At 41.5% G+C, this 140,808-nt stretch overlaps 13 protein-coding genes across 15 annotated transcripts in view; 7 read left to right on the top strand and 6 right to left on the bottom strand.

Annotated features, from left to right (window-relative positions):
• npas2 (neuronal PAS domain protein 2) overlaps positions 1-8,531 on the bottom strand; it is a gene marked incomplete at its 3' end in the record, with an annotated part of 14,998 nt that extends 6,467 nt beyond the window's left edge. Inside the window, exons 1-11 of the mRNA XM_080508458.1 lie at positions 8,439-8,531; positions 6,141-6,197; positions 4,846-5,000; positions 4,652-4,743; positions 4,212-4,301; positions 3,701-3,821; positions 2,053-2,166; positions 1,817-1,935; positions 440-522; positions 230-336; positions 1-87 (exon numbers count right to left, since the gene is read on the bottom strand). The exon at positions 1-87 is cut by the window's left edge and continues 61 nt beyond it. Of these exons, the coding sequence (XP_080364584.1) occupies positions 1-87; positions 230-336; positions 440-522; positions 1,817-1,935; positions 2,053-2,166; positions 3,701-3,821; positions 4,212-4,301; positions 4,652-4,743; positions 4,846-5,000; positions 6,141-6,197; positions 8,439-8,494 (1,081 nt within the window). The 5' untranslated portion in view covers positions 8,495-8,531. The remainder of the gene's footprint in view (positions 88-229; positions 337-439; positions 523-1,816; positions 1,936-2,052; positions 2,167-3,700; positions 3,822-4,211; positions 4,302-4,651; positions 4,744-4,845; positions 5,001-6,140; positions 6,198-8,438) is intronic.
• Positions 8,532-36,622: 28,091 nt separating this feature from the next.
• brwd3 (bromodomain and WD repeat domain containing 3) lies at positions 36,623-49,814 on the top strand. Its single transcript, XM_080509515.1, has 40 exons — positions 36,623-36,748; positions 36,887-36,945; positions 37,031-37,060; positions 37,255-37,314; positions 39,578-39,728; positions 39,835-39,933; positions 40,038-40,198; positions 40,706-40,927; positions 41,103-41,203; positions 41,289-41,359; positions 41,490-41,590; positions 41,707-41,747; positions 41,837-41,941; positions 42,032-42,179; positions 42,269-42,403; positions 42,485-42,613; positions 42,821-43,046; positions 43,153-43,293; positions 43,401-43,581; positions 43,720-43,813; positions 43,897-44,067; positions 44,194-44,267; positions 44,348-44,555; positions 44,650-44,760; positions 44,845-44,952; positions 45,195-45,319; positions 45,407-45,489; positions 45,583-45,694; positions 45,803-45,864; positions 46,380-46,535; positions 46,623-46,743; positions 46,851-46,976; positions 47,056-47,131; positions 47,215-47,265; positions 47,374-47,517; positions 47,681-47,833; positions 47,930-48,099; positions 48,194-48,282; positions 48,583-48,717; positions 48,808-49,814. Exons 1-40 carry the CDS (start codon positions 36,715-36,717, stop codon positions 49,680-49,682), a joined length of 5,439 nt encoding a protein of 1,812 aa, XP_080365641.1. The 5' UTR covers positions 36,623-36,714; the 3' UTR covers positions 49,683-49,814.
• A 4,976-nt stretch (positions 49,815-54,790) lies between these two features.
• LOC308139564 (terminal nucleotidyltransferase 5C-like) lies at positions 54,791-57,094 on the bottom strand (the record flags this gene model as incomplete). The annotated part of the gene is made up of 2 exons (XM_080509024.1): positions 54,791-55,716; positions 56,236-57,094. 2 exons carry the CDS (start codon positions 57,092-57,094, stop codon positions 54,791-54,793), a joined length of 1,785 nt encoding a protein of 594 aa, XP_080365150.1.
• A 3,153-nt stretch (positions 57,095-60,247) lies between these two features.
• Positions 60,248-64,020, top strand: chmp1b (charged multivesicular body protein 1B). The gene is made up of 8 exons (XM_080508240.1): positions 60,248-60,409; positions 61,719-61,816; positions 61,922-62,068; positions 62,156-62,224; positions 62,296-62,403; positions 62,496-62,539; positions 62,649-62,721; positions 63,238-64,020. Exons 1-8 carry the CDS (start codon positions 60,394-60,396, stop codon positions 63,283-63,285), a joined length of 603 nt encoding a protein of 200 aa, XP_080364366.1. The 5' UTR covers positions 60,248-60,393; the 3' UTR covers positions 63,286-64,020.
• A 1,969-nt stretch (positions 64,021-65,989) lies between these two features.
• Positions 65,990-69,961, top strand: rraga (Ras-related GTP binding A). Its single transcript, XM_080509233.1, has 10 exons — positions 65,990-66,087; positions 66,442-66,571; positions 66,662-66,761; positions 66,851-66,917; positions 67,007-67,229; positions 68,586-68,681; positions 68,766-68,888; positions 68,977-69,068; positions 69,162-69,277; positions 69,371-69,961. The coding sequence occupies exons 2-10, from the start codon at positions 66,545-66,547 to the stop codon at positions 69,472-69,474; spliced, it is 948 nt and encodes a 315-aa protein (XP_080365359.1). The 5' UTR covers positions 65,990-66,087; positions 66,442-66,544; the 3' UTR covers positions 69,475-69,961.
• Positions 69,962-71,648: 1,687 nt separating this feature from the next.
• Positions 71,649-76,554, bottom strand: cnga2b (cyclic nucleotide gated channel subunit alpha 2b; the record flags this gene model as incomplete). Its single annotated transcript, XM_080509023.1, has 7 exons — positions 71,649-71,653; positions 72,432-73,832; positions 74,663-74,769; positions 74,907-75,014; positions 75,425-75,601; positions 76,256-76,366; positions 76,454-76,554. The coding sequence occupies 7 exons, from the start codon at positions 76,552-76,554 to the stop codon at positions 71,649-71,651; spliced, it is 2,010 nt and encodes a 669-aa protein (XP_080365149.1).
• Positions 76,555-80,214: 3,660 nt separating this feature from the next.
• On the bottom strand, positions 80,215-93,127 carry LOC308139647 (plastin-3-like). 2 transcript variants are annotated; one of them, XM_080509114.1, is made up of 16 exons: positions 93,034-93,127; positions 86,648-86,752; positions 86,395-86,546; positions 85,421-85,550; positions 85,103-85,235; positions 84,729-84,810; positions 84,460-84,625; positions 84,234-84,376; positions 83,530-83,625; positions 83,221-83,416; positions 82,958-83,036; positions 82,699-82,816; positions 82,489-82,619; positions 82,082-82,205; positions 81,470-81,594; positions 80,215-81,348 (listed from the first exon to the last, which is right to left on the bottom strand). In XM_080509114.1, the coding sequence occupies exons 2-16, from the start codon at positions 86,706-86,708 to the stop codon at positions 81,216-81,218; spliced, it is 1,869 nt and encodes a 622-aa protein (XP_080365240.1). In that variant the 5' UTR covers positions 86,709-86,752; positions 93,034-93,127; the 3' UTR covers positions 80,215-81,215. The 2 variants fall into 2 exon arrangements, with proteins under 2 accessions (XP_080365240.1, XP_080365241.1); XM_080509115.1 differs by lacking the exon at positions 93,034-93,127 and adding an exon at positions 87,685-87,806.
• A 609-nt stretch (positions 93,128-93,736) lies between these two features.
• On the top strand, positions 93,737-113,851 carry LOC308139562 (transcriptional regulator ATRX-like). Its single transcript, XM_080509022.1, has 37 exons — positions 93,737-93,870; positions 94,491-94,597; positions 94,683-94,738; positions 95,260-95,288; positions 95,503-95,618; positions 95,826-95,942; positions 97,102-97,211; positions 98,094-98,161; positions 98,257-100,046; positions 102,017-102,233; positions 102,343-102,365; positions 102,733-102,793; positions 107,576-107,721; positions 107,874-108,056; positions 108,142-108,244; positions 108,526-108,619; positions 108,729-108,914; positions 109,019-109,163; positions 109,352-109,461; positions 109,618-109,761; positions 109,848-110,025; positions 110,111-110,248; positions 110,346-110,521; positions 110,607-110,724; positions 110,873-111,000; positions 111,105-111,160; positions 111,542-111,585; positions 111,665-111,812; positions 111,903-111,994; positions 112,093-112,198; positions 112,276-112,453; positions 112,557-112,748; positions 112,853-112,996; positions 113,105-113,173; positions 113,267-113,362; positions 113,510-113,638; positions 113,729-113,851. The coding sequence occupies exons 1-37, from the start codon at positions 93,851-93,853 to the stop codon at positions 113,819-113,821; spliced, it is 5,910 nt and encodes a 1,969-aa protein (XP_080365148.1). The 5' UTR covers positions 93,737-93,850; the 3' UTR covers positions 113,822-113,851.
• Positions 113,852-114,384: 533 nt separating this feature from the next.
• Positions 114,385-119,936, bottom strand: ccdc61 (coiled-coil domain containing 61). 2 transcript variants are annotated; one of them, XM_080509116.1, is made up of 13 exons: positions 119,780-119,936; positions 118,670-118,827; positions 118,506-118,588; positions 117,896-118,056; positions 117,666-117,818; positions 117,378-117,585; positions 117,196-117,296; positions 116,866-117,086; positions 116,698-116,776; positions 116,399-116,596; positions 116,275-116,308; positions 116,040-116,106; positions 114,385-115,576 (listed from the first exon to the last, which is right to left on the bottom strand). In XM_080509116.1, exons 2-13 carry the CDS (start codon positions 118,815-118,817, stop codon positions 115,482-115,484), a joined length of 1,548 nt encoding a protein of 515 aa, XP_080365242.1. In that variant the 5' UTR covers positions 118,818-118,827; positions 119,780-119,936; the 3' UTR covers positions 114,385-115,481. The 2 variants fall into 2 exon arrangements, with proteins under 2 accessions (XP_080365242.1, XP_080365243.1); XM_080509117.1 differs by having other exon boundaries at positions 117,214-117,296.
• A 1,251-nt stretch (positions 119,937-121,187) lies between these two features.
• Positions 121,188-122,549, top strand: LOC308139561 (inositol-trisphosphate 3-kinase C-like; the record flags this gene model as incomplete). The annotated part of the gene is made up of 6 exons (XM_080509021.1): positions 121,188-121,236; positions 121,355-121,568; positions 121,678-121,882; positions 122,026-122,127; positions 122,194-122,265; positions 122,343-122,549. The coding sequence occupies 6 exons, from the start codon at positions 121,188-121,190 to the stop codon at positions 122,547-122,549; spliced, it is 849 nt and encodes a 282-aa protein (XP_080365147.1).
• A 2,186-nt stretch (positions 122,550-124,735) lies between these two features.
• Positions 124,736-126,285, top strand: kcnk12l (potassium channel, subfamily K, member 12 like; the record flags this gene model as incomplete). Its single annotated transcript, XM_080509118.1, has 2 exons — positions 124,736-125,120; positions 125,279-126,285. The coding sequence occupies 2 exons, from the start codon at positions 124,736-124,738 to the stop codon at positions 126,283-126,285; spliced, it is 1,392 nt and encodes a 463-aa protein (XP_080365244.1).
• Positions 126,286-128,744: 2,459 nt separating this feature from the next.
• On the bottom strand, positions 128,745-132,046 carry ppm1nb (protein phosphatase, Mg2+/Mn2+ dependent, 1Nb (putative); the record flags this gene model as incomplete). Its single annotated transcript, XM_080509120.1, has 4 exons — positions 128,745-128,823; positions 129,336-129,453; positions 130,866-131,437; positions 131,641-132,046. The coding sequence occupies 4 exons, from the start codon at positions 132,044-132,046 to the stop codon at positions 128,816-128,818; spliced, it is 1,104 nt and encodes a 367-aa protein (XP_080365246.1). The 3' UTR covers positions 128,745-128,815.
• A 2,103-nt stretch (positions 132,047-134,149) lies between these two features.
• Positions 134,150-139,530, top strand: rtn2b (reticulon 2b). The gene is made up of 7 exons (XM_080509129.1): positions 134,150-134,219; positions 136,091-136,298; positions 136,399-136,537; positions 136,639-136,708; positions 137,123-137,169; positions 137,296-137,354; positions 137,440-139,530. Exons 1-7 carry the CDS (start codon positions 134,207-134,209, stop codon positions 137,552-137,554), a joined length of 651 nt encoding a protein of 216 aa, XP_080365255.1. The 5' UTR covers positions 134,150-134,206; the 3' UTR covers positions 137,555-139,530.
• Positions 139,531-140,808: the final 1,278 nt, after the last annotated feature.

Here is a 140,808-nt window from a genome sequence, read left to right as displayed (position 1 = left end):
TGTAGTAGTGAGTCTGCAACCAAATCCACTGCTGACCTTTGGTCAGGAAGCGATAATAGCAAGATTTGCCCTTTCCAAACTGCATTACTAAGTAAGAGAAAAAGAAAGGGCACATCAGTGTTCAGTGCTCAGGAGACACAGATGTTTTCATATGCGAGTACAGTTTGTACATTTACCAGAGGGACTACTGGTTCTATTGAGAAAGAAGCCGAGTGGAAGAGATACTTACATTGCTTGTGACATTGGGCGATGAGATCTAAGTCGTCCACATGATAGTAATCATAACCAGAAGTTCCAAGAACTTCAAAAGGTAGATAGCCAATGATTGGTGAAGCTCTGAAATATTAAACACGGACATTTATGAGCAAGAAGTTTTTTTTTGGATACGTTGGATAAAAGTGATAGAGATAGATGATAAGAATAAGAGTTTTTCTTTTACCTGTGATCGAGGAACAAGAACTTCCATTCAAGGCTGTGTCTGGAAGTGAATTCATCACAAGGATCGTCCACATTACACAAATCCTGACAGAAGTAACAGGGTGGAAAAGTCCCGTTAGAAGTTCACAGCACAGGGAGAAACCAAAATCATTCGATTTGTTCAAACAGTCACACGGGCATAAGTGCAAGTTGAAATGACGGACTATTCCAATGAAACATGTCACAAGATGTTCAGCTCCAGGATGAAGCATCAGACCCTCATATTAACCCATAAATCTTTGGTTCTCAACCTGAGGCCCTGCACAGCTCTGCGGGAGCTGCAGACATCACAGGTGGGGTTCGAGGCCTTACACATGCACATGCTTTTGTATATTTGCAAGAGTGACTGTGTCTGTGAGGTAAATGGCTTCACTGGAAAGGGGGTCATCAGCCTTTCTTGGGGGCTTCAAAGAACAAAGGTCAGGAACCGCTGACAAAAACAATCATGTTAGCATATTTGTTTGTCGGCCTCAAAGAGACGACCAGTTCAGAATTTGCTGTAAGCCCGCAACCCTGGCAATGCAAATCCAATATGAACAAAAGCATCTGACGGCTGAAAATAATGTGCTGGAGAAACCGTGAGAAATGTGTTTTGTTGTCAGACATCAAAGGCAGCCAATAGAAAACAAGTTTTTTCTCTCTCGATATTTTAGTGTAATTTGGTCTGAAGGTTATTGTTACAGTCACTCCATCTGACCAATCAGTGAAATCATTGTCATTTACATTTTGGATTTGAGCAGTCGGAGAGAGCTGAAGCCTGCCCAATAGATCTGCTTCCTCTGAACAAGCAGGATTTTAATGGCATTCGCCCATGCTACACACACACTATTATTACTGCACTCCTGTAAGTGCTGACAAACAACAGAAGGAAACCTTGCCTGAGCCTTCATTGAATGCATTCCCTTTTCATGTTTGTAAAAAGAAAATTATATATATATATATATATATATATACTTCAAATCACTAAGCGTAGTCTAAATCTATCTCATAAAGACTCCAGCACTTACTTCTAAAGTAATGGTTGTTTAGATTTTAACCTGTGGAGCGACTCTTGGTTCAGATGTCTCGCTGTGATGTAATAACCTGAAAGGTACACAATGTGACTCGCTGAGTCTGTGTGCCTCAAGACATTTCCAGGGAGAGTGTGTGTGACACGAGGGGAGTCAGTATGGACTGTGTGTCTGTCCTCAGACAGCATTCCTCTCGCATACTGTTGCCATGCACAGCGTGACTGCTCGCTGTGCTGCATGATGTTCTCTCCTCGGTGCAATGACGGCGAACATACGCAACACAGATTAAGAAACAAAGACCCAAGTGTTATATTCCAAGCCAGCCTTACCTTTAAAAACTGTGGAGTGACTAATCGGACAGTAGCAATGAGGCAGACCTGCTCCTCCAGCGATGACTGCAGGCTTCTTGGTAACGACAGGTCAAGCCCATTACAAGAAGGTGTAGGCACTGCGAGACAAACACGTATTGTCTTTATGCAATTTCATATGAAAAGGCTACATTTGAAGGATCTGGAACATGTTAGTAATTCAGTAAGTGTTTAAAGAATCCAAAACAAATTCTTACCATTGTTATGAAACTTGAAATCTCCAACAAACTTAACGTACTCGTATACCGGTGGCTCCTTTGGATCTATGTTACCTCTGGCTAGATGACAGCAAAATTCAATATGTGCCTCACCTGAGAACAGCAGATTACATTTACATAGTTAATATCACACAACAAATTCATGTGCAAAACATCATCAAGCTTGTTAATAAATTGGTTCGCCGTGCGTAGTTGTGCACAGTGGGAATAAAAATATATTCTGGATGCTCCATATTGCATATAAATCAGAACATTAATCATATTTCAGTGCTTGATATTGTAGTCATTTTTGTTTTCACAAAGGCTGAGAAGGGCTATGAGGTGATCGTTCAGGTATGTAATCATCAAATGCTATTAAAAGACATATCTAAAAAGTCAACCGAGCTAATTTATGTGTTGACAGACAAAGTCAATAAGGACACGCCCCAGCGTCCCAAAAGGAATTTGCTGCAGCGAAAACATTTAAGAACTTGTACTCTGATCACAAGACTTGAATTTCATGAAAGGCTACTATGAACATTTAAAAGGTCAACAGAAAGCTCTGAACTCATGAAACATTGTGTGGGAGGATGTCCCCTCTCCCCTCCTTATAAAGCTGTTTAAAATCATACAAAATAATTGTTAAAGGCAATAACAATCATACCTCTACTTAGGCTAGTTAAAGGCTTTTGTTGCATTTATGGTTTTGCATTATGGGTTATTTAAAAAATTCCATTTATCTTCATTGTATTTACGACAGATTCAGGAATCGAAATGTCAGTTTTCACAAAATACCTAGTTTTACAGTCCAAATAGCTATTTTCACTATTTCCTTTCAAAGATCAAAAGCAAGAGATCACCCTGAACCACACAAGGGGAGATGCATCCTGCACTTTGGGAAACACTACAATAGCCTTTGTTCCTGTTTTATCAAATCACATTATATATAAACAGAATTGCCATTATTTGTGAAGTTAGGAAATAAAGCCAGAATTTCATTTTTTAAATATCATAAATCAAGATGAATTTCAGTATCATAATTCAGATGAGATATAGATCACAGCCTGCATGACTTTGCAATAGTTTGCTATTAATGTCTGAAGAAAGGTTGAGATCCTCTCAACTAATGCCCTGTCTTAACCAGAAAAGCCCAATAGTGACACAGGATTAAGGTCAGTGTTCTAAACCTCCCATACTACATTGATCTGGATTACCCAGTTAACATAACAGTGATTTAACGCCTTAACTATCATACTAAGCTTGTTCCTATTATTAGCAAAAAGTCTAAACATAGTTACACACTAATCAGCAATCCAATAAACCGCAGACCCCAATGTAGGAACCTGCTCTATATAAAAGAGTCCAGTCTATGGCGGTGTTGTGAAACTAAAGGTTAATATCAACAGTGTAAAGTAGGTTTTTAATATAAAACAATTCTTTGAAATAGATTAAAAAAGAGACTGATGACACACCTGGATAAAAAACAAACAAACTGTCATTTGTGCAGTATTTTATCGCAACCTACTGAACTTTTGATGTCCACAATTGAGAGACGATCTACAGGCTTTAACCTTTCGGCTTCTGACACGCTACGGCACAATGACCCAGACACAGTGTGTGCAGCGAGCGCACCCAGCAGGACACTCACTGTCAAGGAAGTCAGCAGCAATGGGGTCAGTCATCAGCATGTGGGATGATAGCAGCTTATACACCTCGCCGTGTTCCCGCTCCGGGAGGAAATTCAAGATGTTTTGGTCCACCATATCTGACTGGTGGAAGAGAATAAAGAATGACAGTCAGTCTCGTGGAAGGAACGTCACACACGGCAATCGTCACACACTGGAGAACCGTTCACAACAAAGACAGTTACTGCAGATACACTCAGAGCTGAGGGCACTTTTCAGCCCGGTTATGTCCAGAATAATATAAGTTATATTAATTTATGTCAATGAAAAAAACACAAATTTAAAGGTTAAAGCAATATTCTTTATAAATAAAGATAGAAATTAGATCAGGTGACGTCAAATACGGGCCGGTCTTTGATGGCAAACAAGTAATTGACCTGCATCTGATAATAAAAAGAAATTATTCATATCTATGTTTGCAATATGTTGTGGACAGACGATAAAGAGGAGATGAATTTATGCTCTGCCACTTACCGGTAAATGGCCAATGAGTGACGACACGCTGTCAGACACGTATATGATGTTGCCATCTGTAGTTAATGCAACCAAGAAACCATCAAGGGCCTAAATGAAGATGGAAAAAGTTTGTGCAGAGAGATCATTAAGTGTTACAGAATAATAAGCAGTGTAAATGTCACATACCGTTTCTATTTGTGGAGCAAAAATTATATTTATATGTCGATGGATTTTTTCTTTTTTCTTTTTCTACCAGCTTATTGAAACTGTATGAGTTCTGCCTTTCTTTCTGGAAAATACATGCAATTCAATAACTGCAAAAAAATAATTGGGATAAAAATACATAAAACATACATGATCTTTCCATGAGTTTTTAGCTGTAGGCAGAGAGCTTGCTCTTATTTTCTGATCAGTATGAGTCATTGCCTGTGCTACAAAAACGTTTTCCCGAGCTTTACCTCCAGCATGAGCTGAGTGAACTCCTCATTACTGAGGAAGGAAGGCTTCCAGTCCTGCCGCACGTCGCAGGTGTCGTTCTGTGCGGTGATGTCTGAAACAGACGCGCGTTTTAGGGAAAGACAATGATCAAGACTTGCTGAATGTAAATGATGAAACCGAGACCGCATGTCGTGTGCACACAGCAGCGTCTCACCTTTCTGTTTCTGCAAGAAATCGATGGTCCTCTGCAATATGGTGGATTTGTCCATTTTGCGCGGATGACCTTGACCCTGCAGCATGGTGCATAGCTCCTTGATAAGCACATTGAATTGGTCCCGTCTTTTCTTTTCCGACTTGTTACGGGATGCCCTGAAGCAAAAGATAACAAAAATAATCAGCCATCGGTGGAAGTGCGAGGCAAAAACACCGTCGTGACAGAGAATTTGGATAAACTTGTATTTATCTAGGTCAAGCCACAAATGGAGGAAAAAAAATCAGTTGGTTGAAAATATAATAATCATCTATCAGAACAATGTGGAGCAATTAGAGGGGAGACTAAAGTGACATTGTCTTGAAATGTAGAAGATTTGTTTTAATCTGTGGGAACGCTTTGGGACAAAAAAAAACAAAACAGATGGTGCGAGAAGAAACACAATTAAAACTGTATTTGCAGATTAGTTGAATAATCCCATAAAAATACTGATTAATTAAAAAAAAAAAAAGGAGGGAGATATTCACACAATGCAACACATAGTGCTATTTTGAACTACGCATCTATAAAACAACTTGTTCTTTCATTGTTGTTATTTACAAGATAAAATTCCACTTTTTTCATGCATATGCTGCTTATATTGTGACATTGGAAGGTCGACATCTAATGTAGCCGATCTGGTTCATCAAGGTTGAATAAAAGCTGCTCTATACGCTTGTCAGAGAGGCTCTGTTTCACCTAGCAATATATCTGCTTGTGGTTTGCAACCCATTCTCTTTGTTTTGCGTTAATCAGTCGTCTGTGTTTTTAGCTGTTGACTTGTGTTGTCGCCAAAGACGTCAAGCCGGTTTGTGACAATATGAAAATAACTCCTGGGAAACTTCACATGACTATGAAATGAGAATGGGATTAAAACATTAAGGGGATCATTCCCGCCTCCGCAAACTGTGATACGTCTAAGAGTGCCGTGTGATATTAATCGAGACCAGAGAGAAAGGAGAAAACAAAAACTGCTCTTCATTTTGAAAAGCATGTTGTTTTGCATTATTCTCATCAAACAGATCAAGTTATTTTCTCCCAGTTCAGCCTCGTCTTGACATAAGTTTATTTCACTAATGATTGACAAACACCCAATATGTGCGTTTTCCATATTTGCTTTTCTAAACGAGTTCACCTAAATTATAACTGAACAAGTTAAACATCTGAATGTGACACACACACACACACACACTCACACACATACACACACACACACAAACACACACAATGGTGTAAAAAACATGCACAAGTCTAAATACCTTTTCATCCTGTCTTTCTCATCTTCATCCATTAAATCGTCCACGCAGCTGTTGGTGCTGTAAACAGAAAAAGACAGATTTATCTTTAACGACACATCACATTAACGTCTGGTTATTGCTCATTAGGGGACTTGGTGAATCTAAATTGTCTGTGATGGACTGGAAATGTGTAGCGGGTGTGCCCTGCTTCAGTGCCGCCCATAAACTATGATAGGCTGCCGCCCCCGTGACCTAACCCCGCGGGTAAAAAGGTGGATGGATGGACGTAATTTGGTCTGAAACTCTGTCAGGAGGTATTACCTACGTGGAAAAAAAGACAATTGCTGTATTCAGATGTCCAAGTAAATCACGAGAGTGAAACAACAAGCCCAGCACGTACAACACGTAGAGACCCAAACTGAAGTAGATCATTCACCCCTGTGCTTTTTCCTACAACCTGTCAAAGTATGTGCTTGATAACAGGCCTGCGAGTATTAACATGCATCTCGGGTTTCGGGATGTGCGGAGAGACGAGAGCTCTGTCACTGATTAGCACTAATCAGACATCGTCAGTCGTCCGTCACAAACAAGATGAACTTTCCACTTTCTGATGTCACGATTCTTTCAGAGGAACCTGGTAACCCAGTTAAGACTCACAGGTTTGCCCAACATTTATCAGGTCACTGTGACACGTAAACAACCCACTCCGAACTTGTATTTCTGTTATATGTTGCTGCATAAACGGTCATGTGGTTTGGTGTTGGACGGCAGCAGGTCGAACCTGTAAAGTTTTACTTCAGAGTTACTCGTCAAGGAGAGGAGAGCCAACATTACTTTTGGCTTTTCAACACATCACTGCTGGTTATTATCTGACAGCATAACAGTACGAATGGAATTGACATACTATAACAAGTTAATTAATGGCCACTATGATGAACAGCCATAAAGCTGAACGTTACTTATAAACAGCGTCACTTTAGTGAGACTTTAACCCGAGTGCGGTTTGTTGTTGGACACGCGTTCAAGTCTACTTACTTTCAAATGCTACTTAATTTAAAAAAAAGTTACTATCTAACTCTGTTTGCAAAGAAAGCGAATCCACCGATACTCTGGGGAGCAAAGGATCAGCAGTGCATAAAATAAGGTTGAAATAAGGTTTCTTCTGTCGACAATTCTGTAAATGTAATATTATAATCTAATTTAAAATGTAATTTAACATTTACAGAAACGAGAACATTTTGTCACGACAGTACAGGTTGAAGATGAGCTGTAACTTGATTATTACTACGATCATATGATAGTTTAGTTTTATAGTTCTGACCAAATTATTTCAGACACCACATCCCCTATGATGCTACTACACTATAGGAGCAAATGCACTCCTCGTTATAAAGAAAGTTTGGCCCAGAAATAAAAAGCATGCTTGTATTTGTACCTACTGATTGATATTAGAACGATAGAGAAGCGTTGCAAATTCAGCCGCTGGAAACTCACATGCCTTCTTGATTTAAAATTCTGCTCATTAAATACTTTGGTGAACTGTTTTTAATACTTGAGTCTGAGAAAAAAAACACACAAAAAAAACTCAAATTTCTCAGCAGAATCACTGAAACTCAAAAACTTGTTTTCTTTTGCCTCATCCCTCTATTCGTCTGTTTTCAAGCCACGTCATCATCCAGCTCTCTAAAAGTAAGTAATAACCTTTCTATAGAAGGACTGGATAACAGCTCCTCACACATCCAGCCTGACATCTTGGCTCCACACAAATAATGTCTTCACAAAGCACGGAGCCATTGTTCGGCTGCTTTACGTCGAACAATGTGTGTGAACATTTTGAAGATGGACTTCTTGTGGTGTTCGGCTGAATGTTCAAAGAAATGCCAATCGCTGCTTTATTCAACAGCAGTGAATGACGATGGGACAAAACACTGAGGAAAATTACAAAATCAAAATTGGTTTTTTTCCTCACATCATCACGACAAAGGAACTTGTGCTCTGTATGAACTTGCGAGTTTAAAGTATGTATAATGACGTACAGTCTTTTTTAGAAATACGTCAAGACATTTTAAAATGTTAATTTTGATTATTATGGCCTCTGGTTTTGAAAAAAAAATTGAAAATTGAGAAATCAGATAAAACGATAAATGGATGAATTACATTCAGAGAAAAATTTACTTTTCCTTTTAATTGTCGTTTTTAAGCTGTTTAAGTACATTTTAGATCACATTGGACAGATGAAACATGAATGCAGAAGTATTGCTTTATCTGTACACACAAACAACCACAGTGAATTCAGAGCAGGCTTTACATGATACTTACTCCCATTCCCTGCGGGAAGATGGACAGGAACCACCGAAATCAGAAAGGTTGTCCATTTTTACACCCTCTCCCCACCAGGCCCTTTCTGAAGTCTTTTAAGTCCCATCCGTGCTGACGTCGACTGAAGGCTCTTTTCAATAAAAAGCTACCACCAACTGGTTTCCATCCACTTCCTCAATAACACAGAAGTTGTGCCAAATCCTGGAGGGAAAGAAAAGAGACAATACTGATTATGGCACCCTGAAAATAAACATTTTCTAAAGAGAAAACTCACGTTAAAGGAGAAAACGGCAAGTTTTCTACTTTAAAACTTTAGAAATATCCTCTATTTATCTGTGAAAAATATTTTGTTTTAACTATGTGTTGCTGCAGAATCATTAATAATGCAATGGCAAGTGAATAAGCCATCTTCACCTAGGTGGAGTACTTCATCACTAAAGAAGTGCTTTTGCACAGGAGGAGCTCCCCTGACCTAGAAAAATGTCTGAAGCTGACACCTCCTTTGATAACCCAGCGTATAAAAAGAAGAGTGCCTCACAGCCACCTTCTGCACATCCTTTGTGTATGAGAAGCTTAAACAACATAGAGCAGGCACGTCCATTATAAACCAAACTAAGAACTCACAGAGAGAAGCCTCAAACAACCACAAACACACAACACGGGCCTGTATTCACTCCCAAACATTAAAAGCAGAGTGGAATATGCTCCACACGTCCATGCATACACTTTATTCCTCCACGCCGAGAAACACAATGTACGATACGTCTTCTTCTGACCATCTGATGTAAAGACAGTGACAACCATATTTTTCCTTCATTTAAATGACTTAATTACATGTAATTACTTTTTTTTTTTTTTTATTTGCCTGCATCATCCTGCCATCAAATGATTATGATGAGGCATTTCATTATAGGAATCACTTGTCTATTTTAAGTACATCTAAATTAAAAAAAAAAATCACTGCAGCCACACGGTGCTGACGCACCGAACTGTATGATGAAGACACGCATCCATAATGATTAGCTAAGTACTTTATTTACAAGGAAGTAATGTGGCGGGAACTTCCTTCTCACAGTTTGAGTTTGCATGTTCTGCCTGTGTTTGTGTCTCATGTTTACTCCAACTTCCTCCCACAGTCCCAATTATGTGCTTGTTACGTTTAAGTGGTGGCTAGAAATTGATTGTGAGAGAGAGAGAGAGAGAGAGGGAGAGAGAGAGAGAGAGAGAGAGACCTGTTGTAAACTGGATCTAGAGTGTACTCTGCTTTTTACTCAGTCAGCTGTGATCAGATCCAGCGATAGTACTGTACAATCTTTTGCCCTGATAATACGACGTTTGCAGTCGGTAGATAGACGTATTAACGGATTCGAAAAGAGTGCACCTTCTTCAGTTCGGCTCATTTATGAAATCCATGCTTTCAAATCAGCTAATACAATCAAAAACTAAAGTAACCACTGTTCGGCGAAAAAGCATTTTCCTTGCCATCTCTACCTTTTATGAAACGTAAAAAATCAAAAGAAAAATCATCTCCTTTTTTGCTTTCAAATTAGTCGCAGCTCTTTAATGCTTTGTAAAGCTCGTGTTGTACTCTTCTCGAACCTTTTCCCAGCGAAACCTTTCCAGATCAAATATTTCAAATTATGTAAAATCAAACATCTCTACCTTTAAAGCTGATACATTAATCACAGCTTCCGGGGACTCTAAGTACGTGTATATATATATATATATATATATATATATATATATATATATATATATATATACACATGACACAATAAGGATTCAATATGGAAACGCTGATAAGGTAAAGATAACTGTGACGAGCAGGTGTAGATTTCTACCACTGACAGTAACCAGCGGGGGGGAAACTGGCTATTCAATTAATTATGTTCACTTTCACTTAATCTGCAGTGTGCTTAATTGCATGTACAGTGTGTGTGTGTGTGTGTGTGTGTGTGTGTGTGTGTGTGTGTGTGTGTGTGTGTGTGTGTGTGTGTGTGTGTGTGTGTGTGTGCGTGTGTGTGTGCGTGTGTGTGTGCGTGTGTGTGTGTGTATGTGTGTGTGTGGTGACAGGCTTCACCACACGATTCCCCCACTTCAGGTCAGCCATTTATTAATTCAGTCGCTTCAATCCATGTAAGCACAAAGACATAGAAATTGAATGTTTCCAACCTTCAGTCACTTTTTGTATAAACAAGACTTTCAGATTAAATTACATTTGATCAACTCAGACTAGAATATAGCTTGTTTCTTGAAAGAAAATGTCATTGAAGTATGTTTTTAACTGGGTAACTATGAAATGATGTCTGTAAACTTTTAAGGACTATTAACACACAATATACTGTACGACTTGCAGAAAACAATGGCCGATAACAAATTGTGTTTGCTTAAAGAAAATGGTATTACAGATTCCCCGTGTTGTGTGCCGACTTTAAGTGTGTTTTTTCATGCAGCAGTCAGGTGCAATGACTTGGAAGAGGACGTGTGAAGCCAATCATAGCACAATGGTATTCCTGCTATTATGAGAACAGAGGTGTGGCCCATAATGTACATTTACAAATTCCAGGAACTCAATCAGTACCAGTCAAGGTTTAGCAGAACTGTTTATTCACTCATTATCTGATTGTAATCAACCTCTTAGTAGTTTGAGACTGAGAAACATGGGTGTTGCCAATTAGGTCTTCCCCCCCGTTAAAGGGTTAATTTTAGTGGGATGCCAAGTTGCCATTTCAGCAAACAGAAGTTGTTGGTTTTTCTGATATCACTCGACATGAATCCGTCAGATCCCAACGCTGGGTTTACGCAATCCAGGTCTTCTATAACCTCACACCCCCTCAGTGACGCATACACTCGCACCCCTCCTTCGGTTTAGTCAGCTCAAGGTGGGTCGGAATAACCAGGATATTTAATGCAGGCAGAGATTTCCATTTAGGTCTTAATTAATGTAAATAAAGCAGCTCCTCCTCCCTCCCATCCCTGTCCACACAGCCTTACACAAACAAGCAAGGGAAAAAAAAGAAGAAAAAGAGCATGGAGTGATGCGAATGTTTAACAATGCAAGACCGAACATCTAAACACTATGAGAAAAATTCATTTTTTGATGGCTGGGCAATTACCATCTTAATGTTTCCCAAATGAACGGTAAATGGTCAGAAAGAAAAACGATTGCTACTGCTGAGGGAAAAGCTTAATCAGAAACATGAATTCTGCATTTGCTCTAGCTCTGTCCAAACACAGACTGCCAAGCTGCCGCTTCGATCATTTACGCGTTTACAGTGAGAGACTGAAACCATAAAATATGTACTTTCATGCCGGTACGGTGAGAAAGTGTCGAATGTTTGTCAATGACGCTTGAAGTGAAATAGAAAAAGACACATTTTACAGCTCGTGCACCCTAAAACAAGCCATAATTTGTTGAAATATGACTTTGAATGGGGTCGGAAACTGCTTTTTGCTGCATCAACTTGCATATCTTGCTTCAGCAAAGCCATGTAAAATAAAACCTCATCCTTCACATGTATTGAGGTTAAACCACACCTTGCAAGGTTAACAGCTAAAATACATCAGCGTCTGGTTACACCGTGCCTTCAGGTATTTAAAGCCTTTAAGAAGAAATCCGAACTCTTGACATAAGGCAATACGCACAACTTGAACTTCATCGGCAACGCAATAAGTAAACAGGCTGTAATGGGGAATGTGACTGTGACCATGAAGAGTAATTACTTTATGATTGCAATACCAACTGATTATATTGCTAGTTTCTTTGAAAGGCTGTATTGCATTTCCAAGAGGTAACTGGAGGCAGAAAAAGCCTATATGTTCGTCTATTACTGGAGATACACAATAATCCTCCACAGTGTTAAATTACATTTGAAAAGCCCTTGTTTCCTCTTCAACTGTATATTGGCGTTATTAAAATTAAAATATACCAGATGCTATGAGTGTGTTATGATGTCCTTGATTTGGAGTTCACAATGGATGACATCTATATAAAAATACATCTTTGATAACATGTGTAACTTTATTAATTGCTTGTGTGCATCAGGTCAAATAAAAACATCTGAGGCGTATATTTAGTAAATATGGAATTAAACCTTTTCCACATGCACGGCAGGTTTATACTATTTATTGGGATTTGTTGGACGGGCACTGAAAACATAAATAATCAACATTTTCAGATATTTTCGTGATATCTGTACCCAGGCTGTGATATCAGACCTTTAAATATTGGAAATTGAAGATTGATACTTTAAAGAAGTGCTTTGACTTGTCTGTTTGATTTGATATGTTTATATTCCTAAATAAGCTTAAGCCCTTACATTTGCTTTCTTTATAAAAGATTTACAGCTAAAAAAGTGTGTAATACTCACTCAAAAACAGTGATATTATATAAAAACCCCAAAAAAAACAAAACAAATAAGTGTCCCTACATTTCAAATACCAGTTGTTCATTATTTGGAAACTCCTGAAATTATACTGATTCAGATGAGTTGAGTCTGTTTGAAGAATCTGTTATGCATTAATACAATATCCTGTGAAGAGCGAAGGTAGAGGTTATGGTTTATTTGAGAAGGCAATACTCCAACTGATATTGAGCAATAAAACCAAAATAATGATCATGTCATTAAATCTGCAACAAGCTTCACGTATCAACTGAAAATTGACATCAACATCAACAACCATGCTCCTATAAGATCAAGCGAACGGCAACAATCTGTCAACACTATAATGATCATTTGTAAATGTTGTCTGTGTCACAAAAGGCCAAATAACCAAAGTCTTCTGAGAGAGAACATCCTTCGTTAAAAGCTCTGTGGTATTTAAAGCCCGAACGTACTGTTTCTGCTGCTGTTGTGGTGAAAGACGAGTTTAAGATAACTGCTAATCCAACTGGTAGGCATGTCACACTGAGGGTCATCTACAAGTTTACACTGTCTGACTACCTGTACCTGCAGCTGGTTCTGAGCCGGCAGCTCAAGCTGTCAGGTAAACACTGGCCGTGGCCTGGACAGGCTTAGTTTCAGTCAATCTGGAAATGTTTGTTTCAGCGTGCCTGATTGTATAAGCTTAGAATGATCTGAAAGAAAAATGTAACTATTTGCATGATCATCTTAGTATTTCTTTTTGTCTTGAAACAACCTTACGAATATATCTCTAACATATAAAAGATCAGATATGAATTGACAAGTTCATTGGCTATGTCACTGTGATAAATCACAAATACAATATTGTGAAGATATGCGAAAAGAATTCCATAATGAAAGTAGACTCAGACCAAATTTATTGCTGACAAAATGTTCCCCCAGGTGTAGAAGAAGAAGAAGAAAAAAAAGAACTCTGTTTACTGTTGCTATTCCTGGTGAACATAGAACACACGCTAAGTGATAAGGAAACGGGAAACACTTTTATGGGTTACACACCTACAATTGAAAAACAGTGGGAAGGCCAATGAGTGCACCCAGTGACCTTTTAACTTCCCACTATGTACAGGGTAAATACTAAGTACTCATGCAATCGTTCTTCCCAGAAGTCCCATAGAAGACCCTAAAGACATTGTGAACAAGAAAGCTGGGGGAGTTAGTGAGAGAAATGTGAACTCCTGCAGCCTTAAAGCTGCCAGGTTAGGTAACATCACACTGACCTCAGCTCACTGAGAAATTATTTAAGCTTTTTTTTTTCTTTCTTTCTTTTTTTGCCTGTGACATCTTCAAGGGAACCAATGAAAGAAATTAAATGTATTGATTTGACTCTATTTACAGGGATGTCATCAATAATTGGGGAGGAAAATAGGTTATTTCAACCTTGTAACCGGGGCACTTGATGACTCTGAGCTGAAAACAAGAAAGCGGCGTTCAAGAGCGCTTGGGAACAAATAACACTGTCAAATATAGACTCGGAAATAAATCCTCAACCTACAGTGTGTTATCGCGGAACACGATTGACCGTGTGTGGTCACGTCGGTCCCACCTTTACTATTATTTTAGGGAAAAGAGGCCACCGGTGAACTTTGGCGGTATAAACAGGAGGCGCACGGCAGCAACGTGACAGCATTTCTTTCGTTCTCTCTCTTTTTTTTTTGCGCTCATCTGCGAGCTTAACTTAAATCTCACCTACCTGGGAGACGGCCTGCCAGCAGAAATATAGATCCACTCTCAACTTTGACCGATCCGTGCATTTCCATTGGAAAACTACGGCATAATTAAAAAAAAGAAAAAAAAACCGGTGAGCGCAACTAACGCGGCTTGTGACGGAGCGACTTGAATTGCATAACAACGCCTTAAGTTAACAACGTTATTAATCGCCGTGTCGACACTGCTAATTTAAAAGAAAGAAAGAAAGAAAAAGAGAAAGAGGGGGGGAGAAGAAGACCTCTTTCTTTTCTCTTTCGGGCCGGGGTGTATTTCCAGTTGCGGGGTCGTGTCCGTGTTTTTTTCCAGGCACTGCGCTCCACATCCTCCGCTGGCAGCGGCTTGTAAACAGGACCGAGCGGCGGAGAGAGAAAGTAGGTCAGCTGGTAGCTCAATACTCGGCGAACGACGGCAGCGAGCAGGAGCAGGCGAAAGAAACCTGCGGTGACCGGGGAGGAAGGGAGGGAGTGAAGGGTGGGTGGGTGGTGGGGCGGGGGTCTACATTTGTAATCTTCAACACGTGCTAAAATGCATAATAATAATAATAATAATAATCCCCCCCCCCCCCACACTTGAAATGTCACCATCATGTATTTTTACAGGTGTGACGTTTGCGTGGAGATTTTGTGAATGGCAGTGTGGAAGGAGCTTCTTTGATTGCGAAACGAACTGGGCGAATACTCAAAACCCCAGAAGGGGTGAACGTCAGACTGGAGCTGACAGGGTTGGAAAATGACTCTTTCCAGGTACTGCTGGTGCAGTAAGGCGAATCGCACATGCAGGAGGTAATGGTGCCTCCTCCTCCTCCCTGCCAACAGGACGGAGCAGATTAGCCAGTCTGACCCTGTTTGTAAACCATTCATTTCAATTTGACAGTGAAGCAAAAGCCCAAGATGACAGTAACCCCCCCCCCCCCCTATAAGTTAAACAACAACCCCAGAACACCCCCCTTACGTACTTCCCCATGCACTTCCCATGGTTTCTCTCTCGTTCTCTCTCGCTCTCGCTCTCTCTCTCTCTCTCTGTCTTTTTTTTTCAACTTCCTGGTTGCGTTCTTTCTCAGATGAAGTCCCAAATGTGGGTCAGCAGTCTGCATGACTAATTTCAAGAGCTCATAATGGACAGGCTCCAAATATTTCTGCTGCTGTCAGATCGTAACACAAATGGCCACAGATGCAGGCGTGAAAACCACAAGCTGAGACTCTCCAAGCCCACTGAAAGAGAGCGCCGAGAGACAATCTGTTTACTTTCCGATAAGAACAACAAGAAACTTTAGACTCTGCTAACATCCCTATCACTTTATGATCGTCATAATTATCAGTGCATTAGCCGGGCCAGAGTTAATCTAAATTGTGCAGTCTCCAACAGAGTGTACTGTTTGTTTCGAGCAGCCACTGCTACTGATTTTATGCTTCACTTAGCTGACATGTTAGGTGGTGAACCTTACTGCTGTCAATCTGATTAATCTGAGTAACGCCTTGATTGCAGCTGCATTCAATGAGGTCAAATATACGATCAAAACTGCCCAATAAGTGGGTCCAATCTGGCTAAAATATTATGTGCATGAATGACAATGAGTCCTGTTTCTAATTTATTCAGTTATTCACAGTAGCAGACATAACGACGCTGATGCCTGAGCCTTTAGCGTGAAATATATACTCTATGAGGGTGAACTTCTGAATGCTGATATGCAACAATGTATATGGTGTTGATTTCTTTGTGCTTCTGGGCACACATACTTCAAAATAACCCAATCAACCACAATCAACTGCACCGTGTTATTCATTCATCCACCCATCCATCCCTCCATCCATCCATCCATCCATCCATCCATCCATTCATTCATTCATTCATTCATTTATGTTGATCACATATGCGTCTGCAGTTCCCACCAGCAGCATATCAGAAGCATTCAGTCATTTATCCTTGATCCGTTGCGCCTCCGACTTCTGGCCTGATGCCACCAGGTCATGTTAAAACAAGGGAATCAATATGTTGACATAATGTTCACTGGGCTAATGAATGTTGACATAGCATACACGCTTATTGCACACAGTTCAGTCCATCTATTGCAATATGTATATTGTGAATGCTGAATACATTTGTGATATATTGTGCTGCTGCTCTACTGTTCTCTGCAAAAAAAAAAAAAAAACGTTTTTGCCAACCTTTGTGTTGCTGGAATTGCTGTTATTGATATGTTATTATGCTACAATTTGAAAGGTAAGGCCGACTCAAGATCAAAATGGCCTGTATATACTGCTTCTGAATGAAAATTTGTTTGACATTCCTGATGTAGAGTTTATTGCTAAATATGTGGCCTGTAATTGTATTCATGGTGACATTTATCTATGTAAAAGTGCCGAGAAGGGATTGTTGTATTTGGTGAAATAGAAATATAATTGAGTTGAATTAAGGATTTAGGGTTTGCTATGCAAAAAAAAAAAAAAAAAATCACAGTTTGTTCAATAAAGACTATTTTAAATGGCAATATAAGTTTATTGGTCATTAATTAGTATACAATAGTAAATCCAGGGTCAAATGTAATAAAATGTAACTTGCCTATAAAGTTTTGCTTTTAATCATTTCTAAATAAATATCTTACAATGCCATGAATAGAAGAGTCTAACATGCTATTCCATTAAAGCACTCTTTTGCTGTGTACTACTCACTTAAAAAATAGATAAAGCTTGGGTATTGATGTTTAATAGGCGCATATTGTCATATCCTGTTAAGTTATACTTTTTTATTTTTTCATCGCATCTTCGTTGCAATCCTGAGACGGCTGCGTGCCTTTTAGTCTCTGACAATCAGATAAAACCTGAACATTGTATTATAAGACAGTTTTCAAGATTCAACTTTGATGCCTTCCCATCGTTCCACCTCACATCATTTCTTTTTAATTCAATGCCCTGATGGAAAGACATCGTGCGATGAAAGCCAGTTGTCATGTGTGTGCAGCATACGGAGCACATGAGAATCAACTGCTTTGACAGGTTCATCTCAGACATCAGAGAGCCTTAAGTGCATGTTCTCAACTCGACTAATGAAGATCCTCATACTGTACTCACTGTGAACACTGCCAGCGACGACTGAATTATTCCATGCCCACGTCAAGCCGGTGCAAAAATAAGTCAGAGTAACCAGTTTTAAGATGTTTTATAACAAAATAATACCTCAGTCTAAATCTTTTATCATGTGACCTGAATTTGTAAATCCCTGTCAATGTGTTTTGTGGATTTCTGAACAAAACACACTATTTTGTATCGCTTACTAACAAAAGAAAACTCGCTTCAAAGTCGACTAAAACATTTTCTGAGGGCACTTGATTTTAAAATAAAAGTAATTAAAGAGCTGCATCTGGCACTTTCTCATTTGTTTATGTTATGATGGGATTTTCTCCCCGGATGTACCAGAACATCAGGCACGGCATTTGAGTCCATGTTCGATGTGCACACCGCTCGTCTCGGAGACCGCCTTAATATAATGAGTCACATTTTCCCCACGGCCAATTCAGACTGCAGCTGTTGTAGTGGTGCTGATTTTCGCGACTAATCTGGCTCAAGAGGAGACCTCGAAAGTGCAAGGATTTCATTGGTATTTGTCCCTGGAAACAGATATGAGCGAACCAGAAGAATAATTTATGAGCACAGCGCTTCAGTTAAGATTGTCTCTTTCTCATATTAATCATACTGAACATCATATAAAACTAACACAAATTGTTCTCTTTTTTTCTTTGTAATTGGCATAAAAGGTGCAGTTTTGGCTTAATAATAGAATTAGAATAAGAATAAGAATAAGAATAAGAATAAGAATAAGAATAAGAATAAGAATAAGAACAAGAATAAAAATAAGAATAAGAATAAGAATAAGAATAAGAATAAGAATAAGAATAAGAATAAGAATAAGAATAAGAACATTTCTGAGTTTGAGTAATTTCTGAGTTTGAGTAATTTTCAACTACTATTTTCCGGTGCTTCTGGTGTCCAGTAAGGAATGTACCACAAGCATTTACCTTTTCAGTTTCCCTGAACATCACTGTTTAGTGCTGTATTTCGTTGCTTTGTTTTTTTTTAATCAAAGCAGTGTCACTGTAATCCAGATTGCAACGCTAACTTGAATGACATGATGGAACTTCACTGTTTAGTTTTCCTTGTGACTTCACTACAATTATTCTTAAATAACTGAAGTAAAGTCTCATTGCAAGCTTCATCAAATGTATTGCTGAGATTAGTTAGAAATGTGTAATTTATTGTAAGATTGCAGTTTCTACTTCAGAGCATGCTCAGAGCTCTTTATATTAAATAACGGATATCATCAATTTTCAAAGTAGTTATAGAGTATAGTATAGTATAGTATAGTCGATGTACAGTTTGTACAGCTGCAACTGGGGATCACATGAACGGTGCATATACTGTAATATCATATTTCTCCAAAGTCATGGCTTCAGAAGTCAGTAATTGCTCAAATTACACTCCCAGTGTACTGTGACTTTCTTGACCTATTTTATATCAAGAGCCTTCATTTCATTTTCAAAGCTTTCCGTGCTTTGTGTGTTATCCAGTTTTTCTCTTTTTTACCGAGCTTTCATGCTTCGCTTATAAACCAATATCCAAGTTTTGACACGATTATAACTGAGGTGTACATGTTGTACTGGCAAAAACGACGGATCAAATCTCAATTGAAGTAAAAAATTCTGTGTATTCCTGAATGTATCCATTTAGGAGTTGGTAAACCACCCAAATTTACCCAGTGCTATCAGTTTAATGCCTTGTTTAACTGAGAAAGGGAGTCATAGAAACCCTGCCAGCCTCTGATGTTTTCCACTGGCTTATACCAGCCTCACCAGCTACATTTCTGGATCCAACAGCTCAATCAGCACTTGAATTTTCTTTTTTATAATGACAGGATATGTGTTTGTGTTATGGTGCAGCCATTATAAGATAACTGGAGAACTGAGAGTGTGTATTCACACAAGTTTCAAACATCTTTTGTACACAATGAGTCCTTCATTTTGCATATATGAAAGTGATGGCTGAGCAGTGATAGCGTCTGCTGAACGTCCAACCAAACAGTTAAAATGACGTAAGTAAATGACAAATAAGTCAAAAATCAAATGAAGGAAAATGTTCCATGGTCTGTTTAAGTTGAAAATGCCTCGCTTGTTTCAATTCAGCGAGACCAGACGGAGTGAGGCCACGAGGCACCGCGGAGGTCCCCCACTGCACCGCACAGCTTTCAATTCACATCCATTCAGCGTGGGCTCTTTCTGTGAGCAGCTCTCACCGTGTGATCACACTTCTTGTTCTGGTTTGCTCTCTTCTATAAAATATTTGCCAGTCAAGAAAAAGACAGGCGAGGAGTTGGAAGGTAAGTCAGACATACAGAATCACACTAAATTCAGCAACCCGGTCCAAAGACTGAACCAGAACAAGAAAAAAAACCAACAAAAAAAACACACAGAATAATTCAGACAATCAGATAACAACACAAGCTGACAAATACATGCTTAAATGAAAAGCACCTAGAAACATACATTAAAAAGTACACACGTGATAGGATGGACAGAACATTTCAAAATTGACCTTCTGCACCCAGAAATCATGCAACATGAACTCAATAAACTAAGAACAGTCATATTTGCCAGTCTGTCTGGCCTGAGTTTGACACTGAACAATAATACAGACGAGAGGGGCAAAGGTTTAAAGTTTATATCAGAACAGGCAACTACATTTTGACATTTTCTCCCCTGCAAAATAACTAGATTTATTTATTTCATGAAGGTTTTTTTTTTTTTTTTTTGGCCTTTCAACCCATTTTCTACCAAACCCATGTAGTACATTGAATTCTTTCTTCTTCTAATTTTTACATTGCAGTGGTTGTAGAGGTCAGCACTCTTGTCTTGTATAGTGAGAATAGTTCAGCCGGGGGTCTTCTCTGTGTGGGGCTTGCATCTTCTGTATGTGCATGAATTTTCGCTGTGTATTCTGTTTTACTCCCATAATAACAGTTCTGAAGCTTGAAGTGATTTTATGTGTGAAGCGTGTGTGTGTGGACTGGCAATGGACTGAAGACCATGCCTCTGCTTATATTCAGTCCCCGGTCGGTACCCTGAGTTGGATAAACATGTATAGAAGATACATGGATGGATAGCATATTGAAATTCAGCTGGACCTTTTATGTGATTTAAAAAGTCTAATACAGTGTTCTAGAGAAAATCCATAAATCATTATTTGATAAACGCAGACACTCTGGCTCTGCCGCTGCCTTCTGTATGTACCTGCGGGCTCAGACACTGTGTGTTTTTCCAACCGGTCTGGCAAAAAAGTAAATGAGTGTTCGCTAATCAGAAGCCGTCAGGTCCAGAGTTACGGTGAGGCAAGCAGTTTTCACACTGGTACTGTGGCACAATGGTCTGAACCAGAAAGATTCAGAATAAAACAACACCAGTCTGGTTTGTCCTGCATTCACGTTGGTATCCTGCCATCATGCAAACAAGTTGAACAACTGATGTGATGTACAGTGTAACATATAACTTCCGTATCCTCCCTAATAATGATGGCTTGTTGAGTTGCAAACAATGCAAGCCTGTAGGATTAATGCGGCGTTATTTTTACCAATGGAGAACTCATCAGGAGGTCAAGAAACTTATAAAGGAGTCAAAACAACAGCGGGAATTTCTCAACTGTGTAGACCAACAACAAGAAGATGCTGCAAAGAGGGAGAGAGATTCTGACGTCGTTCACATCCTGTGTGTGGTCTGCTAATACGTTTTTGGCCAGAACTGAGCACCAGAGTTCACATGGAAGCAGATCCGTGGTTCCAACTCCTGTTTGGTGAGCAGCAGGATTTAGATTCATGCCTTGGCCAACAGACTGCAGTCGCACCAGAGTTCGTTTTAAGGGGACGAAACCCGACAAGCATGAGCAGCACACCCATAGCGTGTTTTGTGTAAGTAGGGCTGGACACACTGTGCAGTCAAGCCAGAAATATCTACACTTCACTGATACATTTAATGAGATCATCGCACAGAATCAACCTGCTCCATAGTGATGAGCTGATGAGTCAACTGGTGACAGCTCAAATAAATGAGGACTTTTGCAAATCTGTAAAATCAAGTCAGTGCTTTAGTAACTTACTCTAAACATACAAATGTATACACTCAGTATAGCACCATAAAAATAACAATAGTGATGATATTATTCCTTAGTTAATTGTTGCTTTGCCAGCAACCAACAAGTGTGAGACATCTAAGATTCATAAAGATCTCCCACATTTTACTGCATTATTCACCATCCGCCTACATAGAGATTAGTTCCGCTCTTTTATGTAGGTCATGCGATTGGATAATGAGATGACATTTAGTGCTCATAACCAGGCGTCACTACATAATAAATGTCCATTGTTGTGTTCCTTGCGTCTTGCGTCCACGTCCAGACTATTACCACTTACATGAGTGAAAGAAGTGTATTATTTTTATAATCACTCCGACATTAAGCCATATTGCCTTGAGCTACATCTGTGGTGCTGGTATTGATGATGTCACCGTGGCCCTCTGCTGAAGCACTGACTGTCATTAATTAGACTGTGGCACTGCTGTTCACTCTGTGTTCCCATGGTAACTACGTGTGGTGTCTACTTTCCCCCAACCAAGGCAGCTATGTCCATCAAGCTGCTGGTTTCCTTTTTCTTCAGGTCTGGGAGATTTCTTTCATACACAGCTCAGAAACCCATTTGTCCGGCTACTGAATATTAATCAAGTGGTAGGCGACCTTTCTGGAGATACGCTTCCTGCTTTTAACTCGGTGCCAGCTGAGATGCCTGATTCAACTTCATTTTCCACGACTAACAATAATTAGACAAATGTTTATCTTTGGGATCAACATTTTTATCCAGCGACATTACAGATAAAGGAAAAAAGGCAAATAATTCTCCACAGATGTGTGATCATACCAACAAATCCCATTTTAGGTAGTAAGAGGCTCCAGTCTCACGTGAAATGATCTTTCCTTGTAATAAACAAACTAGAACTTTGAAGACAAGAGTATTTCTTCATAATCAGACACTCATCCCCCCAAAACTGAAGAGTATCGCCTTATAAACGTAGTGGTTAGACATTCACACATAACCATTCTTCAGTCCTGTGTAAGTTACACAAGACTCGGGTCAAGGACATTTTGCGCCATGTTATTCAGCAGCGATGGAGCACAATTGGCTGAAGCTCCAGACCTCAATCAGCAGCAGAGCAAGAAAAAATAAACTATTTCCTGGATGTTTTTAATAATGGTACCGCAAACCACATTTTCTTACAATGCAAAATTGCCCAGCTAACTACAGAAACAAGTCACTGAAGCCCTTCCTCAGCAGTGTTTTCCCACTCGCACTGTCCGTCTGAAACAAACAGCAGCTCTCCACTAATCCTCCCCTGGGCAACAGCTGAACCCTTCCACTCTGAGCTCTACACATAGATAGGACAATCCTGTCACAGTGCAGTTTACGTCCTCACCTGCTGTGTGCAAGGAAAAGAAGACGCGCACACATATACGAAGACACTCACCCACCCGCACACAAAACACAGACGTCCCTTTATGCCGGCAAGAAATGACGTATTACTGGCTGTAATTACGGAGCCATTTCCATTTTACTTTCATGAAGTGGATGCTTCTATTTTGGCAGAATCCCTGGGCAAATGGATATAGACAATATTGTATATGCAAGTTTAATTTATAACTATAACTGAGTGATTGGCAACAATTTCAGTATAAAGAGAGATCAATCTCACTCAAGAGGGTACATTTTAAGCAGTTTTCTTCCACTTATTCAATGTTTACGTTGTGATGATGCCATGCCCAAAGATGCCCTGTAATTACACTTTCACCACACAGCACAAACTCACCGTGGGTGGTCGCATCCTTTCAGAGACAAAGCCGACCTATAAAGCAAACATCCTTTTGCCAGGTAGATCTACTCTGAAATTTCCTCATAATTATATTTTTCCAACAATTCCAAATGAATCACCAAATTATTTCAGGCCTGTTATTGTCTGCTGCTGCTCAGGAAAAGATGCAATTACCTAAGGCAGTGTGTGAGCAAATATGTGGGTCACAATTCTAGGGCATGGGTGGAAAGGGCAACACGGCTCTTTCTTTCCACCACTGTCTCAAGCTTAGCTCGCAGGTTACATCTTTCATCAAATTCAGGATTGTAAAAGTGCCATGAATCTTTGGCATCGCCCCCGATTAAGACATTTCACGCTGATAACCGTAAAAATTAGACCGTTAGAAATTCAACAGTGCACATTCTGTAAAACCATAGCCAGACTCTCGATTATGAACCGACAGTGAAGTGAACTCAAATAGCCTTTCACAAGCAGTCCATGGAAAAAATGACCCTATGTCTCCATTCCTATCTATTGCTGTTAATTTTCCCTGTTATGAAACACCGTCTTCCCCTGTTTCCAAAGCTTTCCTTTGAAAGCACATATCTCTCGTGTTAGACTTAAGTTAGGTTCACTTTAAGAGAAGAAATCAGCATAGAAAAGAAAGAAGAGAAAATCACAATTTTGTCTTGGAAACAGATAACAAGCATCAGTTTCGAATGTTAATTTATAGAAATAAATCAAATTTAATTAAATCACAGTGAATTTTACTGTTACAGCTTTCTTAAAGCACTTTTACATGAGCAGTGCCATTCATCCACTTCACCACACTATCATTCACACTAAAATGCTCTGCTTTTGAACATGATTACAGGCAACTTGGAGTTAAGTGTCTTGCACAAGGACACTTTGACATATGGACAGAACGAGATGGGGGGGATCGAGCTCTGGTTTAAAAGATTACCCATTCTAACAACATAACCACCCAAATTGAGTTGAGATGGACAGACGGACGTCTCTCTGGCTGAAGCTGAGTTTGAAGGCATCACTGACAAACCACCGGAATAGACATTTACTGAGTCTGTGTTCTGCTGCTGCACTGAAGTGGAAAAGTGATACTTCTCTGTGGCTCTGTGACTTATGTGGCGTGAAGGAATGTTTGTGAGATAGCGTATTTACAACAGGATGCTCTTATCAGCAGATGCACCCTCTTGCCCACAGGTGTCGCGGAGGTCAGGGACGGGGGGGGGCTTTAGTGGAACTGAGCACGATGCACACTCACCCTGCATATTACAGTGCTCCTTCTCCTTTCAAGCACTTGTTAGTAACTCTGTGAAGAACTGTGCAGAATAAAAAGCACAGAAGCAAATCTAAATCTGGCCCAATTTATTTCTCATCTCCCACCTATCAAACAGAATAATCTCTACCACATCACCCACTGATATTGATATATATTTGTTTTATTTTTTTTATTTAGGTAATTAACATTCAAGTTGATCTATAACACATATAGTCACCAGTGGAACACATGTTTTATCCATCTTAGGACCTGTGCCCTGACTTGAAATTCTACAGCTCCCTGGCGGAGAAAGTGAGTTAATAGCATCTACATTTTTAATGTTACCAGGCAGAATCCTTAATGCGCCGGAAAAAAAATTGCCACAGCAACTACTTTCCTCAATTTTATATTTCGCAACATTCCCATGATTGTAACCACCTCATTCATGCTTAAAGAGTATATCACATCTGAGTGGAAATGTGTGCAAAGGCATTCAGACAGCCAATGGCCCTTTGGTCTAGTTGGAGCAGAAATCACGTTTTAGGGTCATGATTCAGCTTAAGTGTCCTTCAGCAAAAGCCATAATCATTATCAGCTCCCGAAATGAAAAGAAAAAGCTCCTTTAAACTGGTTATACATGATGGAACAAGATTGATCTAAAGATTTATAAACATGATCAACAAGTGATTCTGTAGAATCAATACAAATGTTCAATACACAGTGCATGTTGAATAAGCCACATAAATAGTTAGGCACTTGAAAGATCTATACATAGCAAAGCATTCATGCCATAGCCTAAGAAGGCCTAAGCTAAATGAGGTATTTCAGGTTATAGAAAACAGTTTTCTAGAAAAAAAATAACTTAGAAGAAAGGGGAGACAATATTAAGTATATTTATTTGTATGTGTTTTGTATTTGTTACCTGGCAACAAAACAACATGAAGAGGATAAACTGATATATTGGGAGAACACATGAACCAAACTAGTAAATAAAGCAATTCATGCTACCACAACTCAACTGCTTACTTCATATGATATCATGTTTAATACAGCTGTACAGTACTTTAACATTTTCTTTATATTTCAGTACCTTTGCTCAAGAATTCATCTCATGCTATACTTTCACATTCATTTTCTAAAGTGAAAAATCTACATATTTTTCACAACACAGCCTGGATGAAAAACTCTCAGCACCACATTCGTCTAATTCAACAACCAAGTTTTACTTTGAGATTACAGGGCACATATGACCTGCTGAAAAACAGCAAAACCCACCTGGGAGTGCCAGTTTTAGTTCTGCCATAGACCCGGCAAAGTCTTTTGGAGTATTTGACTCAACACAAACAAAATGGTGATACACATATAGCCAACACCCAGAAACAAAGAGCTGAATCACATCTAGGTCAAACACATGGGCCGGGCCCACACATGTTCTGAAGCCATTTTTTTTTTTCTTTCTTCATCTGAAATGCAAAATGTAGCCACACCCAATAATTCAAAGTAATTTCTTTTGTCACAGAAAGATAAAAAGCTGTACCTTGTGTCCAGTGAAATCAGATAAATTCAACAGGAAGCTTTTCAATCACAGATAAATGAAAGACAAATCCGCGTATAGCAGGCTGCACGATCGCGGTCATGCTAGTTTTACTTGCTTTATGTGGATTAGATATTTACTATTTACTGAATGATGAGCCACTCATCAAACAAATCTAAGGTTAGCAGAGTAAATTGTGCCGAACAAAAAACCTTGTACATTACTGCCATGTCATTCATAACGCCTCATGCACTCTTCAGATGTTTATCTCCATTGATTATAGTCATTTCATGCCACAAATGAAAAGATATGAATCAAATCCTCACATTGAGACAGGTTCCACAACTAGAACAAGGCAGCCTTTTCATGAAATAAATAAATAACTGCTTTTGGAATCACAAAACGTCTTAATCAAGCCCCAGTGGATCTGAAGCCTGAAGCTACCGAGGACAATCACTCTGTGCTTTGGAGCAAAAGATCATCGACAGAAGCAAGGGTGATGACGTCTGTGCAGGCAGTTATATAACTGGAGCTGAACATTTTGTTTGTCATAGTTACAAGGTTAAAGAGGGTGACATGAATACCAGTCATATTCTCAAGAGTCATGTGCAACATAGTTCCATTGACCAAAAGAAGCGGCAGCATCGGCCGAGGAAAGCAATGGTATAGCGCTATATGGAATGGAGAAAAAAAAAAATACCTGTTTGGTATTAATAATAAGTGTGTCTGGCGTTTACTCTCCCCGTGGCTTAAAACGGTCTGACAAAGATGCATTATCTTCTTAGCAGTGCAATTGAACAGATGCATAAAAGGCAATTCATACTGTAGCAAAGATGACACCGATAGATTATAGAGTGAAAGGTTGCTGGCTTTGTCAAAAGCACATGACTTACCAAGCTAATGAAACCTTTCACAAACTGAAAGTTAAACATGAAACAAAGAATTATATGTCATGTGGCATCGGAGAGATGAAAATCTTGCAAATTGTGCATTTAGAGTCAGTCCGACATGAAATAGTGATGTACGGCATTGAGCGCTTTGGGTAAAACAAAAAAAAAACAAAAAAAATGTAAAAGAATAAGCATAATAAAGTTGTGGATGAAAACATTAGTATGCTACCTGGCTAATTGCAGCCAAGTTAGTGTTTTAATACCCCTTTGTGTCACGAGAGGGTGCAGCCACTTGCTATTTCATAGGCAACCAAATACCAATTAAGTGGATACTAAATCCAAATAATACACAGACATGTATACAAGCAATAACAAAGCAGAACAATAAAGATGATAAACCAACATTTGTGTTCTTCAGTCGAGCGGCTTTTTCACTTTCTGGTTCAAATTGTTCTATTCTTCGTCGTAATCTCATGATGTTAGGTCGATGAGACTTTTGGTTCGAGCGGAGGATAGTAGACCTTGTAGTAATAAAGGCGGTAGCCTGCACGCTCACCCTGGAGTTTGGACCTTAATCCAAATATAGCAGGCAAAGGACAGGGAGAGATTGTTCTTGGAAATATTTTAGTGTGAGAATCAAAATCCCTGGACTCCAGTGTGAGAAATCTAAGGCAATACAATTGTGTCCATGTGAATATCTCGTAAAGATTACATTACATTGTCACTCCTCTTGTGATATCAAACTGTATCAGATTCTGATGAGAAAGCGATCATTATCACTAGTTATTCAAAATAATTGTTTATTAGCAAATCAACACATGAATCAGTCCTGTTTCTACTTTATCGTTCTTAAAACAGTATTTTGTCTTTACTGTTTCTACTCATTGAAGGGAAGTCTCACAGAGAACATGTTATTGTAATGCCAGGAGAGAATTTAACACGGGTCTTGATAATCATGCCTGTATACCAACAATTGTTTTTTGCTGTTAAAGTCTTAGAAATGACCTGCATTACTGTTTCCGAGAGTTCCAGTACCAGACGCATACTAGCATCTACTTTTCAGAGAAGACTCAATTAAACCTTCGTGGCTGAATAACTGCACTGAATACAATGATTGATGAAAACAATGTGTAAACATTAGACTTTTGGTCACAACTGCAATGTTTATGCGGGATTCTGATGAACGGATGAGCGTTTCGCATAAACACACAATGAGGAGGAGGAGGAGGAGGAATACGAGGATGCAATGTTGTGGGGAAATGTATTCAGGATTAGATGTAACACTGCCCATGCAGGACTTCTCCTTCTGGAGGAGTCCTATTTTCTTTTTTTTTAACTGGACAATGAGCCAGAACGTATATCCTGGTCCTCTTCCTACTGGCAGCCAAACATCTGCCAACTTGTGTTTGTGTAAAATACTAAATATAGTAAAAATGAAACCATTGTATTGGATACATTTCGGGGTTGTCATTTTGGTGTGTTTGACTGACTTCAAAAGGTCATTGGGAAATGTTAAGTTACATCCATGGTCATTTTGCACTTTTGAAAAATGCATTTTCTGATACACGTTTCATGACGGGAATAAACTTTACACAAAACAACCCACAGACAGACTTATTGAAAGGTTAGTGACTCCAGTTTAACGACATTAGTAACCGGGCTTTTCCATCGATGTTACAAGAGACAGTTAAATCCATGGTCATACATAGTGCTTTCTATAGAAAAATGTGAGAGACATAAAATAAGTGCATGATGAAATATTATTTTTGCCATAATTGGCCAGTGTTTTCTCGAACATGCCTCACCAAATAAAGACTTGAATCTGAACTCATTGCCTCTCTGCTCACAAGTGCCTGAAAAAGGTTTTTTTCTTTGCTGAAGCCATAACATTCATCTTACTTACCTCAGCAGCTGCAGTATGTTTGTGTTTATTGTTGATTTTTCAAAAAGAAAAAGAAAAAAGTCACTCAAAAATCATATCTTGTCTTACACAATGTAGTATCTTTCCTTGAGAGCAGCCTGGTCCTGCTGTAACAGCCGAGGTTATAAAAAAAAAAAAAAAAAGCATGGAAAGTCTCATTTCCTTTTGTAATTCCTCGAAAAATTAAATACTCATTCAACATATTCAGGTGGCCTATTTTCTATCCGTGTCAGCTTTTTCTGTTTAGGTAACTACTGCATATCTATTAGAATACTTTCAATTGGCTCTGTCCCAGTAATTATACCTCTGTTGTCTTGGATCCAGTCTTTCTTGTATATATCTTTGATTAATGGGGCACCACCTCGGCAATAAAAAAAAACTCCTGAATTGTCTTTCTCAGAGGAAGCTCTCTGTGAATTGTAGCCTTGGATTTTTTACAAATCAAGAACAAGTTATGGTTCATGCCACAGGGTCTAGTTTTGTGATGCCCAAGGGAAACTATTGTTGCAGTCAACAATCACAGTGACCATAGGTATTGGGAAATAAACACACAGGTATTTGTGTACAGGTAATATGAGACGGTCAGTGCAGTGCGAGAAAACTCCTCCTGACATGAATTTGTTGCTTTTAATGTTTTACATACAGACAAAGTTCAACTTCCCACACAGACCGCGCAGCACATGACGAAAAAAAAACACAGTTTATGTTGTCGGCCACTAAAATGACTCTTGAATTAAACACCAAAGACGCAATATGTTTGATATAAATAAGGCTGAGTAAATTTGCAACCTGCGGCGTTGGGCAACCTGTTGTCAGATTTCACTCCATTTCATGTGTACTTGAGATGTATCAACATGGGTTGAACATTCAACATTCATTCTATGTGGAGCTCCCCTCTGCTTTCTTAAAGAGACAGAAGGTAGAACTGATCCCTTCTGCTGCTGTGCGGGCCCGCACCATTTATGCATGCCCAGTCACACTAAGCAGCTCTAGCAATATTCAGACTAGTGTTCAGTTTAAGCTTGCAGGACATGGCCCAGTAACCTACTTTCCCCACAACATGCTCGGTAACATCAGAGACGAGGCTGTGTGTCATCAGTTAACTAACCTTCACCACAGCATAGTTTTAGCAAAGAGATGCAAAAATCCAGACGCAGCACTGCTGAGGCAAAGAAAAAGGGGGAATAGCAATAATCACAGCTGCGTGTGAGAAAAAAAAATAACCTTCACGGGGCCTTTTTCGCTCAGTGTGCTCTTAGAGGTGAAATGTGATGATGTAAAATGATATTCTTTACATTTCAGTGACGACAGTTAGAAATAGAGACATGAAGAGAGTGAATATCAAGACATTGGGTGTGACATGTTAAAAGGGACAAACAGTCATACTCGTGGTAAAATACTATATTTGTGGCAGATTGTTTTAAGATTATGTAAAACCTCTAAATCTCCACTGAGTTCTATAGAAAAACTGGGTTTTCCTTCTGTTCTGCGGAGATCCCACAACAATGCCGTCAATGTATCAAGCAAACAACACTGGAAACAGATAACCTGACACCCTTTACATTATACTATACTGAGTTTCTAGGTTAACGCACGATGCCAGAGACCCACAGACAATACAGAGGCTATAATTTCGTATAGCTGTTCCAGCACAGCCGCAGTTGTTCCAGGCTTACTCCTAAACTGTTTGTTTCCAGCTCTGATTCATATCCGTTATGCTTAAGGAACTGTGGCATTGGAAATGGCCTTGGTCACTGTAGCTGTCAGTCGTCGGCGACCGCAGTACAGAAAAGGATCATGAATGACCCTTAACCTTTGCTTCCATAGGGGTAGATCTTATATCAAAGTGGAATATTCCATTTGATCTGATCCACAGTGTAAATATGATTCATCCCATGTGGTGACACGACTTAAAATTAAGCAAAGGGGTGAATGTAGCCTGAGTCATGAGGCTGGCCCAAATGTTTTAGCAGCATGATGTAAAAAAAAAAAAAAAAAGGGAGCATATGGTGCAGCGAACACCCCAGTTCAGTCAGTCATGGAACGGCCTATCCTGTCCCACTCAGCTGTCAGCACACATCCTCATCACTATTCATGTCGACTGGGCCAACCTCAGCACTGATGCAGCAAGCAAGTGATATAGCGCATGCCTCTGCAGGAGAATACTGAGATAAAGACTCCAAGAAAATTTTAAAAAAGTAAATTAAATGTCGGAAATAGTACAAATACCATAATCCCAGATTAATAAAGTAAAACATGAGCTGTTGTTGCATCAGGTATCTTATTCAGATACAATAAGATGAAATAAAACATACTAGACATGGGCTATATCAGCTCTGTGTCACTATTAGGTAACAAACTGTGACCTACTAAACTGATCTTCATGACAGTCACAATAATTATTGCCACCCGATGGCTATTTATCTGTACATCGGTCTTCTCTATAACTAACTAGTTTTAAAGGTAATAAATACTAATGAACGGCTTCAACAACGTGTCACTCAGGTATAAAAACTCAGCCCATTTGAATGAATGCAATGACACAGATGAGAGAAAACAGGAACCATCCAATTTTCTGAATTAAAATAGATGTGAATGTGATTCAGTTATACAATGTTTTCAATTTCAGAAGGAAAAAAAAAAGGTCACCTGAAAAACTCACCTGAATTTAGTAAGGCTGCCGGCGTGTTGGAGAGCTTCGACAGAGGAAACCCACAGGTGCTCTACATTCCCAAAAGGGGGGGGGAAGAAGAAGAAGAAGAAGAAGAAGAAGAAGAAAAAAAGTTTTCTGGAGACAAAAACCACACGACCCAATAACGCAAAACGATTACTCCTGGTGTTGTTATATCACAGCGGGCAGATCTGGGTCCAGTCCACGGGCTTTAAAGCGACAGTTTGACGAGCCGGAGAGCGCAGATTGAGACGCTGTGGGTCCACAGGCGGGTGAAGGTTGAGTGAGTCTCTGCAGCCGGAGCGCGTCCACGCGCACAGTCCCGCCCACTGCACTACATACTGAAAGTTAGGAGCGTCTCTCTCTCTCTCTCTCTCTCTCTCTCTCTCTCTCTCTCTCTCTCTCTCTCTCTCTCTCTCTGTGTGTGTGTGTGTGTGTGTGTGTGTGTGTGTGTGTGTGTGTGTGTGTGTGTGTGTGTGTGTGTGTGTGTGTGTGTGTGTGTGTGTGTGTGCGCGTGTGTGTGTGTACGAATAAATCATAATGAGAAGAAAAAAAACCTGCATCTTGATAAAGAACTCAACAGATTCTTTCATTTCACCGGAGTTATGATTTTCTCTCACTGCTGTTATTCTTTATGTGACTTGTGTGACTCTCGCTCTCTGAGGGAGGCTTTCAAATGTCACCACTTAGTTTATAGCTCATTTTCAGAATACGGCGCGAGGCTGGTGAGATCGGACCTTTGGGGGACTTAAAAGTCCTCCTGATTTACTGCAATATATTCCAGCGGCTCAAAGGACACTGTAGCGCCACCCTTAGGTTGATCAGCGCATTGCAGAGGTGTTGGAGGGTGCAATCGGTACAACTGTGTGTAACACAGGTGTGCTTTTCTCACTTTTACGGGGCCAAATTGTGAGCGACCACTTCTACGAGAAGCATATATCGATTAGGCTGCTATATTCATGTATTATTATTAAGTTAATATCTAAGAACATCTCCTTTTATCATAACCTGGAACTAACAATGTATTAAATGGCTAATTCGAATAGAATACAATAGAATAGAATAGAATAGAATAGAATAGAATAGAATAGAATAGAATGGAACAGAATGGAATAGAATAGCTTTATTGTAATTATTTGTCACATATAATAAAATGACAAATGTATTTGTTTTATTTGTACATTAATATAAAGCATACAGTATTTCATAAAGATAAAGATACCGTAGATTAAATCGGTGGAATTACAGAATTATCAAAATAAGGGTTATAATGCTTTCTCTTCCTAAAGGGTACAAGTTGATTTAGTTTGTGTCGTTAGTTTGTGTTTACAAGTAATGAGCTCATTGTATACGCTTAAAAAAAAAAAAGCTGTGGGGAAAAAAGAGCCAACTCAACCCCCCACCCCACAAAAAGAAAACCAAAAAAACAATTTGAATAAACTCTTTTCACTTGGCTCTTTCTGGAAGAGTAATGTCTCATTTTGTTTATTTGATTCTTCCACTGCAAAACCACATCATGCCAGTTTATAGCAGAGATGTGAGCATATAATGGATGATTGTTGGCATACCGCACATATCTAATGAAAGGTAAACTATACAATCTAACCAGCAACTCTCATGCTGTAATTATATAAAGAGGCTGTAATTCCGAATGTAAATGGCTGGCGCTTTGAGGCTTCTCATTCTGAGTCAGGACTTTCAAATCGAGTGGTTGTTCTTAAAAGATGAGTGCTTGTCTTGTATGCGTATAGAGTGCAGTCCTGGAGATTGGAACAAAACCAAAAAAATCTTTTGGGCACATTTGAAAAGACAAATTCATATCTTTGTAGTCCTGCTTCTACATCCCCAGACGAATATACATATATCAATCAGTCACTTCCTCAAGTAAATCAACTGGCAGCTTTTGACAAAAAAAAAAACTAAACAAAAAACTGTTGTTTTCAGCAGAGCGACACTCAGCAAGTTGATCCGTGACATTGTTGAACAGGGCTAACTGAGGGTCAAAGGTCAACTTGTTGTTTTTTTTTTTAGCCAAAAAGGACTCTGTCAGCATCAAATCATGGTGAAACGAAGGGACCAGTGGATGAGACTCAGATGCACCTCAATGCAGAGCACAATCAGGCTGACCAAACATGAGAGCGACATCAAAAGATCAATACATCAAGAGTTACTCACTGAACAACGGGGAACTCTGCTTCATCAAAGATGCAACGTTGGATGAATAGAGACAAAATACTTAGAGGAGACAAACACGTGCCAGAAATTCATAGTGGAAATTTACGAGTGAATCTAAGCATGAGATCTGAGGCAGTAGCAGATGGGTGTTCATAAGAAGACGAACAGAAAAGAGAGTAATTCTTCAGCAAATCAAGTTATGATTTTATATCAAATTGCTTTCAGGCTCTCACGTGTTGAAGTTGATGTTTTATTCCAAAGAATAAAACCCTTTGTCAAAAGGCTCTGATGCTCATTTGTAAAAAAATGTCCACCAAATGTGCAAAAAGACTATTAGATTTTCCTATACAAAAGAAAGAAAAAAAACACTTTCCTCTTTTTCCAAGCAAAGCAAGTTAAAAATGTGCCACGTGAGGAGGAATTAGTGTGCTGCATGCTGCATATTCCTTCCCAGCGTGCGCTGCTTTATATTATTCAGACACTTCCATGTAGTGATTAACAATAAACCTAAGATGGACTAATTTTTCAATTATTTTGTTTTAAGAATATACACACATGCCTTTAATAATTGCTACATCAATTTACTGTATATGAGCCACATGCGGTCCTTTAGCTTATCGGATCCTCTGGTCACTTTATTCCTATTTGAACTAGATATTAATTGTAATGTAAGACCACACATGCCCGGCCCTTCCATACATTTAGTGCCTGCTCTCTCAAACACAAATGGTGAGTACACCAGAGTGCACACTACTCCGGAGAATTTCCTTTTTATGTGCATTGAAGAGAGAGAATGGACCTCACTATGAGAGTGTGACCGTGTGCAGCCTTGACTCACAAAACCGGTGACACTCAATCTGCTTCCCGGGCCATGATGGATGTTGTGACTGTGCAATAACCCCCTTTGTGGATCGACGGGAAAAGGTTTGAAAATTTCACCAGATGATTATATAGCTTTTTTACGTCAGTGACAGATAGGTTTTAAAAAGAAAAGAAGAAGAAGAAGAAGAAGAATCAAAGAGGATTCATTTTCAGTTTTCAAAATGACTACTGACATCACCATGGCCGAGACTCAGACGCGTTCTCAAGCTTTCCACTTCTCTTTCTATTTAAGAACATGAATGTGGCTCATTCATTTCACTTTCCTTTAAATGTGCAGTTTTGAGTAAATTATTATGAAGACTTGGATATTCCAATAAATGAGTATAACACATTTCTATACACAAAATTGTTTATACACAGTTTGCGTATTGTGAGCATGCAGAAATAACACGACAGTGTACCAAGTCTTAACAAAACTAAAACTGAAAAAATACAAACAAGTCCAGACTGTACTGCAGACATTTTTTTTTATTGGAATCATATGTTAAAGAGCCAGTTATTACAAAAAATAGAAACCCTGTTACAGCTCCCACTTTGGCACAATCAGAAAGCCTTATGAAATGTTGCGGGGGTGGTTACGGTCCTTCTTCTGAGCATCAAAATTATTATTATTTAAAAAAAATTTTTTTTTTTACCATTGTACAATATAACCAGCACCTTTTCTTTGTTACCATTAAGGTCAAGGAGGCCTCTCCCAAAATTAAATCCAGATGTTATCCCCTGAGTGACGGCCTCTGAACACTGCCCTCTAATCAAACAGGAATGTACGTCTTCTTGTAGCCTGCAAAATTTGCCAACAGAACATTCTTTTTGTACAAAATGTGTAAAGTGATTAGCACTCTCACTTCACAGCGAGAATGTCTCCGGTTTGAGTCCAGGCAGGAGTTTGGATGGGTTTTTCTGATTAACAATTGATGAGCCTAATATTGCCAAGTGTGAATGTGAGTCCGAGTGACTGTATGATTCTCTGTTTTCCCTGAGATGGAGAGCCAACCCTGCTTTCACCCAAAGTCAGCTGGGATCGGCATATATATGAAATTTGTTAACTTAAAGCTGTTTTTCAGCAATGGAAGCAGATCAAGTCATGGGAAGTTGCTGCTACTAATACCTACAAGGTGTTTCAAATTTCCTGGATTACTTCCATCCTTCGTCTACAATCCCACTTTGGTACCAAACTCTCATGAGCTTCATTTGAACATTACTATGAACTAGACATAACAATGAAAGCAGCTGAAACTACAAGTGCCACAAATTCATGAAAACGTCCGCAACCCAGTTGGGAGGAACTTTCTGAAGAATATTTGTCTTCCATTGAAGAGAGAATGCTATGACAATGTTCAGCTGTTACATCTGCCAAAGGTGGATAATAATGACGAATCACAAGTTTAGAAATTGATTCTAGGATACATTTTTAACTGAAATAGTTATTTGATTCAATGAGATATTAAATTGAATATCTGTAAATTAAAAAAAATTCAAATCGGAGTTATTGTTACAGAATAGACCTTGATTTACATTAAAACTCAATATCACATCACTTGATGTATATAAATGCTCATTAAAAATTGTTTTTGGTTCTAATCCTTATATTTACAACCTTTTATATTTTTATTTGACTCTTGTAAATTGTCACACGTGTGATTATGACATAAAAAAAAAAAACGAAATTCAGTGTCAACTTTTTAAACTCGTCGGTTTGAATATGTAAATATCGTGCTTGTTATCGTTCGCCGTTGTTCCGCTGGAGGGCGCTGATAGCGAGCACCAGGTGGTCTGAGATCAACTCCACGGAGGAGGAGGAGGCCATTCACCACTAGCCTGTTTTAGCTTCACACACTTAGCTACTGTTAGCCAGCCGGCGGCTAATGAGCGAGCTAAGGCATCAGCTTCTCCTAAATGTCGCCCGGCCCATCAAGTGATGGCGAGAGAAACGTGTTCACAAACCGAAGCTGGTGAGTTCGGAGGCTCCCCCGCGTCGGCGGCCAAACATTTAATACATTTGCAGGGATTTCCAGTCGTGCGGCTAACCTTAGCTCGGCTCGTTAGCGTCGGTGAGCGCTGAGCTAACTCTCTTGTTTGTGTCCTTTCAGAGCTGTATTACCTCATCGCCAGATTTCTGCAGTCTGGACCGTGTAAAAAAGCAGCACAGGTAAAAAAAAGACGTAAAATTTTCGCAAATCGCCTGATTGAATAGCCGTGCTAGCATGCGATGCTAACTGAGCCTCTGTTGTTAGATTCTGGTGGAGGAGCTGGAGGAGTATGAGGTACGTTCAGCCCGACCTTTCTGTTTTTATTCTCATGTGTGGTTTCCGTTACTGCCGCCTGTCTGCTCCGTTCCGAGGGAAACTTCTCACTATTTACATCTGGCGGATGGAAATAGAAGCGCGTTTCTCCCGTCGAGTCCAGACTAGCAGGTCTGTGCTCGGTCTCTTAACGGCTTGTTCTTTTATAACTTTAGTTGGTCCCGCAGCGATGGAGCTGGGGCGGGGAGAAATACAAACGGACCTTCCAAGACTGGGTGAGTGTGAACTGCCATTATTAAGTTTTTTTTAATAACATAAGTCGTGTTTGTTTTTTTTCCGCCGATAAGTGAGTTTTTGCACGGTGCTGTATTTTAAATGTAATTTCCCATTCATAACAAGCGCGGTGGAAATGTGACAAAATTTAATTTAATATAGTTTAAATTGTAATATTAGTTCAGGCCTGTTGATAAATAAGGATATCCAGGCTTGGCTATTGTGTGGGCTTGTGGGCGGAGCGTGCGTACGAGCGGAACGAACGATAGGGCCTGAGAGCTGCTCTTCAGCTTTCGAAGCCAATAAGATCACAATATGGTTCCCTTCTGAGGCGGAAGAAGGATAATCTCTTCTACTGATTGGCTGGTAGGCTCTTTGACCCGCCTCCTTCTGTTGGAGTCCCTCCCTCTGAGTGTTTTTTGTTTTTTTCAACGATCTGCATGACAAAACGACATTTCAGGTGGTTATTAGCTGCAGTTCAGTCTGTGAGATCAAACCAAAGCCGGCTTTTCCTGTATTCTATAGTTAATTCCCTGTTTGACTGCCCAGTTGATGTCTTGAATCACACCATATCACAAATGTGCAGCTTTTTGGTGAATTAAAGAAATTTTGTTTGTTGAAATCACCTTTTTTTTTTCCTTTATCAAAGTTTTGCATGGGTTCTAGTGTATTTCTAATAGCTTGTTTTGTCAACAAAGTGTATGAGTATTTTGTTTTGAGACTACTTGTTAAATATGTGTGGCGCTAGAGGTCTGGGATCAGTCGTTGGCACTGGACAGGTCAACACTGTGGGTCCCTGAGCAAGATCCATAACCTTCACCAGCTCCCCGGAGCGCCCCAATGTGGTTGTATTGTGAATACATTGTACACGTTAGAAAATGTAATGTGAAAAAGTCTGTAACCTTGTTCACATGAAGATAAGAACACTCAATGCCAAACACTTGTACTAAGTGTTGGAATTGAGTGCTCTTATCTTATTCAAACAGTCACAGCTTTAATTTTTGGGTGTGTTCTGCACCACAGGGGTACGATGTGTGTTGTATGGTCTCTCGACAAATAAACAATGTAGCTGGATGTCACTTTCTTTATTGTCACCTAAAAGTTTGCAGATTAGCAGCCTGTCTTCCATTTACAGATGGTCCCGAGATGCTCGGATAGTTAGAACAACTTATTCTAAAATAAGTTGGTAAAACCGTATTGATGGAAATTTTAGGACATTTTCAAACTACACTTGCTTCCACAGTGATCGCTTTATAGTGGGTAGTTTAGCAATCAGAGAGGACAGGTATTTGTGGATGAGCCGCTGAATATTATTGAATCAACAATCAGTGGCCATCTGCAACATCTGGAAATATTTTGTCCACTAATTGAAACTGTTTACATATCGTTGGTTACTCGGGTCAATAGTCAAGTCAGTAACTATTTCTTTCAGTTTCAACTTATTTAGTGGCAATTTTATTACTATCATGTGACAGGACTCTGCATGTATATTTGTCATATGTATGTAAAACGGTCACCCAGGAATACTGCTGCATGACCATCATGACACAGACAACATCATCACCTTTTGTCATATTCATAGTCGCATAGTGAAAATGAAAGCTATCTTGGGAACTGTGACAAAAGCACTCTCTCATGTTCAGTTTCAATTTTATTTTATTTCTATATCACCAAATAGAACAGCCATTTCAAATCACTTTTACGGAAAAAAAAGACAATTCCACATGGGCGCGCATAAGAGACTGAAAAGAAAAAACTCCCCTTCAACAGGAAGAAACCCTTATAGAAGCCAGGCTCAGAGGTGGTGACTTTCTGCTGTTTGGGGTGAGGGGATAGAAGGAGAGGAAAAGATCGGACAGATTGTGGGGAGGGATTCAAATCCTGGTTTGGGTACGGATGTTTTGACAGTTCAGATTAAAATATAATCCGGATGACCTGAATGATAAGAGTAGTTAAAAATTCAAAATTGGAGCGGTAAACATTCGCTGCTTCTTCTTCTTGCATACATACAATAGAGACAAATGTAGTCACAGTAATAAACGATGAGCTTGATTTGGAGCTTCAGCCTCTTAAAAAAAAAAGTAAATCAAAAGGAGCAACCATCAGAGAAACGTTTGTCGGTTGCTTTTAATCAGAGTGAATTCAAACGTTATTTTTTTTTCACATTTGACTAGTTTTATATTTTGTTTGTCTTATTCTCCAGGCTCTTTTCTGTCACATGCGTTGGAAGGACTTCTGATTAAATTGACTCTGTCACTTGTGCAGGTGCGTCTGAACCAGCACATTCCCGCAGACTATCTGCTCCGTGTTTGTCAACGGATCGGCCCCCTTATCGAGAAGGAGATCCCACCTAGCGTTCCTGGAGTACAAACACTGTTGGGACTTGGGAGACAGTCCTTGCTTCGCACCACCAGAAGTTAGTTTCTTCCTTCTTCCCACTATTGTTATTTTCTTTTTTTTTTACGTAAATTCGAATAGACGTTTTTTTGTTGTCGTTTTCACAAAATATCTGTTTCACTCAGGCTGTGGCCACAAAGTGTGTCGTGGCTCTGCTGTTATTGCACTCCATCGAGGACGGCCACCAGAACCTCCGGCCGACAATGGACATCCTCCCAATGTTGGTAAGTGGAACATTATCAAGGTAGTTCAAGGTAGGCATGTTTTTACACCTCGTATTGTGTCAAAGCTCCTCGACTAATCATTCCTGTTTGTTTTCATGTCAAAGTCTCCATCATGGGGGGTCGCCAAGCTACAGGTACGGCTCGTTTTGGCCAGGTCCTGCCGTCTTCCGCCTACCAACACATGAAGATACACAAACGTATCCTCGGACACCTGTCTTCAGTCTACTGCGTAGCCTTTGACCGCACCGGCCGACGAATATTTACGGTCAGTGATCAATTTAAAGGCTGGTGATTGTGTTTATGTTGAGTGATATAGTAAATATAGTTCAGCTGAAGAGGTGGGCTTCTGTTTCTAAACCGTAATGGGGGCTATAGCGCCTGCAACAAGGCTGCCTGTTTCGTCCCTGCTTATAGTGACTGTTTCTGTCTCCTACCAGGTAAAAGTAAAAACATTTAAAAGCACGTTTTTCTAATATTGATCTATTTAGAAGTCCTTATTTATTATAATATGCTTCTTAGATTATGAACAAGATATTTTATTTTAAGAGCTATAAGCTTACAGCTGATAAGGAAACTATTTTATGTCCAAAGTGTCTTCTGAGCTGTTAAGTTGTATTTTTCTGTGGACTATATTTTATTTAGTTTGTCACAAAGTTTGTCACTTGTTTTCAGTGTACTTGTGAGAGTTGGCATTTGCCAGTGTTTACCCTCAGACAGTTCCCAGTTCAACTTTTTTTTTTTTTTTTTTTTACGATTGTCTGATGGTTTTCAGGGTTCTGACGACTGCCTGGTGAAAATCTGGGCCACAGATGACGGCCGTCTCCTGGCAACACTCCGCGGCCACTCAGCAGAGATCTGCGACATGGCCGTCAACCACGAGAATACTCTCATCGCCTCGGCCAGCTGCGACAAAGTCATCAGAGTGTGGTGCTTGCGCACCTGTGCGCCCATTATTGTTCTGCAGGCTCACGCTGCCTCCATCACGTCCATACAGGTGATTTTACTGGCTTCAAAAACGACAAACAACCTCTGTTTGCGAGGCGTTTTTGAGTTTTCAATTGAAACGCTCGGTCCATTCTAAATGTTTACTGCGGCCGTGTTGTTTTAAATTGTGGCCAGTTTGTTCTCATGACTAACCAGGTGCGACACACTCTTTTTTTTTTTTTTAGTTTTGTCCTGCAGTCAAAGGGAGCACGCGATACCTGGCCTCCACCGGCGCAGACGGCATGGTGTGTTTCTGGAAGTGGAACTCGCTTAGCATGAAATTTAAGTAAGTCTCAGAGGTTCCCAGGTGTGTTTTCCTAACGTGCGGTTTTCTTTGTCAGTACAAGTAAACTGTTTGTCCTTTTTCTCAGCGATCAGCCAGTTAAGTTTGTTGAGCGGTCAAGGCCAGGGGTGCAAGTCTCCACCTCATCCTTCAGCAGTGGTGAGTCTATTTCCCCATGTCCTGCAGTTTGAACTCAGATTTTTGAATTTGTTTTCTATTTCTGTTCTTCTCGTGTTGCTAAAGAGAAAATCCATTATGTCCTCCATTTCATTCTGTTTGCGTTCAATAGGTGGTATGTTCATGGCTACTGGTGGCACAGATCACATGATCAGGATTTACTACCTCGGAGCTGACCCTCCCATGAAGGTCTCTGAGATGGACGCTCACACGGTAAGACACAAGCTACTGTAGCGACATTCATATTTTGCATCCGACCCTTTTTAGTGTTTTATCTTGATTCGAATGAATTCGCTGCATCTTGATGTCTTTGCTGTTTGTACTTTCAGGATAAAGTTGTTGTCGTCCAGTTCTGCAATAACAGCGACAGGTGAGTGCGTTTGCCGACATCATGCAGACGCTTAAACAGTTTTTCTGTGGTTTTGAAGCCTTTTGACAGTTGAATGTGTTTGTATTCAGCCTGAGGTTTGTCAGTGGCAGTCGAGACGGCACAGCCAGGATCTGGCATTACCAGCAACAAGAGTGGAAGAGCATCACGTTGGACATGGCTGCAAGGTTGCCCGGGTAAGAAGCAGGACTGTTTCACAACACATTGTGTTAAAGTTCCTGTCTTTTTAGTCCTTCATATATGATGGGGTATTTTTTTTTTTTTAGAAGTACTGCTTCCACTGGGGATGATAAAACCAAGCTGGTGGTGACCATGGTCGCCTGGGATCGAGTCGACACCACCGTCATCACGGCTGTGTCCAACTACCTTCTCAAAGTGTGGAGTACGTCTGGACAGCTCCTGCATGTCTTGTCTGTGAGTGACTGAAACTTTTCTACTTTGAACACATTCAGACTTGAAGCTGCAACTGACCGTCCTGACTGTCGGCACGCTTTCTGCTTCAGGGTCACGACGACGAGGTGTTTGTGTTGGAGGCTCACCCGTTTGACCCGCGCATTATGTTGTCTGCTGGCCACGATGGCAACATTTACATCTGGGACCTGAGCAGGGGAACCAAAATCCGCAATTTCTTCAACATGGTAATTTTTCAGCAAGGAGTACCACCCATTTGTACGCCGCCCCCCCTGGCATTGAGTTTATATTTAAATATTTGTTTCCAGATTGAGGGCCAAGGCCACGGAGCTATTTTTGACTGCAAGTTCTCTGCTGATGGGCAACACTTCGCCTGCACTGACTCACACGGACATTTGCTCATTTTTGGCTTTGGCTGCAGCAGACCGTATGAGAAGGTAACTGCATATACGTTTTTCTTGAAATGTGTTTGTCAGTAGTAATCCCTTCACCTCTGGTTTTCAGAAGGACTTTAAGAGCATTCAGGCATTGTAATGGAATTGAAATTCTGTAACTTTTTTCTTAACTTTATTTGATTGGTGTTGGGGTTTTTTTTTTAATCAATAAAAATAAACTTTTTCTGCCACTATATTCAATATATTCAGATTCCCGACCAGATGTTCTTCCACACGGACTACCGCCCTCTAATTCGGGACGCCAATAACTACGTTCTGGATGAGCAGACACAGCAAGCCCCCCATCTCATGCCCCCCCCCTTCCTGGTGGACATCGACGGCAACCCTCACCCTTCTCACTACCAGCGCCTGGTGCCTGGAAGGGAGAACTGCAAAGACGAGCAGCTCGTACCTCAGCTTGGATACATGGCTAACAGTAAAGTGGTTTCTCAGTCCTCACGCAGTTTATTAAGGCTTCCGGTTTAATCGTATGGCACGTGACGGATGGAGTTTAACACATCATGTGCCTTTTTGCTGGGCAGGTGACGGAGAGTTGGTCGAGCAAGTTCTCGGCCAGCAGACCGCAGAAAATGGAGAGAACCTACTGGACAATCTCATCAGACAACTGCAGAATGAGCAGGATGAGCAGCAAAATGAGCAACAGCCAGCCGAAGGCGACAGAGGTACGAGATGCAACGGAGATAGTTTTTCAAACAAGTACTTGTGTACTTTTCATCCTCTGAGTTCTTCTGCCCTATCAAACTCAACCAAACCACTCTGTAACATTTAGCTGATGATGGAGTGGAGATGGTCGATTCCGCCCTTGCTGTTGGCTCTCGCCGAGGCAGGCAGGTGGACGGGGTCTGGCAGATGCAGCATAATTCCCTTCGTAGTCAAGTGGCGACGGAGAGAGACCTGCTGGCGTGGAGCCGCAGGGTGGTGGTTAATGAAGTGCCGCACGGGACTTTCAGGTGAGGTGGACAGCAGGAATTGTCTCCGTTTCGAGGATATCGAGTATATCTGTACATACTTTATTGTGCACGGGACAAATAAAGCTGTTCACTGTTGAATTTCTGATCCTTCAGCAATATTTTATCATGTTTCTATAGGGTTTTTGAGGAATGCAGACGAGCCAAAGGCGACATGGAGTGTTCGTTATACAACGCAGAGCGGAGGAAGAAACCAGCAACCTGCACACCCAAAGTACGCCACCTTCCACATCTCAGTGGTTTTCACACCTCAGACATGTTATGTATGCAAATCAATACCTTTTTCTACGTTTTTAGAGTGATCCACTGGCTTCACGTCTGCGCTCCTTGCGACCCGCCAAGAAAAAGCAGCAGCGCCACGCCTATCAGACCCGCTCAGCCCAAGTCCGCCCGCGGGGAAGCAGGAGTCGGAATAGAAGCAACCGGCGTAACTCGGGCAGCCAGGCCGACTCGGACAGTGATGGAAATGTATGTCTCAACTTTCTGCTTGAAAGCCATAGATCATCAGCACAATCTGTCATATCAAACATCGTATCACAGCAAACCGTACGACCATTTCTGACGACATTGTTCATTCTTTCTCTGTGCTAATAGGCACGGGAGCAGACGGAGCAGTCTGAAGCCTCTTCTGATGGTGAAACCCAGTGGCAGAGTTTGAGCAGTTCCAGGTAAATGTCTTTGACTGAGCCGTGTTTTTAAAATGGCAGCTATTACAACCCACCTAACGGCATTGCTCTTTTACTCCTAGTGACTCTTCCAGTGAGTATTCTGATTGGACAGCTGATGCAGGAATCAACCTCCAGCCGCCAAAGCGGTCAACCAGACGGCCAGCGCAGCCTTCTGGTTACAGCACTTCTGAGGAGGAGGAGGAGGAGGAAGAAGGTGGTGAAGAGGCCAAGGAAGCAAAGAAGAAGGAAAGTGAGAAGAAAAAGAAGAAGCCCAAGGAGACCAAACAGGTGAGTTAGAATGTCCTGCAGCTTCAGCAGCCACAATGGAAGCATAACTTTTTTTTTAATTTTTAGACCTTAATATCTAATAAATTCTATGCAGAAACCCACGTCCTCTCTGGCTGGACTTGATGCAGAGGAATGGGTGCCCCCATCATGGATAGTGGAGACCATCCCTCGCCGCTCTCCCTTCGTCCCACAAATGGGAGATGAAGTATGTACTGCAATTAAAAAAAAAAATCAATGAGAAACATTGCATTATACACATTTTAATCCTGACTTTCCTGTCCTCGTCCAGCTCATCTACTTCAAACAGGGCCACCAGGCGTACGTCCGGGCTGTTCGCAGGGCCAAAGCGTATAGCATCAACCCTCAGAAACAGCCTTGGAACAGACTCAACCTCAGGGTGAGGCCCAGATTTATTAAAAAAGCCAGGAGTTGCATAGGGTTGCACATGCTCTGTTTAGGCTCAAATATGCTTCCTTTACACGCGTGCATTTGGTTGTGAATTTCAAACATCAGCTGTAACGAGAGTAACATTCGATCTACAATGTTGGTACTTTTTCTGATAAAACAAATGGAATGGACATTTTTCTAATCGACCGTAGGTTTCTGGTGATTTCTCATCAACTTGTTCTCCCCTCACAGGACCAGGAATCGGTGAAAGTGGTTGGAATTAAGTATGAAGTGGGTCCTCCGACTCTGTGCTGCCTAAAACTGGCTTTCTTGGACCCGGTCTCAGGAAAGATGACCAACGAGTCTTTCTCTTTAAAGTGAGCCTTCATATTCAGTAAATGCAACTTAATAAGTGACTGTACTCTTCTGTAAATGTCATCTCTCTTTTCATTCCCATCCCTAAGGTATCACGACATGCCAGATGTCATCGATTTTCTGGTACTGCAGCAGTTTTACAACGAGGCTAAAGAGCACAACTGGCAGCCAAGTAAGTTGGTTCGCAGCAGTTTTTTCCTTCTTCTTTAACTCTTATCCACATTAATATTGGCTGCACTTCCCTTTCGCTTGATCTTGTCTTCAGGTATGAGATTCCGCAGCATCATTGATGACGCCTGGTGGTTTGGGTCTGTGGAGGATCAGGAGCCTCTGCAGCTGGAGTATCCAGACAGCTTGTTCCAGTGCTATGCCGTAAAGTAAGACACATCTCTGTGTATCAACAGTGCAATCCACTAAATGTCAGATTCTTTTTTTTTTTTTATCCAAAGTTGCATTTCATTCAACTTAAATCATTGTGGTTTCAGGTGGGATAATGGTGAGCGGGAGAAAATGAGCCCATGGGACATGGAGCCCATTCCAGAAGAAGGTCAGTGGTTTTAAAATGACGATATTTTTTATTATCGGAGTAATAAATAGTCATTGTGGTTATATTCCCCATCTTTAGTCAGAAATAGCTTTATGTGAAAGTCATTAAAGGTCTGGCCCATAATTCTCAGATATAGCAAGGTGTAATCAGAGACTATATCAAATTAAAATCTGGGTTGTTTAAATGGAAATGTACTCCGTTCATTGCATCTTAAAGGATCCTTTGCATAATTTGACTTTCCGGCAATGAAATGAGTCAGATGCACTGTCACTAAGATATATTATTATATATTCTCGGGATCATAAAACATGTGGAAGAAGCATTTTGTCTTCTGAATGAGAACATATCAGTGTCTTTATTGCTATTTAAAGCGTCAGAGAGACACTTTGGGAGACGTATCACCTTCCATCTCCCGAGGAAACAAATTTTTAGCCCACATTTTTTTTTTCCCCATCAATATTTGTGAATAGTTAAACAACTTGTGTTAATATTCTGACATTCTCTGACTCTTTCAGCGGCATTGCCCGAGCAGGTTGGCGACGGCGTGGAGGTGGCAGAAGAGGAGCTGAAAGCTCTGCTCTACGAACCTCAGGAAGGAGAATGGGGTGCTCACACGAGAGATGAAGACTGTGAGAGAGTCATGCATGGCATTGATCAACTTCTTACGTTAGGTAGGTCACTAACGTGATGATAAAGTGTTGTCAACAGGAATCATTTTCGTCTCGAACACACCTGATTCTCCTCGTGTTTGCCCACAGATGTCGCGAAGGCATTTGCACTACCAGTCAACTTCCAAGACTACCCTCTGTACTGCACCGTGGTGGCTTACCCCACAGATCTCCACACCATTCGCAAACGGCTTGAGAATCGCTTCTACAGGTAATGAAGCATCACAGAGAGTCACATTTTGCAGTTTGTTTTTTTTTTGTTTTTATTTGACTTCAAAGTCCCGATGTACTCTAAACGTTCTTCCTCTCCTTCTCCAGGCGGATCTCGGCTTTAATGTGGGAGGTGCGTTACATCGAACATAATGCCCGCACTTTCAATGAACCCCAAAGCCCCATTGTAGCATCTGCCAAGGTGGTTACTGATGTTCTCCTGCACTATATTGGGTAAGACTCCATTGAGTTCATGATTATTGCCGCCTCATTGAATGCTGGAGTAGCCATGATGGTTTACTTTCTCTGTCAGGGATCAGAGCTGCACAGACATCTTGGAACTGCATTACAAACAGAAAAATGTTGTCAGCAGTGGAGAAGAAGCTGAAGTAAGTTTTTTTCTTTTCTTTTCTTTCCATAGCAGCTTATTTTCACTTTCATCCAATTTTAAAGTTGATGTGTTGTTTTGCAGGTGGACTTGGATGTGGACTCCGACACCCCAGGGACTTCTACAGGACATCGTGTAAGACGAGTCCACAGTAGTCATTGGAATCATTTTTGAAGCTTTTTAAAAACACCAACAGAAGTTACTTTCTCACTGAATATTTTTTTTTTTATCTCTCCCCAACAGGGAAGCAACTCGAGTGCGAAGAAGCGCGGTGTTGCTTTAGATCCAAAAGCGTGGCGGAGTCAATGTCGAGAGCTGCTGCGCCGCATGAGGGCTTCCCCGGCTTCAGAACCATTCAGACAACCTGTGGATCTCTTCGAGTATCCGGTAAACACCAACACTTCATCTGGCCACTATCACCAGACAATCCTCACGGCATTAGAAATGCATGTGACACATGTAGAAGTAAAGAAAGACAAGGATAGATGATTGCATCTCAAACATTGAATTCCTCATTAAATGTTTCAACTTTTTTTTTGTGTGTGTTCAGGACTATCGAGACATCATTGACACGCCCATGGATCTGACCAGTGTGTCAGAGACGCTGCTCGCAGGCAACTATGGGAATCCGGTGGAGTTTGCCAAGGACGTCCGCCTCATTTTCAGCAACTCGAAAGCATACACTCCGAACAAAAAGTCGCAGGTAGACAAAGAAAGGAAACAATCCTGTGAACGTTGTCAAGGAAAGGCCGCCGTCGGCTGCGGTGCGTTTTCATCGTGATTTTTCCCATATGTCCAGATCTATACCATGACGCTCAGCTTGTCGGCCTTCTTTGAAAAACGCATCATCTCCATCATCTCAGACTACAAGTCTGCCATTCAGAATGAAAAGCGAACTCGTCAGCGACTCAATTACCGGAGGAGATTGCACAACGGAGGAAGCTCCCCCCCTAACAGTCGGTCTCCCAGGTACTGAGGCTTGTTTGTCCCCTCATTTTAATGTGATGTCAATAAATACTGAGCCGTCTTTGTTCTGAAATGGGTTTTTGTTTTTAATGCGCAGTCCTAAAGGGAAGCACAAGTCAGGGAAGGTGTCAAAACCAAGAAAATCCCAGACCTCAATGAAGACTCGCCCTCACAGATCAAATCAAGGTATGACTGTTCAGCCAAACCGTATTGACAGTTTACTCGCTAAGTGTCCTTTATGTATTCTCTGTTCAGTTGGATCCCATAAAAATCTATCTTTATTGGTTGGAATTGGAATTTTACCCAAAATGCATAATGGAAACATTTTCATTTCTGAGCATGTTGCTGTAAACAGCAGTTTCTTACATACACACACACACGATTTTTACTTTATCCACATTAAATCTTATTGAAATTGTTTGGGTTATTTAAAAAAAAAAAAAAGCGATTTAAGTTCTGTTTCGTCATCCTACTTTTTGTTTTTAGCTCAGCAAAGCAACAGTGTAGCAGATGAAGAGGAGTCCCAGCCTTCCTCCCCGCCTTCAGGGAGAAGTAGGGAGAGCAGGCGGCAGTCGCCTCACCGGGCGACCGGCAGCCGAGCAACCCCAGTCAAGAAGTCAGGTATGTCTGAATGTAACGCACGAGCTGGAGTTGAATCAGTGGTTTTTCTCTCTAGTGGGATATTTAAAGATCAGCTTCTGTGTCCTTCAGGGCGCCAACAAAACCTCCATCCAAGCAACGACCCGAGGCAAGAAGCACAGCAGTCCGACGACAATGACGAGGAGGCAAGCAGGTCCAACAGCTCCTCGTCTGACTCGTCCTCCACTTCATCCTCCTCCTCCTCCTCCAGTTCCTCCTCGTCGTCTTCGTCGTCGTCCGACAGCGACAACAGCTCTGATTCAGAAGTGGAGAAGTATGTCGAAGGAGGGGATCACGACTACAGCAAAGCCCCCTGCTTGTCAGTGCATCTCTCAGCTAAGGGTAAAGCGACGGCCTCAGGGAAAAGGAAGCATGAAGAAGATGAAGGAGAAGCAGCACAGAGACCTAAAAAAGCAAGAGTGCAGCAGCCAGTTAAACAAAAGGATGATGAAGAGGAGGAGGAGGAGGAGGCAGAGGACGGAGAGGAAGAAGATGAGGAGGAAGAAGATGAGGAAGAGGAGGAGGAGGAGGAGGAGGAGGAAGAAGAAGAGGAGGAAGAGGAGCAACAGCAGCAGCAACAGGTGAATGTAAGACAAGAAGAGGGAGAAGGAGCGGATGAGGAAGAGGAGCCTGAAGAAGAAGAGGAGCCTGAGGAAGAAGAAGAAGAGGAGGAGGAGGAGGAGGAGGATGACGATGACTCAGGGGCGCACAAAGCCGCTGCGGCGCCTACAGCAGCGGTGAACAGCACGAGAGGCGCCGGCTTCAAATCTCGGAGGGTCAACACACGGAACCAGGGCCGCAGGACAGTCCTGTACGGGGACGAGTCGGAGGATGATGGCCATGGGTCAAAGGACGACCCCCTCAACCTGGGCATGTCCCGCTCAGGACGGGTACGCCGCATGACTGAGAAGGCTCGCGTCAGCCACCTCATGGGCTGGAGTCACTGACACATCGCCCCCTTCAGACCTCGTTCAAAAAATTACAAACTGTTCAACACAAATGATACTTCAGGGATTTTCTTTTTTGTAAACGCTTGTATATATAATATATATATATATATATAGAGAGAGAGATTTTTTTCTTTTATCTGAGACCGCTTATGACTCTCAAACTGATAACTGGTGCTCTCCTCCCCCCCCCCCCCCCCCAAAAAAAAAAAAAACATTGCCAGGGCTTTTCTTCCCTGGGTGACAGAGCTACTGTTCAACACAGACCCTCTCCCCACTGGACTAACTCACCTCGGCCTTACTGCTCGCTGGAAGAGCCTTTACGACGCGGCGCATCTCGTCTCCTCTTTTCACGTCCCGTACTAAAACACTATGTTTACTTGTCTTCGTCCCTCCAACGACGTATCTCGCTCCTGGTCACCAAAGAAGGATGTGGACATGCCAAAAAAAAAAAAACTAAATGGTGCTCATTTCTCTCTCTCGTCTAACCAATGAATAATTTATAAAGAAAAATGGACTGTTGCTCGGTGGTTATGACCGCTGGGAAACACGTGCAGTCTCTCATAGCATATCTGATGTCAACTCTGTCGGTCCTCGCTCTTTTCTCAGGTTGCGAGCCTTAGTTTTTCTGGGTTTATGTCGTCCTTATTCAGTTCTGTGTCGCCCGTAGACGAGCCACACTGAAGGAAAAGTAAATAGAATCCCAGTACCACAGTCATGTTCATCAAAACCTGCTTTGGCTGAATATTTTGCATTCTATCTTTATTTTCTTTATTTTGGTATTGGTTTATTTTTTATGGGTGTGGGGGTGGCTCTTCCATTGCGTTGTTTTGGTATAATTGGTGCCTTTTTGTTGCTTTGAAGGTTAAAAGTTCACTTTTTTGTCTCTTGGTAAAAGAAGCCACATTATCCTGTGTTTGTCCTCAGACCTGCAGCCACGACCCCCCCCACCCCCCACCCCCCAACTACACTCTCCCCAACAATCATGTGCAAAGTCAAAACTGGTCCCTGGCCAACTCTCCTCTCACAGAAGTATTTATTTTTCCACTGTATTATACTTGGGTTTACTTTATCTATTTCGTACATTCATTGTGACGAGGAAAATATTTGCACATTTTTCGACTTGTGTGGCAGCTGACTAATAAAGAAAGAGAAATGAGATGAAACCTTTTTTTTTTTTTTTGGAAAAGGTGCATGGACTGTGCCAGCACACTCGACTCAATTTTTTGAATTTTTTTTTTTTTTTTAATGTTTGAAGAGTTCAGGAAGACATAAGTAGAAATCTCTTTTAATGTATGTTTGATTAAAGTGAAGGTTTCATTTGGTTCTAATCTGAAGCAATGGCAGCAACGCGAAATGATCCTTTGTGACTGTTGTGCCATGTATCTCGCCCTCGTCCTCATCATGCTTCTGATTTGGGGTAGAAGAGCTGCTCTATACAATCACTGTGTTGATTTGTTTCATTATAATCTGTGGTATCTGAGTGACCCTGTATTCAAACACAAGGTATCTCTTACTCTTTTTGTCTTTCTTTCTTTTCTTTTTTTTTCGGTTTTGCACTGGTGACGGCGAGATTTACTTTAAAAGCTGTGCAATCACACAAAATCGTTTTGAGGCAACGTCCAGTCAGTAGATACCGGGGGGGGGCGGGGGGGGGGGATGACTCACATTCTGGTTTCAGCGCTGCGGTGCTCTAATCCAAACACACCTCCTCGTCCTCCTGCGTGTAGTCACTGACGTGAGGAAACGGGCCTCGGAGGAGATTTTCACTTTTTTTTTTTTTTTTTGCTCAGTGTTCTCAGATATAAACACAAATCGGGTACTCCGAGCGGCAGCATTAACTTGAAATAATGGTGTGAGATGACTGTGATTCTCATTCTGGAATTTTATTTTCATACAGTAGACGAGGGTTTAGTCTTGAAAAGCATCAGAGTAGTTGATGACAAATACATTAGCATTCTACTGTAGGTGGAAAACGTAACTCTTTTATACGCGATGTTTTGATTGTATGTGGTTTCTTTTTATAATAAAACAAATGATTTGTCTGATTGGTGCTTGATGTTTTATTTTTTTAATTTTTTGCAGCATTTTATAAGTAGTACTCTGATATTTATATGAAAACTCCAAAAGTGTCCTCACCGTCACTTGAAGTGAGTCATCTATTGTCTTTGATAAAAAGCATAAACCTCAAAAGAGGAAGAAACTCAGGAGTTGCAGAGTACAGGGACGGTCTTCCTGCCTTGATCGGTGGCCATAAACCTGTGCGACTGGCAACAACCTAACTGCATTAATGCACTGAAAGCTCGGGTGAGTCAGACGAGGAAGAAACAAGGTTGAGCCGTGACGCACTGAGCTCTGCCACACCTAGAAACTGCAGAGATGCCGGAGGATCATACAAATTTAAATGGCTGGTCTGAAAGGAGGCAATGTGCTCATTTAGGTTCATGTACTGTGTACATGAGGACGTCATCAAGAGCGAAAAGTGACGGCAGTACAATTCATATGAATGTGACTTTTTTGTATTTTTTAGCATTCAGATGAATAAGAGGCCGTTTACATAACTTTGACGCGGATGAGACGGCAGATGCTCAGTTTTTTGGTGCGGAAATTGTGATCAGGAAGAAAACTGTTTGCCAATTAGGCAAGTAATTAGCAACTAATTCATCATTGTATTCAGTGCACTTGATGATAAAGTGTCTCAATTGTTGTGCAATAATTTTTTTTAATGGGTCAGCATTAACTGAAAAGATTTTTACTCCAGATGCTTTTCCAGGTGAAACTGGAAGTTAAAAAGGCAAGACCGTCAAAGAATTAATAGAAAAAGGCTTGTCTGCTGACCAACCACGTATAGAGTGTATTGGAAAAGGCTATTGACGTGCTACACTGTGATTATATAAACAACAATAGACTTGTAATGTGCTCGGCACGCTGGCGATAAGGCAGTAGTATCAAGACAGGAACAACAAAGTTCAAAACACAAAGAAAGGACTCCGGACAAACAGTGGCTGTGTTATATTTATTATCACAATAACACAACAATCTCATCAACTAGCTATAACAGGAGGATTTGGAGTTTCTCTACAGGCATAACAGTTCTTTAACAATACACGACAAACCCAGAGTCTAAAGATAGATATGGCCACTTTTAAGCTACATGGGCCACTACTGCACACATTTTTTTTTGATGTTGTTAATATTTATTCAGAGAATCACAAGCATTTAAAACACCTTCATCACTTAACCACGTCTAAGTACATTTACATTGTGCTTCAGTCTCAGACCTCAAATGAATAGGCCACAAACCCCGATCTGTGCTTAAACTGGCTCTTTAAAAAAAACAAATGGGGGAAAAAAGACTCTATATCTGTATTATGCATCTATAAACACACGGGGACAGAATGCAAGAACTCCTGCCTGCGTTCTCGCCAGCTTAAATCATGAAAATGAGCCGGTTACATTCTGCACACCATGGCCGGCACACCCCGACAAAACATACATTCACTTTGACCACGACAATAAACAACTGTCATCATGTGTAACACAGAAGGTCTGCTCAACCTGTGGACAATGGAAGAGAGATTTTGTTTCCAGATGTTCTTTCCAGCTGTTCTCTCCAAATAAATTCAAAAGAGGACAGCCGAGGCTTCATTCATGATTTGTTGGTGGGGCGCCCCCTCCTCTGTGAAGTAACACAATAACTCATTTACATGTCTACATAAGCTCGATTCTCTCCATTCAAACTGTAATAGATGTTCTATGAGATTTCTTTCTTGTCGCTGTTTATCAATTTGTTGTGAGGTGGGGGGTTTTTCCATGTTGGATGGACTATTTATTTAAATTCAAATATGAAATATGTTGTGAGTTGTTGGGCTATTCATTGATATTCAAGATCTTCTGGTAAAAACACAATGAAACGGGTAAAACGAGTTATACAAATTAAACTACACAATATTTAGTTTAATAGTAATGATGACATTATACCGCTATCATCGAAAAATCCTAGTCTCCCATACAATTTTTTTTAAATGTATTGTTTGGTGTGATGCCAAAACAGATCCTAGGAAATTAAAACAAATTGCCCTTTTTAAAAAAAGAATCCTCCAATGTTTTTTTTTGTGGGTCAAACACCGATATATTACTTACAGATATTGTTTACTGATCAGCATCACTCACACATGGAGGAAATTTTGACATGGTGAGACCGAAGGAGATCAAATATTCTGACAAGTCAATCTGTTTGTATCTTGTGAGGCATCACAGGTGTGGTCCAGAAGACCAGGTTGGTCAGTTTGAAGTTTTACTCATCAATCTTTAGTTTAGATCCCTTTTCAAATACTTATAGATATTATTTAATTTATTCAGATTTGTATTTGTTTTGAGGGAAAATGTATTGAGAAATGTTCATTTAAACTTTCATTGGCTGCATGTGGGAGATTTTCTTGTTACAGCAGCTCAAAACTATACTAAAGACACTTAACCTCGCCTTTCACATTCACGAATAAAGAACTTACAATATCATATAAATACTAGAAGAGCCTTTCTCTCTCATGTATTCTTTCAGTAAATTATGTCCTAGTTCTGTACACAGGTATAGTCACACTTTACTCTAAAGACACAGATGATTCACAAAAAACATCTATATTGAGTTTTTAACCCCTCAGAAACGATAAGGACTTATGTTAAATCAGACTCTACTCAAGACTTACATATTTGTTTTTCATAGGATGTTTAATATGTGAGAAAGGCTTCTTGTCAAGTCACATTAAGACACTCTCCTCAACAGGGTGGCCAGTGCAGAGCCCGGCCAAGCTGAGCTGAAGCGGCCTCATGAACAAAGGCCCTCGGCTTCGAGAAAGTCCGCTTCACAAGTTCTCTGAAAGGTGGTCCTCCCCAAATCCGTTCCGAACAGGGAAAACGTGTTTTGCCTCCGCACTCCTTTCGGTTCGGCCCTTTCGTTGTCTCTCACGTGCGAAGCAGGAGGGGATTCAAGACATTAAACAACGTTGCGCCCGCAGTTGCCTGTTGTTGCGAAAACTTCCACGTGTGCCTCTGCTGGAGCACCATGCTCAAATCAGCTCGCATGCCTCTGTGTGGGCACGTCACCGTGGCTACACCAGCCCAGTCTGCATGTGGACATGTATGGGGTAAGGGTGATAGACCAGTTGCGGCTGGGGCTGAGTGATGAAGTAGCTGTTGTAGATGGGCTCCGTCATGTAGGCAGCCGGCTGATAGAAGCAGGTGACGTTGGCCGTATTGGGGATGGCGTTCTGCTCCCCCAGCACCCTAAGAGCCAGGACCGTGATCATATTGAGTGTCTGTCTCCTCTCGTGCCCCATCAGACACACTGTACTCTCGTCTATGACGCGCCGCAGGGTCATCAGGTAGTCGTACTTGCTCGTTTCCTCGCTGCCGATGAAATGGCACTGCAGGTAGGCCTCGATTTTCCGCTGCTGCTCGCTTACATCGGGAAAGTCAATGAAGAAGCGGGAGCACATGTATCGCTCCAAGGACTTGATCTCCGTCTCGCTGGCCGGCCTGAAGTTCCTCACCAGCAGGTCGCTGTATTTGAGCAGGCCCCCGCCTCTGATCTCCTCAGGGTTGTGCGTGGCGATCAGTCGACGGCGTAGATGGTCGACGGCCTGCTCAAAATCCCCGTACATGCACTCGGCTTCCACAACTATGGTGGGTTCCCCTGCGGCTCCAGACCATGAGTTCGCCCTGTTGCTGTGTTGAAGGACGTCTGCCAACTTAGGCCGTTGCTCATCTGCCGAAGGCTGTGGGGCGACATTCACTGTGCGTGTGTGGGTTTGAGTGTCTGAATCAGGAGGCTTTTTGGAATGTTTTGGTTTCACAGTTTGTTCAACAGTTTCGCTGGAGCCAGCTCTCTCTTGAAGTGTACTGGCTGCACTGGTCGTGGGAGCCATCTGGATGTCTCGGCCCTCTGTGTTCTCTGACATGGAGATTGGTACATTTGAGCCATGAACTGAAGCAGCATCCTGCAAAGAAGGTTTCGGCTGAAGTGGTTTGGGTATTTCTATGGGCGGAAAAAGTTGTGTCGTGAGGTCTGACAAATCGGTCAGTAGAGACCATTTTTCAGGTTTAGTAATCAGTTTTCGAGACATTTTTCTTTGTAATTTTGGCGAAGGGCAATAATCTGGTACAATAGCCTGTGAGGTGCTGCAAGTTTTTTTAGCTGGAGGAGGAAAAGCGCATTCAAGATGGGAATCCTGGAGGCTCTGGGTGTTTTCAGTCCTGCAGATTATTGAGTCTATTTTGAATTGAGGAATATCGTCACAGGGAGACTTGTCCTGTGGAACTGATTTCTCACTATGTGCTGTGGATGCAGGTTTGGGAGCTTGTGACTCGCATTGTTCTTCATTAGCCTGTTGCTTTAAACATGCTTGCGCCATTGGCGAATCTGTTTCATCTGTGAATGAAGCTTTAGTCGAGGTGACTAGCTGATAATCACTATGGAACTGTTCTTTATCCGCTGCACTTTCTTTGCATAGCTCAAACACAATGTCCTCTTCTGAACGAGCATCCTCAACCTGACCTGATTGCTCTTCCTCCTGCTGTAACTGAACTCGCTCAGGCTCCAACAGCAGCGGTGCTTCCAGCTCTCCATCGACATGCTCAGCCTTTTCTTTCTCAAGAGCGGGTATGGCCACGTCTTGACATGGGCTATCTGTACTGGTGACCATTGTTGATTCTTTTTCAGTTTCCTCTTTGCCGTCATGCCGAGGAATGGACCGTTCTTGCTCTTTTTTATTCTCGTTGTCTCTTTGAGACAAATTCCCCATATTCACACCCAATTGCCCTCCTTGTTTCCTTTCAGTCTCCCAGTAGGACTCCAGCATACGATCTAATATAATCTGAAAGGAGTCCACGCTGAACTCAAACTGCCTCCGGAGGGAACTGACAAATCTGAGTCCCACGGTTTTCGCCCTGTTGTTAGAAAGAGAGATGAGGCTCCATCTGTCATGCTCATTGAAAACTTTCACCATCTTTTGCACGTAAGCCTCCTTCATGGTCAGGCAAGTGATCTTGCGCCTGTTAACTCCACATGGCAGAAGGTCCCGGAGACTGCCCAGCACCACCTCCTTGATCACCTGGAAGTCCTCCTGCCTCGGCAGCTCCACTCCGAAAATGATGTCCAGGTCTCTATAACCGAGGTCGTTATCTCTCACCAGGACATGGCTGGCAGTCGCTCCGTTGAGACGTATATCTTTCACCTGGATTTCTCTTTCAACCAGTCGATCCTTCACCACGCGAATGATGTCTTTTGCTCGCACCTGCAGCGTGGGAAAATTTCCCCTTCCGTGAATGGGGATTACTTCTGTCAAGACTTTGTCGAGAGCCTGGACTTGCTCAAGGGTCAAGTTGTGGAACCTCTTCTCCGTTTGAAGCTCCATCGTCCTTCCCTGTGAAATAAAGATCTGACATTTGCATCATATTATGGAGGATGTCGCATGAAGTAATGAGGCCTATCTGCAAAGCTGAAACTATACCTGCACGTCATAAATGGTGTTAAACACTGATACAGCTTCCATGTAAGCATCATGAGGATGTAGAACCTGATCTATAGTTTAACATTTGAGAATATCTTTTTACAAAGTCTTGGCCTTTGAATTGGCATTTGACGTTTGCCCTTTTATTTTCAATCTCCTGCCGGGATATCCGTAATTCATAAATGCATTCAAACAAATGTGAAGCCAATGAGCTAATGGTTTCTGTCAGAGATGTTTTCCATGTCATTCATCTTTGATTGAGGTAACTGGTCATTAGAGTAATTAAAAATTCTGGAATTTACCATTTAGGAGTAATAGAAGACCCTGAAGACTGAAATGGCTCGCTGATCATTTTGTCTTGTAAACTGCCACTAGATGGCAACAGAATTATGGTACTGTATCAGTAAATGGCACAGTTAAAGCTTGAACTGTAACTATTAAACCAGTTTACTTAGAAATACAGGCAGCCTGCTTACACATGTATTCCTTTTTGATTGCCACTATACTACTGTTATCATCATAACATCTATGAAGGTTGACCTGTAAAATGAAATAATTTTACAGGTCAACCTAATGAGAGGTTGTATGTAGTCAACATACAACCTCTCATATGAATAAATTAACGAGTTTTGATGTAGACTTTTCTGGCAGTGAAAGGATGTATTTCAAAAACATTAGGAACATCACCAGCTGTCTCTGACCTCAGTTTTGCACTCGATAAACAATCTACGACTGCCAAGTTACATTTCTTCCACAATGGTGCTGGTCACAGGTGACTCACCCGTCTGTCATCTATTATGCTTTACATCTAGAGAGAAACACCTGGTTTGGAGATCTCTGAAAGACAGGCTCGACTTGTTTGCTTTTTTGTGTGTGACTCTGAATAGATCTGATTTGCCTCAGCCTCTGAGGAGGGAGTGCTGAACCGAGGCTTGTCACCTTAAACAATGCGTACGACGCTGCAGTTACCAATGGGCAGAATAATGTTGGATTACAACACATGTTTTTGAGTGTTTGTTATTTTCACAAAAATGCATTTGTAGATTTATTTTTGAGGGGGAAAAAAATATTACATATGAGACTGAAAGATGAAAATATGCTAAAGAATAAGGTTGCGTCATCATTATATTGCTGTGACTCATTCAGCTCAAAAGCAAATGCCACATTTTTTAATATTACCAAAACACGACAAAGAAGCACTATTGTAAGTATATAGGAATATATTCTCACAGTATAAAAATAGGGATGTTTACAGTTATGGATAAGTTGCTCTTTTCCTGCTGTTTCACCATACATTTATTTATCTGAATCAGAATCTTGTCAATCAAACTCAGGCCAGTGCTTGAAATAAATTAGCATTCAAAGGATGCAACAATATCCAGTCTATCACATATGCCCTCAAAGGTGAAAGTCAAATCTCAATCACGTTATCATGTTGTTTCTTGAAAGCATTTTACATTGTCACCTTGAAGGTGACAATCAATGTGTGGCATTCTAATACATATAGTAAACTACAGCCATAGTGACTAAAATTGAATAAAAATACTAAACCGAAAAGTGTGTTTTATTTGTGTTGTTTCCACCCTGGTCTGGTCGTGTGATGCACTGTAAACAACACTTCTCCATCTGTTGAGTGCACTGAATGAGTGCAGCTTATTGCATCACCAGTCTGTGTGAGCATTTGGCGGTCATCGGTGGGAGAGAGAGGGAAAAAAAAAGAAATACAGTCACGGTGGCAGAAACTCGGGGGGACACATGGCAGCATGGCCCACAGCAGCCTCTAGTGAATCTGCGGGGTTACATCAGCTCGGTCCTGCAGCAGAACTGCTCCTCTGCCACTTGGCTTCTTTATAGATAAGACTATATGAGTCATACAGCCACTGAACGAGGCATCACACGTTGGCTCTCCTGGATTTTCTCACTGTGCGCAAAAGAAATAATAGACCAAATATATCACTTTGAGGTGGCGTTAGGGCCGTGAAACTCACAAAATATTCAATTAGGAAGCCTCCTGAGTGCATTGGAGCCTTTTTACAGGCAATATCATTGAGCATACAGATGGTCGTGATCTGGGGACATGCATGCTGGTGGACATTTTTCAGCATTAAGCCACTGTGGTTTTTAATGTCTCACTGCAGCTGTTTCTAAACTCTAAATGAGGCCATTATATCTTGTTTGAAATGTTTGTTTATTTATTTGTTAATGCACTAATTGCAGCATGCAGCTTACAAGTTGATTTTATTCTAAGATTTTGTTATTATTATTATTTAAATTGATGCTGAAGGAGGAAAACAAATGACAGGTGACTGCAGTTTTGCCAGCATGACATATAATATTTAAAAACTCACCTGGTGAAATTGCAGTGGAAAGTAAAGCCAGAGCAGAGACAAGAGGGGAAAGACAAGCACAGAGGTATCCAACAGGTTTATCAGACCTTGTGGAAAAAAAGGTTGATGCTGAAGTTAACACGGACAGTTTCCTCTCAGCGCAGGAACACTGTTTCCATGGCGATCAGGCGTCACGAAATTTTTACGGTAAATCACGACGCTCGATCGCTGTCCAAAACTATAGTGACAGCCGCGCAAGTTTCAAACGAAGTCCGCAAATCAGCCGCGTCTAAATGCCTCTTAATAGTTTGGTGAAACTTTGGCTGCAATCGGCGGAGCGCACCGACGCGTCGGGCTGAAGTACCGGCGTGCCACCGCACTGGCGAGCTGTTGCGGGGTGAAACATCACATCAGACGGAGTGAGTCATCCTCTCTCCCCGCCGCGAACCACACCGTAAATCTAATCATCAATCAGCCGCGATCGCCGCCCACTGCACCCCGTGGCCACTTTTATCCGCTTTCTTCCCAGTAATGGACGGAGCTCGCGCGGTCTTTCGTGTCTTACACGTTAAAAGTGGCCGTGTTTATTTATTGTTATTTATTTATTTATATATTTCCTCTTTTCATTCACGTTGCACTAGGTGGGGGCGGGGCCGCTGCCCCGTGACGTGTGAATGGGACACTGTCGTCGACACGTGACGCTGACGTCACTCGTATTTTGGTAGGACACCAGGAAGTGCGGAAGAAGGCGACGACCGAAACCCGGAGGGCTGAAGTTTTTCTGGCCAATTTTGGTTCGTTCAACTGCTCGTTTTTGAAGACCGTTATTACATTTTCGATCGTGTGGCTGTTGACTTCCAGGGGAACGACGCCAAGATGCCGGCCATGGACAGTATCCTTTTTAAACGGCGGTTGAGGAAAAGGGGAGTGCGGCGATAACGTCATGCCAGGCTAGCAGAGCGACAACACGGTACTTTACGACGATACTGCTGAGATTTATCTGACGAGCGTATGCAATCCTACCCAATCGCTCGGGCACCGAACAAAGGTACATATTGTTCCCGACTTAGTGAGCTGAACTTCGCAGTGACTTCTGGCGTCGTGAAGCGCGACAAGGCAGTACCTGAAGGCCTCGGGCACTCAAGACTGCTATTCGCTGTAAAAACACTGCTCGGTAGTTTAAACCCGATCCACGAAGCCAGGCTGTGGGCTGGTGTTGTCAGTAATAAAGTAGGAAACTTATCTGATCGTCTTAATAGGCCTCAGCATTCATACTTTAATGTACCACAGTACTATGGGGGTTTGTCAGGAGCCTTACAGATACAGGGAAATCCCCCCAAATACCTGTTGTATAACACGTGTCTGTTCCGACGAAGCTATTAAGTAAAGATCTTTCTGACTGAGTGGTGGTAAATCCTCTGGTTTTAATTAGAACAAGCAATGCCAAACATCTGGCTCAAAACCACAACTTTTTGAGGGGAACTTTGAAAGAACCGAGTTGAGAGTTGTTGTGTGTTTGTCAAAAACAGCATTTTCACAGTTTCTTTCGATCTGACTGTGTGTTTGTATGGATTGTGTGTCGTCGACAAGGTAAACAAAGTACTTTATTTTTGGATCGTTAACTGAGGAGTGCTCCCTGGTGGACAAGCGACGTCATGGTAGTTTCTTCTTTTAATTCTTTGATCACAGGGTTGCATATTTATTTCTGCTGCCACTTACAACTTTATATGAACTTGATAATTATTTCAGAAATGTCTCTTTTTTTTGTGAAAAATAGTTTCCGGTCTGTTAAAAAGATTATTACCTCAATGATTAATGAATACAGGACAGTCGTTTAACACGCCTGTTTGATTTAGTGATCTTGCTTTAGTTTGAGCTTCTCTTAGTAAAATACTTGAGCTGAAAGTAAATAACATTTATATCAAATTTAGCTGCGTTTGATCAACTTTTCATGAAATAACAGCTAAATGCTACAGACAGTTTACAGAACATATCGAATAAGTTGAGTTATAGGTGTTGTTAGTAGCTTTCTTTTCAACACTTATTACAAGATATAAAAGTTGCCGCAACTATTAAAATATCAAATATGAATCCAGACTATGTATTTATGCTGAACTGTGTTCACACAGTTTTCAAAGTCTGCAATGCTATTGAAAATGGTCATATTCTGTGTTGTTTGGGCTTTAACTTCACGTCCCCAGAACATCTCTTCAATCTAAAGTTTGCAGCCAAAGAACTGCAAAGAAATTCCAAAAAATGTGATAAAGAAGAAAAAGCAGAGAAGACGAAAGTTAAGAAGGTAGGCGTCTGCAATGAAGCTGGTTGTCAGGATCTTGCTCTCAGGAAGCTTGTGACACTCCTGGGGCCTTTAAACAACCGTCTCTTTGCCTTCTGTCGTCGCTAGGCCATCCAGAAGGGCAATGTGGAGGTGGCGAGGATCCACGCAGAGAACGCCATCAGACAGAAGAATCAATCTGTGAACTTCCTGAGGATGAGCGCACGGGTGGATGCCGTGGCAGCAAGAGTCCAGACGGCGGTCACAATGAACCAGGTGAACAAAACTAAGTGACGGGGCGTTTCAGAAATGCATCCGTTTTTCTTTAAATCAATTTAACTATCCAATATATTTGTTTGTCAGGTCACAAAATCTATGGCTGGTGTCGTGAAAGGAATGGAGGCCACTCTGAAGGGCATGAACCTGGAAAAGGTATTGTACCTTGGTGTCTTTTATTATATTTTCCAAAGATATTATGATACAATAGTTGTATTTCCTTTCAGATTTCCTCTCTCATGGAGAAGTTTGAGCACCAGTTTGAAACTCTGGATGTGCAGACGGCACATATGGAGGACACCATGAGCAGCACAACAACGCTCACAACGCCACAGGTAGCATGATGCATAATATCATATTCCTCTTGTTGTGAATCCCTTTTCATGTCGAGCCTCCGTGTGAACACGATGAATGATGTCTGTTTCAGAATCAAGTGGAGTCACTGATGCACGAAATGGCTGATGAAGCAGGGTAACTGATTCTTTTAAAAACGCATTAAATCCAATAGGCTTCCCCACCAACTGTATTCACACGGTTGTGCTGATTTGTAAGTCATGACTCTCCTTTTTCTTTTGCTTAGCTTGGACCTGAACATGGAGCTCCCACAGGGACAGACAGGATCAGTGGGAACCAGCGTGGCCTCTGCAGAACAGGTACTCATGCTTTGATGATACATTGAGGCTAAAGCGTTTAAGTATGTTAACTGTTTGTCACGTAAATGTGGTAAAAAAAAAAAAAAAAGACATCTTTGGCATTAACGAAAGAGAAGTTATTGCCTTCACTACTCCATTAAGCATGGAACCAAATACTGTGAAATCACAAACTGCACCATATCAGGAGGTGATATTCTTATTGAAGCTTGAAAAAATAAAATTTCCACAGAAGCTTTATTAAGAAATGACACCCTTGTATAATGTACTTTAATAGTTTGTCAGTGATCACACCTAAGTGAAACTTGCACATCTCCTATATGCAATTGTTATGAAACTCAAAGGGATTTTTCAGGTATTTATTTTCACAACAACTGTTTTAAAGTGAAAGCAAGAACACAAATTACAATTTTAAACACTTAAAGTGAACAATAGTAGATGCTATGATGATAAAAGTCCAAAGCAATATGATTGCCTACAGTGCTCTCCTCATGCTCGTCTTCTCTTTCTCGTCTGCAGGACGAACTGTCTCAGAGGCTCGCCAAACTCCGAGATCATATGGAGTGACTGCAGTGGACTGCTGTTGGACCGCAGAGCTCTGAAATCGACCGGACACTACCTGAATATCACTTTCAAACATCTTCCATTTACGTCTTTTCTTCAATTTACATCTCGTGTCTCTGTCGTGGAGCTACTGTTTCATTCTATATCCCAACAAAATAAAAGGCCCTTCTTTTTAGTTCTGTGCACTATTAACATCACAGCGAATCCACACTTTCCTGGGTCACCTTTACCATAACCCTTTCTGGATGTTTTGACATTTCTTGATTTTACTTTTCTCCCAAAAAGATTTTAATCGAACATAATTGGTAAATGTGTATACTTAAGAAAATGCACAAACTGAAAGCAGAGCATGACAAATATGCTTATTATACATAATCTATTCATATTCATAATCTGTTTTATCATCCAGATCAATGTGTATTTCATCTTCTTGTGATGGAAAAGCTGAAGGTTTAGGATGGTTTTAGTTTCTGTTCTCATATCTGTCGTACCGCGGACAACATGTATGCATTTTTCTCTTCACGGTATGAGAGTTTGAAAGGCTTCCCGCTTTATCGGTGAATTGAGTTCTTTGTTTTAATATATTTAATTTGGATCGCTATTTTGACAAGATCCTGGACTGTACGCTTGTGAGTTTGCCTGAAATCGTCTCCGGCATGACTCACTGATTATTTGGGAAGGGGGTTACAATTTGCAGGTTAAACAGCAAGTAAAGAATAAAGTTTTATAATACTTGTATCTCTTTTCCTTTCTGATTAAAGTTATTCATTTACAAACTACTATAAATGTCCTGTTCACTGTGATATTACCTTTTCAAAGCGTACTTTGTCACACTGTAAACTGTATATCTAAAATTAGACATATCTGATGTTGCTGTGTTTTAATGTTAGGACTGTTTACACATATCAGACACACTCAAATGGTTTAGTTTATCCTTATTATGAAGCCAATATAGCATCTGTTATTGAGCTGACTCAGAAAAACAACTAAGTATAAAAGTACACACAACGCTCTCTTCAGGAGTTTCTGGGAAAATGGTGAGTTTCTGGGAGTTCTCAGAAGCTAATGCAATATCCATAAATACAACAATCTTTATGCAGCTGCATGTAAATTGCTCTGTCCTAAGGAAATACTCTCTAATAAACAAACCTTGTTTGTTTAACTAGCAGCGAGAGTATTTTAATATAAGTCGATGCAAAGTTTATTTCTTACTAAATTATTGAAGTTTTTTTTTTTGTTTTGTTTTTTACACAGGTGAAGAAACTATGGCTCATTTATGGGCAAATTTTCACTTGGTAAACTTGTTAGTTGTCTTTTGTTGTCGAGTGAATGCTCACAAATGGGAAATTAGACTTTTCTTTCTGGTAACGTCACAATTTTCCCAGCTGCATGAACACTAACATTAAGCAATAAAAGCCACTATATGACAGAAATAGGTCAAAGTGAAGATAACAGGACTGCAGATAAAGTAATATTCTAAAAATATTCAATTGCCAGTTTATATTAAAAAAAATACATCTAATCATAAGATATATTAAAATGGGACTATTAATCTATTTGTGGTATTTTATTTGACTCACAAGAGTGAGACAAAAATGATGCAGGTCACTTTAGGTCATTTATTCACAGAAATGGACACATAAATACTGTATGTTACTTCAGTGCTATATGAAAAACTGTGTTATCTGTTTAAAGGCAGTTGAAATTCTCAGTGTAATATTTTCATTTTCATCACAATAATAAAGGTTTCAGTACCAGGTGTATGAAACATATGACCAGTGGGCCAAAACCAGCTAACCAGACATTGTACACTGTAAAGATTAAAAAGACATAACAGCAAAAAAAAAGTTCTAAAAAGTATAGTATTAAAAATAATACATTTCGAATATTATTATGTGTATTTTTTTTATTTACGACTCTGCTTATTGCATTAACTCACAGTGACCGCTTGAGGGCTCTAAATCATGTTGCTCTGACATGATAAAGCACTTTTTTGTCAGGACTTCATTAACACAACTCTGCAAACAGTTTTTTATATAAAGTAAAGAAATTACTCCACACTCATAACCTTCAGTCGCTCTTTAATTTCATAAAGTGAGTCACAGCTAATTTAAGCAACCAAACCCTTCCTGGTCTACATAAATCACCCATTTAAACTTGTTCGGTTGGTTTATCATTACTATAGTTTGAATCAGTTACTAAGAGGGAAGTCTAACAAGTTTATATATAGTCAGAGTCTGCAAACAAATTAATTTATTACATTTCAAAGCGCAACAGAAAACAGGTCACTATCAGTATCAGTATTTGACTGATATTTCTTTTCAGGAGGTAGTGAGTTGGTTTTGTTATTGTCTTAATGTAATTGAAAACTGATTCCATAACTACACCCAAATGTATGGCTTGATTTGTTGTTTTGAGTGACATGGAGACAAGATCAGTGCTGATCCATAACCTTTCCTCTTTGGGGGGTCAAATAAGTCATTTTCATATAGCAGGTTTCGCAGATTGTACTTTAAAATAATTAACACTATAAAGTCATTCGCCTGTCAGGCATCCAACAGATCTTTGTTCTTATTATTGCATTTTGAGACCGAAGCTCCACTGTCATCCATAATCTAAATCTTAAACTTTGCAGGTATTAACCGGGAAACCTGTAAACTGAGTTGGCCTCGCGCTGATAACCCCGCCTCCGCGTGCCTGTCAGAATAAACTGCGGGCGCGTGAGCTGCGGGGCTCGTCATGTGACATCAGGCGTAAAAACAGGAAGCAGCTGATCCTCCTGACTTCGCTGCCTGCTCCTGCCAAGTAATGTATACACGGTTTCATCCGGCATAAAGACAATCTAAAGTGTAGCCCCGATAGCCGCTCGACCCTCTCGGGGTGAGTAGGAGCCTCGATCCGGGGTTTTAACGGAGCTACGAGGCCGTTTTATCTGCGCTTGGCTGCGCTATTCGCCGTGCTAACGAAGTTAGCATTAGCTCGAGTGTTTACGCGGAATAGAGACATTGTTTTTAAAGCCATTTAGTGGCCACTCTGTCTATTTTGTGCGTAATAATGCTAAGGTTGACTCGACGTGGCGGTGTTTGGGGGTTTACGCGGTGTGTTTTGGTGCTCAGTTAGCAGCGAGGTGAGGTGACCCGTGTTTTGTTTGCTCCGCAGCTGAAGGAGAGGAAGAGGAGGGCTGCTGCTGCTGCTGCACACACTCTCTCTCTCTCTCCAGTCATCTGACCTGCGACTCTACATCGTGTTTGCTGAGGGGGGGATGTCAAGCACAGCCATGAAGAAAAAGGTATGGCACATTGTTGAACGCCAGTGTTATAATCCACATGTTGGACGCTGTCGCCTCAATCAGCTGTCTTCTCCCTCCTGCTGCTTTCAGGTGCTACTGATGGGGAAAAGTGGGTCTGGGAAGACCAGTATGAGGTCAATCATCTTTGCCAATTACATAGCTCGGGACACACGTCGCCTTGGAGCTACAAGTGAGATTTGTTTGAAGAGATTTATCTATTTCAATGTTGAATGTGTGTGTTTGATCTGATTTGTGCCAACATCTCTCTTATGGACGCAGTTGACGTGGAGCACTCCCATGTACGCTTTCTTGGCAATCTGGTTCTTAATTTGTGGGACTGCGGAGGGTAAGTTGATCATGATTTGTGGGCCAGCTTGCACACTTTGAAACCGTCTGCTATAGTGAGTGCCCTTGTGATTTTTCAACCCTCACCAGACAGGACACATTCATGGAGAACTACTTCACCAGCCAGAGGGACAACATTTTCAGAAACGTAGAGGTTCTTATTTATGTGTTTGATGTTGAGAGCCGAGAGTTGGAGAAAGACATGCACTACTACCAGTCGTGTCTGGAGGCCATCCTGCAGAACTCCCCCGATGCCAAAGTGTTCTGCCTCGTGCACAAAATGGACCTGGTACAGGAAGACCAGAGAGATTTGGTGAGTTTTAACGTGATCAGTGCTGGCGTTCTACTTCCAGTGACACATTTTTGTTTTTTGATATTGCAGCACAGACGTGCCGTGCTTCTTGAGTGGAGCGTAATGTGTCGACTTTCCACTTACCTCTAGAGATTTATGGTCATATGTGCTCATCAAATAGAGGGGGAGAGCAACCATATTCAGTTGGTTAGAATATATTGCATTATTTCGAGATGTTGGTAATGTCTGAGTGGCTTTAATCAACATCTGTTATAACAAAGCAGAAGTGTCACCTGTTTGGAAAAAAAAACCAAAACTCAACAAAAGCCACAAACTGATGGTACAGCATTCTTCACAGATGCAAAACCAGTAGCACATTAACATAGTCGGTGGTTTTATATATAGTTACATTTTGCTGGATTTCAAGGCTGCAAGTTGTAAACTAACCAAATGATTGTCATTTGGTGGCACCATTGACTCATGTGACTCTACAGTTGGTTCTGATGAATTTACAGAAGCAACATTAAGTAATGTGGGAGTTATTTAAATCAGGAATGAATGATAAATTTATAAATGAACTTAAACTAAATTTAATGCATTTACCACTGTAAACATACACGTAATAATTGGAAAGAAGTGAACCCTACTTTAACATCCATTCAATACCAGGTGTGTGCTGCATATCACATTCAATCTGAAGCAAAGTATCTCTGGGACAAACTTTTGGGCCCCTCATATGAGCTGTTTTTTTTAAATTTACAATTCTTGTCTGTGTGTAAGAACATAAGAGCATCAACATGAGTAGATGAAGGCTGACGCCTGATGGCGTTCCCGTCTAGAAAAAATAAATCTTGATTTAAGGAACAGCCAGGTTTCTTTTGCAAGTTGGCTGCAATAAGTTGTCCCACTCTTAAAGTGCTTTTCCAAACTGCTGTTAAAAACCTTCTTAAAGCTGGATTATTCTTCACTTTAGGAAACCCTCACCTCAAATGAAATCACTGACTGCATTTATCACCGTCGCAAATTGAATAAAAACACAGTAATGAATTACTGATGATGACAAATCTGATTGCCTACACTGTGAAAGGTTTAGAGGCACTACCTCACCCTGTGGCCTGTTGAGGCTTTGCACAGCCTCTCTTTTACTCTCTCAGATGAGTCGACTCATCTGCCTGAAGTATTTTCGACCACTCACAGGGAGGTTTCAGGAGTGACCTACAAGACTCAGTACCTGCTCAGGTGTCCACCTCTTAAATATCCAATGACAACTTGATATTGGGCTTTAAATGTCGGTACACCTCAGTAAAGTTGACGGCTGGAATGTGTTGTTGTAAGTTGCAGGCTGTGTGAATTTCACCCTGTGGTCTCTCTTTGTAGATCTTTAAGGAGAGGGAAGAAGATCTGAAGAGACTGTCCAGGCCTTTGGCCTGCACTTGCTTTCGGACATCAATCTGGGATGAGACCCTGTATAAGGTTGTTGATTTGACTGGCTGCATGTTTGAGTGAAGACCAACAAAACTGTTGCTTTTAAGAAGCATTTCAAAAACGTCTTTACAGGCCTGGTCCAGCATAGTGTATCAGCTCATCCCGAACGTCCAGCAGCTGGAGACGAACCTGAGGAATTTTGCACAGATCATAGAGGCAGATGAAGTGCTTCTGTTTGAGAGAGCCACCTTTCTGGTGAGAGACTCCTCAGTGGAAACCCCGTCTCGCAATATCTGGACCGGTCATTCAGAGTCCATAATTTTGGTGTGTTTCGTGATGGCAGGTGATCTCCCACTATCAGTGCAAAGAGCAGCGTGACGCCCACAGGTTTGAAAAGATCAGTAACATCATCAAACAGTTCAAGCTCAGCTGTAGGTAAGTTCACTCTTGAGAGAGGGAACCTCCTTTTTCCACAGGTCGTTAAGGGAACCTATACCTTTTTTTTTTTTATTCATCTTTTTATTCCAGTAAACTGGCAGCCTCTTTCCAGAGCATGGAAGTGAGAAATTCAAACTTTGCAGCCTTCATTGACGTCTTCACCTCCAACACGTACGTCATGGTCATCATGTCGGACCCCTCCATCCGTAAGTCCTAAAGATTGTGGCTTGCTTTTCTCAGTCGACGCACAACTCGGGGTGGTAACATTTAATAACCCATATATGTCTTTATTTTTGCAGCATCTGCAGCCACTCTCATCAATATCCGCAATGCTAGGAAACACTTTGAGAAGTTGGAGCGGGTGGATGGGCCCAAGCACAGCCTGCACATGCGGATGCGCTAGCGTCTGCGTTCGCCATGAGGATCCTCTCAAGCCAATCAGTCCACAGACTGCACACAAGCATGTTGCAGTATCCCAGCTCTAATATACATGAGCGGCCCCGCACAGTCTCCTCTGTATCTTCACATCAATCACATGTATTAGGGAAGAAATCCTATTTTGTTCTGGTCAGATTTCTACAGTGATTATACGAGCACCAAAATATGTTGAAAGATTCGTCCAAACCCGACATCGAGGAAAAACTAAGTAGTCGTGTTTTACTGCGGTACGGGGAGGGCTGCATTTTGCTGTCACACTTTGTCATACACGGATTCATTTACACCTTGCAGTGAAACTGGCTCATCTGGGAACGTCGTCTCCATATGATGAGCGGAAGATACTGTTTGATTTTTAAATGCAGTTTGTAAGCTGTTTCAAACAATATAGTTATATTCGGAAATAAAAGTGGTGTGCTTTTTTTTTTTTTTTATAAATGGGTCCCCCTTTCTCATTGCTGGTAATGAAGTCTTGTACTCAGTGTGGAGTTCATCCACATGAAGCCTGTTTGACACATTTCAGCAGTTGTCTTGGTGCAGCTGCTGAACAAGCCGACTGCTGCGCCCGACCAGGCGGTGCAGCATGATGCAGACGCAGCAGTCAGCTGTGGAAAGTGACAGCTGCAGGTATTATTGTCAAGTCAAAATTATTTTATTAGAATTGTGGAAGTGTGCATCAGAATAATTGATATATATTGTTTAGAATGAAACAAAAATCCATGCGTCTTGATCAGATTAAAGCGACACAAACCAAACAACCCATATATAGTTACTCTACTCATCTAAATGTTGCTCAGCAGTGTTGCGTGCCTTTCTTTACAGTTCTTATTTCCCTATTTTGAAAATGAGATTAAAACAATACATTTTAACTGGCAAATGAAGTTTCAAAAAAAACAAACAACCTATCTGTTAAGGTTTTTTTTTTAAATTGCAGGTTTTCAGTCCAATGTACACCAAGTGCTGTCCAGTCAGCCCTTTTTATATCCATGAACTTTCTATCTCCGCTTCGCTCAACATGAAGTCAGGACCAGACCCAGCTCACGTTTGTCAACAAACAACATGGAGGGGTCAGCAGTCCGCCACAGTGCAAATATGGACAGATAAATGGCCACAAGCACTCCCAAGCTTGGAAATGCTGTGAATTCAGAGCTCTGCTGTGTGGCTTCGTTCATCTCATAAAACTGCTAAATATATTTTTAAAAGTTCTAACTCTTAACGTTTCCTTTGTGCTGTTAAAAAAAAAGTTAAACTGGATTATTGCTCTTTTGTTCAAACAAAACATGTTCATTGCAATGACTTGTGATGGCACTCCCTATGAAAGGGAGCATTTGAAAAGACCCACACTTATTTTAATATAAAATAGGGCATCTTTTATTTTAAGACGAAATCCTTCTGCTCACATTTGTTTCTTATTTGTATTTGGTTATCGTAACTAACTCGTTCTATGAAAAACCAAAGATGCTCGGAGAATTAATTACTGTGATTTTGCCCGTTTATCCTTAAAACAGGGTGACGTTCTATATGAACCCATTTCAGAGGTTGTTCTAGAGATATTTTTAAGTAATAAAGATAGGACTAATGAACACCGAAAATGAATCTGAAAACCTAATGCCTTTTGTAATCGAGTCATTGACAGATGGCAGCGTCAGTTTAACTTTGTTAGCATATTCTTAGTCTATATTTGTCAGCCACAAATATAAAATTGTGTCAAATATCCCTTGCTTTTTCGATTTAAATAGATTTGGCTGTTAAGTAAAGTCTAGATTGCAGAATATTGCAGTCTCAGATAATGAAATGGACTTCTAATACTGAGTTATAGGATAATACCCAGTAGGATTCTCCTCCGCAGACTGTAGTTGGTAACCAGAAATGTGTTGGTGCTACTTGATGCCACCCACTCCTCAAGGGCCTGCAGGGGATATGTGGCCATTACCTCCTGCTTCTTTATTATTGGCGGCTCTGCTGCAGACTCATTGTTCCAGCTGCGCTTATCAACACTGCTCATGTGGTTGAGTTGTATCCTGGAATGCAAAAGCTGAATAACTGGAAAATCCCCAGTCCCTCTCCTCAGAGAGTGAGCTTGCAGAAAAAACAAATAAATGGGAGCACCCTCAGGAAGGACTGAGGAAACTCGTTTTAACTTCAGTCTGCAAGTAAAAAAAGGCCAAAAACTCGATAAATGAAGAGTTCAAGTGACTCCCCTCTCGTGAGAAAATAGACTTTTAGGCACTCTTTTTTTTTGTTACAGTTTCTTGGAAAAAATAGCAGGGGAAATGCAGAAAAGATGTTTTTATCATCTTTATGAGTCAGATTCAGATCCAACTGAACAAACTACTCTGGAAAATAAGCGTGTTTGCGGACGTGAAGTTCGCAAATCACAGACTGTCATCTCCCCTCAGACCGTTCTCCCCTCAGGAGGAGCAGCAAGAGACGAGGTGTACAGCGCCAGAACATAAACCATAATGTGTCAGGAGAACAGAATCCCTCTGCTGATGCAAGCAAACACAAAGTGTTTACAGGTGACCGACAACTGTGACACCCATCAGCTTTCAGGGAGTTTCAGCCTCATCATTGTTTAACAAGCACTGATTCAACCTGTCTCTTTACAGTTTGCCACTCATCCACACATCAAACTCACCGATTTGTGCATCGACTCGTCTGAATTGATGCTCACGGCAGTGTTGTCCCCTTTTATTTCTTTTTTATTTGCATGCAGCCATCTTTTTTTTTACAAACAATAATGGAGATTCCAAAGAGTGTTATTGTTTTTTTGAACAACTCCAACCAGAAAAAAAGTATTTCTTTTTTTTTTTTCAAAGCTTTCTTTGTAGATTTAGTCTTTTAATATAGGACTCTTTTTATCCTGTATATGCACATTATTTGCATGCGGTGACCCATTTGTATTGGCCACAGGCCCACACTCACTATCATTGGCCACCTCAGCTCCTGCGCCATTGTCGCTGCTTGCTTCGGCGCCGCAGTCCGTTCGGTTGAACTGGCGCTCCAGCAGGGTGATGCGCTGCTTCAGCCGCTGCTGAGTGTGCGTGTACTCGTTGAGCAGGCGAGAAAAACGAGTCTGAAGGGTGTCCAGAGAGGACTCCAGCCTCTCCACCTTCTCGTCCGTGTCCTCTTTATGCAACCCGCCGCTCTCCGCGGTCTCGTCCAGAAGACCCTCCTTCATCAGGATCTCCCGGCCCCTCTCCTCCAGCACAGTCTTAGCATTGGGATACTCGGCCACTGCCTCCATCAAGTCGTCCTTGGAGAGGCAGAAGAGGTCAGAGTAACCCAAGCTGCGGATATTTGCTGTCCGACGATTCCCCATTTTACTACCTTTGATATTCAAAATGCTGATTTCCCCAAAACAGCTGCCAGAAGTGAGGAGAGCATACTGTGTGAGCCCATCATCAGCCACGACTGCCAGTTTCCCCTCTTTGATGATGTACATCTCCTTGCCAATATCCCCTTTTCTACAGATGTAGTCTCCCGGACTGAAGACCTGTGGCCGCAGCTTGAGCACAAGCTCTATCAGCAGTCCTGCCTCACAGTCTTGAAAGATGCGAACTTTCTTCAAGGTTTCGAGGTGTACATTGATTGCAATCTCAGCCCGGAGTTTGTTCGGCAAGTTCTTCAGAACCTCCTGCTCATCAATCGCCTTCTTGTTGGTCCAGAGGTAGTCGAACCACTTGATGACGCGCGTCTCTAATCCCTTGCTGACTTTGCGAAAGTGCATGTAGTGTTTGATGGCGTCGATTCGAGCTTGAAACTCGGCACGGGTGGCGTTCATGTTGGCGATCATGGAGCCGACGTTTCCCACGATCGTCGCAAAAATCAGCACCCCGACAAGAAAGTCAAAGACGACAAAGAGATACTCTTCATCCCTCACTGGGGCCGGCATCTCTCCGATGGTGGTGAGGGTGAGGGTTGACCAATAAAGACAGTAAACGTAACTCCGTGTCAGAGTGGCAAACTCAGGTTTGGAGGTGTTCGGGAACACCCAGGTGTCCGAGCCAAATCCCAAAGACTTGGATATCGCGTAGTAGATGCAGGCATTCCAGTGGATGATGACCAGGATGTAAAGCACCAGGTTGCAGATACGGAAGATGTTGGGATAGTTTGTGCGCGTCTCTGTGCGGTCGAAAAACTCAAACATGCGCGGGAAGCGCAGCAGGCGGTTAAACCGGAGTTGAGGTGTGTGGATGCCGGTGGAAATGTACGCCAGGTCAGTGGGCAGGATGGACAACACGTCCAGCTTGAACTGCAGCGTCCGGACGTAGCTGTCTCTCAGCTTGGTGTGGTCCTTCACCAGCAAACCCTGTTCCAGGAATCCTATGAAGATACAAACAGCTGTTCACAAGCTGTACTTCTTTACCTCAACACCGAATGGACACAAAGTATTCCTCCTCTCGAACAAAATATGATCACTTCGTAAACAAAGACACAAATTTGGATTGGCTCACTCAGCATACTTCATCAAGAAAAAACTTCAAAACATGTGAAATAAAAAAAAAAATGATAGAAATATTGACTCATTTGTATATAAAATAAAAACACAACAAACTGAATTCTCTTTTCAAGTCTTACTCGAGGCATACAAAAATAAAACATTCCAGTCAGTAAATTACGTTGTTTTTTGTTTTTGTTTCTTCAGTTCCTCTGAAAAGCAGCAATTTAGTATTTCGTGGGCTGGTTTGCAGCCATGTTGCCAGGACTGAGAGACGAAACCAAGACGTGGCTATGCTCTGCAAATTACCAGTCAATTTAAATACATGCCTGAGGACGAATGAAAACAAGACATTTTCATGGATTTATGAAACACCCCCAGACAGGATGTGAAAAGTGGACATCTCTGGGCCAAACAGGTCATTTGGTCATCCTGGTTTCACCTAAATGGGATGGCCAAAGTTTATCGAGACGAGGATGAACTGTGAATTCTGGACTGATAAAAACAGAGCCTCAACCTGGACGTCATAGCAGCTGTAAAAATAACCTTCAACCTCAATTTACCTGCATCTATTCCTGGCTCCCACCGTAACTACAGGACTGATGTTTCCTGCGACTTTATTGTCATTACAGGATGAAATCATGACCTGGTTTTGCACAGCCAGATTAAAGCTGGCTTTCAGAGACTTGGATTAGCTTGTTTTAAAGCAGGTTACCTGTGCGAAGTCGGACACAAGTATCCATGATGTACACAGTGTCAGAGATGTAGTCCAACACCAGCCAGCAGATGTAATTGCTCACTTGCAACTTGTCAAAGCACGCTCTGTCAATACAAAAGGAGAAATGATGTGTCGCTGTAGTCTCGCAGAGAGGACAGTACACCTCTTTACAACATCCATCGTCATCCCTGGAGGTCACGAGGCAGCAGCAGGTTTACTGACAGACTGTTGGTGTTATTACCTGGCGACCACGAGGAACCAGTTGTAGAGCACTGCTATGGTGATGACAAATAACCAGCGGTAGTATGCATCATCAGATGGGGACACCACAAACAAATTCCACTTTTTCCTGAAAGAACGAGTAGATTGCAAATATCAAGAGACGAAATGCTCATTATCGCCAAAAGTAGGACCAAAAAAAAATCAGACCATCTGCAAAAGTAGTTTATGTCAAAACACCTCAAATTTACATCTATTGTGAAAGTAAAAGCAGCATTTGAATCTTCTTTTCCTTACATTATAAAGCAAAAATAAACACGCTACTTCTGTCGGCCACATATAGAAAATATAATCAGTTACAGCCTTGAAAGTATCAAAGAGTTCACAGATAATGATTTATGCTCTGAAGCAATGACATGTTGATGCTGTGAGATGTTTACCCTCTCATAGTCATGTTTATTCTATGGTTGTATTCTTGCTGATTTTTTTTTTTTGCACAACAAAGTGCATGGTAATGTGTGAGGCTGGCAGCCGGCATACCTGAAGATCTCTTTGGCATTGTTGCCATTGGCGTCTGGTTGCGTGTTGCTGATGCGGCTGGGGGCCGTCCTCAGCTCGGGGCCACGAAAACGCTCCAGGAAGGAGTCTGGCCGATCCTCCTCCTCCAACAGACTCCTGTGTGCCCATTCCCTCAGTCGCACCACCAGACTCACCAGCCTGACACACACAGCAGGACCACAAACACACTTTCAGGGCCTCAATCACAAATATGACTTTAGTAACGATGTAACGATACACGAAGAAGAAGTTCTCTGAATGGGCTTAATGTATTATATAACTCAATTACTCGACTTCATAAATCAGGTAAACTTAGTGGGAATTGGGAATGTTAGAGGAGAAATGGAAGAAATAATACAAAAAATGTATTCATTTATTTGCATACTTTCTTCAGTTTCCAATTATAAGTGTAGAAGTAAACAAGACATGATGCACAAGACCAAACATGGTCACTTTCCCAATAAATAAAAGTAATTGAGTATTAGAGGAGCATTAATTAAAACAAATTCTATTTTGTACTATTATGTACAGATGATCCTGAAAAAGTGAATTTGAATAGTGAGAATTTGAGGTTTAATTCTATAGTAATTCTATAGTTGACCTTAAAAAGTGCAAAAAAATCCTGTACTTTTTTATTTAAAATATGCTTTTCAAATGCTTTTCTTTTTAAATCACAAAGCTGAATCCTCCATGCTCCAATAAGAAACTCTGAGCTATTTGAGTGTGAAAGGAGCTACATAATAATATTTCAGCTTCTCCAGCCAGTGATCGTGAAGAAAGCGCCGTGAGACAGCTGCTTTGTTGCGGTTTTACCTTGAGACGGCTCCGTTCCTGTGAAAAGAATTTCTTGAATTGCCTCCATGAGGGTCAAGAGCTGCGACTCTTTGGAGCTCTGAGGATGTGTCATCGCAGATAGACGGCACCCTGCGTGGAAAAAGCCGAGACGTACACGTGAGTTGCCTTTTGCCGCAGAAAACGCCTCGTTCCGACACGCGACGAAGCTGCGGTTACCTGCTGAGAATACTCTCCGCTCTCTCGATCTCTTCGTCCAAGGCGGTCTTCACGGACAGGTTGTGGGGTGAGCGGTCTCTCTCTGCCACCTGACCCGTCATCTTCCGGTCTGACAGGGTGGGCAAACAACTCAATAAAACACGATGCTTTGCTGCCGTTTAACCCATTTTGTGCATGTGCCTTCCTGCTCTTTTCTCTCACTGACTGTCTGACAGGAGAGGAAACTGTTTATGGTGCGTGAGGCAGATTACAGTCCGGGGACCAGAGGAGGGGGGGGCCCCACTGGGATCCCTCACCTGGCCCACGGTCCCTCGCCTGGCCCATCACCCAGCAGGAGGTTGCTGTGGAGACTGAAGCAGCTATACCAGACAGGCTCCAGTGCACGTTAACCGATATCAGGTTGTAAATTATAACTGTGAAGAGTATCGAAACACCGGATCCAACCACAAGGAGTGGTAGGGGGGCAAAGATACACCTCCATCCAGGACAGGTGACGAGGTATTTAGAGGACTGTTTCCACTGTGTGACTAATTGGTGGATCATTAACGAAAACACACACACACACATATACACATACACACACGCACACACGGTCGCTGAGCCAATCAGCTGGCCTCCCTTGAGAGCTGCATCACTGAGGAAACTGCTGTGGTGAGTGAGAGTGAAGTGTGATGGAGCAACCAGGCACTTCTTTTGCATAAAAAAAAAACGTGATTTGAATTGAACTGTACACCCATATTATTTCAGCACAAATGTAATTGTCGTTTGTCTGTCATTTTATAATGCATCACCACGCACACAAAACTCCTGTTCATTATTAATTGAAGATTCAAGTGTTAATGACAAGAATTATAATAAACTCTGCGTCACTAAAAGACATGAAGAATAAAGAAGAAATAGAACGACTTATACTCATCTTCAATCTTACCTTAGTTTGACTTAGTTATCCCACTAAAAACCTTGAGGTGTCTTGACAACGGCACACCTGCAGCAAGTTCATCCTCGGCACCTGCAGTGGACGTTATGAGGGAGAAAAATAATCCTGCAGCGGCGGTTAAAGACGGTCACTATAGCCTTGTCCTTCCAGTCTTGTCCATTAGTCTCCTATTGAAGTGTGTGAGATGCGCGACCACATGGTCCTCCTCCTCTTCCTCCTCCTCCTCCTTCTGAGAATTCTTCTGAGAAAACCCCCCCTGGTTGACTCTTTTCCTTGGCACAGACCAGGAGACATTGAGTGCACAAAGGAGGCAGAGGCTCAACAGGCTGTTTTTATTTTGTGTGTTTTAAATGAATGTTCTTCTGATACATTTTCCATTTGTTTCACATATTCTTTTATGGCTACTTGACTTCTCAAGGTTGAGCGTCACAGTAGATAAAAATGACTGACTTTGCATTTTCATTGTCTTCACATAAATCAGACAGAATAGAATAGAATAGAAACAAGCATAAACAAATAAAATGCTGCACCAGCAGTACTCGTCGTGATAGAATTTTATTCAAAAGTGTAGATGACATTAGTCGCCCTCTTCTCTTTTCTGTTATTTTTAAAGCAAAAAGTAAAAAAAAAAAAAATGAAACACACTTGACACAAAACATTTCAAGGTCTTATTTTGCCTTTAGAAAACCTTGTTTATCAAATTGAAGGACATATTACATTTTTATAAGATTTTTTGTTTTCATTTTTAAGGACATTTTGATATGAAGAAAGACAAATGCTGCAAAAAAAAATGAGTAGGATGTATTTTGGTCCCTTCTGTTCTCTTTATGCTCTGTTTCTAGTCTTTTCCGCTCCGTTTCCGCTCTCTTGTACTTGTGGTCACAGATGTTTACATTTCAAACAACCTTTGATTGCTGTGTTTCAGGTGATATCACAGTCTACAAATAAAAATGAGGTCATGTCGAAGGTTCAGCTGATTTTACTTCAGAAGTATGACTTCACTGTGGCTTATTTCACTCCATATTCATTATCACTCATGAAGTATATTGATTTTTTATTTTATTTTATTTTATTATTAAGTCACTAAGACCAAATAGATTTTGGACATTAAATGTGGATTGGATATTGTTACTAAACTTGTCTTATTAAAGAAAAGGAGGCTATTTGTACAAATCCAGACTCTCTGATGCAAATGAAGCTTGAAACCTCAGATGATAGGGCCACAGGAGACATCCCGCTCAGCGTCCGGCTTACTGTCACAGCCAGGCACACTCAGCTGTACTCATACTCCTGAAAAACTCTCCTTGAGGTGAATCCCACAAGACTTTGTGTCTACCTAAGATTCAGGCCAGTGAACAGTTAAAAAAAAAAAAAAAAGCTGTCACTTCTTTTTCCCTGTTGTAACACTGTTGTTGATGGAGTGTGAAGAAAACCCTGCCAGTTAACGAGAGACTGGTGTCACTGTGAAAAGATTAAACATGTTGACAGAGACCGGTTTTAATTAAAGAAACCCAGAACATTCTCACCAGTATCTCACTCGGTTTACAGTTCCTTTTTTTTTTTCATAGTTTCAACAACATTTTATCATTAAAATCCAATTAAAAGCCCATTTAAGAGCAGCCATCTAAACCGTTCGCCAAAATGTAGTGAAGAAAAACCCGGGAAGCAATAACTGTTGGCTTTATTACAGCCTGGAGGGAGTTTTATGATGAAGAAAAGGGAAGAACATAAATGCACGGGTAGTCAACAGTAAATGAGATGAGAGGAAAGAAAAGTAGGAACAAATCCCAGACAAAACTCTTTTCAGCCTAAAGGTGATTGTAAAGAAGCTTCTTTTTTTTTTCACCTACACATCATGAAAAAACTCATGGCATGATTGAAAAATTACATATGTTTTCAAAAACCCACTTTAATTCAATAGATGTCTTTTCTACTATAGGACATTTTAAATTACACTGTCTACATTTGATGGCGCGTCTCAAACTGATAATACTCAACAGATTCATCGAAAATGAATGCTCATTTCTGAAATTGTTCCCCATTTCAAGTAAGTATAGTTGTTCAGTAAAATGACATACAGTACTTGATAAAGTACCAAAAATAACATGCAGTTCCATTAAAGTATTTGTATTCCATTGCTTTCCCCTCTGATGTAACTGGATGAAGAGTGGATGAGGGATCAACACCTAAATCCTGTTTATTTTGATCTTCTAACTTCATGCATCGCTATTGCTCACATTATACAATATATTAAGTCCTCATAGCATCTGGACTCCAAAAGCAGCCCAAAAAACACCAAAATAACATCTTTTGCTCATTGATATGGAACATTTTTACATTATTTAGAATGACAAAAAAAGTATTTTTTTAAAATGTGAAATACACTTTTATCGGGTGTAATTTAGTGAATTATTAAGTTGCATCCTTGATGTTAACCGTTTACTTTTAAGGAGCTTTGTGGACAGAGCAGAGTTGAGTGTTATGTATCTATGAATGCCCTCACTTTTGTGTGTAGTTTATCTTAAGACAGTTTTCCTATATTTTACATTTTAACTGAAAGCCATAATAACATTGATCAAAATAGAAAACCATCCTCAAAACATTTGAGTAACCCTAACCGACAGCAATCCATTTCTTTTTAGCAGCACCTGTAGATAAAGTGAAGTAATTTTATTAAAATAATTTTGCTAACCATTGATTAAGTTCAAATGCATGTCTTTGGACTGTGGGAGAAAACCCCAGGTCATGGACATAATAAGTGACACAATCGAGGCCTAAAATATCAAAAGAGATTACAAACTATACTAAAATGATGAAAGATATGAGCCGTTTACAAAGTCATATTTATTGTTACATGTAAAGCAGACATAAACATGAGACCAAATACAATTTGGCCATTGTCATAGAATATCATGAGGCTAACCTGGAATGACGTTACGGTTTCTATTATTTGGTACTGTTGGATACAAAAAAAAAAAGTTAACCTTGAAGTACTCTCAGAGAGAGGAAGGCACAGCACAAGCCAGGAGAGTCGAGTCAGCCAGCTCCTCATCCATAGTAACAGACATGGGAAGAAAAAACAACAACAAAAAAACAAAAGACGAGACACCCTCCAAAACAGCATTTAAAGTAGCATAATAATCCCAAGAAAAAAAAAAAAAACCGAGGACAGATCGCACGTCAGGCTGGTCAGGTTCTTATATTCTGACCTTATGGCTTCTGTATAAAGATATGTAGGCGTTTATTGTGGCCGTTATTAAGGCATGCTCTAACTTCATGAAGTGAGAGGAAATGTTTGGGTGCGTTTTTTTTTTTTTTTATTAAAATGTGCGCCTCCACCGAAACACTGCCGTCTCACTTTCTTTCTCCTTCTCAGATCCTTCGTGCATTTCTTCATAAGCATGGTATTCCGGAATGTGTGTTGCTTATTCAAGGCTATAATTTACTTTATCAGTTTGAGTAAAAATATGTAAACAACCTTGCTGCTGGAAATACGCATACTTCTTAAAACAAACAAACAAAAAAACAACCAACAGCATTCTTATACATTAAGACGTCAACCTGATGAGGGCCATCTCCAAAGAAATTTTACAACTGTACCCTTATTTGAAGCAAGAGGACAGCCCATTATCCTTCAAATTGTTAATCAAAGGAAACAGGGAGACATGCAAATGTATGATTTTGAGTAATTACAAAAACAAACAAACAAACCAAAAAAAAAAAACCCCTTCATGTCTTTAACTGTGGGGGAATCTTTCAAAAAAAAAAAAAAAATGCGAATGGCTTCTGGGTAGTGTAAGTTTAAAAATGATGGGTACCGGGCACTTAGCATCGATTCATCCCTCGACCCATCAAGCAGGCGAAGACCGTCATCACCATTTTGGGCTTGACCTCCACCAGGTCCTCCGGCAGAGCGTAGACACGAGCCCCAATCTTTCTCGCCATTGAGATGGCGTACCTAGACACAACAGAGAGTTTTTGATTATTTATTTTTTAAAAACAGTTTTCATGAGTGTCCACAGAAAATATAAGAAAACGGTTTGCTGTGTTTTTTACTTTCTGCAAACCAAGATTCTTACTGGGCGTTTTGAAGCTTCTCGTCTTCAGACAGGCTGCCTGTTTTTATCAGGTCGTAGTTGATGCTGCCGGGCTGGATGGCGTCGATCAGTTCCAGCACTGCGAGACTGCTGCTGATCTCTTTGTCCTGTTGTCCAGAGCACACAGATTACACACACGGGTAATCCACACCTCATAAAAGTAGCAACAGCTTCACGGAAACTCAAAAGCCCACATGTGAACTTCCTCCTATGGTCTGAACTACAAACGGGGCCATCTCCATGAGATGTGAGCCCACAGACCACATAAGACTATATATCCTCAAATCAGGTTATAAAGTTCAATTCTGCTGATACAGTTAATGATTTCATATTCATTTTAGCCTTCAGAGATTTCCACCCTCAAAAAACCAGCGCAAACCCGCATTCAGCACTAAATCCCTGCAATATGACTCCCAGGCTCCTCCTCATGTCAAAAACACTGGAGATTAAAGGAAATCTTTGAAAAGCTGATGTCGGTTCATGCAAACCTGAGCTTTCATCACTCAACACCCTGAGTCATGTGAGTTGACACTGGCATACGAATATTTTCACGCTTGGAAGGGGAAAAAAAACAACATATAAAGTCTGGTTTACCTTAAAACTTGAAATCTTGGATGATTTTCCAGCATCTGCCAATGATTTGTTTATCCAGTTTACAATGATGGAGTCATTCACTTTCGTCCCATCACCCAAATCCTCCAGTACATTCAATGTGTATCTGAAAAAGCACAACACAGAGAACACATTTAATAAACTGAAAACCCCCCCACATCACGCATTTCTTTTATGTTTTACTTGTATCTTGTTTGGTTTGTTACTCTGAACATGGACAAACCAAACAATACAGGCATGTTGAACGCCACAAAGAAAATCAAACGTAGGACATTTACATTTGTCTGTCATGAAAATACTTTGTTTGTATTTCTTTTTTTTTTTCTGACTGAAAGAGAAAGCAGTATTTCTGGTTTGCTTTAGCTTTATCCTCTCCGACGACGTCTCACCTCCTCATCAGCTGCCAGACCAGCGCGAGGGTCAGGGTGGGGTTGCCATCGTTCAGGTCCTGCCCGCCGATGCCAACGAGGGAGAACTTGGTGTCTCTTCCCAGGTCCACTGCGTAGTTACAGTTCTCCAGCTGGACGGACAATAAGACACAGTGGGTATAGCCGCAAAACATTTACTTGGCCAACGAATAAAAAAAAACTTTCGTCTACCTTCTTCATGTGGGCCCCCAGCTTCGGGTACGGGGGCTTGTTGACCTTGCATTTCCAGTCAACGGGCACTTTTATCTTTTCATAGAGTTGAAGGATGACCAAGGCGTCCTGCAGGTCTCTAGAGGAGCAGAAAGGACAGAGATTTAAAAAAGAAAGAAAAGAAAATCGTGTATATGATGCAACATATAAAAGCAAAATGCAAGAACCGACCAGCTACAAACACTTCTCAACAGTACCCGGGGATGTTAGAGATACTCACCCGTACAGATGATTCACATGTGGGTTCACCCCCAGGGAGTTCATCCAGTTTCGGAATGTCCTCTCTTCTCTCGTCTCCCCTAGATAGCAAAGGATCATGGGATTCAGCTGTCTTATTGAGAAATGCACGGAGAACTGTACGACATAATAATAAAAAAAATGAACTCATGTGTAGATCAGCCTGCAGGAGAGTCGGCCAAATGGTCATTTTGATATTCATGTGAAAAGCTCTTTTAACACATTTGGCTTTTAAAAACAACTCACCTTCCAGCAGTCCCCAGTCAATGTCCTCGTTCTCGGGCTTGGTCAGCGCTGGATATTTGTTAAACAGATTGGCAACAAATGCGAGGTTGAGTTTGGGGTTTCCGCTGACGACGTCAGCCGGGGTGACAAACTGCCGACAGCCGAGCCTGTCGGCCTGCTGCAGCATGGCCTCTGCCCTCTTCATGTCGTCCCTCTCCTGAGCACAAGACACAGATCACACACATGCTGGGGTGAAAGGCTCCGTGCAGCAGCTGTCCCCGTGTGGCGAAGATGCTCAAGCTGTGAGCGCTGCCTGTCAAAAGTGCTTACATTGATGCCCGCCATGTGGATGTCTATGCATGGCTCGTTCTCTTCTTTGCCTTTTGGTGCAATCTGATTCAGGAGGTGGAAATATGCCTTCGAGTCCTGGAAAATGAGTCAGAAGTCAATAGAGATCCACTTTAGGATAATTAGGACAGCTCTCCTCCGGGTGATAGAGACACACAGCAACAGACAACACGTTTTTATGCTTTGGTAATTACATTGCATTGCCTTCCAATGACTTCCTGCAAACTTGCTCTAAACTTGGCCATAACTACGACTTGCATGACTCCAACTTAAAACTCATCTAACCTTAGTTATTTCAGCTCAAAACATAAGATGTCGTATCTATAAAGTAAATGTTTTACACACAAAATAACACACTATGAAGCAAAAACATGCTGTAATAAGCACAGTTAAGGTTAAAAATAAATTAAAAGAAAAACCCTGGCAGACGTTTAATTTCTATGATTACATAAAATGTGTCTGGTCAGTATGACATGGGTCAAGCAATATAATTCAGGATGAAATACCATATCATACTTTTTTAAGTGATATCAAATCTGAACTGAAAAGGAAAAAAGGAAAAAAAAAAAGATGTCCCCTTAAATTTTTGAAGAGGATATTTGAAGATTAGTTCATCTGCTTTGCTGAGAAATACCAAACTGTCAGATACAATGACAACCTCTCGCAATTGAAATTCACGCAAGTACCTTGATGTCACTGCTGAAGTTGCTGATCTTCGGTTGGCCGGCATTTTCTAGGTGAAAGTTCGCCCAGCGTAACAGAAGCTCTTCTGGTGACAGCTTCATCAGGTCCTCCAGAGTTTCCCCGTCCCTCAGCAGTGCCGCCAGCGCTGTCGAGTTAATTATCCTCAGTTAAACTGTGTGAACACAGACTGGGAGAACAATAGCGACGGGACTCAAATACACCCGGTACCTTCATTTCTGCTGAGCTCGATGTCGGCGAACAGGCCGATCTTGATGATTTGCCACAGCAGGCCCAGAACCAGGTGGGGCTTCCCGTCTCGCAGGTCTGATGCACCGATGTTGACCACATGGCAACCGATGGCAGAGGCAGAGTTCAGGGCCAGGTTCAGGTTTTCCTGTGGCGTGCAAATCAAGGCATGAAACGTTGGAATGAAATAAAACACACAACATCTTATTGCAAAGAAGTTCCCAAAAATACTCAAAACGGTTTTGACTGACCTGTTTTGTAAATGGCGTCAGTTTTTTCTTATTTATGGTCCTCTCGTCGATGGTGTCTGGTACCGACAGGTTGATCATTTTGCTTTGCGAACACACAACACTCTGATTAGATCACAAAACCATATATATATATATATCTCAATGGAATAACTCATTGAGTAACTCCATCTCTTTTTATAAAGTTGTGGTAAAAATATGAATTTTATTCACTGACAATTAGCAATTAAAGACTTAGTGAAGGCTATGTGATAAATTTCTGGTCTTTAAATAACTTTGTGTGTATAGTTGTTCGGGGTTAATTACATCACTCTGTAAAATCATGCAGTGCTTGTGTTTGAAGAGTAGCAGGGAAACAACCAGAAGCAGCAACTCACCAGAGTACAACACCGTCAGCGACCGATTTGAAGAGGCAGTCTGTGTTGGGATCCATAGGTAGGACATGTTGGCAGTCGGGGTCTTTTTCCAGAGCCTTGTTGATCCAGTTCACGAAGGCATATCGTTCCTCCTCTACAAAAGGTTGACATTCACAGTTTAATAGGGCAGCAACACCGAGCGCACACTGGCTTCCTCCACTGGTGAAGGGAAGCATTTGGAAATGGAACTGCGAATGCCGCAAACGGCTCATCAACATAAAAAAAAAAAAAAAATGAGTAGCAGCTGGAAAGACCAAGTAAACAACGGCCATGACGTACCAGAGAACGAGTGCTGCGTGCCTTCACTCGACTGCTCCGACATCCCTCCAACAGCTCGGATTCCGTCCTTCTTGTTGATGGCCTTGCGGAAAGTCTTAGCTATTTCCTTACCCTTCAGGTCCTGGACAATCTAGGATATTTTCAAATGTTGGAGGTTAGAGATGCAACGTTGAGGCGTTGACGAGTTGTTTAAAACAGCACAACGCTCTCGATCTCAAACACAAAATATCACAGCAGGTTAAAAAAAAGAAAAGAAAAAAGAAAAGCTAGCTGGAGTTGAATGAAGTGTGGAGAGACCCTGAGCTTTAATGCCCTTTAAACCTTTTGACTGTGCTATTCACAAGAAGCTTGATGTGAATCATGTCCGGCCAGAACAGGATCCCTTAGTGGGGCAAATTGCAGCCTGATGGTAGAATTTAACAAGAAAAACTGCCCCAATCTACACTCATTTATCAGACTTATCTGGTGCCAGCAGCTCAAGAACATAATGAGAGGTACCTGAATGGTTTACCGACATGCAAAATGGGTCAACTACGAGGCCACAGTGAAATTCAACTTCAGCCACTGAAATGCAATTAGTACCTCAGTGTGTCTGTAGATTTCATTTGATCATATTTACAATAATCAAAAGAGGCCAATAGAGCATTGCTGTGGTCAGCCATTAGGATTTGTTTACTTTTAAGGCATGCTAGAAGTGGTAGTCACCTCTGTGAGTGAGTGCTGCGTCATCAAACTTCCCTTCACTTCAGCTGACTCACACAATACACCCACACACGCGTGTTTGTAGAAGCCGCTGCGTGGTGCGTGCAGCTGCTTATGGCGGCTGTGCATAAGGGGTCCCAGTAAGAAAGGCAGAGTTGCTTTTTGCGACACAAAGACCCGATTCATTGAAAGAAAAGCTCTGAACAGAAAGTGGAAAAAAAAAAAAACCCAAAACTGATGAAACCTGAAACTACGAGCTCCGGCTAACCTACCCCCAAAAACTCCTTAAAGCAGATCTTATTGTCGTTGTTGAGATCGAGTGTCTCGATAATCTCTCGAATCTTGTATCCAGGTACGCGGTGGCCGCAGTCATTGAGGAGCTCCTGGAGTTCAAAATGACAGATGTGGCCGTCGCCATCCAGGTCTACGAAACCACAGAAAGAATAATCAGACACATCATGGATTCAGTACTTTAAATCATCAACTCAAAATAAACACGTTACAATGAGGTCGATTTTTACTCACCGATCTTATTAAACAGCTCATTTAACTCCTCGTGGTCTTCCTTTGATATTTTCCCAGACATTTTCCTGTGAGTGACCGGAGGTGGTCAGTCAGAGAAACGTGCGACTGCAGAGAGAGAGAGAAGAAAAAGTCATCAGAAAGACCCAACATAGCATCTTAGAAACTTCTGAAACCTTCCATCTTATCCAGAAAGACTTTATTTTCCAGTCTAAATACATAAAATGTACCCCAGTCCTCTTTAAATAGCCCCTCATTCAACCGTTACCTCGCAGATGCCCACTGTAAGACTCACTTCCACTCCTCTCTTCAGCGCTTTTCCTTCTCGAGCACATTTCTCTCCCCTAATCAAAGTCATTTCCTGTTATTTCCATTGTACGGTAACAAGGCCACACTGGAACAAAACCGCCAGAGACGTTCAAACTTCACCCGTGTTTTTAAGGATTCTTCACAATTTCATTTACTACACTGCAGTAATTCTCCAACAAACATTTAAATCTTTTTTAATTCAGGTTTTTAACCCTTTACAGAGCAGTCCATTAGGTACATGGACACGTCTGCATTAGGGCTTGGCAACACGTACTATGAGACGACGGCGCTTCCAAAGTGTAAAACTACTCAATTTTGTCAAATAATAATAGCTTCAAACACAAACAAAATAGGATATATGTCTGCCTATATTCATGTAAAAGTTTGCCTTTACACCAGTGAAGACTTCTATTCTACAACATGACGAAGATATGACATGTATTTTGGAAAATTGCATGTCCTTGTGTTTTTCTTTCCATGAAGGAGAAGATTAGTGCATGGCCATACTATCATAAACCCCAGAAATTGTACACAACCAACACGTATCCAATTGTGTAGCGCAATTATTCAAGCAACCAGTTTGTCAACAGTTATCTCACATTGATTAGCAACAAACAGGAAGGAATACAGAAGTTACCATATATGGATAGAGTTAATTATCTTTATACGTAGCGAGGTAGAGAGAGAAAGAGGTAGAGAGCAAGAGAGATTTACTTAAACATTTCAATGACCTCGTCATAAAACATGGCATCAAGCAGCCAGTTTGATTCGAAGTAGGAAATATTTCGCCGGACAAAAACCCCACTGTGTTCCCAATCTTCGTGGAGGCAAAAACCAACCCTCCGAAAAAAAGAGGAATTTCCCCCAGTTCCTCCTCCTGGGTGTGCAGCAGTGGCAGAGGAATGCATGAGGCCTGAGCAGATCGGGCTTCACTTGCCGGGAGGTGAGCGGAGTGGGCTGCCTCGCTCGCCGAGGCTAAACCAGTAATGTGACATTCCTCTTAAAACACAAGTGTTCCAAAAAAAAAAAAGCTAAACGGAGGTTTTTTCACAGTGGCCAAGTAAGAATCATCGATTTTTCCAGACAGAAAATTGTTCCCTCGTCCCGACTTGGTGTTGATTTTTCACAGAATGCAAGTGAGAAGTCCTGGACATGGTTTCCACAATGAAACAGTCTATATTTGGCGATAGCAGGATGTCGGAGCAGTCAAATTTTATGAGTAATAGAGTGTCTGAGTGTATATGTAGACCTGTGAAAATGAAGCTGAAGGGAAAAAAAAAAAAAAACGACAGAGAGGAAAGAAGTGGTACTTGACCTGAAGCATTAACTTCCTATTATTAAAAGGTGACCTTGTTCAGTCTCCCTCTAAACACAGACTCCACTTGGCTGGCTGTCCTACAGACGTAGCTGGATATTAATCACCCACCGGTGAAAAGGAGCTCATCCAGCTCTGGTACTTCCAGTATGACCTGCACATTGGGAGACTTCATGGAATACAGTATCTTTAAAACAAACTCTCCCACTCGCACCGCCGCCGCTGCATTCCCCGCAACAGCGGTGAGCTTATCTCAAAATGTCTGAAGAGCCGGGACCGGAGCGGAGGCTACATCGCCCAACACAATGCCAACTGTGTTTTTTCCAAAGCAGCAGTCGCAGCCCGGGCTGCAGTCTGACTCGGCAGTTGTCGGTGAAAAGCTGGTGAACCAGCTCCTCCAGTTTTCTCTGCGACTGCGGCGATAAAGAGACTTGTGGTTGAGCGAGCAATAGCTGACGTTGCACTGACTCTCGCTGAAGTCGCGACCAAACGGCTCTCTACTTCACAGCGATCTGTCACCTCAGCCTTTCTCTGTGGGTCGGTGGAGATTCAAATGTTATTGTTGAGAAGATGTAAAAATAAATAAATAAATAAATAGTCTCAGAAAAGAAGGATTGTACAATGAAGTCATTCATTAATCTACAGACAACACCCATGAGACAAAAGGCAGGGAAACACCCTGGAAAGGCCAACAGCCCAGGGAAAAGGGCGAATACGCACAGAAATTTGATTTATATACAAGCAAACCTTTGAACTGAGAGACGACGGCAAAGTACCAACATGCAAACTCCACACAAAAATCAGTTGGTGCCTTTTTTCCTAGCAGCATCTTTAATTTTCTGACATAGTAAAAAAAAAAAAAAAAATAGGTGGAGAGTAAATGTCAATTTAAATGGAATGGAAATTCATAGGATTTAATGTACTTCTAAGTGTTATAGACAAATTAAACTCGCAAAGCTGCATGTGTAACAGTGATGCCAGATGCAGACTTCATATAAAAACTTAACATATTTCAAATACAATTTAACCACCACTCAAAGAGTTCTGCATTTGCGTTTCTAATGGATCCGAACAGCCGTTAAAAATCTAACCACATTTTTTATCTTTTTTTGTACCATTTTCATTTAATTAAAGTTTTATGGCCGTGTTCAATAGTAATGGCATCAATATTTGAGGATTATGCATTTAGGAAAAAAAACAAACAAACATTCATTACAAAATCAAATAGAGAAAACATATTTTTCAGGTGACACTAATAATTGACTTTTGAAGTTAATATTGCCACTTTTATGAATTAAAGTGTTTGTAATAACTAACGATGATTCAACAGTAGCCACATGGTCTCCGAGATGTGGCTCAGTTCCCATAAAGCTATTTTTACAATGGTGAGGGATTTGTCAGTTCAAACAGTCAGAGTATACATTGGGATTGTTTTAAATACCTCGCCATGAATCAAAGCGCACAAAATGTTTTTCGACTGCAAAGTAACGCTAAATCGGGGCAAGCCCCAAACCCCTGACTAAACGGTTAGGAAAATGACGATGCCACTGGGGCTATATTTAACTTTTCTCTCCGAAAGGATGTAAAAATGTGGCTGTTGAAGTTGGCCCCCGCCACAATAACGGGCCTGACAAACATTACATCATTTGCCAGCACTTGTCACACCCTCGGCGGAGGGAAGAGTGGAAACAGGCGAGGGGGTTAAGTACATGGAGCGAGGGCACAGATGGCAGCGGACAAATGTGAGACGTATCAGCGGTGGTTCAGGAGAATAGAGGGTTTGTGTTCAGTGCCGCAAAGCATGGAAATAAATCCTGTTGTGTTGCTCCAGAAAATGACTTTGGAGTGTCAGGCGCCAAAGACAGTTGCTCCCTTTGACAGCTGGACGTGTGTGTGTGGGTGTGTGTGTGTGTGTGTGTGTGTGTGTGTGTGTGTGTGTGTGTGTGTGTGTGTGTGTGTGTGTGTGTGTGTGTGTGTGTATAGAGAGGAGAAAAATCCTGCACTATTAAAACAAATCCTGTAGCAGCTTCTGAGGTGTAAATTTGACTAAAAGCATCTTGATACCTCTGAAAAGGTTAATCCATCGGGACTGAGCTGCAGACATCCAGTGTAATCAGAGTGACCACTAAATATATCAGGAAAACTATTTAAAAGTATATAATAAAATGTATGAATGCCCAACATGTGCAATATATTTTGGGGTTCTTCAATAGGCAGTCGTAACAGTAAAGAAGCTCTCAGTTCTCCCTTTTATTTTAAGCCACAGTGTTTCCCTCACAAATATTTTTCTCTCTCTCCCAAACATCAATTTTAATTGTCGAGCCGAAAAAGTCAGGCCATTTAAAGCGGAGGGCTGCTCCCAGATGGCGGAGTTAAACGCCGGAGCTCGCTCACCCCGCCCCGCCAATACTTCATCCACAGCTACATGGGAAATGTGAGGCACACAAATAGCATGGGCACCCTTCCCAAGTGTGGTCAAGTTCATATGCACACACCCAACACGCTGCGCAAGAACACGGACATTTTCAGTCCCCGATCGCCTGCAGATGTGAAGCCAACTGAGTCACAGACAGCAAACAGTCTGCAGCTCCAGCCCTTCACTTCCTTTTCAGACTGTGTGGGTGAGATAAGCGCCTCGGTTGTTACAGGTAAGTGGGAGGTGGCGACAGCAAATGTTATGCATGTGGCATTTACACATCTGTGACGTCAGAACACCCCGGGCTGCATTTTAGTGGCCTTATAAAGCTTACGGGATGAAGGTGGGTTGTAAACAATCAAGAAAATATTCAAGTGAAAGTCCCTGGATGAGGTAATCTTAAAAAAAAAAAAAAAAAAGTATCTACAGTTATCACTAAATGAAGGTGTATCGCCGTTTCAAAAGGACAGACCAGGTGAAAACGCCTGACGCAGAAATCTACACAAAAGCGACACCAAAGAATGTGATTGGACGGGGTACAGATGTGCTGTTGAATCAGCTGGGCTGTCGCTCTCAGCCCCAGGTAAGCAGCCGTAAATACACAACACTGAACAAAGACACTGCAAACCACTCGACTTGTATGACACGTAATTAAACATGACATGTTCGAGTAATTGTGAAACACCACACCTATTCCCATGCAAGCATTCACCTGGGGAACTTTAAGAGATAAAAAAAAAACAAAAACAAAAAATACGGATGATGACCAGAAGATGATTGAATATAATCTCATTTGTTATATCGTTTGTAGCTTTATAGGGGGGGGGGGGGGGGGGGGTGGGGGGGGGACATCGACTATGAAGAAAACAGTCAACGAGAGACAGCTAAAATACTCAGCACAGAAAAGGAGTAACCCGATCATTTCCCCTACCTTGTGGAATGAGTGAAGGCACCGGTTTAAAATCCTGAAGGTTTATAAAGTAGGGCAACCTGTTCATTCACGCAAGTGTGAGCCAAGGTGGAAATAAAACCTAACTACACACCACGGTTCTTCCTGACTGTCTGGTTTGTCTTCAGAGATAACACGGTGCACCTGATGTCTGTGTTGCTAACACCCACGGGAGGTGCTCATACATTTCCACAGGGTGGAAAAGAGGGACTTTCATTTTACTCCATATATTGCAACACATAGCACACATACCACTCAAGTACTTTTTTTTATGAGCAATAAGCCCACACCAGTACTATTATTGACAGGCACTTTAAAGATGAAATACAGCCTCTTTTCATCCCTCACATAGAAATGAAATTCCTCTTTCCTCCACCCAAACAGCCATACAAGCAAAACCAGACTGTGAATCATAACTGCTCAACAACTGTGTTCACAACACTCTACTTGTTCCCAGTCTCAATATTTATGGATTTTTGAACATGTGGGTATTCCAGGTATCACCAGAGAGACAGTTCCTCTTTTAACAGACATCCACGATTGGGATCCCAGATGTGAATTCACTGAGACCCCAGATGTGCTCCTGGAAAAAAAACAAAACCTGCTACATCACTCAGTGCAGTAAACAAGTTTACACAGAACACTGTTCAAACTGCTGGTGCATTCACTGTATCGCATAACCCCCCCCAAAAAAGAAAAAAAAAAGCAGCTTGCTTTTTTCGTGTTAAATAATCTGTAGACTCAAGAAAAACTTCAAAGAAATGTGACACAGTGAGGGAGTGGCACATCAATTAAACAGAAAGTAACACATTTACCAGCATCGTATAGCATGTCAACAAGAATAAACACAAGCTGTCACCAGAACGGCAAACACTGGGATCACGAGCACAGACGTTTTATCACCCCTGTGCGCCAGCTTGCACGTAAAGTATGTCTGAGTCTTTTCATCCTCCCTTTAATTAATGATTTTTTATAACAACAGCCCAGGTGCACCTACACTACTTTCAGCAGGTCAGCAGAGGTGGAGCAGGATTCAATTTGACGGACCTTCAATGCATTCTCGCAGAGTCAATTCAGCTCAAGTTATACATCTTTGAGTGGGTACTGGTTCTCAAAGTTTAAAGAGAGGTGGAGTCCTCTCCCGGAGTATTTCAGGACTCATCCGGAGCTGGATGCTTTGGCTCCACTAAAGATGTGGCTAAAGCTAACAGGCTAGCGGCAGACAGGCAAGTTTTAAAGCAGGAAATTCTCCCTGTTTCACTGCTGCGAACGGAGGATAACGGTCAGCACGGAGAGGAACGACCAACATAAAGGGACTCTCTTTTTTTGTCTTTACAAACAAAAACTCTATCTGTAAGTACATGTTGGTCTGAATAAGTTGCCAGGAAATTGGTACTCACTGTCGGTGCGCCCGAAATTCCAGACAGTGTGTCCAGTCTGGAGTCCTGCTTTCTCCACGTCGAGACAAAGTAGTACGAGGCAGGAATGTTAGCCCCGCCCTGCCGCTGATGTCACCGGTGGGCGGTGACGGTGTGGTGGATGAAACACGCCAAAATTCAACCCACGATTTAAAACAGGAATTTATAAAATAAATAAAAAACAATCTATGTGTGTGTTCTTTGATATGTCTCGTATAAATTCGAATATCTATAAGTGGCAGGTGTACTTGATAGGAAAATTATGTTTTGAGAAATATAAAAAAACCACACTATTCATTGCATATTTTTAATTCCAATACTGTTTAAATTAACAATTCATTTCTGTAATTTATCTGATCATCAAAACACAAAAAGAAAAACTAAACTTACTGCTTTCATGAAATTATCTCTGAAATGATGATCTTAATCAATTAGAGAAAAACATCTGTTTTGTTAATAAAAAAGTATGCAAGCTTCCGTTACTCCTAAACCAAAAAGTAATTTCCAAATAGTTGGAAAGAAATAGAGAAATTGTGTGTGGGTGTGTTTGTGTTCGTGTGTGTGTGTGCGTGTGTGTGTGTCCGTGTCCGTGTCCTCGTGTCCCCCGTGTCCTCCAGGGCAGCAGGAGGCGCCACAGCACCACGGCTCACCTCTGTATGAAGCGCGTTGTGTTTTTGACTTTAGCATCTGTAGCATTTTAAGCGCCATTTTTTCCGTCGTTTTTACGAAATTTGCGCTAAGATGAGACCGTAGGACGCAAGAACGACCTCAGTTATTTGGACCTCGCGTATTTCGCGATATGTCTGCAGCGACGTTGAGGTAAAGTCTGGTCGTCCAAATGTTTTCTTTCTTTTTAACAGTTACAGACAAACTAGCCTAGCAGCTATTAAGCTATATCAGCTAACAGCTAAGCTAACTTGTGAGACACAAAGGTGGTGCTTAAAGCTGGTATTTAAGCTCACTCACGCCATCACGCAATGGTTATATCGTATTTCCAAGAAGCTATGGGGCGTAAAATGCTAAATTGGCTTTATGACGTTGCTGGTGTACAGTAGCCAAAATAGTAGCGTACGTTACTCGTTACATAACTTAATAGTAACTTGTATTTTCCCTAATATTTTTCGTTACACTGCCAGGTACATTGTATCTGCGTTACTTTCTGTTGTACCACTGTTATTGTCTAATAAAAAAAAATGCTTGCATTAATTTTACATCTATAGTTATTCTCATAAAATACCGAATTACATTGCCACTGGCATTTGTGTTTCCTGTAGTACAATCTGATACTAGGCATTATATTGTCTACGTAATACCTCCAATTCTGGTACTGTAATGAAGCCAGTCTAGCCTTGCCTGGTACCATTTACTGTGTCCTCATGCCATCTTTCTTTACTAACTTAATTCTGCTTACACCTTGTGTTGTTTTTTTTCACATGCAGCCCGGCTCCAAGCAAGTTAAATGTTCTGGTGAACAAGCTTTATGAGTACTTGGCTCAATCCGGTGTTGAAGAAAGCAATGGCGCTACAACCTCTGAGGATAATGATGGTACTGTGGTTGATTAGTCATGAATCATTGACATTTTTTTCCCCCAAATCCTAACAAATGTTTTTATGTAATTTTCCATTCACAGGTCTGCCAAACACGAGCTGTTCTCTGGGTGACGTGATGGATCACACTGCGGCAGAGGTATCTGAACATATGTAAACACATCAGTATTTCAGAGGGATGATCCATCTAAGTGCTTCTTGTATGTCCTGCTATCACCACAGGCTAAAGCTCAAAGCCTGGTCTAATTTCAGAAATGTCCACCAGATTTGCTATGATTATTGAAGAATTACTAAAACAAGTTGAAATTAAGAACTTATGCAGTTACAAGTAAGTGGATACATTTTACAGAAGACTTTTAAGCACAATGATAGTGGATGGTAGATTTACAAACAAATGGCTTTTTAAACCTGAAATCTTGATGACACACAAGTATTCAACATTGATTTCTCAAACTCTTTTCGTTTCCTGCTACATTAATTTAACAACATTCAGCTCTACTCTATTGCCATTCATTTTGCTCCCTTGTCCTCTGTCAGATATGAATATGAATAATCAACATGAGTATCTGCTTTTAAGTAGTTACTAAAACAGTCTGAGCCCAAATCAAACAATGACCACCAGTAAAAACTGTCTAAAGACAACACTTTCTTGTTTTGCAGGGAGGTTTGGCCCCCAGATTTTCAAGAAGGTAAATTCTCCTTTTTTTCAATATTGATATTATATTTAACATTTTAAAAGCATGAAATAGTGCAAGTTTGACATTCAAGAAGTTGAAAATTGTTGAAATAGGATGACTGCAGTGTAATTCAAATATAATGCAAAACTTTTGAGTACTTTGTCCTGTGTTTTCACGGTCCCAGGAGACAGTTAAAGATGTAGCTAATCTCTTGCTTATGTCACAGAAAACCATCAGTTGTCATAAAGCACTCTGGACTGGATGAATCTGGTGACTCAAATGCAAGCGAGGATGTGGATTTACCAATCACGACAAATGGGAATGTTGTAAGACTGCCTAAAGGTAGGTCTGAAATTTCTGCACTGGTACTTTGATACAAATGCAATTGGTTCTTGAGCTTGTTGTAAGTCTTTCTGCCACATTGAGCTGTTTAAGAATATATACCTGCTGAAAGTTTGTGGCGATATCACAGGCAAAGTGTCCTTTCTGCAATGTCTACGATGGTTTGTCCACAGCATTTCTTTTAACGTGATGCCGTCTTTAACACAGGTACTGTGCTGGTAAGGCCTGAACCAGTTGACAATGGAAGAGACGATTTCAGAGGTCCAGAATTTCGAAGTCGGAAATCAAACTCGCTGCGGAATGAGTTGTCAAGGAGACGAAGAGGTCAGTTTCGGCAGCATTCACACAATGATCCAAAAATCATCTTCTTCTTCTGGGTTTAATGGCAGTTTGCATCCATAAAATTGCGTCGATCTTGGCGTCTCCATGGCAACAGATGTTGATCTCCTGTGATATGATTTGATCTCAGCACCACAGATGCTACGATCAACAGATGTCAGCTTTATTCAGCCTTCAGCAGTCATACTTGCAAACCCCGAATTGATTTTCATTTTATAATTTTCTGAGTTTCCAAACAACCAATTAAACATTTGTCTGTGTTTCTATCCATCGGTTGGTTGACTGGAAAACTACTCGGGTGATCAAAACAAGCCGAAAAATCTCTTCGTTGCATGATTCTATTTTGTATCCAACTTGCTAAGAGTTCTGTCAGAGCTCGTTATTACTCAAATTTTGAGTTCCTGTCTTCAGTTTTGCATAGCATGCATCAAGCATTTCTATCTTAAAGTTACTCTGCCAGAATCCACAGGGGAATAATGAAATATTTAGTTGTTGATGTACACCTCTAATACGTTGTCAACACCTTTCTGAAGGAAATTCGTCATTGCACTCATAAAACCATGTATTTCCAGTATTTAAATACGTAACATCCTCGGGTTTGTTGACATCTTCCGATCACAGAAACTCCCGAAGATTCCCGAAGCATCGTGTCACAAATCCATTTGTTCACTCGATCTTGATTCACACTGGAAAAAATGATTAACGATCAGTTTCACAACATTTAAGTCTATTCTGGTGGCTTGAATACAGACAAAGTCTGGCTTTTTATCGGGCTGAATCGGGCAAATGTGATTTTTTTTTTTTTTTTCTTTCTCGCATGAACCCATGTGGCAGGTTTTTGAAGATGAGTGAAACATAGACACAGATTGATGGCTACAAATTCTGGTTTGTTTGTATACATCAACTTTGTTGTGGTTGATTTAGGCAACAGCGGTTTTGTAAATTTGTGGGAGTGAGTGTTAATAGTCTTGCTTTCGTGCATTGGGTTATTCTCTGTGAAGAGGTGATACCTTTTATGGAAAGTATATTTTCAAGATGGGTTTCTGGTAGAGTAACTTTAACAAGTGGCTGTGTGAGGTGAGCAATCTGTCAAACAATCGCTATGATAAATGTGTTGCTCATAATTGAAGCTTTTGTTTTCCAGGAGTTGAACATGTGGGAATTGTGAGTTGCACTGCTTGTGGTCGACAAGTCAACCACTTCCAAAGAGATTCAATCCATCGGCATCCAGTTCTGAAAGTCCTCATTTGCAAGGTGAGTCTACCTATTGATATGTGATCTATGGCAGTACATTTAGTATTCAACCATTCAACCAGCTTTTAAGGAGCTCCAATTACTTGTTGAGAAGGAGCTAATTTGTTGACAAGGTAATGGTTGCTTAGCGTTTTGGGTTGGTGTTTTCCTTCATTTTATTTCTATGGATGGATGGATGAACGAACTTGGAAGTAAAATGCAAACTACTTTAGGACTATAAAAAACTATTAAAAAGTTTAGTACTTTTTCATCTGTGTTTATTCCTCACATTACCAGTGTGCTGGTAAATGGAGATAATTTTTTTTCTATCTTCTATAAACTTAAGAAATTCCAATAATGTGCAGAGGAATAGCACTGCAAATTGGAATTAGTATGTACTTAAGTTACTTTGCAATTATAGGAGCATATACATGTAAATAATACAAATATTCACCTGAATGTATTCATCATTTAGATTATTTTTGCTATAGTAACAACGGGTTTGTCTTGTGTTCCCAAATGACACCGACAGGCAGTGGTTATAGGCCATAATTCAAACATCCAAAGAAAGTTTCTTGTTTTGCTGTGTAGATGTGATCTGCAGAATATCTCCGGCTTGGTGATTAAGAAGTGTCAATATCAATGAGCTTCCCCTTCTTTTTGGTCTTTACATTGACTAACAGCTCATTCAACTTATTTTGGCATATATTATTTAAACATGATTGCTTTAAGGAATGCTTAAAATGTACACTGTATTTAAAAATGTCAGACGAAAAAAATATTTAAAATATAAAGATATTGCGATTCATATGTGAGTTTCGGATGAATTGTGTAGTGAGGTAATAGCTTTGTTCTGTTAATAAAATGTGTCAAGTACTTCATAATTTTATTGCTTTTTTTCAGTCTTGCTACAAGTATTACCTCAGTGATGACATCAGTAAGGACTCTGATGGCATGGATGAGCAGTGCAGGTGAGCGCTATTGCATTTCACATTACAGCTCAAACCTGAGTATTGTTTTCAGTCTTTATTAAGATGGTCTCATTTATTTGTTTTTTCTCATGCAGGTGGTGTGCTGAAGGAGGCAACTTAATCTGTTGCGACTACTGTAGTAATGCTTTCTGCAAAAAGTGCATTCTCAGAAACTTGGGAAGGAAGGAGCTTTCTGGCATTTTGGAGAGCAAGTGGTACTGCTATGTGTGCAGTCCAGAACCCCTCTGCGACTTGGTGATGGCCTGCGACAATGTCCTTGAGAACATTGAGCGTCTTTTGCATCATCACCGCAGGAGGAATCGAGTAGATCAAGGAAAATCTGAACTTTACCACATGTTGCCTCACTCCCCACACAACATTTGCTTGGACAAATGGGATCACACTGGCATGGATGGCAATGTGGTGTTCAACTACAATACATTGCAGGTTTCCAAGGACATTACCAAACAGGCCAAACATTTAGTGGACTCAATGAATGCCTTAAACCAAGAATTTGTAAATTTCGTTCACACTGTGACCACAAAAAAGCAAACGCCAGGTGTTCGTAAACTGTATCTGACCTCATTCTTGGCGGTATTTAAAGGCTTGCGGAAATCTATTTCAGCACTCGAGGACAGCCTTAAGGAAGAATTCAGTGACTTGGATGTGTTGAGCAATTGGGAGAAGTTGCTTAGTGATGATTGTGACCCGCTGGAAACAGAAGCTGACACGGAGCTGGATGTGTCGGATGAGAGGTGCCTGAGTCACTTGCAGAAATTGGCAGCTGAACATTTAGAAGATAATGATTCTGACTCCAAGGGCTTCATTGCTGGAAGGAGTTCACATAACTGCCCTGGTAAAGCCACGGATTCAGATTTGCATGAAGCCAGTAAGTTGGCGCGGAAGATTGAACTGAAGCCTCCTGAAGGTGGTGTTGACATGACGAAAACACTAGTAGTACAGCTTACACCGGTAGCCATGGAGCAGGGGCCATCATTTCCCTCAAAGGCAGAGAATGACGGTCTCAAGAGTGATCAGTCAAAAGAAGAACCTGTATCACAAGATGAAGTAACAGAGGATCTGTGCACTCCAGTTGATGACCAAATAACTAATGACAACCCAACTATGTCACTTTATCCAGAGGAGGAGCAAGGCAATCGACGATCTCCCCGTGTGAAGACGACTCCTTTGCGTAGACCAAGTGACGTTAAGACCAAAACATCTCTTTCAGCGGGAGAGAGTGACAGTGACTCGGATCCTGAGGAGAACCCAAACACGGTGGCGCCTCAAACCAGTGAAGAACAAAGTCCAAACAGGGCGAGGGACGACTCGGACTCGGATGAAGTGCCTGTTGCTCTGCTTGAGAGAGCTGCCATGGCACAAAGCTCAGATGAAGCTCAGAGCGATGATGACGACGACGATGAGGACGATGACGATGAGGAGGACGACGACGACGACGATGGTGACGGTGGCAGCAAAGCATCCACAACTAAGGTGGCCAAGAAATGTCTCTTTTGGCTCACCAAGAACAGCCCGATCTCGCCAGAGAACATGCGTAGGAAACGAAAGATGTTGGACCATGGGTCAGATTCATCGAGTGACAATCAGCACTCGGAGAAGAAAAGAAAACACTTGAATACGCTGAGATCGGCGGGGAAGCCACACCTCGTCCAGACCGAAGAGAATGATGGGGTCAGGAGGCAGACGAGGATGCAGGCTGGAAAATCTAAGGCTAAATCGTGTCCTGAGGTTATTCAGTCGTCATCTTCGTCAAGTGAAGATGAACATGATGGTGATGATTCTGGGAGTAATGCGAGTGATCAGAAGATGAAGCCAATTACAGATTTGTCCTTACTCGGAGGAGCAGCATTTCACCAATCGTCCGGTGAGTTTTACATTCATCATCACAAAATTACATCTTTGAGTTCTCTAGTGAATTGTTGTTCTGTACTTTGTCCAAGAATCCCCCTCAGGTATGAAAGCTAAGAACTGTGTTTTTCCATCAACTAAACTACTAAGTCCTGTATTGGTTTGAATATAAGACAACGTTTTTTTCTGGGTAATAGTTGTAGGGGGGGGGAATTAGCTCATCTTATATTTGTGGTCCAAGGAGAAAGAGCTATCTGCTCTTCTTCATCCTGTTTTTAAAATGTCAATAAACAATATTTGGTCTGCAAACATTTTTTCCCCAAATTTGAGCCTCTTAAAAGGAGGAGGGGGCGCATCTTGTAATTGGACCAATACAGAAGACGAAATTTGTGTTTGGTAGATTATTTCTATGTTGTGAAAATGCTTCTTTCCAATAAATGTTACACCTTTAGAAAGTCTGATAATTTCCTCATTAAATTGTGCCACATTTGTAGAAAACGTGCAATTTTGCACCCTTGAAGAATTTGTCGAAGCTTTGCTTTGATGTTGACCCTTGTTTAACGTGGACTGAAGAAAGTCTGAATAAATGAGACCTATTGGAAACTCAACAAGTCATTCATGTGTCAAACTGAGTCCTCGGTAGTGTATGGAAGAACCACAACAGCCGGGCTTGTTCTCATGGCGGTCATCAGCCTGCTCACACTCTGCTGTGGGATGGCACCGCTTTCTTCAACCACCGTTCATTGCAAGTCACACAATGTGGTTGTGTTGATCACTCTGGCACGGACAATGTGCCCAAGCTGATCTCACAAGCTTTTTAACAGGGATGAGTTCAGGATTGCTGGCTGGTTACTTCAATTCTCTGTGTGGGCAGGCGTCATCATGGAGATTAGAGTTTGCTTCCCAACTGTAATGTTTGTAATGCCCTGACTGATGTTTCGTTGAGATTCCCTCCAATAAATAGGTGGGTTTTTTTTTTTTTTACAGTGGTGGATATGCTGTCAAGCTGCCTCATCGAAGAGGCTTTATCATTTTATGTTGTTCACCCTGTAAACCTGGCTTAGGCTACCTGGGGGGTAACAGAAGCTCCAAACAAGAATAAATAGCAATTCCTCTTTAAAGGGGTCATATTATGCATCACTTTGTATTGGTTTTCCAATAGTAATATACATCCGCAAACCTGGGAATGACGCCCCAGAAGTGAAGAAAGTATGTCATCGCTCCCTGGTCATTCCAATGAGCTACTCAGAAATCAAACCCTTCATAGAGCCATCAGTGGTTTAGCCAATCTGCGATCAAGGTAGGTCCTCCCTTTGACCCTCCCACAATTGGGCAGCTCTGATCTGGCATATGGCACCACAAGAGGAAATACTTCCCCCTCCTCCCAAGATGATGATGTGTGGCCGAAGCCAGTCCAGCTCACACAGACAGAGCAGATTCTAAATGCAGCTTATATTATCCAATATTCAAATGGGTGAAAATCAAGGTAAAGCTGGATTTTGGGCAATAAACTTTGAATACAAGGGTTTTTTTTTTTACCAGAGACTCATGCGAAAGTGTTGAAAAGCTGAATAATATGACCCCGTTAATTATCAGTATAGATGGTTTGACAGGTTTTTTTCACTTAAATGCACGTACTCTGCATTTCTTACAAATGTGGCACCATTTAAAAGAAAGAAATTAAGACTTTGGGGTATTTGTAATAGCTCTGAGAGTATCCTGGAACTATTCATTGGCACCCATGGAACATTTGAATGAAATGGCACATATTGTCTTTGATTGTTGTTCATGTGATCTGAAGTAACCAGAGCTGATTGGTTTCACTTTCTACTTTAATCCCAAAAGGTAAAAGGGCTTTTTGAACCGAAATGGTATAATCAGAAAAAACATGATACTTCCAAAGGTTACTGTGCAGTCACAGCATTGAAGTTCTTGTTTTAAGAAGTCTTGATTGTCACAGTTAGAAAACTGTTGAGATCCTTTCAGGACTTGAAGATCAGAAGAAACTCAAAGGGAAATATCTGCGTTTGTTGGTGGAGATTGTGGAAAAGGCACCGCACCAGACATCTAAAGAGATTCAGACTGCGCTGGAGAAATGTGGAGTGGTGACATCAGCCCGCACCATACGCCGCAGACTAAACGAAGTAGGGTTCTTTCAGCGAAAGGGAAGGACGACAGCACAGCAAGAAAAATGTCCAAAAAGGCAAGATTAACACAACAAATACTTTCTAACATAAGTGTTTGCAATGCTTGGTGCTCATATGAAACCAGGGGTGAAGCTCTGTCGGAATCCAATGCACACGTGTTCATAGATCAACAATTGAAGCCCATGAAGGCAAATCCATCGTGTTGATTTGGGGCCAATGGGCAACTTGCAGCCCACAGAGATTTTTGAGAAACATGTAGGATGAGTTTGAAAAAAAAAAAAAAAAACTAGTACCAAAGCAGTGACATTTGTAAGAAGTAGCCCTCCATGTAGCCTCTCTTTGAAAAGCATGGTTGCCAAATATTGAAGGGTGCCAATGAATGTGTCCGGGATATTTCATACGTTTGTGTTTTCATTGAGTGATGTTAATGTGTATTTTTCTATTAAAACTATTTTTATTGTGCGTGTGTGTGTGTGTGTGTGTGTGTGTGTGTGTGTGTGTGTGTGTGTGTGTGTGTGTGTGTGCGCGTGTGCGTGTGTGTGTGTGTGTGTGTAGGAGAGGAAGAGCAAACTGGGCCCTCCTGGGCAGCAGAAGATGATGATGATCCAGAAAATAGGTATGGTTCCAAAAGCCTGGGTGTACAATTAGTGAAACACCCTCAGTGTGGACGAAAGGCTGCAAACACAAATCCTGACTCCAGACACACTCCGCTGCGGTTCATTCAGACGAGACCTAAACGCAGCTGCAGTCGAGCCGCCGCTATTAAATATAGTTTGTAGGGATTCGCTCTCGGAATCCAGAATGCTGAGGCAAGCTTTACGTATGATGAGCAACAAGATCGGCTTGCCTGTTTTATTTAGAGTTGTGGTTTATATGTAAATTCAAAAGATGAATTTTGAGAGACTATTATATTTACGACTCATATTCTATTTGTTGTGTAGAAAATAGAAAACACTGCAGTGCACTCACTGCAACCATAAAGAGATGCCAGTACAGTGTCAATTAATATGGACAATGTCTCACATATTTTGCCTTAAGAGTCGACCTGTCCTTACAGGACAGGTTCGCTTTCAATGATGGACGCATATATACAAAATGTTGCACTACAACAGTGTATAATTTTTTGTTGTTTTACTGAATGCACAACCATATGTGGTTCAACACTGCGCAAGACTAACAGGGTTATATACAGGTGAAGTGAAAAACTTGAAACCTGCCAGGTGGATTTATGCACACATTTGCTTATCAAGGGTTAAGTAAAAAAAATGTGTATGCAATTATACAAAATCATCATTTATTGCTAAGCTATATTCGTGTGTTCCCCTCATGGATATGCTTGCAAATATGTAAAGCATGCACATACATTTATGTTTCACATTACTTGATTTTCTGCTATTTTGTTTCATCAGTTGTGTTGTTACAACTTCCTCCCGATATATAAAGAGGTAGCAGAGAATTGGATTTGGACTGAAATATCCATTATGATAAACACTGCTGTAGAAAGGAACTTTACACTTTTTTTTTGTTGTTGGTTATTTTGAATTTCTTTTAGGCTAAATTGTATGCTCTTTTTTTTTTAGCAGTTCATGTCAAAAAATACATTTGATAATTCGTCAGGTGTAGTGAACATGATTTAAATGAAAAGTGAGGCCGACAAACATGTGGTATTGCAAAAATTCAAGGTCTGGAACTTCCCACAAGGAAAAACTTTTAAAATGCTGAGGCTGAAAATGTGCGAATCTGCAACTTTAAGTTAAGATAACCCAGGACCTACAGTCGCTAGACTTTATTATGACATATTGCTCATTTAGCCTCATTTGTCATCTTGTTTTATTCATGCAAACCAAGTTCACTTGAAAGCCACATGTGGCATCAAGTCTGCTAGTGAACATCATGCATCTCACCCATTGAAATGACCTCACTGATGGCAAGAGCCAAAAGTAGAGATTTCAAATGTGGAACCAGATAGTGTTTTCAAAACTACCTTTGCAGATACATTTATATTTTTCTATAATCAGTTTTCTTGTATTTAAGTAATCTACATTGTCAGTCAAAAGTTTGGACACACTGTCTCATGCTGTGTTTTTTCTATATTTTCACGACTCTTTACATTGTAGATTCTCACTGAGGGTGGCGAAACGCATATGGAATTAAGTAGTAAACAACAAAAAGAGTTAATGGCAGGGACTGTGCAAAGCACTAATCAAAGTGAAGGCTAGCTATTTAGAATAATCTAAAATATAAAGCATGTTTTAGGTTATTTAAAAAAAAAATTGTTGACTACATAATTCCATATGTGTTCATTCATCGTTTTGCTGAGTTCAGTGAGAATCTACAACGTAAACACAGAATGAGAAGGTGTGTCAAAACCGTTGACTGGTAGTGTATATCAATATAAATCTATTTTGATTTTACATTTCTTTCCGCTCCCATGCTGCAACAGAACTAGCGTATTTGTTTTTGTGTATTTTAATTGATTGTATTTGTGCTACAACTGCATCAATCAAACAATTTTGTGAAGTCATAGTATGCATACATATTTCACCAGGTTGACTGTCGTCGTTTTGTGATCATTTTGAGAGCCCATCACGCCGCATAATAATATTTACTGTGCTGTATGAAGTATAGCAGCTGCTATGATATTTCTTATGTATAGTAGACCAGTGGTCCCTAACCTGGGGTCCAGGATGCACACTGGGGTCACCAGTAGCGTGGGGTGGATCCTGGCTCCGCCTCCTCTGACGATGTGAAAAGTACATTTTCACGTCTCTTAAATCCAGTGATGGCCTCGTGGTTTCGGTTGGTGAGTTTGCAGCTTGAGTCGCGCTGCTGCTAAGTTACAACTGTAGGTTCCAAAGCAGGGCCTATAACCCCTCCAGCAGTTTCCCGAACGCTTGGTTGAGAATTAACCGTGAATGTAAGGTTAAATGCGCAAAAGTAACTTCCCCATGGGCATCGAATTAAATATCTGGAATCCAAAATTTGTCAGTTTTCATGGCAAACCTTTGACATGGAAGGCTCCTGCGTTTGTGCGTTGGTGAGTGGGTGTGTCCCGTCCAACAGCATTCGGATTTACTCTAATGGGCGAATTGGAAATCGGCGAGTTTTCAGTGGCAATTTGAGGATGGGCAGCTGGGAGCCACTGCAGCAGCTTCGAGTTATTCTGTCAGTACAATACAGTACAGTACAGTTGATCAAACACCTTAATACAACAAAGAAGCAGCTAAAAATCGCACATTTTATACCTTAAATCCTGTTTCTGACATATACTATACCATAACACTATAACTATTATTAAGTCCTTACATAAACTTTTTTGCAGTTATTGAACATAGTTTTGCAAAAACAAAAGTTATAAAACTGACTATATTTTCACTGCATGCAATGAGTTGCATTTAATTAATGGACTTTCTAAAACATCTGACTATTATAAGAGTTTTTCCCAGGGATTAATAAAGTCATTCAAATTCTGATAAACACAATATGACCATAGAGGGGTTTAACATAAGACAACAAATCCTTTCCCATGACCATTTATTGATAATGTTTCAAATGACGTTACAAACAAGACAGTCATGTGATTAATGAAGGAGGTTGAGGGCTCACTAACATATTGATGTTTCATTGAATTTGTATTATTGATCTCACCAGGATGGTGGTCTGATTGATGGTAACAGAATTCAAATTCTTACTCAAAGCTCAGAACTTTCCACGTCCTGATTGGATCAAATAATTCACAGCTTTTTGACTTAAATGATTTTTTTTTTTTTATTATTATTATTATTATCTTCTGTTACATACAGATATTACAAATTACACATTTACATTACTGCTGACCATTATAACTAATAATTTTTTTTATATCATACTTAACCTTGCAGACACTTGAACCCATCTAATAGCAAACTGAGCTGCCGCTTATTCTGAAGCCATGTGGACACAGTTCGTCTGGGTCAGTGCTTCCCAATTTTTTTGTGGGGGTCAGGGGGACATTGTGCGACTGAGAGTTGAGAGTGGGCTGTAAGTCAACTGTTTAAATGCAAAGAAAGGGACCAAATTCACGTTACGGCTTTGATGACATCCATGTTTGTTTCTCGTGTTTCTTTTCAGGTTGGATTTTCTGACAGTACAGCAGTGAATGCAGAGCTGTTAGGCAACAGTCACTTAAATCTGGGATTTTGTAGCCTTCCATGTGCATCAACTCGCTTTTTTTCCCCTCCCTTTAGCTGTAAAGAAATGGTCAGCAGAAATGTAACACTTACTCTCTTTAGTGAGTCGGCTGAAATTCAGAACGGACTGTTTAAGACTCTTTGAATTCATGCTGCATGTGGGGACCAGCAAAACAATGTGACAATATCTTCAGTGTTACTGTGTTCTTTTGTTTCATCTTTTTGTCCAAGTTGAAACATATCAAGTGAGATTCAAGCTTCTGCTGCTATGGACTGCCATTTCCATACTGTAATATATATTTTTTATTAAAAAAAGAAAGAAAAGAAAAGTCTCATTAGACATCAGATTTCATGTTGGTGGAACCACTTCAGCAGAGCTGTGGATGAAGAAAGGCTAATGTGGGATGTAGTAGACTAAATGAAGTCCGACCCATATTAAATGTCGATTGTCAACTCTTGGATATCTTGACTTGTTACAGTGTTGCATGGGTAGATGTAGGCAGGGTTTATCTAACTGTACATATCGATTGCTCAGAATCCACAATGTTAAAAATCATTTTCAAACAAAGGACTGCTTTTATGTTCAATGCCTGCTCTGACGTAGTTTGACGGAGCAAAACATTTGAGGTAACATTTTTTTCCCCCGAGTGAAAATGTACAGTTTTCGTTAGTAATTTGCTGCTTTTGTGTCCCACTTGTTTTTTTGTTGCCTTTTCAAGACAAAACTCTTTAAGGCTCGTTAATGAAGCTGTCACAATTCAAGGTGTGGAGTTTTTCAGAAGTGTAGTTGGTTAAAACAGACGACCTATGGCTCAAGCAACACAAGTCATTGCAGGAGAAACAAACAAAAAAAAAAAAAAAAGAAAGAAAGTCGCTCCCTGTTTCCCCAAAGGAAAGCTTCCCCCAGCGGAGCATATGTCTTTCTGATTTTTCTGTGAAGAATTGTTTCTTGTAATAAATACTGACTCTTTAAAAGGCCTCTGTCTCCTTTTTATCTTTTCTTCTGTTGTAATGTTTTAAATATATGGTGTCCACTTTTATTTCAGTGGTTTGAGTCGAACCATTTTAAATCGGTTCAACAATTGTTCACCCCAAAGACACTCACTAAAGCTTTGCAGTCAGTTTAACCAACGCACCTTAAAGCGTAACAATATCGAACTGAAGATGCTGTTACTGATCATTAAATGATCTTCAGGTGCCTTTTCCTTTTTTTTTTCTACTTTTGAAAGAATCGCTAAGAAAATACTGTTGGCCCAAATTAAAGCCAACTACTCCTCGGATGACGAACTCTCTTCGGACGATGAAACACAGGACGCGGAGTCGGAGGACGCCACAGAGGTGAACCGAGAGAAAGTTCATGAAGAAGGTGACAATGGTAAGACAGTTTTTTTTTGTTTTGTTTGTTACACGTTCAGCTTTGAGCACATTGAATAACGAGGGTGATTTGACAAAGCTTTGCTGGTGGTGGGATCCATGTTTAACCTCCATATAAAAGGAGAAGAACGACACTAGATATTTGTGCTCCAGACAACCTTGCTTCATCCTCGTCGGACGTCACTCCCGACGATACCGACACCCGGCGTGCCAGGCACCCTCTCCTCGGCCTTAAACTCACCTTGGATGAGGAAGCCTCGAGTGACAAGTCTGTACCGGAGAGCGAAGTGGGAAAGCTGAAGAGGAAGAGAAGAGCCAGCGAGGAACATCTGAGCTGTACGTGCTTCCACAGGATTAAATGCGTCTGTAGGAATCGGTGAGATCTACCTGGCTCTAACCGCTCATTGTGATTTCTGTGAAGGCGATAGCGAGCTTGGGGAAAAGTCTGCCGAGTTGGAGGAAGATTGGATGGAGGAGGAACTGAGCCACTCGGAGGATGAGGCGGGTGAAGAGGGAGCAGAAAGGTACTGCTGCCATTGCTTTTCGAGATTGACTCATGGATTTCATGAAATCCTTGTCGAACAAATATTGCTTCAATTAAAAATGCTGGTTGCAAAGGCAATCCTTAGTATCTGGTGTCCCCAATGATTGTTGAATCTGAAAATATCTCTTTCAATTTGTGACATTTTCTGCTGATATCGATATAAAAATAACATTTACTTTTGAAACAAAAAAAAAAGGTATTTTCTGCAAGTACGGCTTACAATTCAACATTAAATTTATGTCGACTGAATTCTTTCTTCAGGCCCAAATCAACCTCGATGAAAAATGATGCCTCCTCTCGTCAGGAGTCGAAGAAACAAGTGCCCTGCATTTGGTTGTCAGACTCCAGTGAGAAGGTACGTCTTGTTTATCTGACTTGGACTTTTATTTCTTGACGTGTGGAAAGTCGAGACAGCGTTGGTGCTTTTGTCGTTCGTAACGTTGGATCGTTTTGTGTCTGATCAGACTGATGATGAAGAATTGAAGGAGAGCTGCAGTGACAATAAAGGCACCCCAAAAGGACGCAAGAAGATTCGGAAAATCATCGACGACGTGAACCTTCGAGCAGAAACCCAGGAAGCTCTGCGAGAGGAGGAGGAGAGACGCAAGCGCTTGGCAGATAGGGAGCAGCAGATGGAGGACAGGAGACAGGTGCTGGAATAAATACACTTTAATGTGGTGAACACGGCGAATATTACCCGTAGTTCAACGTGTGGACTTCTGTCGACGACTACCACTTCTGATTTGTTCTCCAGGTCAGTATCGAGGCCGATGAGCTGTCCCAGGTGGTTTGCCCCATCACAGTTAAGTTGGTGCTGGATCAAGACGAGGCCACCAAGGCCCCCCTTGTTCAAGTGCATGCGGACCTGGTGAAGCGACTGAAGCCACACCAGGTGGATGGTGGGTTGCTCTTTTATTTTTTGTGTACCAGTGTAAATAAAATTCATAATACATTTTAAGCCTTCAATGGTATGAATGCATAAATCTGTAAAAGAAATGCCTGTAAAAAAAAAAACACATTCTTGACTTTGTTATTCTTCAACAGAGATGTAATTTTATTTCTAATGTCCATCTTATTTTTTAAACAGGAGTCCAGTTTATCTGGGACAGCTGTTGCGAGTCTGTCAAGACGGCCAACTCTTCCCCTGGATCAGGCTGTATCGTAGCACACTGCATGGGCCTGGGAAAGACACTGCAGGTGGACATAGACACACATCTACGTGATCCTAATTCTTAACAAATCATACTTTTGTTCTCGTAACTGTGGGAATACGCTGCAGTATACTTAGTGAGCTGTACTTTTTTGGGGGGGCATGTGATGTGTCTTCCTATTTCAAGTTGTCCTATTTTATAGGTGGTGGCGTTTCTCCATACGGTGTTGCGGTCAGCAAACCTCCATTTCAGAACCGCTCTGGTTGTTTGTCCACTGAATACTATCCTCAACTGGATCAGTGAGTTTGAGAAATGGCAAGACAACATGGGAGATGAAAAAGTTCAGGTATGAAAATAACTGATTAGGGTGACACTCTGGAATGGATTTGGTGTCTCGTGTAGGGATAACCACATCACCCAAATATGTTCCAGGTTGCTGAACTGGCTACAAAGAAGACTCTCCCAGACCGCCTCAGGGCTCTGCAGAGCTGGCAAAGAGCCGGAGGAGTCATGATCATGGGTTACGAGATGTACCGCACCCTGTCACTGGCCAACAATATCAGTGGTCATGAGTGGAAGAAAGAAATGAAGCGATTGCTGGTGGACCCAGGTATATGAGTCAAACACGTCAGCGGGAAGGGAAGTTTCACGCGTCGTTCTCTCAGTCATTCAAACAGCTGCCTTTGTGCTTTCAGGTCCAGACTTTGTGGTTTGTGACGAAGGACACATTCTGCGCAATGAAGCATCCAATGTCTCCAAAGCCATGAATGCCATCAAGACCCAAAGGAGGGTGGTACTGACTGGCACGCCGCTGCAAAATAACCTGGTTGAATGTACGTTTTCAGCAGTGCAATCAAAGTATACTTGGACGAGTTATGTCACATAATGCGTGACCTTTTAACCAGAATTATTGTACCTTTCTGCCCTCAGACCACTGCATGGTGACCTTCATCAAGAGGAATCTCCTGGGCTCGCTGAAAGAATTCAGGAACCGTTTCATTAACCCGATACAGAACGGCCAGTGTGCCGACTCCACTCTGAAGGACGTTCGAGTCATGAAGAAGCGAGCGCATGTCCTTCATGCAATGCTGGCCGGATGTGTGCAGGTAAAGAAATAGTGCTGGTTGCATGGGATCTGTACTGTTACTATACAACATATAATCCCCTTTTTTTTTTCTTCTTCTTCTTTAGAGAAGAGATTATGCAGAGTTGACCCAGTTTCTTCCTCCCAAATACGAATACGTGCTGGCAGTGAGGGTGACTCCACTTCAGTTTAAGTTGTACCGCTACTACTTAGACCACATTTCTGGTGAGAATTTGTCTGTTGTACGATGTGGAGATACAAGAATCGATCGTATACAAGCCCAAACTTACAATATGTCCAAAGGCGTTTTATTGTTCCATGAGAAACAGCAGCTCGTTTTAAATTTGATGTTCGGGCATCTCTTCTTCTTCAGGGTTAAACTCTGCAGTCACAACAAAGATGAAAGCCGGAGCAAACCTGTTCAAAGACTTTCAGGTCCTCAGCCAAGTTTGGACTCATCCGTGGAGCGTTCACCTGAGCCACATCAGCAGAGAAAACAAGGTAAAAACACCAAGAATCAAATGCATGTTTATTTCTTGATAATCTGGCATATAATATAGATTAACAGGCATGTTTTTCCATCTTTTTAACCTTTTAAAAATAAGAAACGAGGTAAAGCAGGAGTTCACCTGAGAAATGCGGACACCATGTTGGCGAAAAGGTAAGTTGTACCACCATTCTGCTCTTCTCACTCTTTATTTGTACATCGAATTGTCTTGTTGTACTTCAAATGATTTCACACAATACCGTAACTTTGTAGAGCAGTTCTTTAGCCAAGGATAACAATACGCACACACAGTACAAATCAACGGCTTTTGGTGAGAGTGAGGAGATGTTGCACAGGAAGAACACAACATTAAAACTTCCCTGTCAACCTTTCTTGTTAATATTTAATGAATTAAGCATTTTATCCCAAACCATTTAAACCATTTTACAATACAGGACATGTATATAATGTCACACTCCTGTGAGTTTTATTAATGATTTAGATGTGTACAATTTCTTTTCGTCAACTCCATTTTTCTTTTGTTTTTCTTTTTAGTGCACTGAAAGAGAATGAAAGCAAAGAAGGCTCATCAGCCGAAGGTATTGACAGCCACTGATGCTGCAGCCTGCAGCATGACGATGAGCAACTACAGTTTATTCTGTGTGTTATTCCATTCAGGAGGGAGAGCAACCACCAGCACGGCGCCTAATGAGGAATGGTACAAGAGTTTTCTGTCTGAGAGCGACGGGAAGGTCTTGGAGCACTCGGGAAAGCTGGTGCTTCTGTTTGAGATCCTCAGAATGGCCAAAGATGTCGGAGATAAAGTGTATGTTGCTTTTCTGTGACGCACGTTTTGACAGACAAATTGATGGCGTTTGAGATTGGCGTGGAATGTCATGTGTTTTCTCATCGTTAGACTCGTCTTCAGTCAGTCTCTGATCTCACTGAACCTCATCGAAAACTTCCTTGGAGATTTTAACCGAGCCAGAGAAGCGTCACTATTCAACGGTACTGTTCTGTTAACGGGATCCATTTAGTCTTTTTTATAAATTTTTTTTCACGGTACTTGATATTCATATATTTTTGTGCTTCTCTGTTTGGAACAGCAGGAAGCTGGATAAAAAATATGGATTACTACCGTCTTGACGGTTCTACCAGCGCCGTGCTCAGGAAGAAGTGGACCGAGGAGTTCAATAACGAGGCCAATACTCGGTCTGTGACGTTTGACTATCCCCTCTGACTGTCCCCCTGCATCTCTTCTAACAATATTCAACCCGTCTTCACTGCAGCGGCCGATTGTTCCTCATCTCGACGAGAGCAGGCTCGCTCGGCATCAACCTGGTGGCGGCCAACAGAGTCGTCATCTTCGACGCCTCGTGGAATCCCTCGTACGACATACAGAGCATTTACCGGGTGTACCGCTTCGGCCAGCTGAAACATGTGTATGTGTACCGCTTCCTGGCTCAGGTAATCTCAGTGGGCTTCAGTCGCCTTGTGTTTCTCCACCTTAAACTTGTCAGGATTCTTCTTACAGATGAAAATACATGGAACAACTCATTCTTCTCTCCAGGGCACCATGGAGGAGAAGATTTATGAACGCCAGGTCACCAAGCAGTCATTGTCCTCCAGGGTGGTCGATCAGCAGCAGATCGAGAGACACTTCACTCTCTCCGAACTGACCGAGCTTTATCGGTTTGAGCCTGACCTCCTCGACAACCCGAGCTTCAGCAGAAGCAGAAGGCCCACTTCCGTTTTGCCAAAGGTGGTGTTTCTGCGTCGTTGTCAGGATTCCTCTTCAATGTGTCATGGATAAATATGAAAAAGTTTAAAGGTCGTAGTTCATACCGTTTTGTGTCCGTCTCGCAGGATCCCCTCCTGATGGATCTCTTACAAATCTGTAAAGACCAGATAGTGTCCTACCACGAGCACGAATCTTTGCTGGACCACAAACAAGAGGAAGAACTCACCGAGGCAGAACGCAAAGCAGCGTGGGCCGAGTATGAAGCCGAGGTAAAAAAAACCAACATAATTAGTTTGTTATATTTCAGCTTTGTAAAACTTTAGGCTGTTTTGTTTTCCGAGAGTACTCTTATGTAATCGCTGTGTGTTTCTTTACAGTCAAACACAGCCAGCGTTCCGAGCAGCTCTGGTGACAGCATGCAAACGAAGACCAACGAAGAGCTTCTGGTACGAATCAGTATTGGGACCGCAAAACATTTTCATAGACCTGCAGCGGTTCACGTTCGGGTTTAAATCCAATATATGTGAATATCTTTGTAGGGCATGCTACACAAAACCAGACAGTATGTGTCAGCGGCCTTCACAGAACTGCAGAATATCAAGTCTCACACCATACAGGACTACATGGTGCATGCGGTGAGTGACTTTGAGCTCTCGGGTTTAAAGAAATAGACATTCAAAATACATTTAAGTTCAACTGAAGTGTCACCGAGAGGTCATCTCTGGCTAAAAACAAACTATTATGAAACCTAGATGAGATGTTCACTCTTATTTCTGCCACAGCGGCAGCAGTATCCTCACTTATCCGAGGCCGAGGTGAGCACGAGAGCTGCGACCTGGAAGCATTTCGACGAGAAGCGGCTGAAGCACCTCCAGGCCATTTACCGGGACGCTCTCGCACAGCAGCAAACTGTAAGTCGTTCTCGCGCGTCGGCGTGCGTTCGCCGTCGCTGCAGGTTTGCCTGAACGGCTTCGTCACTTTTGGATCCTCTTCCTCCGTAGCTCACGTTCAGCATCCAGGCCATCCTGAACAGTCGCAGGCAGCAAGCGATGCAGACGACCACGAGCACCGTGACCCGGCCCGGGCAGGTCTGAGCAACGTTGTGCTCTTCATCACATTATCGGGGCCTTAACTCATCGCCACTGAAGTGAATGTACTTTTATTTTTTTCTACACTAATGTATCATCTGCTGTTGAATTATGCTTTGTCTTTACAAGTTCGTTGTTTTTTAATTTCATACTTACTGTGATGCAAGAATGTTTTCTAATAAATTGTTCAAACTCTTAACTTTGTGCTATAAGAATAAAACCTTGTAACATGTTCTAAACTTTTTTTTTTCCAGCTTTACTGTTTAGGTGTTGATCCAAAACAGAAAAACAACACAAGGTTTATATTTCACTTCGCCTGTGAATCCCACAGAACTCTGCAGCTGTTCACAGAGTGTTTTTTTTGCTTTTTTTCCCAGGAGGAAATCTTTGTGCCCACAAGTTGAATTATTGAAACCAAGCCAGCCGCAATGCTTGAACATCCTCTGCCGTTCCCCCGGGGCTGCACATCAGCTCACACCAGTAGGAAAGCACACAACTCAAAAACAAAACAAAACAAAAAAAATAGTCTGCACACGTTACATTTCTTATAAAACATCTTTAAAGGCATTGCATAGGAAAAGGGAACAGTAACAGAAGATTTGGCAGTTAACACAAAACGTTCATACACTTGGTGTGGCTGTAATGTACGTACAGATATCCAAAGTCAAACCAAGTGTTTATTTTTATTCCATATTAAAAGGGACCTATAATTATCCTCATTTTCATGTGCACCTTTGCATGATTTCCAGTTGAGGCCAATCCATATTCATCTTGTATCGAGCAGCTTTGTGTCCGGAGTCGAGTTGTTTTAGGCTGAATCAACACGCGGAGAAATGATTGATAGGGTGTCGGCTTGTGCAAACCCGACCAAGACCGCACTGGAGACTGGTTATTGTTGATGTGTGGAACCAGAACCCAACACATACAGAACACGTGACGGTTCCCCGTTAGCACTTTTGACTTTTGGATCACTTCACACGAGGTTGGAAAGTGTCTGTCTACCGTGCACTATGTGGATCAACCACGGCTCAAAACGATATGGATATTTAGTTTGAAGTTGAGGAAACGAGCTTAAGGAAAAGGTTGAACTACCGAATTATGGGGACATGCAAACTATAACCATTTGTCATTTCATGGATGGGAGCTGGAAAGAGGCGTCGGCATGCGGCGGACAGAAGAAGCAACGGTCTATCACGCAATTCGATGTTTTCTTTCTTTTTGTTTCGTAAGATGCCATCACAGCTTCTAGGGACATTTAGGTGATTTTGATTTTAATACCTATTTAATCTCACATAAATTTACAAATTAATTTGATGTACATTTGTCAGACATGAAATTAAAATCTCGGAATTGTGAAAATCAAATCAAAAGCCACGTTGTCTATAAAAACATCTTTAAAAGTGAAAGAAAAATACAGGATCAAAACAATACGCCTGAACGTTGAGCTACTTTCAGATGACATTTACATGAATGCACGTGTGAAAAAAAGAAAAAGACGACAGTCACACCTTAAGTTAACAAATACGTTGAATATTAAAAAAATAATAATTTCAGTCCTTTAAGTATTCCCATGACCTTCACAGTGATGGCTGTAGTTTCCTGAAGTCGTTTCCACACAGTGAGAGGAAAAGATGGAGCTCTGTGCTGTTGAGGCTGGAGCATCAGGTCAGTGTCCCGTATCCAAGTCTCTCATGTACTCCTGGAGCGCCTGCAGCCTCGCGTCGATCTCCGACAGCTCTGCTCCTGTTTCTATAGAGCGCTCTGAGGAAGATGATGGGAGAAAGATAAAAAAAAGAAATCATGATTACCATAATTTTCATACTATAAGCATCTACTTTTTTTTTCACACGCTGAACCCTGCTGCTTACATGACGACGCAGCTAATTCATTGATTTTTTCCGGGTTAACAAGCTTCATGCTGTCAGATTCTACTTGAGTAGGTCTTCGTGACCTCGTCTTGTGCTGCTTTCCGTCATCCGGAACTCCAGCAGCTGACGGCAGTGAGTGACGCGTTCATTTGAATCACGTAAAGCCGCCCGGCTGAGAAATCTACCTCTTCAGAATCACAATAGGCAAATAACCGATAAAATACTTTATCGACAGAGCTCTCTCTCTCTATTCAGGTGCACTCAATAGTCCGGAAAATACGATAGATGTCTTTATAATGCACCTGGAATTATCAGTGATAATAATAAATACATAAAAAAAAAAAAAAAAAAATTACCTTTGTCTTTTATTCTTTGTGTTGGAGTGCTGCATAATGGCTTCCTGCTCAAAAGCCCTCCTCGAGACTGCAGACAGACAAATAGAACATTCAACATAAAAGGAAGTCAGAATCTTTTTTAATCTTCCAAAAGTCAAAAAATGTGAATAAAATCTAAGATTTCTATTGTATTATAAGCACAGCTGTCACAGTCACACTCTCACACACACACGATACAGCTGCAATCATTACTCACCACACTGGGTCCGTTGTAAACTTGTTTCCTTCCTCTGTAAACGCAGGACAACAAGATTAAAAAAAAATATATATAAATAAGCTGGCAAACATTTGCTCCTCCCTCGTCTCGGTAATCCAATCACCTGGTCAGAGTTTTGGCCATTTCATCCATGTCGACTAAAGAGCTTCCAGAGGAGTTCCTGCTCCCTCGCCGCTCGATAGACAAGCTCCTGCCTCTGCTGCCGGAGCGAACCACCTGAGGATACACCTCTCTGGAGCGCGAGCGGCCTCTCTCTGGGAAGATGGGTGACGTCAGTAGGTCCCGCCGCACCTTCCTATGTCTGACACCAGAGTACAGGGAGGAAGGGGGGGGGGTTGTCGGTCTGATTGCACTGCTTATATCTGCACTGTAAGCGAGCAAAAGAAAACTTGTGCAACCAACTTCTTGAGTTCAGCTTCTTTCAGTCTGCGCTGTCGGTCCTGGATATACGCAGTTGGGTCAAAGCGTGGCCCCCGGGACCCTGGAAGACAGGATGAACCGACGCTGAAATATCACGGGACACGCACCGGCACTGACGGGCGACAGACGACGCGAGGACATGGGCGGTACCAGTGGGAGAAGGCGACGGCCTGGGTATGCGAGCTCGTGGTCCCGACGAGTCTGCTCGTCTTCCTCGTTCCATTGACCTTTGCCCTCCATCCTCGGTCCGGTCCCTCGACCCCGAGCGGGCTCTGACCGTCCCGTATCCAGACCGTCTCTCACGTGAGAGGGAGCGAAAGATTTCCCCGTCGACTCGCGAGCTGATGCGGCCGGAGACCGGAGTCACTCTTCTGCAGGCGGATAAAGGACAGATGTGCTCAGCGGCAAAGCCGGACTCAAATGTTCTGTCCAATATGAGTGTAAGTGAATGGAAAGAGAAAGAAAGTAAAGATATAGTACACGCTTAGATTGTCTAACCCTCTCCGTAGTATCGCTAATTCATTGGTGAGGCTCTTGACACGAGCGCGGAGAGCACACTCCGACGCTTTCAGCTCCTCCAACTAAAAAGGAAACGAGGGGGAAACATTCAAACCTTGTGGAAAACAAGGAATTTCCAGAAACGACCTCGAGAAGACTTTAACCTGCTCGATTAGAAGTCGCTGCTCCAGGCATCTCTTGCTCGTGGAGCGTTGATTTTTGGCCCGCTCTTTGATGAGCTGCTCCTCCAGCGTCCTCACCACGTCTCTGATCCTCCACTCATCTCGTCCCAGCGTGGAGCCGCTTCCCGCCACCTGCAGCTGCTGCAGAACCGCGGACATGGCCTCCTTCTCCTCCTTCACCAGAACCAGCCTTCGCCGGCGGAGGAAACACCAAAGATGTAACACGTCCATCGATACTGCTCAAAATCTGAATCGAGAAAGGGAGCCTACTCCGCTCGAAGCTGCTGTAACTCTCGATCTGCAGACTTGCTGGCGCCGTGTGAGGTGAGACTGCTGAGTTCGGCTCGGAGGGCTCGGATCTCCTTCTGCAGGGCAGCGGGGTCGGGCTTCCCCACGTACGGCAGAGGTAAAGGATAGTGGATCCTACGCAAACCAAACGAGTGCCTTCAACACAAATTGAGGAATGCGTGCAGAACCAATATAACGTGTGATGCACCAACCTGTCAAACTCCACCGTGTAAATGAGGATCAGGTATCGTTTGGCAGTGAAGGAAGATGATTGTTGATTCCCACGAGGACGACTGACCACTCCGGCTTTTCTGTTCTTGAGCAGCTCCAGGTCAGCGTAGGTCAGCAGGTCGAGTGTGACTGAATCACTCGTCTGGAAAGAAAGGTCCACTGAATTACTCAGCAGAAGTGTGAATAAAATATCTTTTCTATATAATCTGTGTTTATCTGTGGCATATTTGTTCCTATTTTTTTTTTTTTTACATTTTTGTAATCGACATGCTTCTTTTTAGTTTATTTATTTCGAAGATGTTATTAACAAAAAAAATGAACAGCACTGACATTTGACAAAACAAGCCACTTTAAAACTGCACCTTTCTCTTATCGTGCTTGGCGGACTCTCTCCCACTGAATACTGTTACTACACAGTCATTAAAAGGAGCCGAGTATAACTGTATATTTTTCACTCGAGTGGAAACACGGAACTGGAATAAATGGGACTCTTCCTCGTTTCACATGCAGCCTGAGGCAAATCTGCCCGTTCAAATCTTTCTCCGGAGTCGTGCTACGTTTGTCCAGAGTCGGCGACCGCCTTTAACGCACCTTTCTAACGGCGGATTCCAACATGCCGCAGAATATTGGGAACTGCTTGAAGTTGCCAGTTTTGGAAGTGAGGTCTTCAATGTCTGAAAAAGTGGAGAGCAAACAGAGGGAGTAATGTTTCGCCCACGATCACACACACACCCTGATAAATGTGGACCACTTACATGCAGGATCGAATTCACCCCTCCACTGATCGGCCGTCACCGAATCCGAAATCTCAACGATCAGCAGGCCCTTGTCCACCTCTATCTTCACAGAAAACTCCACTCCTCGAAATACAATGTCCTCCATCACATCAGAGCCCTCGTCCATCACTCTGGGTCTGTGTGGGAAGAAGAATATACAAATAAATAAATATAAGTTACAAGAACCAATGACTCAAAAGGTTCATAAGTTGTATTGTGAATTATGGCCTTGAGTTATTAAAAAACATTTGAAAATAAATATTATCGCATCAAGCCCACGCGATTGGTCCTGGGTAAACCGACTATAAATTGTTTAAATTATCAACAGCGGATGCAAACTGTCAAATCTGAATTCAGGCAAATCAGTGAATAAATTCTACTTTAACAACCTGGCATTGAGAAGAACCAGAAGCTATTTGAGTGTAAAGGAGGATTTGATACGGTGAAGAAAAGCAGTATCGGCAGTACATTTATGCCAGATATATTTCCTATAAGATCCATGTCAGAAAGTGTCATTACATCGTTATTAAGCAGGCCAGGCCAGGCTCACCTGGATCCACACGGCCTGCCGTTACACAAACACACCTCGGGGGGCGATACTGAGCAGGGTGTCTTTCTAAAGGTGTCATCAATTTTATTGAAAAAAGTTGTGTTGGATCACTTGGATGGCTCATTCAGTGCGACAAAAACTCACCGGTGATCGATAATCACGTTTCAGGAGGTAAGTTTTCAAAACGAAGCGTCCCGCTGTGACATTATGCGCTTGACTTCACTTGAAATCTCGTGTTAAACCCAGCGATCTGCAGCAGGTGAAGAGACTTTTAAGTGGAGTTAGTTACATTTAGGTTTGAGTTGTTATGCAGCACCGACAGGGCTGGTTAGAATTTAACTCCCACCTTAACCAGAAGCGAGGCTCGCGACAGTAAACATTATCGTTAGCTAGCGTTAGCTAGCACCGACACTTTCGCTATTCAACGCAGTTTATATTTAACTATTATGAGTCGCAGCTTGTTAACCAGGTTATCTGTTAGTGAGATTCTCACTGTTGTTGTCTGTAAACCGACATGAGACAGAGGTTTATAACGTTACCTTCCGTTGAGGCGTCGGTCCTCGACATGTAGCTGGTCCCGGTTCGCTCCGTGTCACCGGGCGGACGCGGACGGTCCGTTAACCGATCGTCTCGTGCTGCCCTTCAGGCTCCCGCACACTCTTTCTGGGGCGGCACCGTGGAGACGGGAGCGGTTCAAGAACCGGGAACCGTTAAATTCTTCTTCGTCTCTCGTCTCTGCCTCCGCCGCTTCTTCTTCGTCGTGGCCTGGTGTGGAGGCTCCGGGAGTTTCCGGCGTGTTGCTGCCCTCCATCGGCCCCGAGCGGACACGGCGGTGCTGCTTTAACGTAATAAAAAAGAAAGAAAAGAAAACCTCCAAGAAATACTGTGTACCAGTGCATATCACACATAAATAAATATATTTAAATTGAAACATTTCTCTTAATATTTATTGTAACTGGAGTGAGCAGTGGTGTTAAACACATGCCTCCCAATTCCATTCTGAAATTTTGTTTTTGCCACAAAAACTTTCAATTTTGTTGTTGTCGTGATGCAGAGTATTTTTTTTAAATGCCTTTATAAGTTTTACTAACGAAAATGACCACAATCTCAACATAAACCCAATTTTAACAATATGTCCTGTGCAAACACAATGAAATGCCCCCAAAACACAATCCAAAGTCCAACAATCAATGCTTTCTTTGCAATTTTTACAATTTGCTTATTGATTTGTTGGGCCATATTGGAACCTATTGTGGGCCGCCCATGTGCCTCATATTTTACACCTCCTTAAGACAGTCACAACAGTTGCAGACCAAGACTTATCAGCTTAAAGTTGTGCTTTTGCAGCTTTTGATGATAATCTTTCATGTTTCTTCTTCTAAATCAAAATATGTAACTCTTCATAGCTCTTCTTATTATGGGCAATGTTTTAAGAGCATACATTAGTTTTGGTAAAAATCCTCTTTTTATCATATTAGCTTACAAATTCAAGTTAAAATGATAAAGTGTAAGTCTGTTAAAAAAAAGAAAAGTTACAAAAATAGGAAAAAGATATCATGGTTTCCTTCAGTGAAGGTGCCTCTCCATATAAAAGTAAACATTTGGAGACTCCAAACATTAAAGCTAGTAAGTGTTCTGAGTAGAAAACTAAAGCTTCTTGTAAATGTTTGATCAAGCTGACCTCTGCTTCCCTTCACTCGGTCTTGGGGACAAGTCGTTTCCATGGAGATGTTTTTCAGGCCTGCTGACTGACCGAGTCTGAAGTCTGAGCTTTTCACTGCTGATCTGAAAAGACTTTTCATAAACACGTGCAGTACTGGAGTGTGACCCGGTGTGGGCCTGTTAAAGAATTACTGATTGAGCTTTTTTTTTTTCTTCTTCGTCTCTCTCCGAACAGAACTCTTAATGGAATAAACCAGAACCTGAGTGACTTCATATCTTTTCTCTATGACTCCCAAGAAACCTCAACAATGGCTGCAAGTGGTGGGACATGCAGGTTAGTTTCATCGAGTCTCCTTCAATTCCTTTTTTTTTTTTAAGGTGCAATTGTAGTTAAATGTTCAAGATTTTCAAGACATTGCATGTATAATTTCCTTTCCCGATTGTCTCCACAGGGAGCTTCCATATTGGGGACTACGGCACACTGCTGAAGAGGTTTTGTGAAGGCGAGCAGCAATGCTACCTGAGGCTGATGGAGGACTCTCTGAGACCTTTTGTTCCAGCCTACTACGGTGTCGTGCAGCATGGCGAGCATGATTACAACATGATGGATAACTTGCTGATCAATTTTAATTCCCCTGCCATCATGGACTGCAAGATGGGAAGCCGGTAATTTCTAATGTTGTGGATTTAAAAACATTTTTTTGGTTATTCGTGTCGATGCAATGCTGCTTATTGTGCAGGACTAAATGAGACACTGTCCTTGTATGTGGCACAGCACATACCTCGAGGAAGAGCTGCTTATGGCCCGTGAACGACCTCAGCCTCGCCACGACATGTATGAAAAGATGGTGGCAGTGGATCCAGAGGCACCGACAGTCCAAGAGAGAGCCCAGCAGGCCGTGCTGAAAACGAGGTACATGCAGTGGAGGGAGACGCTGAGCTCCACGACAACTCTGGGGTTTCGTATTGAAGGATTTAGGGTAAGCACCCGAACACCCGAAGGATTCAGTTTCATATCGAGAGTGTTATACAGAAGATGATGAGTTATTGAAGGGAGCTGTGTGCTGTTGTTATCTAACATTTGTCGCATTAAAAATCATGCCAACGTTACTTTCCTCTGCAGAAATCAAATGCAGAATGTCACACAAACTTCAAAAGGACAAAAAGCAGAGAACAAGTGGTGGAAGCATTTTTTGACTTTGTTGAGTCCAATACGAGCATTTTGGTGAGTATCATCCCTATTTTCTCGCATGTGTTTGTTTTCTCTAAAACATGTTGTGTCTCCCTCCAGTGGGGTTATCTGACCAGGCTGAAACAGTTGCGGCAAGTCTTGGAAGAGTCCAAATTCTTCAGGACACACGAGGTCAGCTTGTTCGATTTAACGATTTTATTGATCCAAGTTCGTAAATGTAGCTTTTACTAACGGCACTGTCCCTACAGGTTGTGGGAAGCTCGTTACTCTTTGTGCACGATGACACAGGGAAAACGGGAGTCTGGATGATTGACTTCGGGAAGACGATGACTTTGCCACGCCACTTTACCTTGGACCACCGCACCCCATGGGCTGAGGGTAATCGGGAAGATGGCTACCTGTGGGGTCTGGACAACCTGATTAATGTACTAGCCAACATGTTGCCACTGACGTGAATCCCTCTTGAAAACACATGCGGAAATTCCCTCTCATCCCTTCCTCCACCACTTATAGCGAATGACTGCACAGAAACTGGCTCATGAAATTGTTGTGCCGTGAAGAATTGAGGGAAATAATCAAGATGCGGTAATGATCCCAATCGTCAATGCTTTGGAGCGGAAGGAATGTGGTTACCTTCGTATTGTGGAAACCTAAAATAATAGCTTGATTTGACATTATATATTAAATCCAGGGTTGTACTGATTAGGTCAACCGACAGTGTGGTGGAGTCAGGGTGTAGCCTCAGCTGGAGATGTGTGACCCAGCTGTCTATGGAGGACCTGCACACACAAGGCTCGACCAATTAGAAATGAAAAATGTCACCATCCCCCCTGGCTTGTGATGATCGACTGAAATGTCAAGGTGCGTCATTAAAACGGTGCTAAGACTTCAGTTTTAGCATTCCATTGGTTTATTTGTTTTCCCTTTGATCATTATCATTGCCTGGGAGGAGACCAATGTCACGATCATGATTTAACATGCTGGATTATAAATCAACATATTTGTGGGTGTGGCTGTCTGTCTGTCTGTGTTTTGGATGGGTGATAGTTTAAAAACAATATAGCTGTGTTGTATTTCTGAGTTTGTTTGTTTATACTAAAATTCTACCAATTGTTTGATGGATTGCTCCGAAACTCCATAGAATGTGCAATGCTTTCATGTCTGCTGATTTTACTTAAAAACAAAGTGACCAGTGTGGAATTAGTCCCAAAAAACACTTTGTCCAATATCATATAGTCACTTATATCCCCAAACATGGAGACATTGGGTATCGGACAACAACATTTTTGTAATATACATTTTGGTCTAAAAAAAATCTTTTTCTTTCAATGAGCTTGGGCACAAGCATTCTCATATTTCGATAACTCCAGAAATGGTTCTTCTGAACCAACAATTTCCCCCTGTGCATAATTGAGTGAGCATTCAGAAGATTTGTAAAGGAGGAGACCTTTACTAATATTACTAATATCATAAAATCCTTCTCTTGTTTTACATCATTTAAATCGTCACTACTATCATCAAGAATGTCGTAACCATCGTAACCAACTACTTTTTGCCTTTTTTGCATGTAAAGGCAGAAGTGCTGTGTGTCTGACGCACCTGCCTGCTGCTGCCATTCAGCCATCAGGCAGAGGGAACCCCTGCCCTTACCTGCAGCACCAGACAAGATTAAAGGGAGAGCAGACAGAGCTCCTGATAGCAGTGCTCAACAAATCCTCCCACACAGTCTGCAGCAACAACAAAAAGCCTTCTCAGTGGGTCTGGAAGCTTTACCTCACTGGTAAAAAACAAAACAAAAACGCAGACAGAGACTAACTATCTTCTCAGATTTGTTCAATCGACTCATTGCATCACATCACTTCAGTGGTAAAGGACTCCACTGCTAAACATGAATTTACTTAATCGTCCACTTGGTCTAAATTGATGTTGTAGGCAGGGCTCCGTGGTTGAAACCAATTAATTATTGGTTCTTATTATGTAAAATAAATACTTGATCAGTTGTATTGTGGTGGTAGCATCAGGTCTTTATGGTAAAGTTCATTTAAGGTGTGTTAAAGGCTCAGAAGGGAGGAGCATACTGTTAACTGGCTGCGCCAATCAGGGTGTGCTCAGAGGAGGAGGGGGTGGGGAGGCACATGATGTCAGCGTATGAAAGATGAAATATCTGACAGACTCCCAGTTTGCATGGACGAAGAGTGAGGAAGAGTGGACACTGACCAGGTACTATGGTTTCATTTACTTTAAGTATTCACTTTTCTTTTTTCCTGTATTTCATATTAGGTGAATTACACATCATTTGTTGTTCATTGGTCAAATATTTTTAAACTCTTTTTCATTTGTAAGGTGTTTCAATGAACGCTTTTTTTTTTTTTTAAAGAGCAAAATATGTATACATTGTAAGAGACGAGGTTTTTATATTGATTTTCTTTGTGTTTTCTCTTCAGATGGATGGTTTGTCAACAGTGTGATCAAAGCAGATTTTTTTTTCCTCCCAGAGATGTCCGTCAATCCTGTAATCATTGTCGAACCAGAATACCACTTTGGTTGTACCAAAAGTTCTATATATGTATTTTGCACAGTGGGTGATGCCTTTTTCACATGAAGAGAGTGTGTGACTGCGCAGTGCTGGCAGAAGCAGTGCATGTTGTTGCGGTGGTGTCTCTCTGCTACTGCTGTGCTCATGGCTCACAGGAGGGCGACAGGTGGCTGCTGCTGCCCAAGAGCACCCATGAATGAAGACAACGCTCGGTTCTTCCTGCTGGCCGGCCTCATCCTCCTATACCTATTGTGTGGGGCGGCCATCTTCTCAGCTTTGGAGCATCCCTTTGAGCTCCGTGCCCGTCTTCTCTGGAAACAGCAGTTGGACAATTTCACCAGGCGATACAAGGTGAACCTCGGCGCCCTGCACACTCTGCTGCGGCAGTACGAGGAGGCGAACGGAGCTGGGATCAGAGTGGACGCACTCAGGCCACGATGGGACTTTTCTGGAGCATTTTACTTTGTGGGCACAGTGGTCTCCACTATTGGTAAGTGTTCACTTTTAAATCTGTTTTAGACATACTTTGTTTTTGTTTTTTTCTGATCCTTCTTCTGAATTTGCACATTACTTATGAGTTGCAATCTGATCAAGACAACCACAAAGCATGACACTTAACCTTTAATTTTTTGTGTTTGTCCCCTTCAGGATTTGGCATGACTACGCCAGCGACAATAGCAGGAAAAATATTCCTGATCTTTTATGGTCTGATTGGCTGTGCCGCCACCATCCTCTTCTTTAACCTTTTCCTGGAGAGGATCATCACAATGCTAGCGTACATCATGCGCTGGTGCCACGAGCGTCGGCTGAGATGCGCTGGAGTTCGGATGGTGTCGAGCAGAGAGGGGTCGTCAGGCGAGGAGGACAGCCTGGAAGGCTGGAAACCTTCAGTCTATTACGTGATGTTAATCCTGGGACTCGCGTCGGTTGTAATTGCATGCAGTGCCTCCACCCTGTACAGCTCCATGGAGAACTGGAGCTACGTGGACTCCCTCTACTTTTGCTTTGTAGCTTTTAGCACCATTGGTTTTGGCGACCTGGTGAGCAGCCAAAGACAGCAGTATGAATCCCAGGAAGCCTACCGACTTGGAAACTGCCTTTTCATCCTGATGGGAGTATGTTGTATCTACTCGCTTTTCAATGTCATTTCCATAATCATCAAGCAAACTCTCAACTGGATCTTAGGCAAACTGGTCTGCTCAGGCCAGTATAAGCTTTGTTCCTGCTCGACATGTAGCTGCTGGTGGCTTTGCTGCCCCTGCCTGCAGAAGAAAAGTCACAACCAAAGACGTATACCTGCACGCCTCAGGCCAAAACGCATGAAACGCAACGCGGTGCAGCCCATCTCCTCGCAACGCCCCGTGGGCAGACACCATTATAGAGACGGCTCTGTGGAGACAGTGTGTGACAGTGAGACGGATGCCGGGACGGTGGCTGAAGTGTGCGTAGGGCGACGTCTGTCAGGAGAGATGATCTCTGTCAATGAGTTCATGGTGTCAAACAAAGTGTCTCTGGCACTGCTGCAAAAGCAGCTGAGCGAAACGGCACACCAGGGCCCACGGCAAAGTTACAGCCACCAAAATGGATTCTCTGGTGGCGTGGGGGCCTTGGGAATTATGAATAACCGCTTACAGGAAACCAGCGTGGATAGATAACTTCAGAATTTTAGTTGTTCCCATGCCGTGTACATTGCTTTGGATTCTGTGTATTGAAGCTCTTTTCTTTAAGCTACTCTTTAGGAAGCGATCAGACAAAAGCAATGATAGGCGTCACCATCACTGCGAGTATACAAAATCTTTATGTTGAAAATGTTTGGTCCAAACCATTTCAGACAATGGTGAACTTCTAGCATATTTTGTATGGTGAGGGGAAGGAGAGTAAAAAGGCGATTAAAAGAATTCAGCATCAGCTTGAAGAGGGGTCTGATGTCTTCAAGTGATTGACTCATACCAAAGCAATCAGAGGAAACGAGCAGTGAAGGACCACTTCAAAAGGACTGCTGATTTAAGAGTCTTGCACATGTCTCCCAAGCTGTGCAACACATATGGCCGCATGTGAGGTGGCCATCTGTATTAGTGAATGTACAGACACCGTAGCTACAGTGTCCATCAAGATAAGTAGCTGCACATAGAAAACATGTAAATCAAGATTTGTATGCAGCTTCTCCAGAACATCACAGGAGCTTACAAGCACCATGGGGTGGATGTTTTAATTTGTTGATTGCTTGCAACATACTCCTCTTGCTTCATCATTCCATGTCATTGAAATTCATCATCATCATCATCATCATGAAAGACATCCAGGGTTTTTGAAAGAGAACATCTAATCAAACGTGGCTCGTCGAGGACCCACTTAAGTCAACAAGTGCTTTGCAAATATTCGAAGGATCACATCAACAGAGTGTGGAGAAGGATTTAGGCTTCCCATGGCTTGACTAGACAAGACTCTTTACTATGCAAAAAAAACAAACCCTCATTTAAATCTATTTTGTGTATTTTTGTGTCACTAATGTGAAAAGATTGTATTAGAAAAAGCTTCCTGACTAGAGATCTTCTGCGAGCGAGTCTCACCTGTTTTCATCTGGCAGTCACATGCAATGGTGTATTTTCATCAATGTCAATGACTTCAAAACAGACCATTCATCAATTAAATATTCTTTATTTGGTTGAAACAATCAATATTCTTATACACCGAAAATATCTCACTTAAATGATGTCACAACGCAGATAAAAGACTCCATTCAGAAACGGACCCGTTCTGACGCTTTGTTTTTACAACTATATAAAAGATGAGTAAGGCAGCACAGTACAGAATACCCAGTTCATGGAAAAAATACATTTCACAGACACAAAATAATGTAGGAATATAGAGCCTATCCATGTAAAAGTCAGATTCATTGGTTTTCTGGTACTTACTGATTTCCTTTTCAATATCAAACAGTACTCCAACTAAGGAGGTCTCATCTTATGAATGGTTAAAAATATGCAAAGTTGAACACTACTTCAGTAACATCATTATTCATTGTATTTAATGGTGAAATGTATTTTTTCTCGATGTGTTCAGAAATAAATCCTAAATCGTTTGTTTGCCCGTCACTTCCAGCAATGAGGAAAGAATGGGGTGAATTTGTGCATTCCCATAAACTGCAAGAGTATTCACACCGACACAGCTGGATATATGTTTGCTGCATGCGAGCTTTTGGCTGGCATTAACAATGTATTCAACATGTATTTTCTTCCTGAAGAAGAAAAGTCAAACATAAACTCCTTAAATAATTACGTTTTTCTATCTATTCTTAAAACATCACTCCTACATGTACTAATGATTTATCCAACAAAAATGTACAATTTCACAGTTGGTTGTTATTCAGTTTGACAGGGTGTTACTTGAATCTGTACTTACTGTTCACTGAATAAGAGGCAGAGGTTTGTTGCTGGGTCAGAGTCTCTGAGTAGGCTTTGTTTTTTTCGTTGTTTTTTTTTTACAAAATATCCTTCTTGTACAAATATAAAGTATCAGGTATTATTAGATCTATTTTTGCATTGCATTTGTTACGACAAGTTGCTGCTTTTTGATATGATGTAAACAAACACTTTGGTCTGTTTATCATCTCCCTTTTTGTTTTAATGGGGAAATATTCACATTGATTTCAGCTCCTTTGTGGATCTCTGGACACAAAGTTCATTTGGTCCTCTAAGAGCCCCCCAAGTCCTGGACACAAACACACACACACACACACACACACACACACACACACACACACACACACACACACACACACACACACACACACATGCACGCACGCACACAATAAGGAAATATCAGTGAATGTAATTAGCATAGGCGAAGGATTAATATGTATTTCAATGATTAAAATGGGACAACAGTAGCGTTGCTACTCACATCTGGTACTGTAGGCATGTGAATTTCCCGTTGTTGGTAGTAAGCAGAAATAATACAGTTCCTCCTGTTGTAGACAGAAGTGACATGGTGTCATTGAACAACACAGTCAGTATATATACGCAGACTGTTATACACCCACACAGAGTAACACAAGAAGAGTCATTTGTGGTCACCTACTTGCTCTGTATCCCTCCACCCGGAGGCAAACCGGGGATGACAGTGGATGCGAGCACAGTGAGGACAGAGAGCAGGTCAGGCTCCTCTCCTCTGGCACACAGCTCATCATAAATCTCTGTTAGATGGTGGAAGAAAGAGGCACTCATCTGAGCACATTCAGGGATTTTTTTTTTGTTTTGTTACATGCGCCTCAAAGAGTAAGCTTTGATATTGATAACTAAATGATCCACATCAACAGATAGTAATCTGACACCAGTCTGGGCATTGAAAAGTTCAGTAAACAGGGAAAACAAAAGCACATTTATTTCTACTATTTTCAGCTACAGATAAATGCACATTTGTTTTAATGTGCATTTACAGTCTTTTAGTAATAATGAAGAGATGCAGCGTCAATAATCACGTAATCTGTCAAACTTTGGACGTTAAGAGTTTTTCACTATATTGAAATTGTCTCCACAGGCCACTTAGTGTTTCCTTGGTAGCATTTAGCGGATAACAATTATTAATTGCTCCAGCAATAAACAAGTATTTTGAAGAAAAGGTGTGAAAATGAAGAGTGACATATTTTATAAAGAACTTGTGTGAAAGGTCTTCCATGCACATCATCATTACTCAGCTCACTCACCAGCCACTTTGGACTCCAGCAGGTCCTCCAGTTCGGCCTCGTGGTGTAACGCCTCTGCAGACAGCTGGGGGGCTCCAGGGAAGCACAGCAGGATGATGCTGATGTTGTCCAAGCTGCCCTGTGGCGTGAAGCAGAGTCAGCAAGGGTGAGTAATGATGGCTGACCTTACAAATGTCAACATATGAAACATTATTTAATCCTATGAGCCTAGCTTTAGAAAGAGATCATTTTCACCTCAAGGTTTGCCTCCCAATGTCACACTGACGCAGTGAAGCAGGAACACGCTAAATGGAGTGTGGAAGGAGCCCTGACATTTTGAGGTCATTGTGCACATTGAAGATGAATCTCAGTTACATAATGGCACCATACGTGCACGTGTTTGTGTTGATGTGTTTCTAAAAAAAACCCACAAGATAGATAATGGACCTGAGTACCTATGAGTGTTATAATGGGGATTCTCTCACTACATTTCAGTAATGAGTGACAAAACAAAGTATTGTTGACATTTCTTTCCACAGTCCCCAATTAATAGTGGACTTGTATGTGTACAGTTGTGTATAGCCTCCATAACATTATTGGGGATGTCTCTACTGAAGCAATTATTCCCACACACTAAGATAAGTTTAATGGTGATGTTATGGTCCAGAATTCTGTTTTCACCCTGTTCTGTGTGATAGTGGCCTAAATGACTTCCCATAGGACCCCAGAATTATCCCACGTAACTCGTTGTGACATCCTAGCAGCCTATTTTAAGGCGATCTGTCAGACTATTGCATCCCAAACAGCTGCAGCAGCAGCCAGAGTCTAAACAAGTCAGAAGAAGCCTCAGCAGAAAACACTTTACACCACTGAGGAAGAAAAACCTCTTTACGCATTTACATGATATTTGTTGCAGTGACCACCAGAGCTACTGGAGTTAAAAGAAATTCACTTAAATCTCAGTATAACCAGCTGTATAGTGTAATAACATAGTGTAATATAGTGTAAGAACACAGTGTAATATAGTGTAATACTATACTATGCATGTTTTTTAAAGTTTGTAAACATGTAAGGATAAGTTGTTTATCTAGTTAATTTGGGTTTGCCTTTGAAACTTTGCAATAATTAATTCCTAGAGTCACAGTACAATATTAGTATAGTTAGTTGATTGTTCTGAATCATCCTTCCTCCTATAGTGTAGTTTTCAGCTGCAGATACCAGCTTTTATATACACGAAACATTCACAGGTTAATTCCCAAGCTCTTGTTGACTTGATTATCAACACCATATTTGTTGTTCTTAATGGAAGTAAATCCTTAAGATATCGAGCACAAGATTAAACATAAGAATGAATTATGTTGATCACGCGTTTGTATTGTCGAAACTGTGACACCTTTAAAAACGTGTACTTATTTTAGATAAACTCTGAAACTCCGTTTCAGATCAACCATGAAAGCGCATTCAAAATTATGTAAGTGAGTTTCAGCCTGAAAAGATGTTTTATGTTCAGTTAAAAAGGACTTGTTGTACAGAAACCTAGCCAGTTCTGACCTTGTAGAGACAGAGGTCAATAACTTGGTTGCAGACGTCCCTCAGGTCAGTGCTGACTTGCAGCCGGTTGTGGATGAAGGCGCACAGATCTTCGTTGCTGATGGTGTCCCACACGCCATCGCAGGCGAGCACCAGGAACTCATCTGCCGGCGAGCGCTCCACTACGAACACCTCCGGCTCTGGAGACACCATCTGCTCGCACGGGGTGCGGTTCTCTGCCCCCTTGTAGCTGAAGTCGCCCAGGGCGCGGGACACTGCCAGGGAGCCGTTGATCCGTTGGAGGGACACGGAGCCGCCTGCACTCTCGATTCGCTCCTTCTCCAGAGGGCTGTAAGGTTTGTGGTCTTCGGTGGAGAAGCAAACCTGCCCAGACCTGCACAGCATGGCCCTGGAGTCCCCACAGTTGGCAAAGTAGATGTAGTAGGGCGAGATGAGTGTGGCCACCACGGTGGTGCCGCCCCTCTCCCAGCCTTCTCGACGAGCCACAGAGTGCAAGTGCCTGTCTGTTTGGAAGAAACCTTCCGTGATGGCTCCTTTTACCTTCCCGGGGTCGTCCTCTGGTCCCATTCCGCCTGCCATCACAAAAACAAAGTCGGGACACAGTTGTTTATCAAACTAGGTGCTGCAAAGACATGACATTCAGTTGATGTTATTGATGCCCTGTATTTGGTGCAAAGATTTGGATTAAACACAGTTGAGCATTAATGGACAGTCAGTGAATTACCAGCTTCTTTGGCTTTTCTATACATTCAGTTTACTTTCCATTTCTAATCACCTGTAGCCAGGATGTGACCCAGGAGGTGCTGAGAGGAGTACTGTGCCACGTTGCTGCCTGCATGTCCGTCAAACACGGCAAAGAAGCTCCAGTCAGCTAACTCTCCACCCAGCTGTGGCACGCAGTTGTGGAAGTCCTCCATGTTGGCCCTCCATCCCTGCATACTTCCCAGGGCATAGGTGAGACCCCAGCGGGCGCAGCCCTCCTCTGCCAGTTTGTCCAGCACTGGCCGGTCCAGGTAAGGGCTGGGGATGACCTCCTCCTTCTCACCCTTCCCTGGTGGCTCTCCTTCTGCCGTTCCCCCACGGCCCCCCTTGAAGAAGGAGCTGACCCTCTTCTCTGTTTCTTTCACCAGCTGCCGCACGAATGCAGGCATCTCCACGTTCCCCTTCCTGGCCGTCCTCATGGCTCTGACGTGCGGCTGACGCTTGGAGGATCTTCCTTTGTCCCTGCCCTGGTGTTTGCGGCTGGGACGGAGGGCTGAGGCGTGGGCCTGACGATGGGCCTGTGCAGTGTCTGCGTAGCCCTGCCGCTCCAGGGCTCAGAGCATGGCAGCCTGAGCTGATGGATGTTCTCTGTGCTGGCTGCCTTCCCCCCTCTCGCTTCTCATCTCCTTCCTCTCCTCGGCTCTTCCTCTCTGGAGACTTCACTGATCAGCGTTCCCTCGTCTGCTCATTCTTCCTCTCTCCCCCCGATCCAGTTTTTTGTCTCTGTGCTGCTGTGATTTCACCTTCTCCCTCGCTTTTTCATAGCTCTTCCCTCTTTCCCCAGCTCTCCTTTCGCCTTGTTATTTTCCCTGCATCTGCTGTGATTGGCCGGCTATTTATGTGCACCAATCCCTGCCCTGCGAGCATTGTCACTGTCATGTCTGAGCTCAGCCTCTCTCACTGTCCGCCTATCTGCGGCTCTGCCCTTCCTACGCCGTCAGTAATCTCAACCTTTGATCGGCTTGGATTATGGGTTTGCGGATTACATGAGCGTCGGCCATTTAGCACAAAGTGTGTGATAGCAGAAGACAGAGAGAAGAAGATTTATGATTATCCCTTTAAACAGATTTTTCTTACATTATTTTTAAACTAAACATGATGGTAGTGTTTCTAATGTATATAATAATAGTAATAATAATAATAATAATAATAATAATAATAATAATAACAACAACAGGTATTAATGTTATTATTATTATTATTATTATTATTATTATTATTATTATTATTATTATTATTTTGTATTTTTCAGTGGTGGTAAATAGTCAGACATATATATTCTTTAATATTCTATCTTGAAAGTGCATGTGTTTTTTGTGGGTTTTTTTTTTTCATTTTGAATGATTATGCACCACAACATGTTTTACAGCTGTTGTGTTTGGCATCATTCCCCCTGAACCACAGCTTAGCCCTGCTGACATGACCACTCTCTGGAATTCGCCTCATACTTTGATTTAGGTGCGGACGCTCTGCTGGCCGAGGTGCTCCGACCACACAGGAAAGAATGGATGAGCTCTCATTTGTGATAACTCACAACATTGTACCAGCTATTCATCACAAACACATGCGCACACATGAGAAGAAGGTACAGTGTCTGAGCTTGTGTGTGCAGCCTCAATGCACCTGCAAATTGTTTTTGATTTATTTTGAAATAGCAACATTTGGACATGCATGTGTGTTTACAAATAGTAAGTTGGCCATTTCTGTGATGTACACTATAATGGATTCTGCTCACCATTTGGCCCATGCACATTGCACACACTTGACCTGCTGGGGGGATGTGCTAAAGACAAATCCATGAAAAAATATTGTCACACTATGAGAATGTTACTAAAATAAATTTTCACTGTTTTCGAGAGGACCTACAAATATTTCCTTGGGAGTGTGTTGAGTCTACTGTGTGTTGATAATGAGGTGAGTTGGCTCCAAGATGTCTTTAGAGATACCAGCAGAGAAATATGAGATACTAGGTTTCTTAAACCTAATGAGGGAATTATCCATCATTGTGATGCTTCCAAAGTGTCCTAAATGAAGCACTTGCACTTTGACTGTTGGCCCATGTAATCATAATGAAGCTTCATTATAAATGTGTTAGTCCATTATAATTACTACAGTACACAGCAGCTGCAGAGAGACACACTCTGACATGATTGAACTTCTTAGGATTCTTAATTGGTGAGGAATTGGACAGATAAAGCTGTTCCCCGCTAACCTGTTGTGAAGCTCTCTGTGTGCAGGTTCACTGCCAACTGGTGGAGGAAGCAGAAGAGTCTCTGAGCTCGGGGGACATGCTGATGTCTCAGGTTCCCAATTTGTGTGTGTGTGTGTGTGTGTGTGTGTGTGTGTGTGTGTGTGTGTGTGTGTGTGTGTGTGTGTGTGTGTGTGTGTGTGTGTGTGTGTGTGTGTGTGTGTGTGTGTGTGTGTGAAAATTCAAGCAGGGTGTATCCAATACAGGATAAAATTAGGCCAGCCAGGCCTTATATTGCTGACGGAGCCGGGGTGGCCAAAAAAAGCCCAGTGTACAGGCCAACAGTGGGAGCATAAGGAAGAGAGGGGGAGCAAGCAGGATCGCCGCAGAAATGGCCAACAAACGTAAGGAAACAAATAGTGGCGGCTTTGAGTAAACAGAAGGAGCCGGGCAGAGTTCGGCTGTCAGGTGGGGGAGAAGCACGGGGTTTGTTATTCCCCCTGTCAGTGGGCTGGTGTGAATACTGACAGGATGGCAAGTCAACTCCTGAGTCCAGCAGATCTTTCACTGGGTGGACAGATGGACACACTCAGCTAAATGAGGAGCTTTTAGCTGTACGACTGTTGCTTTGTTCTTTGTGTGACTCTTGAATTCTAAACGACGGTGATGTAGTGTTTTCTTGTCAGACTTATTCTGTTTGCGATTATTCAAAATCCATTTATGTTATTTTGGATTAGATTAAGCGTTGGGGTACGAGTAAGACTTTACTGGGAGATTACTTGTGCAAAGGCTTAAATAGGAGAATTACTCTTTGTGCTTCATCTTGTGATTACTTAAGTAAACATATTCAATACCAACTGCTTGCTTCATTAGTTATTCTGTGCTGTTATATTTACACAGTAGAGTAGACGTCAATAAGGCAGTTAGTGATTGTGTGTGTGTGTGTAGTGTTGTGTTGGCTAAGGTAGGCTAATGTGTTTTTCAGGAAAAAGCCCATTATTCTATTAATTAGCTTGAAGTTAAGCCTGAAATCAGGAAGTTAATGGAAAGTGGTTGAAGACTTTAAACCTAATGATGGTTTAATCTTTTTTGATTCGTTAGTGTATGTGCTCTTTGCATGAACAGAAACTAAAATTGAATGGTCTATGCAAATATGACAGAAATATATATATTATTTATGGTCCTGTCACTTCAAATTATTGCTTTTTGTCCTGCTGCCTCGTCATCCTTCCTCCAGCCTCTTTCATATAACGGAACCTATAACAGGATCACAGTATATTAACACGCATTATTGTAACTAATGAATCATGAGGTGCTTTGCCGATGTGTTTCCCATTTCTTTTTGCACCTGCAGGCTGGTTTATATGCAGAGATTCCCATGAGATGTGGGATTATTATTGTTAATATTAACCTCATTTTCACAAAATTATATGAAACATATTTGAAGTTGACTGAAAATACATTTCTTCGATCTGCAAATGAACATCAGTCTAAAGTTCTATACTTGCTTTTTCCCCAAGATTTGGACTACTTCTAGTTGAAGCTTATTCGATTAAACACTGTGGGTGAAGACAGGGTACACACTCAAATTTACACCTTGATCAGAGTCACCAATTAACTACAAACATCTGGAGAGAACAAACTCACGCATGGGGAGAACATGCAAACTTCATAAAGAAGACACAGCCTCCAACTAGACTCAATACAGAGACGCAGTTTCTGCTCATGCGGAGTCTGACAAGCACAGAAAGGTCTCATGCATTTTTATTGAGATGCAGAAACAATGAGGCCACGTTCAGTTATTATGTATATCATGTTGTCCGTATGTTTGAATTGATTTTAAAACAGAAAGTAGCACAAGTTTGTTGTTGGTAGCTTTGTTTTGGGAAACTTTGGATGATTTTCCACGAGACTAGTTCTTGTTTTTCTTGTGTTTTTCATAATCCACACTGAAGGATCATTCAAGAGGGATTAAAAATAGTTTTTTTTTCTGTTAGTTATAGGACTTTTCTCAACTTATGGTGTCAGTTTCATCTTGACTGCAAATCTAATTTACATCGATCCTTCTTCTGCATCTCAAAGAATTATTGTAAGAGGTGACGGTTAAGAACAGTCACAGGCAAATAAAGCAGTGTTGAAAATTTTAAAAAAATTAAAAAACCCTCAAAGTTGCTTGACGAAGGCTTTATTTAATGCACAGTAATCATGCTACATTCTCTTTTAAAGTCACAGATTGATTTCATTACTCCGCTGACTTGTGTGGCCTGTTTTGCAGTGGTGGAGCTTGTGTACTGGCGGAACATAAAGAAGACGGCTGTGGTGCTCACAGGCCTGGTGATCAGCCTTGCGAGCCTCTTTCAGCTGAGCGCCATCACTGTGCTCTCCCACATCTTCCTCGGTGTCATGAGTGTCACCTTCGCCCTCCGCCTGTACTACAAACTGCTGGAGCTGCTGCGCTGGAACCCGGGGGTTCACCCCTTCCAGTGAGGCAACGACACTCACACGGTCCGGGGGTGTGTATATTTCAGTGTCCGCGCAACTAAAGGCCTGTGCGGGTGTGTTTGTGTGCGACTTCATCCTCAGGTCCTATCTGGATTATGACAACTCCTTGACCGACAAGGAGACGGTGATGCTGGTGGAGGAGGTGGTGCTGCTCATCGCATTCGCTGTCACGGAGTTCAAACGTCTTCTGTTCATTGAGAGCGTAATGGACTCCATAAAGGTCTGAGCGAAACTCAAGTCGCAACAGATGTGTTGAAAGATGCGCAAGTAACAGCGATTTATTTTCATATGTTTTATCTATGTATGTGCTTCTTCCTTCAGTTTGCTTTACTTCTGTATCTCCTGAGCTACGTTGGCGTCCTCACGACCGGGCTGACCCTGGTGATCACTGGTGAGTTACTTTCAGGTGTCTGTTGTTCCCCGACACCTCAGCGCCGAGCTAATTCTCCTTGCCTGCAGGATGCTGGGCTGCCAGCCTTGCCTACCGTTGAGACTCCTTCCCAAAAAAGAATTCATGAATCATTCATGATGTGCCACCTCAGTGGTGAAACCCAGATTAGGATCATGCAACTAAAAACAATTGTGCATCAAGGGCATAAAGCCGATCCTCCTTGAAGCTCTTTCCTCCACTGAAGGCCCGCTCCACAAACAATCTTTTCTTATAAGTCACGTGCTTCATAACTCCGGCCATCTCCTGCTGACTTGACAGTTTGATAAATAGTTTGAGCAGCGTGCATTTAAATGTGTTTTGCAAACAGTTTGTCCTGAAATACCATCAATCACTTTTATTTCCTCTGCTTCACAGCTGTGATTGCCGTTTTCTCCCTCCCTCTGCTGTACAAGAAGCAGCAGGTGAGCTCCATTCCAGTTTTTTTGATCGTTCAAGCTTTAACAGTGATTCGCTAACGTGCCGCTGGAGAGCGAGACTCAAGCTTCTCAGGAGAACAACTCTTTGACTGCCCTTGTTATCACGGACAGGTGCGGATAAGAAGGCTCGCACGGGCGGTCAGAGGTTTCGTAAGAAAAATCAGGAATATGTAAGTAACCCACCTCTCACTGAGCTGCTGGTATCGACATATGTGTTGTGTTCTTGTGTGTTGTGATTATCTTGTTTTGTTCCAGGTGCAAGAATCTGTACGAGTCTGTGAGACCCCCCCCTGCCCCGGCCCCGGCCCCGGGCCCGAAGCCTGTAGTCGTAGCCACACCTGCCGCGAAACCAAAAGCCAAGTCAAAGTAACTGCGTTGGTTGTACAATGGAAGCAGCCAGGAATTAGGGATTTGGAAAGTGTTGGAACGGGACGTTTCTCTGTGGGGCCGCCGGAGGGGCAGCTCATTTCCATGTCTCCACCGCGATGCTCGTTTATGGGAGCAAGATTTAATTGATCCTGACAGCTGAAACAAAGCTGCCATTCACTCAAAGAGAGGGAAGGGAGGCATATGAGGAGGGGAATTTTATTTACCGAGTTTCTCTCCGCGGGCAGTGATTAATACAATCAGTTCACACCGTTGGAACGGCGTCGAATATTACTGCTTTTTTTTTTTTTTTTTTACTTTTCTCCTTTGGTAACAAGTCTATTTTTACTTGTGAGCACCGTGTTCCCTCCAACTGCAGAATTATTCATAACTAAACACCGGAGCATTATTGCTGCTTCCATTATTGAGCATCACTCATTGTTGGCTGTACAGAGTGAAAACAACATGCAAATCACTTAACATTAATCAGCATTAGCTCCGTTGTCATATTAGAAAAAGCTTTCTTAGCAGACACTCTTTTCAACTTTTATGAGGCTTCTGCTCTGCTTCCATCACATTTAATCAGGCATAAAAAAAACAACCCCTGTAAGTCTCTTACAGCTCTTTAATGATTACAGTCTGAGAATCTTCACTCTCATCTGCAACTTTAAATACATTGTGAATAATTATTACAGAAAATCACAACACTTGTAATTCACGGTCGTATTTACAGTAAATGCTCCTTCCACGACGCCTCATCACTTAGTTAACTATTTCATTAATCAGCTGCCTCATAATTTTTAGAGCAAGTAACAAATGACTGTGAGAATACATCAGTGGCTGGGACGATGATCTGTATGTATCTTCTAACATTTGTAAAATGTTTATTGCCGTTGTCAGATACTTTGTATGGAAGTTAGTTTGTGAAAAAGAACGACTTGAAGAACAGACTTTATGAGCACGAATGAACAGAGAAACTAATAATCGCCCCAAAACATCCAGATATACATAAAGGATGTGCTTCAGGAAGACGTTCAACTTCATATCAAATCTATTCATTCTCTCTTGTCATTTAGAGAGTTCCATAAAAATATACTGCTGTAATAAAAAAGACAAAATCACTATTATGTCATCAAGGACCGTCGTTTTTTGACTGACTGTTTATTTATTTTTTTGATGGAGTGTAATAATTTGCCATTTCAACAGAATCTGAATCAATCAGTCTGTTTACTGACGTCTTCATGCATATTGTCTTTCTAGAATTTCATTCATGTCATACGAAACACCTTATAATGTAATCAGTTCCATTTTCTTGTAATACGAGAAGAATAAAATATAGAGCTTCCAATTATTTGTCAGCATTTTGAATTGTGCAGCAAAAATTAGTTTATACTTTTACCCGCTACATACTTCCCATAGACCTCACTCTCATCTAGTCCTGTGACATCAGCAGGAGGACCAGGTGAATGGGGAGCACATGCAGACACAAGTTATCTTTTCAATGAGTGTTTCTTTCGTTATGCTGCCAAACCTGAGCCACTAAATTGTGAGCAGTTCTTTAGATGCAGTGTTTAACCTGTGTTCAACTTACAATGGAGCTGCACTCATAATGTCTTAATGAGCTTGAAGTATAGTATTTATTTTTTGTCACACCTGTTTTGTTGGTTGTTTAGAGCTGCATTGACCCGCATTGGCACAACACACTAAAACACAAAATATGTGGCTTCATGGTAATATCATAGAGGAAACGTATTAAACACAATCTAAAATCATTATTGTTTTCTGCCTATTTTCACCTCTTAATGTCGATCATTTGTCACGGCCAATAAAAAGTTAACGTGCCTAAATGGAGGCATCATTTGTTATAGTTGTCATTTTTTGTCATTTGTTTTAGGTTTCTTTCTATTGGTATTTATATATTTTTTATTGTTATTTCCTGTTGTAATTTAGCGCCCCAATAAAGTTCTTTACTACACATGATGAGGAGATTGTTTTGCACTCTGTAACCCCAAACTGCATCTTAATCATGTTTTTATGTTATATGCATTAACTTTGATATAAAAGGAGCTGTTTTTTTTTTTTTTTTTTTACAGTGCATGTTTCAATTTGTGTTTTTGGTGTGTAATAATAGGAGGAGAGTAGGTGACTATATAAAGCTGCTCAAACCTGTTAAAATAACTTTAGTGACAAATGAATACCGTGACCGATAGACAGTTATTTTCACACTCATAACATATGAATGGGGAAAGTATTTAAATACAAACAAACACATATTTGTGGCTATAGCTGCATTATTGTTCTTCACGACTTGTAAACTGACATTATAAAGAGTGAAACGCACTAAGATTTGGATTATTTTACGTGTTATAAATCTAATATGTATGGAAGTTTCACTGAAATAAATAGTGGGGAAAAGGGACTTTTCCAAAGTTGTTTTTCTTGAGACGCAGACACACAATCCATCAGAGACTGCACTGCCACACACGACCGCTCGGTGCTGCTCTTGGACAGCGCCTCCTCCCCTCATTCAAAGAGCCAGAGACCCTGAGCACTGACTGAACTGAACAAATCAATGATTTCTGTTTAACACTGACACCATCATTGCAGCGTGAGCTCAGGCTTTTCAAACAGGAGCACCTTGTCATCTCCTCTTAATGTATTTGAATAAAAAACGTCTTTTCACTTACTTGTGGGAAATCGTGATGAATGCAATGTGACTGTGACCTTGAGAAGATTTTTTTTTTCTTTTCCTCCAATAAATAAATAAATAAATACCCAAAGCGTGCACCAATTCAGACTCGCTCTCAAATACGCGAGGACCTTTCCTTTTGGTTTCACAACAAAAATGACTCAGAGCTTTCATTTCTTACAGCGTTTACTTTTAAAAGGTCATTGAACACCCGCATGTACTGTAGAGCCATCTGACTTTACATAGCACTTCACAGGAGTCTTTCGTTAAGGCTCGTCTTTACATAGTGTGTGTGTTTGTTTCAGACTCAGACCACATTTCATGACATAATGCACTTTAATTCACATATCCAACGTGAAAAGACACATCTCGTCACACTGGAGGACGGTGAACATGAGCTGACCCAAAAAATGTCAATATGGCACTTAACAGCTAATTTTCATCTTTACAGGAAACTTTACTGTAGTACATTTTACAGGCATGTTAAACATTGACACATTGACATTTTTCAATGTGTGGGTGAATGATCCACCCCTCACACAACTTAACCCACATAACAGCACCCCAAA

The sequence above is a fragment of the Blennius ocellaris genome (genome assembly GCF_963422515.1).
Source record: "Blennius ocellaris genome assembly, chromosome: 14".
NCBI lineage: Eukaryota > Metazoa > Chordata > Actinopteri > Blenniiformes > Blenniidae > Blennius > Blennius ocellaris.
The sequence above is the reverse complement of the archived record's forward strand: the minus strand, read 5'-3'. Positions and strand labels throughout refer to the sequence as shown.

Excerpts from the sequence above, each read along its gene's own strand:
- brwd3 (XM_080509515.1), top strand. The coding sequence starts at position 36,715 with ATGGCGAGAGAAACGTGTTCACAAACCGAAGCTG. Across the intron at positions 47,132-47,214 it reads GCAGTGGAGAAGAAGCTGAA|GTGGACTTGGATGTGGACTC; the intron begins GTAAGTTTTTTT and ends GTTGTTTTGCAG. Across the intron at positions 48,283-48,582 it reads CCCTCACAGATCAAATCAAG|CTCAGCAAAGCAACAGTGTA; the intron begins GTATGACTGTTC and ends TTTTGTTTTTAG.
- chmp1b (XM_080508240.1), top strand. Across the intron at positions 61,817-61,921 it reads AGAAGACGAAAGTTAAGAAG|GCCATCCAGAAGGGCAATGT; the intron begins GTAGGCGTCTGC and ends TGTCGTCGCTAG. Across the intron at positions 62,722-63,237 it reads GCGTGGCCTCTGCAGAACAG|GACGAACTGTCTCAGAGGCT; the intron begins GTACTCATGCTT and ends TCTCGTCTGCAG.
- rraga (XM_080509233.1), top strand. The coding sequence starts at position 66,545 with ATGTCAAGCACAGCCATGAAGAAAAAG. Across the intron at positions 67,230-68,585 it reads AGGAAGACCAGAGAGATTTG|ATCTTTAAGGAGAGGGAAGA; the intron begins GTGAGTTTTAAC and ends CTCTCTTTGTAG. Across the intron at positions 69,278-69,370 it reads CATGTCGGACCCCTCCATCC|CATCTGCAGCCACTCTCATC; the intron begins GTAAGTCCTAAA and ends TTATTTTTGCAG.
- LOC308139647 (XM_080509114.1), bottom strand. The coding sequence starts at position 86,708 with ATGTCTGGGAAAATATCAAAGGAAGACCACGAGGAGTTAAATGAGCTG. Across the intron at positions 85,551-86,394 it reads GCTTTAAGGAGTTTTTGGGG|ATTGTCCAGGACCTGAAGGG; the intron begins GTAGGTTAGCCG and ends AAAATATCCTAG. Across the intron at positions 84,811-85,102 it reads GCTGACGGTGTTGTACTCTG|CAAAATGATCAACCTGTCGG; the intron begins GTGAGTTGCTGC and ends GTGTTCGCAAAG.
- LOC308139562 (XM_080509022.1), top strand. The coding sequence starts at position 93,851 with ATGTCTGCAGCGACGTTGAG. Across the intron at positions 94,598-94,682 it reads AACCTCTGAGGATAATGATG|GTCTGCCAAACACGAGCTGT; the intron begins GTACTGTGGTTG and ends TTCCATTCACAG. Across the intron at positions 95,619-95,825 it reads TGTTGTAAGACTGCCTAAAG|GTACTGTGCTGGTAAGGCCT; the intron begins GTAGGTCTGAAA and ends TCTTTAACACAG.
- ccdc61 (XM_080509116.1), bottom strand. The coding sequence starts at position 118,817 with ATGGACGAGGGCTCTGATGTGATGGAGGACATTGTATTTCGAGGAGTG. Across the intron at positions 118,057-118,505 it reads TGGAATCCGCCGTTAGAAAG|ACGAGTGATTCAGTCACACT; the intron begins GTGCGTTAAAGG and ends CTTTCTTTCCAG. Across the intron at positions 115,577-116,039 it reads ACAAAGAATAAAAGACAAAG|AGCGCTCTATAGAAACAGGA; the intron begins GTAATTTTTTTT and ends CATCTTCCTCAG.
- rtn2b (XM_080509129.1), top strand. Across the intron at positions 136,538-136,638 it reads GCGTAATGGACTCCATAAAG|TTTGCTTTACTTCTGTATCT; the intron begins GTCTGAGCGAAA and ends TTCTTCCTTCAG. Across the intron at positions 137,170-137,295 it reads TGCTGTACAAGAAGCAGCAG|GTGCGGATAAGAAGGCTCGC; the intron begins GTGAGCTCCATT and ends TATCACGGACAG.